The following is a 143,182-nucleotide window of genomic DNA, read 5'->3' on the forward strand; positions in this document are numbered from 1 at the left end:
CTTTCTAGCTCAATGAAAGGCTGATTATGTTTGCCAAAAGGCCTTTGGGTTAAAGGGCTGTAATGCTGCTGTGTGCATTGGCTGTGCGAGCTGCGGTCCAAGGAGGATGGCTGGCTACAAGGAACCAGGCAAAAGCGTAATGTAAACTATGGTCTAGAAAAACAATGAAAGAGAGAAAGAGACAGATGTGCTCTGTTTAAGGGCTCACTCTGCTTCAAATGATGAAGCTCCCACAGACTTCGGGCCCTTGGACTCTTCTATAGCAGAATTATTAGACTTAGCATTATGTTGAGCTCCAAGATCGCAAGTAGATCAAGGTCTTACTGTGCTAAACATAAGGAAAGATGTAATTTCTGCCTAGAAAGCTTTACAATATACAGAGTTTTATAGAATATCGTATTTTTTACAGGAGAAATCACAACTATTGGGGACTAAGGAGTATCAATTATGTGTAAATCACCAAAAAAAAAGTTAAAAGAACATTTCAATACTGCATGATGAGATCTGCTGTCTTCTGTTTATTTCTGATTAAATCCTTTGAGTTTTCTCTGGAAACATGCAATAACTGAATTAAGAGAATTTTATGAAGGCTGCAAAAGCAAAACTTGCAAATTGGGACAAAGTCAGAAGTCAGGTTGACTAGGAATATGCTTTTATGCACAAGAACTCATACTATTTTTTCATCCTGGCCTGGAGATGAGTCAAAGCTGCGTATTGAAGGAAGCTGTGGTTTGTAAGGCTGTTGTTAGAGAAGCTGGAAATTGCAGTGATTTAGATAGGGCACTACAGGAAGATGATTTGGTGGTTACAATGCATGTATGTCATTTGGGAAATCAGATTCTCTTTTACATAATGCTAGACAGCTCTCCCACACCAAGCTTTTCACAGGCTCAAATTAATGCCAAGTCTTTGCACTGAATGTATCTGGCAGTAGAAGGCAATTTATTCTCATTTGATTCAGCTTGAATTGTGTCATTATTTAGACATGGGCACAGCCTTTCTCACAAAAATAACATGCAATAACAACTATGCAGATGAGATTTCAACCAAGTAGTGCCTGGGGCCTCAATTCCCCCTGTGGAGACTTTGAACCCTCCCGGGTTTGCTCTAGATAGTGCCAGGTGACTGCGGCCACAGAGATGCCTGTCCTCTGCAGCGCCAAGCAGAAGAGCCACAGTCGAGCTGGAGCAGAGCAACTTCTGCTGCTGCTGACCCTGAGTTTACCCCAGCTTTATCCACACGCCACAAGTGACGGAGTGCAACTCCATTTGTTTTCTGCTGATGAGTGTTTTTTCCACCCTGGTAGCATGTTATCATGCAAACATCCGGAGGCATGGAAGACTTTGTCATTTTAGCTGGTTTCTTATGGAAGCAGAGGTTACGTGGTTCCCTGGGCAGCAGGTGGGCCGTGGGTCCTCTAGTGATAACTTTTGGTCCCATTGCCAGCTCTGTGGTCAAACACCTCAACTTGTGAGTTTCCACAAAAACACCCCTCAGAAGGACTGCGAGAAAACCCGAGTGGGACTGTGAGAAAACCCAAGTGGGACTTGAATGTGCAGAATTGACAGATAATCTGGTTGTACTTCACATATAAAATCAGTCCCATGGAAGACCGCCTGGGTCAGAGCAGTGAACTCTGGTGGATAAGGACCTGATGCTTAAATCTTTCTCTGAGTCTGGCCCCATGGCTCCTCCCTTTCGTGCTCCAATAGTATGTTTTTTCTCATAAAGGCTGATTATTGAGCTGTCACTCGAAGTATGACCCAAGTGACATCTCTAGTGATATCATCAAAGTCTTTTCCAGAGGCTTTAAGGAAAGACGGAGAGATAAGAACTTGGTAATGTTGAGACCTGGAACACATTAAAAAACAGGTAGGACAATAAGCCTAGAAAAAGCAGTCAAAATTAGGGAAGATTAAAGGATAAATACCTTGGGGGAGTTGACTGTATTTTTCACTTCTAATTGTACTGCACATCTTAGACCAATTTTTCTTTTAATTTTCATAGCACTCCACCATCAGCAATAAGCACCAAATTGAGCTAAATTATCAAGTTGGATTCATTACACCATCCAAACAAATCTCCCTGCACTTATTATGCCTTAAGGGCTTGATACTTTCCTGGCAGCCCCTTTCAAATTACCCCTTCCACAAACATGACATAAACTTGGGTCTGTAGAGCATGAAAATTTATGTGAGAGAGCAGTTATTTTGACAGATGGAAATTCTCAGATTCACCAGAAAGGTGAAGCATCAAGTACACTATCAATTTTTCAAAAGGACTTCACAGTATAAGAGTCTTGTAATATTGGCATCCACGGTAAAAGATAGCTGCTTCTTGCTCCAACTTTGTCTTTTTCTGCAGTGCAGTACAGTGAACGCCAGCTTCGTTCCAGCATTGTGCAGCATTTCATAATATGCAATTGCTCGTAAGTCCTGATTCAGCTTTTCACTCTTGCAGGATGCAGTGTTTCTCATTAAGCTTCTGCTCAGGCTCTCCAGAAATAATGCAAGCAGCACAAATCTCCCACCAGCTGCCAGTCGAAACAGCCAACTCTTGCAGCAACATGAACTAATCTGCAGCCCCACTGTTTGGCTTGCAGATAACAGAACATCCTGGGCAGGACCTTGGGTACAGCGCTGTCTCATTGAACAGAAGAGAGGGAACTGCTGCTTGTGGCACACATTTTATTCAGTATGAGTAAAAGCATACTTGATTCTTGCCCGGTGCTGTCTACCAATCAGACATGCAACTGTTCCACAAAGAGTTTGATTTTCAGAGATGTTGAGAAGTTTTTTTAACTGAGTTGCTATGATGCTGTTAATTTAACTACATAACACACTGCATGCAGACTATAACTTTCCTCTAAGGCATTCTGTGTGGCTTCCAAAACTCGTAAAGGGATTGCTGCAGCTTCTGCTCTCCTGAAGACCAGCATGGAAACGACTGCTTTGGGCTATCTTGCCATTTTTACCCTGGCTGAAATTTAACAGCTGTAGTGTGGCTGACTGTATTGACAAAAAATATACTTTTCTCCCATATTTCCTTGGACACTTCAGGACCTAAATATTTAAAGACCTGCAACTGTTTTAGGCTATGTATTTGTCAGGTCAAAGTAACTCCAAGGACTACTCGTTTAAGAACCAGTCACTTAAACGGAAGTGCTCAGTTTATATAATATGTGTGACTGTTGCTGGTAATATGTAAATGATGTCTAGGACATTTAAGGAAGCATATAGTTAATAAACAGAAATGCATACTGTCAATAAACAAAAAATGAAGAAACAGCTTATGCATACAACCAAGGACTTCTGTAGTCCATGATGTAATAAATCTATAATGAACGCCTGTGACAGGAACTCAAATATTTACTCATATGCTGTACTTAATGCTACCTTACCTAGGAGATGTAAAATACCTTAAAGATGTAATAGCCTTAAAGAAATTCAGGAGAGCAAAATGCAAGTTCTAAGAAAGTTAATGTATTGTATTTGTTGCACTGATGTAGAGGAATACTGTTCAGTAGAAGTTATCCTCTAAAAGACCTTGAGGAAATGGAGCAGATGGTTCCATGTGCTATCCCACTTAAATTCAAAGTGGTTTTATAAATACTCAGAAAAAGTAAAATAATATTTTCCTTAGTCTTTTATATAACGAGAAGAAGGTAAAAATTATTTTTGTTAGTATTCAAATAACAGTGCATTTATTATGGAATTCTAAAATATAAGATTGACTTTTTTTGCCTTAGAAAGATTTTCAACACAAAACTCTAGAATGGTTCAGTATGCCTTGCTATTAGGACTATTTGTACGTTGGATTTCTGTATTAATACACCCCATAGGATAAGGAAAAATTCCAGTTTGGGACGAAACAAGGTAGGCCCCAATACGGACTGCACCATTTGGTCATGATAGACGGCATCTTTGCTTGGCAGTACAATCTCCATGGATCATTATACCTGCCGACATTTTTAATGAAGAAAACAGTAGGAGTCCTGCGGGACCTACTGTGCATGCGCTGTTGGGCTGTGCCTGCACCACAGGTACAATATGTTCTGGACACTCTGGGCTCTCTATGCCTGCACAGATTGGCCATACATCAGATGTGCTTTCCGTGTGCTATGTCCAGAAAATAGTGTATGGGGCCATTCAACTGAAAATCTGCTAAGTTACTAATAAAAACAGGATTCTGCCATCAAAGCAGTAGAATTGGCAGGTATAGGGAATAACTATTCTAGGAATCCTTTATCATTTTTAAGAGGCATCCATCTGCAATATACAGGCTAGAGGATCTTGGCGTCTGGTACTTCTCCGCTCTAGTTAAATACTGTTTTGCTCCTTGGCTTCTGTCCTATTTCCAGAAGAGGAAATAGCATCTCTTTCCCTCTCGTGGTTGGTGATTGTTTTTCTCTCAATCTGTAGCTTTGTTATGGATCAGAGGGAGCCAAGGGCCAAAAGTGACTTGTAATCCTCAGCACATGCTGGTTTTTCTCAACATACTGCTTAGTAAGGAAATAAACTAGTAAGGGGTAAAAGATGCAATATGGTGCTTACTACCCTATTTCAGCACATTAAATATATACAATCTGCATTTTATTCCAACTAAAAATAACACTCAGATCAATACAGCTTTCTTTTATATATTAAATACAGAAATCATTACCATGAATTATAAAGCAGGAAAAGTGTGGTTCACAGTGTCTGTTACTCCAGACTTCTGCATTAGGATGGATGTGGACAGTTTGATGGAGTGGATTGAGCGTTCGCCCAGGAGTGAGACCGGAGGAGACGTATCTCTGCGAGTGTCATCAACTCATTCTGAGACTTAAGACAGTTCTTCTAAGTCCACATATTTCTATTTTGAGAGGGTCCAGATTTAGACACCTTATTTATTTATTTATTTATTTATTTAACAAGACTCAAGAATCTATAGCTCCAACTGATGTCGGTGCTGGCCACTAAGTATCCAAAACTGAAGTCCCAAACTTGAGGACAGAAAATTAGAAAGCGGTTTTGAAAATCCTGGCCTCAGCTTCCCTGGGCTTCTTCATTCATACAGTGGCGTCTGAATGACCATATCCATCTTTGCAAGGGGCTGACTGAAATCTGCAACTGAGAAAGTGCTATATAAACGATTACCGCTCTATCTCACAAATCTTGAAGCACATGTTAACTATTATCTATAATGCCATTCAAATTTCACAATATAATCATCCTTGCAGAAATGGATCCGGTACATCTTTTCATTTGGCAACTATATAACATTTTACAGTTTTAAGGCTGTGCACAACAGCAGTTTAGAAAGCTAAACATCACTGATCCATTTTACAAATGGAGACAACTGCACTCAGAAGAGGGATCTGCATTAGACCACACAGACTGCAGCAAATTCACCACTAGAATACAGGATTTCTGATATAAAATTTACTGTACCACACACTAAATCAGTGGTTCTTAAACTCTTGCTATATGCAAGCAGTTGTTGGCCATAGTATGTCAGCTTTCTTTCTTGCTTCCCCTTGCTACATTAATTTCAAAGGTAGTTAAAAATATATTCCTAGTGTTACCTTGCACCTCAAGTTATTCATGTTGTTACCATTGGGATACTAGTCAGTCATGAAATAAAAAGAAAAATCATCACCTGCTGCATCACCAGGGGCAGAGGGTCTGCTAGACTTTGTCAGAAAGGGTGAGCAAATTTGCAGTAGGTATTGTTGCTATACTTATAAAGAGCTATTTTTTGCTGCGTATTTTGTAATCCTGGATGTCCATCTTAATTATAAAGAAGGGGAAAAAAGATCTATCATGGCTCATGGAATTGATTGTTTTTGCAAAACCGATTCACTTAAGATACACAAGTGTACGTCAGTTGAAACGCAGTCTGATGGGCACTGGGCCATATCGTATCAAAATGGCATTATGTTGCAATGAAGCCTTGTGATAATAATTTTTGGGGTTTTTTTTTGCCCTGAAACTGATTTTGAAATCTGTACATGTCTTGCATGCGTTCCTTATGGACTGTAAGCCAACAAGACCGTATCAGCGGGATGATGGCTGCCCAGCAGAATCCAAGGGAGGCGGCAGTATGCCATCTGTCTTAGCTAAGTCACTAACAGAACCGTGGCATATTAGTCACAGGGGAATTTTAAAAGTCTCCTCAGGTCTTTCAGTGGTCTCAAATTTAGGATACTGTAATTAAAAAAGGAGTTTGATCTACCCAGGTCTCTTTGCTGAGTATCTGACTAAACTATTGTAATTTTTCGTAACTAAGGAAATATTCTGCAATCAGGAATTGGGCTTATCAAATCAGCTAATATAAGTTTCCAGGTCTTGCAGGAGAAATAAAAATATACCTGAGACAGTCTTCACATCTTTTTTGGGAACTGTGCTCAGACTATCTACCAAATTGAGGAGACTTTTTTAATCCCCTCAGATTTGCCTGCCTTCTTTTTACAGATAGGCTTTCCCCACAGCGGGCATCAAACGTGGCGACTGCTTTACACAGAAAAGTCATCCGGGCTTAGAAAGACACTATTTCGCTAGTCTGCTTTTGAAATGCATTTTAGCAGCTGGGAGGAAGAAGCAGAAACGTTAAGGGTTTAGTTAGTGTTTAGTGTGGGATTAGTCAACTTTTAGTTGACCGCTGCCAAGCGTCAGACTTCCCCCTGGCAGTCATATATGGGTGACATGACCTAATGGGGAGAAAGGCGGGGATGAGGATCCGGTCTGATCAGAGGGATGCAGCTCCCTGCAGACCCTCCAGCAAGGCTTGGGGCGGCACAGACCCCCGCAGAGGGAAGCGGGGAGCAGGGCAGGGGTCCTCCACCTCTGCTCAGGGCCTGCGAGCCCCGGCTCCTCTCAGGACTCAAGGGCCCCAGGCTCCCCTCGCACCCTGGGGACCTTGGTCCCCCCAGCGCCCGGGCTCCCCTCAGGACCCGGGGTGTGGGATCCTCTGGCTGCCCGGACAGCTGGGGGACTGGGAGCCCCCGCCTGCCCTCACGATCCGGGGACCTCGTCCCCTCAGGGTGCTGTGGTGCCAGGATCCCCTCAGGACCCGGGGTCCCCCAGATCCCTTCACGCTGGCCGGGCTGGGATCCCCTGGCTGCCCTCGTACCCAGGGGCCGCGGGTTCCCCTCACAGCCGGGAGCCTGTCGGCCGGCACCGACCCTGACAGCCCAGGGGCCTCGGGCTCCCCTCAGGACGCGGCGGGGCTGGGATCCCCCGCTCCTCTCACGCCCCGCGGCGGGGTGGCGACGATGGCCGCCCGCTCCCCCGCGCCCACGCCCACGGGAGACCGCCGCCCGAGGCCCCGCGGGGCGGGCAGCGGCGGGGACACCCCCCGTCCCCCCCCCCCCCCGGTGGGGAAGCCCGTCCGGCGGCTGCCGGAGGCGGAGCGCCCCCGCCCCCGCGCCCGCGCCCCGTCCCCCGCCCTCCCAGCGTGCCCCGCGGAGGGGGCGGGCGGCCCATGTCCGCGATCCCGGCATGCCGCGCGGCCGGGCAGCAGCCGGAGCAGCCGCGGCGGCCGCGTCCCCTCCCTCCGGTGTGAGACAGCAGCCGCCTGCGGAGCGCGAGTGACGAGCCGCCTCTCGCCTTCCCTTCCTCCTCCTTTCCTCCTCCTCCTCCTCCGCCGCCCCTGTCCCGCGCCGCTGCCCGGCCGGCCATGCCGTCTCGGGCAAGGTAATGAGCCGCAGAGCCCCGGGGTCTCGGCTGAGCGGCACCGGCAGCAGGCAGCACTACCACCCGCGGGGCTGGAATGACTGGCAACCCAGGTGGGCAGGGCTGGGGCAGGGGGCGCGGCCTGGCCGCCTGCGGGGCGCGGGGGCCGGGGCAGCGGGGCGCCGCGGCTGGCGGCTCGGCTCGGCCCGGCCCTGCCGCCGGGCCTGGGGCAGCGGGGCGGCGCGGGCCGCGGCGGCTCGGAGCGGCGGCGGCGGAGCCACTTCCTGGCTGTCGGGCCTAGCGCGGGGCGGGTGGCGGCGGGCCGGCCGCCGGGCCTAGGCGGCGGGGAAGGGGCCGGCCGCGGCCGTGCCCCGGCGGGAGCCGGGCGGGGGCGCGGGGGGCGGTTTCCGGATCCGTGTCTGCCGGCGGCCCGAGACGGGACCGGGCCCGGGACAGGTCTGTCAGCGCGCAGGGCTGGGCTGGGCGGGACCCCGGGCTGGGCTCCCAGCTGGCGGGTGCGAGCGCTCCTTCCTCCCCCCGCTTCTCCGGGTGTCCCCTCTTCCCCTGGGTCTCTCGCGGCTCGGGGTGGCCCTAACGCCTCTGGCTGATATAGCTGGTGCGTGTCCGCAGGCAGCAGCTTCCCTCTCCTGCGCGTCGCGGTGCGAGACGCTTCACTGGAAAGCTGAAGCGCTGGGGGGGCCTGCAGTGGGGTGGAGAACGGGGCGGGGGGGGGGCTTGACACCTCTATTTTTTCAGCCTAGTTTTCACCAGAAAGAAGAGAGGCTGCAGAAGTACTCGTAGTCTTTTGAGGGTTAAGAAAGTAGTACAGGATCCTTATTTAATTTTTTTTTAATCTGGGGAAAGGAGTTGAGCTGTAAGTAGGCTGGGGTGAGAGCTTGTACAGTGTGTTAGGTTTTAAGGTCTGTTTATACCTGGGACGACTTAGTAAGTGAAATTCCAAGTCTGTTGGCTTCTTAAGTATAGGGAGTGTATTTCAGGTCTCGGTTACTTCTGATATATCTGATGACAGTGTATTTGCCCTGCTGCTCAGCTTTGCTACTTTAAGAGTCAAAATTGTCACGTAGAAATTGTAAATAAATTTGGTGCTTCTTAATTTTTCTTTAATGTGGAAGATTTGGGGCTTTTTTCCTAGTGTTTTTGAAAGTTTAACACAATATGGGATCTTACTTTTAAACTTTCCAGCAAACAGAGCGGCACGTGCTTGGGAATGTATTTACAGGTAACAGTCCCAGTCGCATGCAGTGTGGACTAGGAAAATTGGGTGGATGTGAAGGTAGATCTTATGAAACACAGGTGTAACTTCAGTATTTACCGTGGAGGAAGCTTTCCTTTTGCTTGAACAGCTAGCAGTGCAGCCTCTAGGGCTAATGCTAGAGGCTATTCAATTCTTAATGGTGTGTGGGGCATGGTTATTTAAGTTCTAATTTCTTCTGTTATTGAACTACTTGGTCAAATAATTTACTGTTTTTTCCTCACTTAAAAACCTGCAAACCTTGTTGGTGACTCCTGCTTATAGCATGTAGATGTTTTTGGGGGAATTAAGAAGTCTGGTCTCTCTCTTGTTCCTTAACTACTGCCTTGCTTCAGATTTCTGGACTGTAGTCTGGAATTCTGGACCCTAATCCTTTACCTTGCCACTGGGAAGAAATTGGATGTACATCTTGTATCTTTGCAGTGGATGGCTTCTATAAATGCTTTCTGGTTGGATATATTAATTTGTCACAAGTTCTGTCTTTTAGCCTAAAAAATGTGTCTTACAGGGGCTAGGAAGCTGACTTTTTCCAATATAGTATTGTCTGCAATAGGTTCAGTTAGGGGCGAAAGTAAGAGTCTAGCTGCAGAAATGCTTTGCCTGGTGATGAGGCTGGTTTAAGAAGTTAGATTCTTACCTCAGTGTCTGACTGTGGTCCATTCCCTATGCTGTAGTTTGGTGTCTCCTTAGGTCTCAAATACAGCTGCTGTAAACTGGGCTGCTAAAAATAATTATCCCAAAAGCCACAGCAGAAACAAAAAACTGAAAGCACTAGAGAAAGTGTGGCAGACTAGGGGAGCTTCATAGCATGGATAGGGCCTAGTTCTGTTTCCATCACACTGTGATTAGAGCTCCTGCTAAGAAGTAGGTAACACTTCTTCACTGATCCTGTCAGTTGTAAGAGTTTAACTTTATCCTTTCCTTTAAATATATATGTTTTTTTTAATCTGGTGAGAGAGCCCAAGAATCAGAAATGTTCAAACAGTCCCAAACACAAAGCACATTTTTCTCTGTATGTTATGCTCAAGTTTTTTAAATCTCAAAAAGATAGCTTTGGCGATATGGAACCTGTGAGTCTACGCTAAGAGCTTAAAGAACAACACAGATTAAATCAGTCTTTGTTGTTTTGGCATTAACTAATTTTTAAAAGTGATTCACATGCATGGTTGAAAGGAGATCTGTTATATAAAACTGGCAATGAGTGTTTCTTTTTCGTTGATGGTTTCGAATATGCTCTTGGACAAACCCCACAACACAAAATATACCCACGTATTCTTTCCTTCCCCTTTCTTACATGTTGACTTAGTTTCGTTTAGCTTAGGTGATGTGGCTGGTAAATGCTTTCTTACTGGTAAATGCTTTCTTGCAGGGTGTGGAAGAAGGAACGCACATGGCCAAAGTAATGAAAACTGCAGTAATTGTAGTTGTTTCGAGTTCCTGAAGGGGGGGGGGGGGAAGAGGAACTGCTAATGCACGGGTGTATTACATCAGATGGATTGTGTTTCAAACACACATTTTTGTGTGTGTAAAAATGACTAGATCGATTCTCATTACTAGGTCTAGATTCCTCTCAATTTTTAGTAATGCTAATCAACACTGGAACTTGGAGTGAAAACAGTGTGAAACTGAAAGTTGGAACCCACATCCTTCTTTAAGGGAGAGTAGTTTTTAATTAGAATTTGATTTTTTTTTTTTGTGCCTGCATGAATGCAGTCATATCTGTCAGATGCATGTGGACTGGTTTTCCTACAGTGTGTGCATTGATAGAGCTGTGTATTACAGAGAAAGAAGTTGTTCTGATATATATGGGCATATTAGTGCACTGAGGTGTGCCAGACTCTAATAGCAACACAAAAACTTTTTAGGTTGATGTTGGATGTATGTGACAGAGGACAGTAAGGTTTTTTTGAGAAGGCTTGATAAGATCTTGTTCCCCCTTCTTCTAATCTTTATAGCTTTCTAGACCTTTACTTCTGTTTTCTTTCCTTTTTGTTTCACAGATCTCACTGCATTTTCCCTGATATGACTTATAGAATCATAGAATCGTTTAGGTTGAAAAAGACCTTTAACATCATCGAGTCCAACCGTCAACCCAACTCCACCATGCCCACTAAGCCATCTCCTGAAGTGCCTTGTCTACGTGTTTTTTGAACACCTCCAGGGATGGTGACTCCACCACTACCCTGGGCAGCCTGTTCTTCTGGGGGAAAATATAAAATCATGTCAGTGTGCAGGTCTTGTGTGTGAGCAGAGTTAATTCGGTAGAGTGCTAAAGACTGATTATATACTGAAACAAGCAATACTTCCCTTTGATAGGAAATGCTCTGCATGGCAAAGCAAGTTTCATGTGCTTATGGTGGTACTAAGCAGGAGTGTGAGTGCAGGGTAGTAGGTTAGCAGGTGCAGGGTGCACCATGGCTTTCTTATTCTTAGGCGAAAGTGAGAAAAGGAAGATAAGATTTTAATTAACAGGACCTCTCTGTCTCTCCTATCATAAATGTAGGTTAGCAGGGGAGTATCTGGAAATGTGAAAAAGAAAGTCTTTCGCATCTGAGAAAAGTTCCAGAAGTGTCTTACTAGGTTCAGTACTGACATTCGTTCTTGAAAATGAAGTGCATCCTTCTCATGCAATGTAAGTCAGTGTTACGAATTACTAATTTCTGTTATCAGGGTGCCTGTCAAATGAAGTTACTGCCTAGGTCCCCATGGGTCTAGACACAATGAGACAAGACAGTAAAATATGGCTCTCCTTCCAGGTAGCTTATAACCTAAGCAGGAGAGCAGTATTGGCTAGCACTTTATAACTGAGGACAAGTATCCTGTGTTTAATTAAAGACAGAATGGGAGGTATTGGCAGGGAGCAAAGAAACTTATCAGAGCAAATGGTCTAAGAACGTGATGGTTAGAGCAGCCTTTTACGAAAGGCAAGCACTAGTTGTTGTGGATATTGTCTGTCCATAATGCTGGACTAATACATTGAATGACAAGCAGGGTGATAGTAGTGGGTGCTGTGTTTTAAGGAAAGTTGAGACAGAGACTATTTCTTCTGCGTTTGCATGTACAAGAAGGTACATGGAAAATGTTTGTTAGAAATAGGCTCAAATCTTAGTTTGGAGAGGTGTGTAACTGAGAGACCTGAAAGTTGGCAACATAGAGATGTTTGAGGATGTCGCTGAAATTACCTGAGAATGGGTGGAGTCATGTAGGATGAAAGTTGGTAAGGCTTTTCCATCTCTTCAGGGATACTTGAGAGAGAGGAGAGCACAAAGCATGAGAAAGATAGATAGATATGTACATACGGGGGGAGAGAGAGAAAGATAGTCTGTGATGTTGAAGGCAGCTTAGAGAACAAAATGCAGTATCAGTTGTGAGGTGCCATTGTGAAGAGGTCAATGGAAACCTTGGGAAGAGATTCAGTGGACTGTGTGTGGGAGATGCTGAACAGGAATGCATTCAGTTCTGAACTGGCAACAAGTAATTCTTGATCTCCTTTCACATCTGAGTGCGTTGAATATGCTGGTAAGGTTGGGAAGGTGTGAGATCAAAGAGCTTTTTTGTTTTTTGATAAAATGGGGGAGCCTAAGTTTGTAATGTGAAAGCCTTTGTTTTTAATGTGAAGATAGAGGAGAATCAGATGTGAGAAAGATGAAAGAAGATGAAAGTGTGTCAGTGGGAAGCAAAAGGAACTTGGAGAGCAGATAGTCTTCCATACAGCAATAGCCATATTAGATCAGACCAATGATTTAGCTAGCATATATCCTGTATCCAAAAAGGGCTATCAAAAGATGCCTTTGGAAAAATAAGAACAGGATGTGTATATGTAATACATTTCCCTGACATTCTCTCCTAATGTCCATCACAGTACAGAAGGAAATTGGTGAGCTACTGTGTAAGAAGGGAGTGATGCAGAATCAAGAAGTGATTTGAAAAGCTACTGTGCAGGTAGTTGTCCAGCAGCGGAGATGGCAGAATTGCAGTAGGAAAATAGTTATTTAGTTGTTATTTCACTAGTAGAAAACATGGCCACTTACACTCTCGTTGTGCTCTCTCAATGCAGGAGTAGAAACAAAAGTAGGCTTTGGGGTGGGCTCAGCCAGCCTTGGACTTGGCAAGATGGACCAAGTGATGATAAAAGAGCATGGCAAAAGGCGGCTGTCATAGCTCTGCATGCCAGTGGAAGAAGGGTTGGAAAGGTCAGAAACTTGGTGGGAAGCTGTTGATTTGAATGGATACAGTGACTCCTAAGTTTTAAATGTTTTATTAATGAATTTATCTGCATTATAGCAAATAAACTTGGCAAATAGAGCAAAGCAGCTAGTAAAATTGACTGACTTGAACAAGAATACGACTCATACAGTAGAGTTGTCTCAGCATAAATCCTCCCTGTAGATCCTGTACTTGAAAATAAAATCAAATAGAATAATTAAGTGATTTTTGTCTCAAAATAATATCCATATGGCAGGGTTGTTCTGAAGGAGCTACAGATAATGAATAGTATACACCAGATTGTTGTAACAAGCTTCTTGGACAAAAATTCTTAAGGCTTCCATATAACTAAAGAAACATGATATATTTTTGATTGACCTATTTTTCTTTTTTCTAGTTAAAAAGTGTGTGGTGGTTTTTTGTTTTTTTTTGTTTTTGTTTTTTTTTTAGAAAAAGCCAGTTGTTCTCAGCCATGCTTTCTTAGTCATACAAATTAGCTAGTCAAATCATGCTGATACTTTTGATGGAATGAGATATACACTTATTTTTGGAAAAGTCTAGCTTTCCTTTTGTATGTCCTTGGAGGAAAAAAATTAAACGTCTGCTTTTTTTAGGGGGAACTAGTGGCCATTTCTGCTTATTTAGGTGGGTGAACTATTTTCTTTTTCTGATGGATAAAGGCAGGTTAATAATCACCCTGCAGAAAACTGAATGCAATCTCTTCTGTGTAAATGATGTTGCTATAACAGCATATGCAGGAAATTGGTGCTGGTGGTTGTTGTGGTTTAACCCCAGCCAGCAGCTAAGCACCCCGCAGCTGCTTGCTCACTTCCCCCCACTCCAGTGGGACAGGGGTGAGAATTGGGGAAAAAAAATAAAACTCATGGGTTGAGATAAGAATAATTAAATAGAACAGAAAGGAAGAAAATAATAATTATAATAATGACAATAATAAAAGGATTGGAATGTACTAAACAAGTGATGCACAATGCAATTGCTCACCACTCGCTGACCGATGCCCAGTTAGTTCCTGAGCAGTGATCCCCCCCCAAGGCCAACTCCCCCTGGTTTATATACTGGGCATGACATCACATGGTATGGAATACCCCTTTGGCCAGTTTGGCTCAGCTGTCCTGGCTGGGTCCCCTCCCAACTTCTTGTGCCCCTCGTGCCTTCTTGCTGGCTGGGCATGAGAAGCTGAAAAATCCTTGACTTAATCTAAACACTACTTAGCAACAACTGAAAATATGAGTGCATTATCAATGTTCTTCTCATACTAAATCCAAAACATAACACTATACCAGCTACTAGAAAGAAAATTAACTCTATCCCAGCCGAAACCAGGACAGTGGTAAACAGGTAGTCTTCCATCCAGAACCAGGCACAGATGATAACTGTCATTGGAGCTCTTGAAGTACTTTGCTTAGTCTCCATCAATGAGCTTTTCAGGTGGAAATAAAACAGAGTAGTGTCTCGTAAAGTGGCAAATATGCTTTTGAAGCTACATTGTAAGGTAATCATAGTCATGTTCATCCTTGCAATTTCCCATTCCAACTTTGTCTAATATCACATTTGTATTTGTACTTCTGCTTATCTGTTGCTAACATTGTACATTGTGATTTTATTAGTATACAATGTTCAGGTCTGGCAATGTCAGTGTATGTAACTGATAAATTTGTTGTTGCATAGACTTCTTTGGAAAGATGACGCTAAGCATTATGTCTGTCATGTAACCTACATCTGTTTGGCACAGTGTAATTAAAGTGGAAATACTGCCATGTGAACAGGGAAAGTGCCCTCCTGATATGCGGGCATGAGTCGAGGTAGCCCGGAGTACAGTTCTTCCCATTGCCTGGTGGAATGGCTGCAGTGTACCATAAAGGGCTGGAGGGAGGTGCAAAAAGTAATTATTTGTAAGAGTTTGGCAAGTACCTGTCCATAGAGTGGCTGTGTTTTGAGTTCTGAGTGGTTGTCTTTCAAAGTCATGAGTACATTACTGACAGGAAAAACGGTATTTTTCAGAAACAGATTTGGAAATTAAATGTCTCTTCCTGCACACGCAGACCGTGCTTCGCTGTGAGTTTGCACAGCAGTGTCCTATGTCACCCAGGCATCTGGGATCCTCGGTAAGCGAGCACAGGTGTGGGTGACAGGTATTGGGGTTGCATACCCAGGTCTTCGTGAGCCCATGCTACAGACTCCTAGAGTGCTTGATGCAGGAGCATACAGTACAATTCTTAAATTTGCTTCCCACGTGAGAAATGGTGTGCATCACAGAACACCTAGAAATGCACAGGCAGATGAGATGGTGGGCTCTGCTTCTGGTGTGAATCTTATTGCAAGCTTCTTTCTGTTCAAAATCCTCCTCCAAAGCAATATGGACCGTAGCAGCCAGTTGGGTCACAGAACCTAGTTGTCTGGAAACAGTATCTTCCTATGATGCATTTTTTTTCTCTGCCTCGTGAAGAATGGGCAGAAGCTGCTGGATATCTAAGCTACACATTTATTGTAGCGGGAACAATGTTTTCAGTGGGAACTATTGTTTCTTAAATTGATACATACCAGAACAATTACATATTTTTAATAAAATTGTGCTCACCTTTTAGTTGGGTGATAAAGTGTGAACAAGTTAGCTTGCAGAAAGCTGTTCCCAAAGACAGAACAAAGCGAGCGTGTGGTTTTTCCCAGGGAAACAATAGGCTTATGTATTTTACCACAATGGAAAATTTTACAAAACATTCAAAGGCTGTGCTGCGGGAAGTGAGGTTAGCTGAGAACACATGTAGTCCTTCAGCTGATTGGGATACGCAGAACAGCCTTAAAAATTGTACATTTAATCAGCTTGCTTTCAGGCTTAAAAATTTCAGACTTAATGCTTGACAATTGGAGATGATACAGTCTACAGCACACTACCTTAAAAAAAGCAATGCTCTTTGGGGAGGTACACTGTTAAGAACCCAACGGTACTTAAATTTACCAATTGAAAATTTGTCAGTCTGTTTCATTGAAAGGCTAAAATAATTTGAATCCTCTGTAATAAACTGCTGTTCCTCAAAGTCAGCTGGAAGTCTCCTGAGGTTTTAGGGCAGGGAGAAAATCTGGGGGCTCTGTAGCTGACTGGAAAGTTTGCACATGGTGTAGGCATATTTAAAGTTCATACCATTTGAAGGTACAGTGCAGAACTTGTTCTTGTTCAACGTAACTTAGGTGAATGATGAAAGTCCAACTGTGTAAGTATTTCTACAATCCTAGCTGACTGTCATGAGCAAAGACTTTTAGTAAAGCTTTGCCTCTTGTGTAGCATAGCCTATTTTATAAAATAGTCCAAGCAAGTGCTCAACAAAGCAGTAGATGTGATGCCACAGTGAATACTGAATGAGGAAAAGAGTCTTATTGTGTATATCTAAAGGTGAATTTGCCTAGAGAGCAAAAGGGAATAATACCTGCCAAGCAAACCTAGTGTCAACCTTTCACTGTGAGAATAGGGCAAAAGCACTATTTTCTGCTTTCGGACCTTGTTCCAAATTGATAGTATATTCTCTCTTAACATCTTCAAGAGAATAAATCATGTAGGGGGGGGTTCTTTAATTGCAGTTGTTTTTGCAAATATCAAGTCTCAGTATCATTACTCTTCCAGTTGTACTGAGGACGAGCTATATTTGAAAATAGCAAGCCTTCAGGACAGCTTAAGTAACAGCTGCTTTTCAAAAATTTTAGCTGTGTTTTTCCCTTTTGGCCTTGACATGTATATAACTCCTTTTTCCTGCATTTGTCTCCTGGTTCTAATTGCAGTGTTCTCTTGAAAAGTAAAAATTAAAGACTTTTTCCCAAGAACATGTGGTGTTTATCCTTACGCAAATTGTAGCTAATTTACAGGAATGGAAAGGAATGATCTGTCCTGCTTTTTGTTAAATAATCAAATGAACTATCCAAACCTTAAAATAAAAATAGTAGATCTTTAAAGTTTGCTTAGGAAAAGCCCTCTATAAATAATTTGAATAGTGTGATTCCAAATATACTTGAGTTGAACAGAATTCTGCTGATTTTTGTTTTGGATGGGTATTGTTTTACTGCTTTTAATGTAAAGCTTCCAGGATTGCTTGTAAGAATGCATTTAAAGTGATTGGTTGAATTTAGGTGCTGAAGTCTCGTGTGCACAAGTTCAGTATGTTAAAGTTACTGTATTCTTAAAAATGAAATCACTTAGTATGTCCAATGAGAAGGGCTGATTTCATAATTTTCACCTTTTTCCTTAAAAGTTTATTCTGGGCTGTAAGTCAGTTTTCTGATATGAGAGTGGCTTAAACAATGCAGGTTTTTTAACTCGCTTTTTATCTGCAAACATTTATTCTAAAGGATAACAGCTCTTAATTTACATTCCAGGTTTTTCCACAGTAAAGGCTGTTTTCTTGTTTTGCAATTTTTGTTTTGCAAAAACTTAATATGTGATTCCTCTATTGAGTATCAGTTACATGCTAGTAACACCTCCATCTAATAAGTGGATTTACATTGCTCAATAAGGTCCATAGCATATTACATAAATGTTCATGTGTGGATTAGTAATGACTTTCACAAATGGTAGACTCTGTATTGCCTAGCTGTGGTATATACCTAGTTGTATTTTATTTTCACTTCTGGGAAGTAATTTCTCCTTATATAGGCATCCAACTGAAAAGAGACTTGAGAATATCCTGAGAAGAGGCACTGGCACACTAGAATGCATTTGCTTTGCATGTTTCTAATCCCAACGTGAATTTAAGGTCACTTTTTAAGAAGCAGGTTAGATGTACAACTTTTTTGACACAGGAAAATACATTTGGGATTGTCATTTAAATATGTTGCATTTATAAGTGAATGTGAATCCCACTCCTGTTATCCCTGCATAAAAAAAAAATATTTTTCTCTTTATAGAACTGACAGTGCATCAGCTGACCAGGACAATTTAAAATACTCTTCATCCAGAGATCGGGGCAGTTCTGCCTCCTATGGATTACAACCCTCAAATTCAGCTGTGGTGTCTCGACAAAGACACGATGATATCAGAGTCCACACTGACATACAGAATGAAGAAAAAGGTATACAGATTGCTGTTTCATGTGTAAAATTGTGAAGGGACGTTCAGAGAAAGGCAGTAAACTTGAAATGGTAGAGAATTTTTTTTTCCTTTTCCAAAAAAAGGCAGTGAACTGATACAACTCATTGCCACAGTATCACTGTGTTGAGAGATGTATCAGGGATCAAAGAAATGTTGTGGTTGATATGAATAGTGAGAAAAATATGCAGTTGCATTAGGAGAAGAATGTAAGAGAAGACTTAATGCATTAACAGAATAAGCATGTTTTTCTAAAGAATAGTATTCTGGATGTGTCTGGTCTGCAAGTTTTAATTTCTTCCTGAATACTGTCTGGTGCTTCTGGTATTGAAAATGGACTGCCTGATTAAATGGGCTACTAATCTGATATATTACCTATTGCAGCTGTACTGCAGCTAACTGGAATCTTTGGAAATCAAATCTATATTTTGTCATTAATGGGGATTTGTACTTCTATGTGCCTCAGTCTGACTTAATCTAAATCGTGTGATGTGTGGTTCATACAATTTTACGTATTTTTTTTTGAGAATTTTCTACTTTCTGTAGAAGATAGCTAAAAATTCAGAATTGTATCTTTTTCATCTTTATGGAAAAGAAATCTGTATTCTGATTTCTTTTTTTTTAATTGCCAAATACAGGTATCACATAGGAGGGTTTTTACTTGCAGAGTCACTTTTTAGACTATGTAAATCTTCTTCAGGCAGGCCAGACTCAGAAAAATCTCACAGGAATATTAGTGTGGGAGTTTTTGTTCAGGAACCTAAAAAGCATTCACACCCCCCCTACTTCTCTGCCCTGTAACTCTCTGTAAAGACTTACTACATGTTAGGGGAAGTTACAGCTGGGTGTACTGATGCAAATTTATTTTTTTATAAGTAGTAGGTACTGTTATTAGGAGGCAGGAGTATGAAACAGGTATATGTTTATCTGCATACCTTGAGAACCTTAAGATTGGTTAACTTTAACAGCGAAACTGCTTAGAAAGTGAGTATATTTGGCAGTGTGTCTACTAACATGGAGAGTTTTACTGTGTTTCACAGAGACTAGCATGGTAGGTTATTCTTATACTTTGAAGTGTGCTAGTATTTAAAGAATGTACTGGCAGCATAGTGAAATAGTAAATTTCAGACAAATTCGGTAAGGTAGTTTGTGAAGTTGCTGGGAAAGTGCCATTTGAAAAGAAAAATGCAACTCTCCCTCAAGTACTTTATCTTACGGGGCATGTCTCTGCTAGCTCAGCACTTTAACCATGCTATTTTGTTCAGGTGTGACTTGAAAAGAGATGATTAGGGTATTCTGTACTACAAAACCAAATTCTAAGTATCTCTAGTTCATTTTTATTTTTGGAGAAATTTGCAAGCTTACAGGTGCAGAATAGTTTCTTTGTTTACTAATTAATTTGTTTTCAATTAATCTGTTGGAGTCTGCTAGCATGGAATTTTAATTTTAAGAATTTCTAACTTTTCTATCCTGGATAACCATATGTCATAAGTACCTAGAATCCTTGAGAAAATATTCCACATGCCTTCCCCTCCCCCCCAGTTTCTGGTGTTGATAATAAAAATGACTTCCAACTTGATAATTTCTGGAAGTTGTTTAGGTTGAGAACCTCCAAGGATGGTAGGTTCTGCAGCCTCCCTTAGCAGCCTGTTTAGTGCTTTACCACTCTCCTAGTAATAATTGTTTTCTTGTATCCACTTTGAATTTCCCTTGTTCAACTTATGAATGTTGACTCCTGTCCTTTTGCTCTGCATCTGTAAGATTAGTCTGGCTGTCTTTTTTTTTTTTTTTTTTTTTTTTTTTTTTAAATAACACTTCACGTTAACTAGTGGAAGACTGCAATTAGATGTCTCCCCTTTGTTTTCTCTTCTTTATTTTATAAAACAAGACAGGGGAGTTGGAAGATTAAGTTTTTAAAATTAAATAGAAGACTCTTGGGTTTTTACTTACAGATGAGATGTTCTCCCTTACTGCAACACTTTCCTCTCTTTTGGTTTATAACTAGGATGCACTCAGGGTCCTTACTGCTAAAAAGATACTGCACTAGTATTTGTATGTCATGGTATCTACATATTTAAGCTAAAATTAATAACAGTGACATAGCTGATCATATTCTTGGTCTCAGATTTAACACTTAGAGAAATGAATAGAATTTGTATATATCAGGATTTTCAAAAACGTTTTAGACCAGGAGATAACTGAAGAGAGTTATAATGTAGTATTTACAGCCTTATTGCCAAAAAAACCTGATTGCCCTGCTGTTTTTTAATTACTCTAAATGACAATTTGTTTCATATTGTTACCAAAGATGTACTGTCTATCTGTCAAGTGGGAGAATACAGGTTTGTGTTTATTCATTTAAAATAATGTCAGATATGCTGTAGCAAATACTACATGCCTTTGCAGACAACCAAAAAAGCTGGGATATTTTGTGTGCTAGCGGGAAAGTATGAAATAACTTCCAAGAACTCCAACAGTATATGGTGGTATGTCTGGTTTTGATAGCTGATGTTTGTGGTCAGAGTACATGATCTCTGATATATTTGGTTAAACTAATTTCTCTGTTGCTTTGAATTTTAGTGATACACTTCTGTTTAGTCATAAATAAAATTATTGCTGTTACAAGTAATTTCTTTCATAGGACAGTGTTGGTTTGTTACGACAAGATAACGTTAACTAAATGCTAGTTTGTGTTTAAAAATTGTATTTAATGTTCTAAATCCAAATATACACAAATTATCTTTACTGTAATTGTAATTAACTAATTACAACTGAGACTTTGCACAGGATTTTCTGTAATGGTTGGGTAGTCCCGTGTGTATAGAAATACACAAACTTCTACCGGTAGTTCACAGCTTCTTTTTATCAAAAGCTTTGCCTTCAAGATGACATTCTTTACATCTAGTAAGGTCCAGATTCACCTGATGTTTGAACTTATCTTTTTATCATCCTGTAGTCTCGGTAAGCTGCCTCTTTTTATGGAGAGCCACCTCTCCTTCTCCCCAGGCTTACTTTTATACATTGATGCAGGTGGAATTGTGGAAATACCTTTTCTGAAAGAAATCTTGCATATCTTTCGTTGTTCTGGGTTTAATTTTATTAGTTGATTCTTCCCTGTCTCAGGCAGGAGGCACTTTAGAAAGCTGCCTGCACAGCTGCCTCGAAAGTGAGCTCTGATACACTGAGTGAAGTATTGGGCAGGCTCAGGGGACAGTTTCACTTCTCCACACTACTGCAGATGAAGAACCTGCCCATCAGAGTGGTGTTGCAAACTGGAAAAATCTTTGGTTTCAACTTTTGAGTATGTAAATTCTTGTGGATCTAGGAGTAAAATTAATTGAATTACTCAAAATGACACTTTTATTTCCATTTTGTATTGTTAACAAAGAGGTACCGTGTGTATCTCAAGTGGGAGAATGTAGGATTGAGTTTAATTTAAGATAATGTCAGTATTAGTGTGTGAAAATACTGACTGTTGTATATTTAGGGAGAGCTGTTCAATCTGTACATGTAAATAATCTGTGGCTTTTAAAAATCTTTCTCCTTTTTTTTTTTTTTGCCATTTTGCTGAGCCTGTGTGGTAGATTTATAACAAAAACAGTGGAAATTTGATGTGCATAATCAAGGAGCAAGTGAATGTATCTAGCCATGTGTACTAGCAGTTTGACATGAAGGGCCTTGTAAAATACAGGGTCAAAAGTAATAAGAAAACCCCAAATGCAACAAAATCGATGTTAAACTTCACTGTAATAGAGATTTTTTTCATATGCTTCAAAAGAAGACTGATGAGATTCTGAATATGTGACCTGGAAACTTACAGGGCATAGCAAAACATTTTTGCATGTGAAAGTGAAAAAGGAAGCTAAAGAAGGTGGTAGAGGATAGGGCTGCTAATTTGCATATGAATTGAATAACTCATAACATACTATGTTTCTAAATATATGGTCTGATAGCCTGTTTTAATCTCACATTGTTTTTTCCACAGGTGGCTACAGTGTCAATGGAGGATCTGGGGAAAATACTTATGGTCGGAAGTCGTTGGGGCAAGAGCTGAGAGTTAACAATGTGACCAATCCTGATTTTACCAGTGTTCCGCATGGGAATCGTGCTTTAGCCACAAAAGACATGAGGAAATCACAGGGTAAGGGTACCACAGATTTTCAGGAAAAGAGGATCTCTTTTGGCAGCCTCTCTTGTGTTCAGATTATGAAAAGTTTGCTATGATTAGGCAGTCTATATAGATTTTATTTTTTGTGATACATGATTAGATGATGTTGATGGAAACTGTCATCTTGTATTTATACTGTTCCCTCCACTGAGAGTTCCTCCATAGGTTAGGCAGATCTCTTGACTATATGGCTTATGCTATCAATCTTTCAATTTCCTTTAAATAGCTTTTGAACCCTTATTCAGGTTAGCCAAATTTGGCAAAGAGATCAAGGGCTCCAAGAAGGAGAATTTGCTCTTAGATTTGTTGAAAATTGATGCCTGAGTAAAAGGTTGTTAATTAACGCGTCCCTAGTGAGGGAAAACCTGCAACAGTGAGCTCAACTGTTATCTGTTCTCACTGGCCTGCAGGTCAACTAGTCATCACATAATACCAGCTGATTAGTCAGTAGATGTGAACTCCTGAATCAGCCACAATTCATGCTCCCTCTTGCTCAGCTGAGGATTAGAGGCCAGGGAGGGTCTGGAGGCATCATAAGAATATGGGCAAGGTCTTGGGAGATGCAGCGAGAGGAAAGCTGGAGTTGCAAGAGGCTGCAAGAATGCTGGGCATGTGTTTTTGAGAAAGAAGTCCTCACTTTTCCCACTATCTGGGTTGAAATCATAGTTTTTAAAAAAAAATGTTATTCCAAGGACTTTTGAATGAAAATAGAATCTTTGTTATGACTAAGTGCTGTCATTTATTGCATCATTTAGTACAAGTGGTAGTTGAGCCAGTGACAAAAACTGTGGCTGCTTTATGCCAGGCACATTATAAACATACGAGGACACGGTGTTTCTCCTTAGGGACTTATATTTCAGAGATGAAAAAAGGTGGAAGAAGGAAGTTCAGTGTGCTTTGTGGGTGGAAGTGGTGACATGACTTGCAAAAGCCTGATCTTTGGAATGGGTTAAACTCAAACTTTATAGTCCCATTCTGGTGTCTTGATATAAAAATCATTCAATCCTTTTAGTGTTTTAAATTATGTCTATGTAGAGGAAATAGAGAATTGTCTAACAGAGAACTCTGTAAATAATCCTGGTAGTGGGCTTGTGCGTGAATTTACTGTTAGTACTGGCAGAAAATTCAGACTGTTCTCCTAGGTACATGAGCACCTCCTTAATCCTTAAAATGTTAGGGACTCTAATTTCAGATGACTGAAGTTGCTGCCTATGACTTGTATGCTTCTGTATGTATTCTGTCCTCTAGATGTCAGATTTCAAGAGTTTCTCTTTTTTAACTGGGCTGTCTTTGTGATTGTAGGTTTCAGCAAGTCATTTTGATTTTTCATATCTTCTTCAAAATACAGTGGGATTGTGTTGCAACAGGATCTTATTTTTTAAATTCTTATATATTTTCTTGTCTATTAGTGTGTGCATTAAGCAATTTTTAAAACCGTTGTTTTCTGTGAGTGAGTTAGCGTGTGGCTGAGACCTTGCTGATTTTTCACAGAGTGGAAGTCATACAAGAGTTCACTAACTAGTGCTTTGATTAGTATAGTTTCAGTCATGCTCTTGATTAGTTTATTTTTTTTTTAAATTATTTTTACATTATGATTATGGCTCAACAGACAGCTAACACTTACTCTCTCAGGGAGTAATGCCAATGTTCATCAGATATTAACTGAATAAAACCAAAGCTGCTTTTAGTACGGAGGTTTGAACAGTACGTCTTGTTCTAGTAGCAGTTAAATGGGTGTCTCATACCAATAACCTTGGTTGTGGTAGTTTTATTTATACAGTTCTGGTTTTAGGATTTTTTTTTTTGTATGTAGAACAGCACAACCATATTTCAAAATAAACTACAGTTTTCCATGAAGAGATTACAAGCAAAACGATAGACACAGAGAAGACAACACTAAAAAGTTGCAAGTTGTGGATTTAATTAATTCAAGGCTTATACTTACTGTTGACTTTTCATCTAACACTGAAGAGTCAACCAACATTTTTGGGGAAAGGAGGGTGGACTTTTTTAGGGACCTTATGAAGATCTAGAATACCTTTATAAAAAGTTATTTAGTAAAAATAATTTTCAGTGTTTTCCAAACCACTGCATCCTGATTTGCCCTTCAAGAGCAGTATCTAGTGACCCAACCCAGCTGTGCTGGTGTAGCTTCCCATGTGCTTGCTGAGTGGCAGAGATCAGTGCAAATTGGGAGCAACGGAAGAGAAGTGATGTGTACTGTGCGTTCTTCGTCCGGGTTATTGTTGGTAGAGTGCAGCTGTAAGAATATTGTAGAATAGACTTTTCTCTTTCTCATGAGGCACATCTGTTGTCTTGGAAAGGACTGTATTATGGGGTGGCCAATGCATTGAATTATTCGAGGACAGATTCAAATTGCTGTTTTGAGAGGCTTCGTATGTAGGCAGTCTAATAGTGAAATAAATGTGTGTAGATTTGGTTCAGCTTAAGCTTTCAAGATACATTCAGTAATGTAGAATGCAGTACTTTTCTAGAAGAAGAGTTTTCATGTGGGGTTATTCATGAATAGCAGTTGCACTTTTTATTTTGTGTACCATAGTCTGTGTTAATTTCCATTGTAACCAAGCTTTAAAAGAACTTTCATTGTTGTTTGTGTATGTTTTGTTTCCAAACTATTCCATTTGAACTTGCAAAAAAAATTTTTTTTTCCCCTGATCTGGTGACCTTCTACTACTGCCCAGGTTTTAAAGAAGATGGTAGATGTGGTACACCCCCAGGCAGGCTGCATTCTTCCCAGTAGTCCTTTTCTTTCTTCTCTAGGGCTGATCAAATTTTTTGGGTGGATAATTGTGCTAGGTCCATCTTTCTGAAGTTTGGCTATGTACTGACCATTGGCAGGCAAGCCTTGGACTACAGCTGCTAGCTCAACTCTGGGCAAAAATACAAGGAGATCTTCAGATGCAAGTGATCATCTAGCAGGGATTGTAGTTATTAGCCTGACACCATCACTCAGGAAGAGCTCAGATAATGCTTCAGAAGGTGTCTCTGCTGATCATGATTCCTTGTATGTTTCTCACCAGACATGTGACTTTTCGTCTACTACTAAAGACTGTGGTTTTCAGATAAAGCAAGGGAAAAGAATCTTAATTCTTCCAAAATGGACATGTATGCCTTAATCTTTTGTAAAATCAGTAACATGTTAAAACAAGTCCTCTTCATGCCTGTCAGATAACATCTCAACATGTCTTGTGTATTGTGCTAGCTAGGAACAAAATGTAGATTTGATCCTTCAGACTCTTATTGCTATTTTAATGTTTGCTAAGCCTGCCTAATCCTTCAGAATTTCAGGTGTCTTCAAAATTAATTACTTAATCTGTTTCTTGCCAGACATCAGTTTATCAAAGCCCATTTTATTCATACTCTCTTAAAATTCAAAAAAATAAAGACATGAAAATAAGGTTGAGAATATTCTTCATGACTATAATACGGAAGACATGCTCTTCTGTAGGTGATGTCATGATCTATAAGAGTTACTGGCCTGTGGGTGGGTTCATAGGATTCTGTGATACACAAGGACAGGAAGGTTTTTGTTTCTTGCATTTCTTTATTACAAGTTACTACAAATTACCACTAGTAAAGCAAGTATATACTTCTGATTAATTACTTGTATGCACACCTGTATATACTATTCAAAATGTTACTGGTACAGCACTTGGCAAACTTCTCCCAGGAGTGAGGCCAACTGAAGACAGACAAAGTCCCACTTCAAAGATGATCTGCGTCTTGGAGCCTGAAGTCAGTCAGGTGTCCCCAGTGAGGGTCCGATCTGTCCAGGAGGTCTCACGTAGCCAAGTCTCTTTGCAGGGGGAGCTTTCATAGAGAAGCTCCATTTTGGGTAGAAAGCAAGTTATTTTTATATTGTTAGAGATGTAAGGGAGTGTAGGATGCAACCACCTGGAGCCACCAGTAGCTTTTACTAACTACTGTTTTTCATCTGGAACAGCCAATAGATGATTCTGTCTTCTATTTTCTGACCAATGTTTGCTTTCCCAGTCAGTTTTTCCTGCTGGAGCAGACAATAGCTTTCCCAGGATGTTTTCCACTATTACAGTCTATTTTTCACCTTTCCAGACAATAAGTTTGTTGTTGCAGTTTCTTGGTTTTGCGCTTATCAAAGGTATCTTGGGATGTCTCAGGTTCTTAGGTACCCAGCTGCCCTTCAAGAATGCTCCAGGTTCCCAGGCTGGGTTCTCAGGCTAGCAGTTCACAGGCTAGTATGCATCTTCTGTCAGTATTTTTCCATTACAACCTTCCCATTATAACCAGGTTGCCTTTACGGCTGCTCCCATCAGATGACTGATACGTAACATACTAGAGAAAAAAGCTGTCTGTAGTTGTCTTGGGTGTTCTTATAAGAGTCATGGTGACTAAGAAAACCTCATCATTCCGTGAGGATTCCACAAATCCTCTAACTTTCATCACCATGAGACATCTAATGTTAAACTTTTCAAAAGAAACTTTGTTTACTTTTTGCAAGTGAAGGAAATGAATTCTTCATATGAATTCATTGTAATTTGTACCTAAATCAGGTAAACTGAGTTGTGACCTTCACTGGTATCAATAGTGCTATTGGTCAACTTAAATTAAATGTTTTCTTGGGAAGATGCTAATTCTCCTGTATTATGGTCCACTTTAATCAATAGCCACTGTACCTCTGCACAGTGTTTACTTTTGTTCCTCAATAGAGGAAAAGTATATCTCTCTTCCTTTTCAAAGCAGAACCCTGCTAGCTATCAGAGGACTACTCATAATTTTTCTTCTTGTGCCAAAATGATAGAGAAAATCTTGTTTCTTGGTAGTTGCTTGAGCTTAAATCTGGTTCTTTGCTACAAGAAGCAGCTTTTTTTTTTTCCACAAGGTTTACTTGAAGTATTTGTTGAATTATTTTTGTTTATATATTCAGTCAGAAGTCTGATTTAACCTTACCACACCCCTTTTTTTAGTTCAATTTATGTAGAAGGGAACTAAATCCAGGTTTTTGTGTAGAAGTAAAACAGTTCTGCTTAGTTCTGAATGAGTTCTACCCAGGTACTGGGCTGTCCACTGGAAGAAATGAAATATTTTGGTAGTTAAATTACATTTTACATTTCATTTTCCTCATGTTAGCTTTCAAACAAATCAGGATTATTTTTTTTCACTTTTTTCTCAAATTACTATTATGACTTATTGAGTCCACAAATACACATTTCAGCCAATACAGATATTATTGATCAAATGCTGTAGAGAAAAGAAATAATTGCCTTTTCTTTTTTCAGAGCGATCGTTGTCTTATTCTGACGAGTCTCGACTGTCAAATCTTCTTCGGAGGATTACTCGGGAAGACGACAGAGACCGAAGACTGGCTACTGTAAAGCAATTGAAAGAATTCATTCAGCAACCAGAAAACAAACTGGTTAGTAATTTTTACTTTTTCCATAGCACCAGAGTATTTCTCGTTTTATAAAACTGTCTTATTAAAAATCTGAGTATTGGGATATATCTGCAAGGAATATCTTACATACAAGGAATTTCCTTCCATGTGAAGGGAAAGTGTATTCCTGGATTGCCTGTCCTTTTTCTGGCATTCAGGAAATTTTTTATTGCTTGATTACTTATGATGTATTGCCTTAAAGCAAACTACTGAATCTGTGAGCTGTAGGAATAAATATGGCATGCATTTGGGTTTTTGTTTCACTGGTCTTAACAATATCCTCTGGATCCTTCAGCAAGGAAATAGAGGAAAAAGGAAGTAAAACATGTTGTTGTCTTGTTCAAGAACTGTTTCTGTAGTTTAAATTAAAAGTGAGCTGTTCACAAGACTGTATAAATATCAGCATATCTTAGAGTTACTCAGCTTTCTAGCTAAACACCTTTGTATGTGGATTCCCTTTTATGGGAAGAGAACACAGTATGTCTTTGTTTTCATTACATCTTTGGGTTTTTTAATAGGTTGTTGAACTGTCTAATATCCTCAAGTGTTTCTCAAGGATTGGGGTAGGGCGGCCTATCCCACTGTGGGTATACCTTTTTAATATTACTTATTTTGAAGTGAAGTATTAGGAGTATTTTGTCTGACACATCTCTCCCACTGTTTTGGAGAGCTTGGGAGTTCTCCAAGTATTGAAAAAGCAGGAAGTGGTGGTTTAATACCCTGACACTCATTTACAGGCAGTGCTGTGATATTTCAGTTGTGGGTTATGTGTCTATCCAAATTTATAAGAAGTTGGTTCATTCTCTCATTATATATTAATTAACCAGTGGTAATTGTGCTCTTTTCCAAAAGGTATGACACTTAAACATTGAGACTTTTCTATTCTATGCACCTAGGTATAAGCAGACCATGTGCAAGCCTAGCTACTACTTCAGCTTTCCTCAAACAAAACCCTTGTTAATAAAAGGGTTTGGGGAGTAAATGCTTTCCAGAATTATTCTGTAGGGTTTTTTATTACTTCCATTATTCTCAATGTTTTTTTTCCCCAGTTATTTTTGTAACTGCATTTTATTTAGTTTTGTTGGTATCTCAGAACATATTGGAATTGCCATTCTAGTATCTAACTCAGGGGTGGCAAACTTTGTACTTGTTAGTGGTCAGAATGTTAAAAGTTTGTCACTGAGAAACTTTTCTTTAAACTTCTCCCAGCTCGCTAATGAGAACAAGATCAGATGTCAAGTGATATCCATGATGTCAAGCCTAAAACTTTATAATGGACAGTGTTTAACCTAGCAGTAGCTCCTGCAGTTCTTGACACTATTAAGTGTAGTTTAACAGAGTTCTCTTCGTTCTTAGGGTTGAAATGTGTGTTCAACAAAGGTAAAGTAGTAAAAGTCACTAGGCAGTGGCATTGACATACAATGGCATCGTGCTGCAGCTTCTAAATTGTATAGATGCCTTCTGTCTCTTTTGTAGCCTCTTTTGCAGATACCAGCACATTTTTAAAATGTCCTTGTGAGTTCTGAGGGGCCAAGCATGTGGTCCTCTTTCCCTCATCCCCACCCCCAAAAGAGTGATGTTGCTCAAAACTTAACAACAAAAACTAGGTAACATTCACTGTGTTAAAGATGAATAACTTTATAAAGAAAAGAGGACAAACCTTTTTATTAACACATCAAGAAAACTTCTTGTAAATAGCTTATACAGTTGCAGCTAATGCATTATTTTGCAACTCAGTTATTTTTTAGTGCATATTAGGAAAACAAGTATTTCTGGTTCTGTTTACTGGGAAGCAGTAGTTCATCAATAATGTTTCATCCCCCCAAATAATAATCCATTTCTCTGCAAGTCAGGATTGCCTAAGAAGAAATTTTAATACTTCAGATTGTATTAAATATTCTGCTGATGCAATTCACTATTGGTATAGGAGACTAGGTCTTTGGTAGATGCTACTGATGAGCTGTATGGTGAGTCTTACATTTGTGATGTAATGTTATCAGCAGAAACTAAACTTAGAACAAACCTTGATAGCAGGCTGCCAGTGTATTTTCGTGGCTACTGTAAATAAATATGAAATATAACATGTAGGATAATATTGCAGTATTGCTTAATATAGTTCATCGTAGTCTGCAGTGGCCATGGAAAGCATAATAGCATTCTATTAGCAAACAGAATTGGCAGTGGTGTTTTTAATGTGGTTGTAAACAGGACCTAGTTAGCAGAAGTTACTGTACCATTATGCTTGTGCCTTTTATGTATCTTACAGGTACTAGTTAAACAACTGGATAATATCCTGACTGCCATTCACGATGTACTCAATGAAAGGTAAGCTGGAAAACTAAGCAGTTTGAAGTCTTTAAAGAGGAAAAATAATGACAGCGTTAGGTTTGGGTTTCAGTATAGAAATGGAATGGAGGGGGGAAAGGTTGAAAGAAATGGATTCACTAATTTTGCATGGGTGTCACACTGCAGTAACAGGATGGGACTGGGGGAGAGTGAAGACACTCTTAGGCACATCAACAATACTGTTAAACTATGTAGAGTGCACTTGACATAGAGAGAATTTGAATGCACAAGTGTGGCTTTTATGTTGTAGGTAATATGGAGTCTGTCTCAGCTATGTTTAATCACCTGGGTGTAGTTGTGTGCTGCTGTGGTTGTTTAGCTTGCAAATTGAACTTAAGTTTTTTACAACCTGATCTAATTCATTTACATCCAGCTAAGAGCATATGTAGAGAGAACTCGGGTGTGTGGGGGCTTTCTGGTGTTTAGTTCAGTCTTATTACCCAAAGTCAGCTGTATGTTAAAAATTTTCTTTCTTGGATAGTGTGTTGCAAGTAGAGCAGCCTATTTATTGCATACTTTTATTCAAGTTTATTTATTCCATAGAAATAATATTCCATAGAATTTTTCAGATTATTAATTTTTATTTTAGCTTCATCACTGCTGCCATTAAGTAGGAGAGAAGCAGCTTGATTTGTGCACATATTTTTCTGCTTTAGAAAATGTTTTAATTTGTTCATGGTTTGTTCTGTTCTGCTCTCATGTCTGGAGATTGCATGTTTCTTTTTTCTCCCCCAAAATACAGTAGCAAATTGCTTCAAGAACTGAGACAGGAAGGAGCTTGCTGTCTTGGCCTTCTTTGTGCTTCTCTGAGCTATGAGGCTGAGAAGATCTTTAAATGGATTTTTAGCAAATTCAGCTCATCCACAAAAGATGAAGTTAAACTTCTTTATTTGTGTGCAACCTACAAAGCACTAGAGACTGTAGGAGAAAAGAAAGCCTTTTCATCTTTAATGCAGGTAAGACTACAAGTTAAAACAGGATTATTAATGATTTTTTTCAGTGCAGTGCTTGAATCAACTTTTTAAACTGAAATGAACAATTAAGTACTGCTATGTTGACTGAATAAGTAAATATAATGTAGAGGGTTGACCCTGACTGGATGCCATGTGCCCACCAATGCCGCTCTATCACTTCCCCCCTCAGCTGGAGAGGGGAGAGAAAAATATAACAAAGGGTTCGTGGGTTGAGATAAGGACAGGGAGAAATCACTCAACCAATTATCCTTATGGGCAAAACAGACTTGACTTGGGGAAAATTAATTTAATTTATTACCAATCAAAGCAGAGTAGGATAATGAGAAATAAAACCAATTCTTAAAAACACCTTCCCCCCCCCCCGCCCCCTTCTTCCTGGGCTTAACTTTACTCCTGATTTTCTCTACCTCCCCCCTGCAGCGGCGCAGGGGGATGGGGAATGGTGGTTGCAGTCAATTCATCACACGTTGTGTCTGCCGCTCCTTCCTCCTCAGGGGCAGGACTCATCACTCTTCCCCTGCTCCAGCGTGGGGTCCCTCCCATGGGAGACAGTCCTCCACGAACTTCTCCAATGTGGGTCCTTCCCACGGGCTGCAGTCCTTCAGGCACAGACTACTCCAGCGTGGGTCCCCCACGGGGTCACAAGTCCTGCCAGCAAACCTGCTCCGTGGGCTCCTCTCTCCAGGGGTCCGCAGGTCCTGCCAGGAGCCTGCTCCAGTGCGGGCTTCCCACGGGGTCACAGCCTCCTTCGGGCATCCCCCTGCTCCGGCGTGGGGTCCTCCCCGGGCTGCAGGTGGAGATCTGCTCCACCGTGGACCTCCGTGGGCTGCAGGGGGACAGCCTGCCTCACCATGGTCTTCACCACGGGCCGCAGGGGAATCTCTGCTCTGGCGCCTGGAGCACCTCCTCCCCCTCCTTCTGCACTGACCTGGGGGTCTGCAGGGCTGTTTCTCTCACATGTTCTCACTCCTGTCTCCAGCTGCTGTTTCTGTGTCTCCCACAACTTTTTTTCCTTCTTAAATCTGTTATCCCAGAGGTGCTACCACTATCACTGATTGGCTCAGCCTTGGCCGGTGGTGGGTCCGTCTTGTAGCTGGCTGGTATTGGCTCTGTCAGACATGGGGGAAGCTTCCAGCAGCTTCTCTCAGAAGCCACCCCTGTAACCCCCCAGCTATGAAAACCTTGCCATACTACCAAATACACATAATTACAACTGGGAGAGAACTTTCTGATTGAATGAAGTTCTTTGATTCTGATTACATTAGAAAGGAATGTAAAGTCTTTGTAGGATGATACGTATTTTGATGCAACTTTTTAGTATGTATTGCAGATCTAAGAGGAAGAATCTTGTTGAGAGCTCAAGTGGAATGGTACACAAACCCCAACCTGATTGTTTTGTGTTACCTTCTATTTACAATTTCTAACTTGAATTGTAATTAGATCTGAGAGGGAGTAGGATGTGTGCAGGCAAATCTGGTCCCCTGGTTAAAGTTTTAGGGTCTGTTATTTTGGGTGTAGAACAACTATGGCACGTCTGTGCTCCAATTTAACGTTAACTTTACAGAGCCAAAAAGCTTCAGCAGGAGAAACAGAAGCTTAGAACAACTAGTTGTTCCATGGCTAAATAATTAGAGAAAACAGCATCCCCAAGCCTTGAGCCTGGGTCTGCCATATTTCAGGCAAATGCTCACTTGAAGTGATTATTTTCGTGCGGTATATGTGATGCTTTTTACATTTTTCCTTCCTGCAGAAAGAGTATTGAGTTGGTTCTCTTGTTTGAATCAATATAGTTTGCTAAAACGTGTTCAACACTGAATAAATCTCAGTATGTCTTAATATGGTAACTTTTTCACATGTTGATTTAATGAAGTGAAATGTCTAGTGGCTTTGCTTTACTTTTTAGCTTGTAATGACCAGCCTGCAGTCCATTCTAGAAAATGTGGATACACCAGAGTTGCTGTGCAAATGTGTCAAGTGCATCCTTCTGGTGTCCCGATGCTACCCACACATTTTCAGCACAAATTTTAGGGTAAGCTTACTTTGTCCCCTGTATTTTCTTTCTTGCATAGAAATATTGGTGCAGCAAATTGGGTAATTCACCTTTTTTCAAAATGGCTTTCCAGGACACAGTGGACATACTGGTTGGGTGGCATATAGATCACACTCAGAAACCTTCATTGACGCAACAGGTGTCTGGTAAGTTTGGCCAAAGAGTCACTAATGCAGTCCACTCTGGCTTGCAGATGATGTGGGTTTACTTATACAACTCTGGTCCTACTGACATGGAAGTTGACTTAAAACCAAAATACACTGCTGTTACATAACAAAGACTGTTCCTAGTTTTTTTAGTAAATTCGCATTTGCCATTTTATGCTGTACCTGGAAAAATGGGATGCTTTATTCAGGCTACATTTAAACATCAATTGTTTCGTGTAACTTTTCAAAAAAATTTTAATATGTTTATAGATCTTAATATATTCTATGTGAAAGAATATATTTTTTCCTATGTACTCCTAGAAAAACTTTGTGGTAAAGTTACTGTACTGGCATTCAAGAAATTGGGAAACTTCTTCCTATAGCTATAGCAGTTGTCTTGGAGTTATTCACAGCGAGTCTGTTATGTTTCCTGTGTCATAGTCCTGGATTCTATCCTTAATGTTTGATGGCTGTGGGGCAGGACTGAACCTTAAAATGAATTTGCACAAAAGAGGGAAATAAAATTTATGTTTATTTTAAAAACAGTTTGTGTTAAAATTTTCATGCAGATGACCTTCTCTTACCTTACCAACTTCTACCTCAGCAATATGCAAGTAAAATTTAATTTCTCTATGTTACCTTGTTCCCCTGTTTTAATTGCCCTGGTATTTTTATACAGGATGGCTGCAGAGCTTGGAGCCCTTTTGGGTGGCTGATCTTACTTTTTCTACCACACTCTTGGGTCAGTTTTTAGAAGATATGGAAGCTTATGCTGAGGTAAACAAGACTTTATGGTATATACTAGAGTTAACTGTTGCGTATTTCTTAATAAATCCACAGCTGTGATTCTTACGGATGTATTGCATTTGTAGAAAATAAAATTATATGGTTTTCCTGGGGAAAAGAGGATCAAATTATGGAATAGGCTTAAGGCATGTACAATGACAATTCTACACAAATCCTCATGAACTACTTAAATGTATCATAGCCAGGCTTTCAGCCATTGTTGATTGAGAATATCGTGGTGTTATAAAAATAAAACAAACTAACCAAACAGGAATGCCTTCATTTTTAAAAAGCTGCAGTGAAGGCATTTCATGGTCTTTCCTTGGTATTTTCTCTAATTGTCCAGCTTCAGAGTTTCTCAGAATTAGTGACTACTGGGGGGAGAGGGATTCTTAATGCTTCCATAGATTAATGGTAAATCTGTCTTTTTAAAAAATAAAATAACGCATTATATAGTGCAGGAAATAATGCAGCAGAAACCGATAGAAAATGTAAGTATATTAATTTAACATACTTTGTTTTGACTTTGTAACCTTTGCTTAACAGGTTAAGAGGGCTTAGAGTTTATCTGATGCTGTCATTAAAGGAAGAGTTTTGGTTTTGAGGGGGGGAGTGTTGTCTTTTTCTTAAGGTATATGTGCTCACAGGTATATATTCTTGTAACTACATTATGCTATATTATGTATGTTAACGTGGAGATCCAGGTGAAATTGTACTTCCAGCATAATCTGTTTCACTCAGAGCAGAATAATTAATTTGATTTTATTAGTGTACTTATATGTACACCAAGGTTGCTGATGGTACAGCTTTGAGTTAGGATTCACAGACTTCTTTGACAGCATCAAGCCCACAGAAACCTGTGCTGTGTGACTGTAGGTACACGGTTAAAAGTGATTAGTCAGTGCAGTAAGTCGCTGCTTATCAGCTTGTCTGCTGAACTGGACAACATGCGTATTCTTAGTCACGGAAGAGTTTTAAATGGGGGTAGACCAAGGCTATATCTATACTAATGAGATCAGTGCTTCTGGGAATGTTCCCAGGCACTGATGCCAGCTGGCATGAAGTAGCCTGCTAGTAAACTCATGGTCTCCAGACCAAGGTACTTGCATGTAAACAGTGTGATGGGAATGGCCACTCGAACATCCTGAGTCCAATTAGTGGACAGGAGTTGTTTGGGAGAGTGGTAAAAGTGTGCAGACAAGTGTTGTAACAGTGCAGCAATATGCATGATCATGTTCCAGGGGCCAGGAACGTCATAAGCCTCTGTTTTAATTTACAAGATATAGTCTGAGTACTCTGCTTCAGTGGCTAACTTAATGAGCAGCATCTTATTACTGCTCTGTGACTTGCTCATTGTCATTGTGTGCCTATAACCCATCTTGGTATGTATGTGAAGTTAGAGATACTGGGTAAATATATCTGTAATTGGATAGTATCTATAATATGTCTGGAAAATAGATAGATGAAGTATTTTCAATCTCATATTTTGATCTTTTATGCATGTATTATAACTGTTAATGGTGTGTACTGATATATAAAACTTCTGTGCTGTAGGACCTCAGCCATGTGGCTTCTGGGGAATCAGTAGATGAAGATATTCCTCCTCCTTCAGTATCACTTCCTAAACTGGCTGCACTTCTTCGCGTTTTCAGTACTGTGGTGAGGAGTATTGGGGAGCGCTTCAGCCCAATTAGAGGACCACCAATTACAGAAGCATATGTAACTGATGTAAGAATTCCATTTTTTCTTTTTGTTGTTCTTTGTTGCTGACATATCACCATATAATGATGCTATTCGCTGAGTTTATTTAGTTTTTGTGAATTTTACATGAATATGTATACACTCAGCTTTGAGCAAATGTATTTTCTTGAGAAAATATACTACAAGAATTTTATTAAATATTAAGGCATAGGTTGTGGTAGTGGCACATAGGAGTCTTACATAGGAGAAACTAGGGGTTTTTTAGGCACTTTAGCTTCATGCAGGTGGGTTCATGCTTGTGTTATCTGTCTTTGTAGCCATAATGTTACCATTTATTCAGATTCCTATGATGTTATAAAACCAATTCAAATTATGTGTTAGATTTTATAAAATGTAGGGTGTTTTATCCATGCTGAAATTGTATCTATCAAATCTGATAGCAAAGTCCTCTTGTTCTATAGTATAGAATGATGTAAACTCAGAATAAATATTATATAATATGCGAAGTAGCTGCTATACTTCTCTAACAGGAACTGTAGAGGGTGTGAGTGATTAAAAAAAAAAAAAAAAGATAAAAATACCTGCAGTCAAAATCTTGTTGCTGTGTAAGCTCTGCAACTGGAATTTTTGCCCTTACGTAGTTCTGTGAGGGACAAAACTTCTCAGATAAATAAGTGTATGGATTTCCCAATTAAAGCCAAGACAGTTATATAATTTGTGTCTTAATCTGCAGGGGATTCTTGTGACAAAAGCTCAAGAAAACTAGTCTGTCTTTTACAAGAGGAGCTCTGTTGACATCAGTTGGAACTGAACAGAATTCTGAATAATGAGTTTAGGTTTTCTAGGTCTTTGTAGGCCTTTAACTGAGTAGGAAACCAGGCAATTGAAGGTTTGTTTTTCCTTATACTTCTGAAGTGTAATGCCATGATGTGCATGATTCAGAATATTCTATTGACAGAATTTACTAAGCTGCAGAGTAGGTGATGGGACAGGATATGAAGTGGATATGAATATAACTAAATAGTATGCAGTCCTTGTCTCTTTTTAATGAAGTTTAATTTAGGTGTGTTTTCCATTTTTCCAGGTTCTGTACAGAGTAATGAGATGTGTGACTGCAGCAAACCAAGTATTCTTTTCTGAAGCCGTACTTACAGCTGCCAATGAGTGTGTTGGTGTTTTACTTGGCAGCCTAGATCCAAGTATGACCATACACTGCGACATGGTCATCACATATGGATTAGATCAAATGGAAGGTTGTCAGTCTTGTGGCACTGATTATATCATTTCAGTCCTGAATCTGTTGACACTGGTTTGTACATATTTTTATTATTGCGGTTTTCGCACTGGAAAAATACTATTTTCTAAGCAACCTTGCTTTTTTTGTGTGTGTATATTGGATAAATATTTAAAACTCTTCTCTTCTTGATCACGAGCAAGAAATTCCTCTTCTAAATGCTTGTATTCTTTTCTGTAAAGCTTATGATGCTAACTTGTTTATGCATTTGGCTTGTCGATAAAGTGGCATTTAATTTTAGCCAGAGTGTTCATGTTTGTGTGTTGGTTTTTTTGGGTTTTTTTGGTTTTGTTTTTTTTTTTTTCTACTTTCTCTGTCTGGCTTGACTGTTGGACAAGTGCCATTCTCTGACCTCTGCAGTTGATAACACCACCTGATGAATTTCAGAATCTTAGTGCTTAGTATGTTTTATTTATCTACTTATGCCATGACCTGGGAAATCAGACTTCTTCAAAACATAGCTCTTAATGTGTAGGCCACAAACTTGTAAACCCACATTGATCTAAATTAATTATGCAACTTTCTCTCTCAGCTGTGCTACTAAAGCCTGAAAATAACTAATTCTCTGAATGTGAATTTGGGAAAGCAAATACAAAATATTTGCATTGCTGGGAAGCTTTTTTCGTAGATATAGTGTATGCAAGCTAGACAACCATCATTTTAATTAAACTTTAATAATCTATTCTAATAAAAATTAATTCAGGTAGTTAAAGGTATTTATCACTTTGCTTTCTATCCCCAGATTGTTGAACAAATAAATACAAAATTACCATCGTCATTTGTAGAGAAATTATTTATACCAGAGTCTAAGCTACTTGTTCTTCGTTATCATAAGGAGAAAGAGGTAAGAGTAAGTGACTTTTACAGGTGTATCACAACAGCCTTCATGCATCTCCTAGAATATATTTATTAAGCTATAAAACTTTGTTAATCTGATAGGTGGGTTTTTTTTGGGTTTTTTTTGGTTGTTTTTGGGTTTTTTTTCGTTTTTTTTTTTGGGTTTTTTTTGGTTGTTTTTGGGTTTTTTTTTTTTTTTTTTTTTTCCCCTAACTATGTATCTGTGAAACTTCTGAAAAGGCAGATGTACCTAGTTCTCGGTTTTGGCTTTTAGATTTGATAAGGAATTGGTAAGTTGGTCATCATACCAGATAGAAAAGTCCTTAGTTGATGTGGCTTTCATACTCAGAGTGTTATGTGGATGATCCAGAAAGTAATCAATAGATTCTGTAAGTAAGTAGTACTTAATTACAGAAAACTGAAGATAGGTATGTGTATCAGACTAGGCTATTTGTAGATAAAGAAGCATAATGTTAAATTCTACATTGGTGACTAATATATCTTATGATTTCATGCTAATCAATTATTACTGTAATTATTTTATATTCTCAAGGTTGTTGCAGCAGCCCATGCTGTATACCAAGCCGTATTGAGCCTGAAGAACATTCCTGTTTTGGAGACTGCTTACAGGTTGATTCTAGGAGAAATGACCTGTGCTCTAAATAGTCTTCTCTATAGCTTACATCTTCCTGAGGCCTGTTCTGAAATCCAGCATGACTCTTTCAAGAAGCGTATATTCAACGTGGATAATGCAAAGTTTGTTGTTATATTTGACCTCAGTGCTCTAAGTACTATTGGAAATGCTAAGAACTCACTAATTGGGGTGAGTAAAAACTCTACAGATAAAATTTGTGCAATAAATGTAAGAACACGTTTTACTTACTTAAAATATACCATAATGTATTTCACCAGTAGTGCACATATGTATAATTAAAATTATAACATTTGTTTCCTAACTTACATTATAGAAAAACTTCCAGTATTAAAACTTAGGGGAAACAGAATGGGTGGATTATATCTCTAGTTGGTGCATAATGAAAAGCAGTTTCTAGGAAAGAGCATCTTATCAGGGTTATTCATGGATTGATTCTAAGATCATCATAGTAATTCTTTCTGAAAATCAAGACAAATAAAAGCAGTTTTAGTGGGTCCTCTGGTAGTATATCAGTCATGTGAAAACACTTGCTCTAGATCTTTCCAAATAAAAACATAAACTACTTTTAACAGGTGGTTTAAAAAGGGGAAAGAAAATAGTTGTAATTAAGGTCAGAAAATTAATAGAGTTAAATTATTTCCCTTGGGAAGAAGCAAAACAATAATTAATGGTATGGAATCTACAACTTAAAAATAGATCCTATTTATTAAGTTTCTTTGCTTGTGTTGCAATTGTTTTATAGATGTGGGCCCTTTCGCCGACTGTGTTTGCACTACTGAGTAAAAATCTGATGATTGTTCATGGTGACATAGCAGTTCATTTTCCTGCTGTCCAGTATGCAGTACTCTATACGCTATATTCGCACTGTTCCAGGTATGAAGATTAATAATTAATCAGTATTTTAAGAAGACTAGGATGGACTGATCTGAATAGAATATATTGTTGGAGGGATGAATTTAAATAGGCTATTACAATTAAACTTTTGCCTAAACTTCCCTAATCAGTTTTTACTCTCATTAATTGCAGGGAGTCTGTATGTCTGCCAAGAAAGCATATCCTGTCTTAAAATTTGGCATTTTATTCAAAGGCAGATTAGAAGTCTTGTGTTTGAATAGAAATAACTGAGTGAGAATTCTACTGAAAGTAAATAAGGAAAGGTTATTTACTATTTTGCTTACTGTGAGATCTAGGTGAGGTAATGAAATGTAAAGAACAGATTTAAACGCATTTTGGACCTTATTACTACAAAACGTTGTCAAAGTAAGGGAATATACTAGTTTAACTGTTACTCTGTACATTTCTTTGTTTTGGTGATTTTTCACTAAGCATTTGATACCAGCCACAGTTGAAACCAGGTTACTGGGCTGCATGGACTGATGTAAAATTGTAGCTTTGTTCTTTTAGGCCAGGGATCAAAATACTTCGGTTTTGACATAATGTGGTTACTGTGTGGGTGTACATTAACTTTTGCTGCTGGGTTTTTTGGTTGGGTTTGGTTGGGTTTTTTGTTTGTTTATTTTGGGGTGGGTGGGTGGTTGTTGTTGTTTTTTCCCCCCTCCTGCATACTTCAAGGAAGTATCCCTAATTTTGGGTTGGTTTTATATTTTATGTTTTTCCTTGCCTTTTCAGGCATGACCATTTCATATCCAGTAGCCTCAGTTCTTCCTCTCCTTCTCTGTTTGATGGAGCAGTTATAAGTACTGTAACCACAGCAACAAAAAAACATTTCTCAATCATACTAAACCTTTTGGGGCTACTGCTTAAGAAGGATAACCTTACTCAAGATACTAGGTAACTAACGTTTTCTTATTAATTGGGAGACTTTTTTTGTTTCCAGTAGAATGCCTTAATTCAGAATCCAGGATAATTTTAATCTGTAAAACTTGGGGTAAATTTAACCGGTCAAGTATTTGGTTTTTTTGAAACATTAATAATGAAATACCTGTAGAAAAAGTAGCTGCTTATTTTTATGCATGAAAACTAGAAAAATTGAAACCATTGTAAGATCTATACAGTAAAAACAGAGCTATCAAACTTTACTGAGTTTTTACTCACTGAAAGTACCCTTTTACAATAGTTACAATCCTGTATTACCAAAATGCTGTGAAAGCTAGGGATGTTTTTAATGTTACAAACCCTTTTGTTTAAAAAATATGAGTTATGGTATAATCCTCATCTGTAACATAAAATAGTTAAAGTTATATTGAAAGATATCTTTCTGTAACTGTATAGATTGACTAATACTTTTGGTTTTTTGAAGGAAACTACTTATGACATGGGCTTTGGAAGTGGCTGTTCTGATGAAAAAATCAGAAACATATGCACCGTTATTTTCTCTCCCATCTTTTCATAAGTTTTGTAAAGGACTTTTAGCAAACAGTAAGATATCGTGTATTTTTACTTAACTGTCTTTTACGTGGCATAATTAAGTATATAAGTGACCATGTCATATACCACTGATAGATGCAGTTGTACTTGTTTCATTTACTTAAAAGGATGCTTCTGGTTTGTATTGTGCAAAAACTTACACTTGCCTTCTATAATTTTTCTCAAATGGATCCCTACCTATTACTTATGCAAACAATTAATCTTCTTAAAATAATAATTTGTGATTGTGAAATTGATCTACCAAAAATCTAAGTGATGTGCCAAATCTTACTTGTAAGGTTGCATTTTATTTTATCAAAAGCAGTGAAACCACTCCATAATGTGATGTATTGTTTTGGATTTCAAAACCTGGAAATAGAAATATAGGAACAGATGCTTTTAGTAGCATAATACTAGCAAGAGCAGTAACTTCCCAAGGCCAGGTACCTTAGATTTTTTTTTTCTTATTGAAATATGTTGTGCATAATGCTAATGTATGGAGACCGTAGAAGGATTAATCTCTCAGCCATCAGAAGAGGCCCATAAGTAACATGTAGCACAACTGACTTTTTGTTACTAAGCATTTACTTGTTATAGTAAAACCAGTCAATGAAATCAAAAGAAAAGTATTGCTTAAAGCCATTGTCTCCTTCTACAAGCTATGCTGTAAAAATGTCTTTAGATGTTCTGCCACAACCAGAGTAATGCATAAATTATCTAATTCTAGCAAGAATAACTTTTTTTTTTTTCTTTCAACTCCTTAATTCAGCCCTTCTGGAAGATGTGAACATTTGTCTTCAAGCATGTAGTAGCCTACATGCCCTGTCTTCCTCCCTCCCAGATGACCTTTTACAAAGGTACTTGCACAGAATTCTGTATATTATTTGAATTATGCTGTTAATAGAAATGTTACCACCCTTTTTTCCTTTTTGGTGATGCAGGTGTGTTGATGTGTGTCGTGTTCAACTAGTACATAGTGGTGCTCGTGTAAGACAAACTTTTGGAAAACTTCTGAAGTCAATTCCTTTAGATGTCGTGTTGAGGTAAGTTGTTCAGATTAACTTCAATATAGACAATGGTTTAATTTCTTTCTTCAATGACACTTATCTGAAAAATAATGCCGGTTGAATGTCATCATAGTGTCTTAATTTAAGATCACGAAGGATGAAGTGTCTTGCTATCTCTTCTACTTTGTTACAGGTTTAAGAACAGTAGGTAGTACACAGAGTAATTAACAAATTTGATAAGCTATGCAGCACTTCTTGCAGCAAATATGCATACTGGTAAGGTCCATGTTATCCAGAGCTTCAGCAATATTATGTCCTGCAATTTGTCTCAGACCTGAACTTTTAAAACACTTTGTCTTAATATCAAAGAGTATACTTATTTCCAGTCATTGTGCGCACATATATATGTGTGTGTGTGTGTATGTAACTCTTTTGCACAACTTTTTTTCATTTATTCAAGTACATTATAGCATGGGTTGTTTTTTCACCCCCTCTTCCTGCAGTAACCGTACCCACACAGAAATACAAGAAATTTCTTTGGCTATAAGAAGTCATATGAGCAAAGCTCCAAGTAATACATTCCACCCGCAGGATTTCTCTGATGTCATTAGTTTTATTTTGTATGGAAACTCTCACCGAACTGGGTAAGAACTTACTTTTAAAACTGAAATCCATGGATGTTGAACTTATAGTAAAAAAATTCCAAGCTGTATTTAGTTTAAAATTTGTAATTATCTTTAGAAACTACATTGCTTTACCTTCAATTACTTCTCTAAGTATTTATAAAAGTCTTCAAATACACACCTTTTTGCATATTTGCCTATGTACATTGCTGCTTGGACATAATCATGAGAGATTTGTTTGAGAGCAATAGGAAGCTGAAGTGTGTGCAGTATAAACTTGTTACCACATGAACTTGTGTTAACGTACTGATATTTTCTTTCAGGAAGGATAATTGGTTAGAAAGATTATTTTATAGCTGTCAAAGACTAGATAAGAGAGATCAACCAACCATCCCTCGTAATCTGTTGAAGACTGATGCTGTTCTTTGGCAATGGGCTGTTTGGGAAGCAGCTCAGTTTACTGTTCTTTCGAAGTTACGAACTCCTCTGGGTAGAGCCCAAGATACATTTCAAACAATTGAAGGTAATGCAAAAAATATAGTTTACTTTCATGGGATTTTTTTGGTAAGATTGTGCAGCTAAGAACTTCATGTCCAAGGCAAGAAGCACAATGGCTTTATTTTTCAGTGATGATGGATTTTTAGCATGTTTTTGACACATCAAGAAATGCAATGGCAGAAGAGCGGTTGCATAATTGCTATTAACTTTTGAGAGATTTTACTTTAGCATTGCTATATCTTGACACATTTAAATAAAATACTGTCTGGTAACTTTTTTTTCCCCATGTTTTGGTAAAATGTGTAGGTATTATTAGGAGTCTTGCAGCCCATACATTAAACCCTGACCAAGATGTTAGCCAGTGGACTACTGCAGACAATGATGAAGGACACAGTAGCAACCAGCTTAGGCTTGTTCTCCTTCTACAGTATCTGGAGAACTTGGAAAAATTGATGTACAATGCTTACGAAGGATGTGCCAATGCCCTTACCTCTCCACCCAAGGTTTGTCTGTCTTAGAGTGCTGATGTTACTTGAAGCAGTCTATTGAATGAACAGTGTTTTTGGGGTTGTTCAGATCTTAACCACGGAACTTCAGAAGAACTTCTCAAACAAAGTATGAGACTCTTAATTCATCTGGCTTTGACTTTGGCTTGTTCCTAGAGAACGTGTGAAAACAGGATTTATTTCTGGACTACCAGTGCATATAGTGGTACAAATCAAGCAAGTCTGTAGTACCTCTAATTTGTAGCAGTCACTTATTTGTAGACTGTCAGCAGTCCTGTTATAAAGTAACACAATTATTTGAGGCTTTAAATTGCTTTTTGAGGAGTACAATAATTATTTATAAACATATATATATATAAATTATTTATAAACTTTTGTGTAGTTCTAACTGCGAAACATTCTTCACTGTTGAAATAAGCAGTTTAATTACCAGACTTTGAAATGACAGTAATATATAATTTATAGTCAGTTCATTTCAAGATTTTTAGCTTGCCAGTATGCCTGGCCAGTTGTGTGCTATGCATGATTTCAGACCATCTGCATTAATAAAATTAAAGATGCAAAATTTTACCTGTTTCTTCATCTCTTGATTGAAAAATCAACTGGAGAAAAGAAACCTGCCCTGACTTTGATTGTTATAAAGGTTAAGTACTTAATGTAACTGTTATGATTCATACAGAAGAACAGTATTGTAAAACCTACCCTTTCTGTCTTTAAAGGTTATCAGGACATTCTTTTATACTAATCGTCAGACATGCCAAGATTGGCTAACGCGGATTAGACTTTCCATCATGAGAGTTGGATTGCTGGCTGGCCAGCCTGCTGTGACAGTCAGGCATGGTTTTGATTTACTCACAGAAATGAAAACTAATAATAGTATCTCTCAGGTACTCTCTTTTCAAACTCTGTGGACTATTGCAAAAATATTCCCACAATATTCTAAAAAGAACTAAGCTAAGGCAATCAGTAGTTATTAAACCAACTGGTCTGTAAAAGATTGTGTTATTTAAAGCCACATTTTAAACTCATACTTCTGTATTGACAGACTTTTGTGGATAAGTGGTACTGTACGTTGGAAGTTAGGATGTGCTGTATACATGTGGTCAAATACTATACACAGACGAATGCTATTGTTTTTTCACGGTTTGAATTGAGCAATTTCTTTTTAAGCAGAAGGTATTGCTTAAATCTTATGAAACTTATGTTGTATTAGCATGAGGCCTTCCGGAGCTTGTGGTAGTGTAGTGTCTTTGCCTGTGGGTTTGAGCAGGAGAGGGATGTATCATGAGGGTGTCCTTCCTCTCTAAGTAACTAGCAGATAAGTGCAGGGGTGGGATGAGTGGATAAAGTGGTTAAGCCATCTCGAACAGGTTAAATAGTTTCATCAGTACATGACTTGATTTGCTTAAATATTTTAACGAAGGAGGTTTGATAGGTATTTACTACTTCCTGAATTCTTTATGAATTCTCATACTTGCATAGGTATAGACCATCACATAGTGATTGCTAACTTGACATTCAGGTTGTGGATTGACAGCATATACTCTTCCCTTAGCTCCCCTGCTTTTCCAAAGCAGTGTAATGGATGGATATGCATAGCACTTCATTTGTAGATGCATATAATGAAATACTACTTTACCATTTCCAAGTATTTAAACATGTATATAGCTCTTACAAAATAAGAGATTTGTTAAATAAAGCATTTGGTTTGGTTTTAGGGAAATGAATTGGAAGTGACAATTATGATGCTGGTAGAAGCATTATGTGAGCTTCACTGTCCTGAAGCTATTCAGGGTATTGCTGTCTGGTCTTCTGCTGTAGTTGGGAAGAGTCTTGCCTGGATCAATTCTGTAGCTCAACAAGCAGAAGGGCGGTAAGTTTTCTCAGATAACTGGATGTTACAAACTTGGACATTTTTTCCTTCTTATGTATAGTTCTACTTCTGAATCTTTTAAATTGTGGTGTGAATCAAAGCTACTGATCTAATTTCCATGTCAAAGTAATTTTGTCTTTCGGAGATACCTAATGCATCCAGCTGTTCTAGATATTTTAACCTTTAGCTTTAACTAAATTACTAGGATTTGAATATAAATGGTGTTCCTAAGCTTTTTTTAATTTATTTTTTGTACACAGCAATACTATTTTCATATTGTATATGATTTTTCCATTGCAAAATATTATTAATTTAAATACTTTCTAATGAAGTTTCTGACCAATGGCGTGATCCGATTACCTGCCACAGTTTGCCAAGAGAGGGACTCCGAGGGAGATGCGTTGCAGTTTTAGTTCAGCTTTGAAAAAGTGGCTTCTATGTCTATTGAAGTAGAATCTGTGTCTGCAGATACAAATAAGTGGGTCAATGTTCCACATAGGGTATGCCTTCATTTTGGTGTTTTCATCTCCTTAGAGGAATGCATCCTTTCTTCTGTATGAAATGAAAAGGGACACCTTTCATTATTTACCTGCCATGTAAAAATCCCCAAACAAAACAAAAAAATGAGGTTTTATATTTATAACTATCTTTTTCCCATTTTTGTAAAATTCCTTAAAATAATGTGCAGCTTTGTAATACATGAAAAATTTCTCAGAAACGTCAAGTTCAAGGTGTTAATTGTTGCCTTAGACCCAGTTTTACAAGCCTCTGTTAAATGATATGTAGTTAATCAGTATTCAGCTTTACTCATTCAGGAAAAAGTGTGACATTCAAATATAAGATTCATTTATCTCCTTCAGTGTACTTGGCTTGAAGTTGGCATTAAAACCTGAATGGAAAAGCTTTTATACTGTGCTATAACCTGGAAATTCAGCCGGTATTTTTGTATTTGTATTCTGTGTTAATCCCTTTCTTTTGCTGAAGGTGACGTGAACTTTTTGAGTATTGTGATAAAGAAATGTTTAAAATACAGTCTATTTAGCAAAAAAGAAAACTGGTTCTCTAAAATGCTGACTAAAATATTAAACCATTTAAGGTTTGAAAAAGCAACTGCAGAATACCAGGAGCACCTGTGCTCCATGACAGGAGTGGATTGCTGCATAACAGGCTTTGACAAAACTGTTCTGAAGTTGGCCAATTCAAACAGTGTGAATAATGCCAGCCCAAAGCATTCCTTGAATGGTCAGTATTTGTTGTTTTCTTTTTAAGAGAAATACAATTTTGTAACTGTATGTACATAAAATTAGAACATTCAGTGGTATAGCCATGGTAATGATAGTGTCTAATTCTTAAATCTGAAAACCTGTTTCTGTCTGCAGTTAAACTGGACAGCTTAATGCCATTGAAACCAGTATTGTGTAGATAGGAGGGTTTGCAGTACTGAGGTCTAGCTGAATGAAACTAATAGCTAAAATATTTTGTAACTTTCTAATTTAATTCTAAATTATTTTAGATCATCATAACATAAGGCCTAGTATTTATGACAATGGTATCATAAATGCACTAGTTATTCAGTTTTTTAACTACTGAGACTTTGTTGCAGTGTTCTGTTTCATCTTTGAGAAGGGACCTTCTTTGTTCCTAGTTTAGTTCTGTTTTCCTGTTTTGGTGCTTCTTTACAGATATGGACTAAATTTTTCCAAAACCTCCTTTGAAAAGGTTCTTTTTTTTTTTTTTTTTTTAAGTGCAAGTGGAAGAAGAATACTGTAAATGTTGTGTAACTGTTTGGTTTTTTTTTTAAATTAAGTGTTTTTCTTGACAAAAGACATAGGAATTACATTTGAGTCACAGAATTGCTATTTAAAAGTATATAAGCATAAATATATATTTAAGTATATATGCTATTTTTTTGTTTCACAGGAGAAACTAGAAAAACTGTTCTGACTAAGCCAAGTGACTCTTCACCTGAAGTTATAAACTACTTGGGTAACAAAGCATGTGAATGTTACATTTCCATTGCTGACTGGTCTGCTGTTCAGGAGTGGCAAAATATGGTCCATGACTTGAAGAAAAGCAATAGTAATACCTCAATCAATCTGAAAGCAGATTTTAACTACATAAAGTAAGGATATAATTAATTTATTCAACAGTACCTTAGAGTTCAGTATCTTAGAACTGAAATATTAAGGTTTTTATGGATTTTAGAAACTGGATGTCATTGAAATAGAGGTGTGATAAGGAGGGAGTTGTGTTCTTGGGAGACAGAAAACTTGGCCATGGTATTTACTAACCATGCACATAAGTAAAGAGGTAACATCATTCTAAATAGTTACTGTGGCTTTCTGACTGCTGAGGTTTCTTAGTATTCAAGAAAAACATCTTTTCATTGCATGTAAAAGATACCAAATTTGTTCTGCTTATATTGGCGAAAGATGCATCCTTTCGCACAACTGAATAGTAAAAAATAATATGCTTGTCAGTGGTACAGTTCTTAAAAAATACTTTAATTCATTAATCTAATGTAAAAAGTATATTAAGGAGGTGGTCATGGCTGCTTAAATTTTGTTTTGTATTGTTTTTTAAAATGGAATTTAGAATTGTAGTTTGTGCATTTATTTCCTAACCCTTGATATTTGTCTGATTAATGAAAAAATATTTATGATACTGAAATAGTCCTTCAAGGTTTAAGGGTCCTTTCCGTTTCATTTGACAACTTGATTACTTTCCATTCCTGTACTATTGTGGTAAACATCGTAAAATCGTTTTGGCTGAAATTTCTTGACTTGAAAATAAAAGCATAGAAGGAAGCTTTGAAATAAAATCTTGCAGGTCCAAAAAGGTGACTACTTCTGTCAGAAAGGGGCGATCCTTTTTCTTGCTGCAGTAACTCAGAGTGCTGTGCAGCTAATACATTAGGAGAGTGAGTGCTTGTCATGTATGTGAAAGTGTGTCATTACTGAATGTTCATGGTTTTGTAAACTAAACCCACCATACTTCTGATAAACATCATAAGCGCTTGCTGTACTATTGCAGAGGTCTGGTTGTTTTGGCTGGTTTGAGTTGGTTTTCATCCAGATAATTATTGGAAGTAAGATACTATACAATCAGAAAAAACCCTGAGGTTGCACAGCACTTTGACTCTGCTGCTCCTGAGCAGGCTGAGAAGAGACTCTCTGTAGTAATGAGGATCAAAATAATTCAGCAGAAAGGGGAGTTTTCACATGCTGAATTTTTTTCTTTTCTTTTCTAATGCATAGACTTAGGTAATTCCCTCTTCAGTGGATAGTAACAAGAATATTGAACCTTTAAGTCTTCAGTATTCTGAGCCATCAAGCCTCTTAACCTTTCAGTGCCTTTTTTTGTGTAGTTCTGTAAAAGTATATAATGCCCAAATTATTTCCTAATGTAGAGCAATGAAAAAAAAAGTTAAATTTGCTGCTTCAGTCTGTTAAGCAATATAAATTTGTATTATCTATGACCTGCACAACATTCCAGTATATCTGGAATTTTGGTGTCATTGTAAACTGAAGAGTTGAAACCATGGCCTCATGAAATTCTGCTCCAAAACTTACTTTTCTGTGCATAGAGGTGGGAAGAAAGTTTTGGGGTGTTCTTTGTTAGTTTTTAAACTCTTCCAAAGTCAACCTTTTTCTTCCTGAGTATGGTAGAAGAGTATTACATGTAGCGTGATAATAATATGAAAAGCTTCATAGCTGGAGAGATGTTTTTTCATTTCAGTTCAGTATTGAATTTATCCATTTGGTGCAGTACTATTGCCTTTTACTGATCTATGTGAAAATTGGAATTTTTGCTTAGAATTAATCTTAAGTGCTCTGTAGGATTTTGAGTTAGGCTTGAGTCTTTCTTTTTTGCTGTATAAGATATTTAGCAACCAAAATGAAGTAAGAAATGTGAAAATAAAACTATAAACATTGAATTGCAGATCTTTGAGCAGCTTTGAGTCTGGACAACTTACTGAATGCACTGAACAACTAGAATTATTACCAGGAGAAAATATCAACCTACTTGCAGGGGGATCCAAAGAAAAAATAGGTATAAATGCATAAGTTAACATTACTTCAAATACAAAAGAAAATTTTTTTCATATATCAGTCTCTATAAATGACAGACTGAAACTTCTGAATGCAGTAACTTCTGAATGGAGTTTGCTGTGTTCAGTGGACTACCATAACCTTTATGAAACAAGCTTCAAAATGATTTGCAGTGGTCATTCTAAATGTTGATACAAGTGTGTTTTCTAGAGTTAATGTGTTTGTTTATAGGTAATCTATCATAAATTTCTAATATGAATATATACATACATACATATATATAATATATATATTTGTAAAGGTGTTTTTTCCAAATTTCCTTGCTCTCAAAAATGCATTCTCAGATGGTGACAGTTGTTAAAATTTGGCAGTTCTAGTTGGTTTCAATTGTTTGATCTCCATGTAGACATGAAGAAGCTCCTTCCTAATATGCTAAGTCCTGATCCAAGGGAACTTCAAAAAGCAGTTGAAGTACAGCTTTTGAGAAGTTCAGTATGTCTGGCGACAGCTGTAAACCACATAGAACAGGAGCAAAAGTGGCAGTCAATATCTGAGTAAGTTGAAATGTGCAATGAATGAATGAATGTAATATACTGTGAAAAGCTGTTCTAGTTTGTTAAACCTAACTTTGTGAAAAGCATACTCTGCTTTGTACTTCTTCATCTATGGTAGTTTGCTACCAGTTTTAGCTGTTGTGAGTTATAAGCTTATTGAGGAAAAATAAGATGATGTTTAACTTGGAGATTTTGTAGTTCTTTGATAAAGTACCGCTTGTCAGGTTAATAATAAAGTATCATACTGTAACTTGTGCGTGATATTGGAAGATTTTCTCATAATCTCTTTGAAGATGTTGAATTTGCCTTTTCTTCAGTAATTTTGATACCACTGTTTACTCTTAAAGTCTAGCTAATAAAAATGACTGTTCTGATTATTTTATTTCAGAAATGTTATTAAGTACTTAAAGCAAACATCACGAATCGCTATTGGACCTTTAAGACTTTCCACACTTACTGTGTCTCAGTCTTTACCAGTGTTGAGCACTCTTCAGTTGTATTGTTCTTCTGCTTTGGAAAACACTGTATCCAACAGGCTGACATCAGAGGTGTGTCTGGGTGTTTAAAACCTAAATTGGAGTAATGTCTTCATGTCATGTCATGAAGTATTGAATATAGAACTTATGTTAATTGTTTTGACCATTGTTAATCATACTGTAAAAAGACTTCATTTAATTTTCTAACGTGCCTTGACCCAAGTTTTTTTAAGGTTATATCTCAGTTGGACTTCTTTCTGTAGTTATAAATATACCATCTCTTTCAATTACACTTATTTTTAAAGTTTTATTGGTAGTTGCTTTTTAGAGAAGTGTTGATAGCTCTTCCCTAAATACATTGTAACACTTGTTTCTACAACACACACATGTAGTTTACTTTAAAAGTAACTTTAAGATATTTATCAAAAAAAATCACTTCAGCAATTAAAAACTCAATGTCAAACTTCAACTAGCATGGATGATCTAGTTTCTAATCACATTATTCAGAAAACAATTCTGCTTGATTTTGAGCTATTCTTAGTCTTGTTCTCAAAATCAAGCATGCATTTCTAGAGTTGCATAAAACATTTGCGTTTTATTAGTTGATGTTAGAGTGGCTACCAATACAAATAAGAATGTTTACTCTGCACTAAAATGGTCTTTGGTTTTAATAAATGAAAGTACATTTCAGTGGAGATGTCTGTCATGACAACTAGACAACTTCTGTGCCTTCAGGACTGTCTTATACCTCTCTTCAATGATGCTTTGAGGTCATGTAAACAGCATGATGTAAGGCCATGGATGCATGCACTGAGGTACACAGTGTACCAGAATCAACTGATGGAAAAACTTAAAGGTAAATAAGCTCCCATTTTAGTATTATGAAAGGTAAATGCAGAATTTGAACTTAAATCTTCTGCTGAAAGCAGCAGCTGTGTCTTTTCCTATTATTTAGATGAATTACTTTTTAAAAGCTAAGTTTTGGTTATTTAGCTGTCTTGCTTTACAACAAGGGGTCTCAATTACCACTGTAATATAGACAGTGTTAAAAAAATTATTCTGAAATGCTTAGCAGTTCTATACTCATTCTTCGAATTGCACTTTACTTGCACATCTCTTCATACTTTAAATGCTTTCACTTTTGAGCACTTCAACACTATCAATAATGGGTCTTTAAAAACAGTCATGAAAGCCATTTAAATGTGCAATATGATAAGAGGTAATAGGAGAAAAAGAAGTTATATCAGGGGACAAGTAAATTTCTTAGTTAAGAAGAATGTTTATAGTGAAAAAGTCACTCTTTTGCCCGGCAGATAATCTTATGGATATATGATTTATTTTTTTGTTTCAGATGGGGCATATAAATATTCTAGGTAGAAATGAAGTCATCTAACTTTTTGAAGGAGGTTTTAGGAAATACGAAAGAGCTGAGCGATTTTTTTACTGATGGCCATGTACAGAATACATTGGGCAGAAATTATCTGTATAACCCAGGTGCAATTATTGTTTGTTTAATAATTTTGTTTACAATGTCTTGCTTTCTTCTTCAGAACCCACAGTCCCAATTAAAAGCCATCTAATGGAGCTGGGCTTAACAGCAGCGAAATTTGCACGGAAGCGAGGAAATATTGCCCTAGCTACACGACTGCTTGCCCAGTGCAGTGAAGTTCAGCTAGGTAAAACCACCACTGCACAAGACTTAGTCCAGCACTTTAAAAAATTGTCTGCACCGGGTCAGATAGATGAAAAATGGGGTCCTGAACTTGATATTGAGAAAACAAAATTGTTATATACAGCAGGTGAGTATTTGCTAATTATGTTGTAGATACTTGAGCTTCTTGTCCTTATAACCAGGCTAATTCCCCTGGCCTTGAAGAAATCATAATAGGACAGTATCATTAGGAACTGATTTCGTCCTATTAGCTGTTGTCTCAGTTTGAAAGTGTTTTCACAAGTCTTTTCTTACTTGTAATTTTTAACTTCAAAAGAAAATTTTCTTTATAAAAATATATTGTTACAAGCTGTATCTGAATATGCTGAATTTCAGAAGAAGTGTTTTGAATAAAGTTAACACTCTACTGAAGATCTGCTTTTGATGATATTGCAGGTCAGTCAACACATGCCATGGAAATGCTGAGTTCTTGTGCCATATCCTTTTGCAAATCTGCCAAAGCTGAATATGCAGTTGCTAAATCTATTCTCACACTGGCTAAATGGATTCAAGCAGAATGGAAAGAGATTTCGGGACAGTTGAAACAAGTATATAGAGCTCGACAGCAGCAGAATCACACTGGTCTGTCTACCTTGTCTAAAAACATATATAATTTGATTGATCTCCCAGCTGTTAATACGCTAGAAGAAGAATACCCTAGGATTGAAAGTGAATCTACAGGTAGATTTGTTCTCCTTCTTATTCTTTTTTTTGTTAAATCAGTTACTGATGATTCCACTGAGGGATAGCACCAGTTATATTGATAAAGACTAAGTGATCCATCAATCATGTATTTGTTTTCCTCATACATGTATAAACAGTCTGTGTTTTGTGCAATAGGTAAACTATATGCAGTTAAAAAAACCGAACACCCTTAATATTGATATTTCATATTACTTTCACATTTTTCTCATTCAAGTGATGGTGGCCTGAAGAAGAAACTGGAATGCGTTTATTTTCTATGAGGAGGATATCGAATTTTGTCATGCTTTTGTCTGCTTTCAGCTTCTGTATATGCTAAAGTTTGAAAGAGATCTTTCAGATTAAGTGTTGACAGGATTTATATTTTGAAGGCCCTGATAAGTGTGAAAAGCGGTTACCTTAGGTTTTCTCGTTATCTTTAATGTATACTTAATTTGAACACTTCTGTTGTTGCCACAAATATACTCTGATTGCCAATTTTCAGCATTTCTTCAAATGTCAAGATAAAGTTCTTCCTTTGCTTAAACGTGGATTTCATGAATAACTTTGTTTCTCTCTTGCAGAGTCAGAATTATTTTAGAGCTGTTAATGGATGTTAAGTAGTAGGTGCTTTCTGACTTGATGGTGAAGAAAAATATATACACAAATAAAACACAAACACACTGCCCTAGGTACTTCATAAAAGTCTGCTCTCTGAAACATCTTGCTCTTTTGGAGGTCATGAGTTTCTTGCCTCAGTTTCATCTTTCTGTGAATGAGAAAGCAATTGTAGAATAGAGTATAGGCAGTGGTTGTTAGCAAATGAAAAACTGGTCTTTCTTTTGCAGCCAGTGTCAGAACTGAAAAATAATTGCATTTTGGAAAATTTTGCACTCTTGGGTACTAACTTGACCCCCCAAAAATTACATACTTAAAATGTTTTGGTGTTATGTTCTATGTTAATGAAATTAGAAGTAGGTGTTGCATCATAACGTATATTGTTCTATTTCTCCCATCACAGTAAATATTGGAGTTGGAGAACCTGACTTCATCTTGGGACAGCTGTATCACTTGTCTTCAGTACAGGCACCTGAAGTAGCCAAGTCTTGGGCAGCCCTGGCTAGTTGGGCTTATAGATGGGGCCGGAAAGTAGTTGATAACGCCAGGTAAATTCATCCTAATGTTTAAATTTATACGGCACAATTAGTTTTCTTAAGGTAAACTCTAGCTTTATATTTATGATTACTGTTCTTTCTGGTCCGAAGTCGCATGTGAATGGGAAACTGAATATTCTCTTGATTACTTGCCCTCTGTAGAAAGAAGCAAGTTTAATTCTGAGATAAGGATGAAGGTTTCTTCCTTCAAGAAGTTTTACATATACAGTTGTAATGGGTTCAGTAGCTCTATGAATACTAATATATTGGGGATCAATAATTCATTAAATGTTACAGTCAGGGAGAAGGTGTTCGTCTGCTGCCCCGGGAAAAATCTGAGGTTCAGAACTTGCTTCCAGACAACGCTGCAGAGGAAGATAAAGAGAAAATCTATGGGATTCTTGGGCAGGCAGTGTGTCGTCCAGCTGGGATTCAAGTAAGTGTAAATTTTCTTGCTCAAAAAATGTTCAACTTCAGTGTGAACCTTATTTTTCCTCTACTTGTGATTCATATTAACTCTTGTAAATGTTTTAAACTTAAAATTCAGACAATACCAGAGTTCTCTAAGAAACCATCTGTTAGCTAAGTGGTAACGTACCTGTTTTATGGACTATGGTAATATGATCAAGTAATGCAGTTGCATGAGTTGCCTAGACAAAAGCTGGATTAGGAACTAATATTGCTTGTAGAAATGGTTGGAGGACCTAATAAAATCTGTTTTCTCTTTATTTGCATTTAGGATGAAGACATGACTCTACAAATCACTGAAAATGAAGACAATGAAGAAGATGATATGGTGGATGTTATATGGCGTCAGTTATTAACAAGTTGTCCCTGGCTTTCAGATCTTGATGAAAATGCAACAGAAGGGTTAATTAAAGTGTGGAGGAAAGTTGTAGACAGAATCTTCAGTCTCTATAAACTCTCCTGCAGTGCATACTTTACTTTCCTCAAACTCAATGCTGGTCAGGTTAGTGTTTGTGCTGATGAGGAAATCCAGTTACAAACTTCTCTAAATGATGATATGAACTAATACTTAGCTTAGAGGAGTATTTCTTTCTTTCAAGGTTCCACTTGATGAAGATGATCCCAGGCTGCACTTAAGAAATACTTCTGAGCAAAGCACTGATGATGTTATTGTGATGGCAACCCTGAGACTGTTACGATTGCTTGTGAAACATGCTGGAGAACTTAGACAGTATCTAGAGCATGGGCTAGAAACTACACCTACTGCTCCTTGGAGAGGTGAGTATATGTTATATAGTTGTTAAAATTAATTTTGACGTATTTTCTCTAAATACAAGCTGAAAAGTATTCATTGTACTTTCATAAAATGTTTATTTAAGCATGACGGAAAGAGAGCCTGTCTTTTACTAAATAATTTCATTAAAGGTGTTCAAGTCTGCTGTGCATTCTGATCTTAAAATAGATAAGTAGCACAGATTCTGATCCCCTCCCTCCCCCGCCTTAAGACACTGAAAGGAGAGAGGAGGTGTAGTTTGTGAAGTAGTACATTATATTACCACCTTAATAAACAAATGGGGTGGGTTTTTTTCCTAGCTACAGTTTGAAATGCAGTTAGAGAAAGATGTGTGGCTAAAGCCAGATGTCTCAGAAGTAGCTGTTTGTCACTACAGTACTGGTTCTGGTTGCTCAGGGACTTTCCCACAAAAGGTTATTGAGTTAAAGTGTGGAAGGCAGCAGAAGAGGAGGCCAACAATTGCTAAATTGTACTTTTCTTTTGAAACATCCAGCTATGCTGACTTCAAGAACTATTAATGTGACTCTTCTTATTTTTGAAAAGTGATATAACAGATACAATATGCAAAACTAAATTCCAAGTGCTTGACTAAAGGGTTTATATATTGCATCTGATGTTATCTGTATTTGAATAGTAGAAGAAAATAAGCTATTGCCTGTACTGTGAAAGACAGTTATTTAAAAGAAGTTTTTATTGGGAAACTAGACATTTGCATTCTCCTGATGCAAAACCAGTATGCTTTTAAAAATAAAATAAAATAAAATTCTGTATCATTTGAAGTGAAATGAAATGAATTGGCACACTTTCTTTTCCTGTTTATGAAGGTATTATACCTCAGCTTTTCTCCCGCCTGAATCACCCAGAAGTGTATGTTCGTCAGAGTATTTGCAACTTACTGTGTCGAGTGGCTCAAGATTCTCCTCATCTCATACTATATCCTGCAATAGTGGGTACCATTTCACTTAGCAGTGAATCCCAGACTTCAGGTATGGAGGAAAAAATAAATGTACAAATACACTTTATCCAGTATATAAAAATATATTATCTAAAGTGATACTGAGGGGTTTGGTTTTTTTTTCAGTAACTCTGATACTTTCTATCTTATGAATATTTTTATTATGGGACCTCGCTGATACCTTTAATTTGATCTACCAGTTTGGCAAATGAGTCAGTTTTTTCAATTTTATCATCATAGACTTTGCCAGTACTTAATGTAATATGGGGACCTGATGCTAAACGAAGTATTGAGTGATGTATCTTTCAAGGCCAGAACAGTGTAGCTAATATTTTAACATCTGTTTTTAATTTAGGAAACAAGCTGCCTTCTGCCATCCCTACTTTGCTAGGTAATATTCAAGGAGAAGAACTGTTGGGTGGTGAATGTGATGGAGGGAGCCCCCCAGCTTCTCAAGAAAGTAGTAAAGATGACACAAAAGTTGGATTAAATGAAGATCAAGCAATGATGCAAGATTGTTACAGCAAAATTGTGGAGAAACTCTCTGCTGCAAATCCAACAATGGTATTGCAGGTAAATAATCCAAACGTGTGCTACTTGTGCTCTTATTTGAACCACAAAATACGTAATTTGTAAGTCTTGTGAGTAGACCTACTGGAAGTTTGGTGCATCTTTGCTCTTAGGCTGTCATCTTTTTTCCAAGTTGTTCAGTTACAAAAATAAGTCTTAATACTAGTACTCTTAAAAGTAAGTGAATCTTAATTTATTTTATACAGGTTCAGATGCTAGTGGCTGAGCTGCGCAGAGTTACAGTTCTTTGGGATGAACTTTGGTTGGGAGTTTTACTGCAGCAGCACATGTACGTCCTCAGAAGGATTCAACAACTGGAAGATGAAGTCAAGAGGGTCCAAAACAACAACACTTTACGGAAGTATGTCTTTTTTGAATAATTCAAGTGATAATCGTAACAAATGTTTGTTCTTGGGGAAGCATACAGTCAAACCGATCAACTGTGTTGTTGCTCCTGAATTCATACTATCCTAGCTGCTTCTCTGTAAGCCACTGACCTTATTTCAAGAACATTTTTATGCTACAGCTAGTACTTTAATCAAATGAGAAACAACAACTGTCTACCTGTGAATCCATGTTGGGATTTCCTTAGTAATAATATGCTAAAACCCAATGCATATTAAGTTGTGGATTATGAGACCCTATAGGTCATTTCCAAGGTATTTCTTACAAGTCCACTGAAATGAAGACAAGCTTGTCAAAAGATGTAGTCTATTTGGAGTTTACTGTAAATACAGATATTTGGAGTAAACAGAATGTCTTAATCTGCTTTTAGTTTTCAGTGTTTAGCAAGTCTTCCCCCCCTCATCTGGGTTCTCCTGTGAATGGATTTGTGGAAGAGGAAAGCCATTCACTGGGCACCTGGCTAAGCTTAAGAATGCCTCTTGAATACTATAGTCAGGGCTGACATGGAATGGGAGAACAGCATGATCTGAATCTCTCTCTTCCCCTTCTTAATAACTGTGGTACATTCTCAGGAAGTAGTAGTAAAGAGCTCTTTTATTAAAGGAAATCAGTTGCTTAGAGTGGTTTGAGCTCTGAACTTCTCAGGGTTTCCAGTGGTGAAGAAACCCAATTCAAATGTTTCAGTTTTAAAAAAAAAAAAAAAAAAAAAAAAAAAAAAAGAAAGAAAAAAGTGTGGTTCAGAGGAACATGCTTTCAACATGGAATGAAATACTCTTCCTTTTAATACAGTTATGCTTGAAGACCTCATTTTAGAGATGTAATAATTTTCATGAATTCTTAGATGTCTCATTTGCAGTCTTATTTTAATGCTCTGCTCATGAAGTAACTTGGTTTTATCGAGTTAGAGGAAATTTTGTGGTTTTTTGTTTTTTAATAGAGAGGAGAAAATAGCAATCATGCGTGAAAAGCATACAGCTCTAATGAAGCCCATTGTATTTGCTTTGGAACATGTACGGAGCATCACTGCAGCTCCTGCAGAAACTCCTCACGAGAAGTGGTTTCAGGATAACTACGGAGATGCAATTGAAAACGCGCTAGAGAAACTTAAGAATCCTTTGAATCCTGCTAAACCGGGAAGCAGCTGGCTCCCATTTAAAGAGGTATTATATACACAGACTGAGAGTGCAATATAGAGACTCTTGACACTCTTGCTGCACCATGTGCTTGACCCACTCCTTAGTATTTTCTTGCTATTCTCTTGCCACATCGCAATTGCAGCCTGAAACTCCATCTTCTCTGCAATCACCACAGGCATGCTAGACACTAAAGCACAGTAATTTTTGCCTCTGCCGCAAGTCCTATTGACTGTCTGTATTATTGCATTTCTACCCAATGAAATTATTTTTTTCAGATCTTGCATCTTCTGCTGTCTGGGATGCTGTCAGTTTTGGGGGCAGAGGCCTTTATTTTTTTTAAATACTGTCTTTCTGAAACCCAATGCCATTTGACCTTAGTGGATTTAAGTTTTAACAAGTTGGTACTCTGGTTATCTAAGCATAGCCCTTGGGCTGTGCAGCAACCTTCCAATGATCAACCCTTCCCAAAGATACTTTGTGTTTCATTTATGTGATCTTGTCTTAGTTTTTTTCATGGGTCTGAGGAGAAACAACATATGTATTCATGTGGATATCCAGAGCTAACCTGGTGGTTTTTAAAAGTTTTGCTAGATAGAACCTAGGTTTTACACACAAATAGACTTTTCCTTTTGTAGTTCCCCTTCTGCTTTGCAGAGCAAGCAAGCATGCTGATAAATAAACAGAAGGTTGCTGAATGCTGCTGCCTTTGACCATAGCTCAAATATTTATAAATGCAGAAGCAAACCTCTTGAGGAGTTTGATTTGTTGTGACTTTGGTGCTTACCACCAGGCAGGGTGTAGTTGCTGCATAAAGGATGTTTTTTAGTTTTTGTCATCTTCATCTTAAGCTGTAAATGGATTAGTAGGGTGGCAAGGATGAAAGGTAGTTTAAGAAAAATCTCCACGTTTCCTGGAAGATGACCACCATTAAGTCTGTTTTGGTGGTGGGGTTTTTTTTTAATGCTAGCTGTTAAGGTGAACCTCAACCTAAACCAAACAATTTCTTTGGAATAGGTTATGCTAAGTCTGCAGCAAAGAGCACAGAAACGGGCTAGTTACCTTTTACGACTTGAAGAAATCAGTCCTTGGTTGGCTGCCATGATGAACACTGAAATAGCACTTCCTGGAGAAGTATCTACCAGAGACACAGTCACAATTCACAGTGTGGGCAGCACCATCACAATCCTGCCTACCAAAACCAAACCTAAAAAGCTGCTTTTTCTGGGTTCAGATGGGAAGAACTATCCCTACCTGTTCAAAGGTAAGAAACTGAAATTTTCTCATACAAGTTACTGTCTCTTGTTATAAATTAGACTATATTAAAGTTGGGAAGATGTATGGTCGCAACTTTTGTTTTATCTGCCTGCGTGATATGGGGAAAGAGTTGTTTGGAGCATCTGCTCCCTCTCTTCCCTGCCTCCCACTTCACCATACATTTTCAAGGAATTTTGCCTTGTAAAGCTATAAGTCAGGGGTGTTTCAGATCCCTTCTTTATAAGGGTTGCATCAGAAACAGTGTTCTGCTTGCATAGTGATAGGATTAGCTGGATGCACTTTTCCAGAAGCTTAAGGTAGCACCCAGAAGAGAACTTGAGAGACTTCATGCCTTCCCTGAAAGGGAAAGACCTATTCGTTATGTTAGTAGCTGCTGTGTGTACTGCTCACGGAGAGAGCTGTCATAAACTGGTGATTGTAGTAGGTAAATGCTATGTAAACATTTAGGTTTAGGCTGAACAACTCATCCTTAATCTGCATAATTTATAAAGCTATTCATAGTCTGAAATGAAGTAGGATTTCAAAAACTGCTAAATTTTGGGCTTTAAGAGAAGAATTTTTTTTAATCTAGAAATTGAATTTGAGACAAAATAAATTTATTGCAGGTTTGGAAGACTTGCATCTAGATGAAAGAATTATGCAATTCTTATCAATTGTGAACACAATGTTTGCTACTATTAACCGTCAAGAGACACCAAGGTTCCATGCAAGGCACTACTCTGTGACACCTCTGGGAACAAGATCAGGCTTGATCCAGTGGGTGGATGGAGCTACACCTTTGTTTGGTCTTTACAAGCGGTGGCAACAGCGAGAAGCTGCTTTACAAGCACAAAAGGTAACAACTGTGTTTTATGCCAGTTAGAACAATTTGGAAGGGAATCTTTTATTCTCAGTTGCTTTACAGTTCTAAATAACGTAGTCTTAAAAAGATTGTGTTTTGTTCATAATAATACAGAATAGTTTTATGTATTCATATCTTGTGGGATTTCACCAGATGTCAATGAAATTGCATATATGTATTTATATATATTACAGTATTTAACTTAAATATACTGTTCTGGCATGATAATTCAAGGAGAACTGTTTTTGAACAAATAGAGTTAACCTTGGTTAAAATTATTTTAGTTCCATATTTCACTTGCTCATTCTCATTTAATTTTAAATATAGTTTCTACAGTTATATTTTTGAAATTTACCTTGATAAGAGTAGAGTTAGGCCAAAACCAATGCGTTTTCTGTTTATTTAGGCTTTTTTAACTATTGAATTTTTAAAGCATTCTCTGAGCTGTAGAAGTCATCCTCAGTAGAGGAGTTGATTTCATAATTTCATTCTCACCAAAACTGAATTTGGGATACTTTTCTGTGGTAATGAGTTGTGATATGTAAACTACCATTTTTACCTCTTCTAGGCTCAAGATTCTTACCAGACTCCTCAGAATCCTGGAATAGTGCCTAGACCCAGTGAACTTTACTACAGTAAAATTGGACCCGCTTTAAAGGCGGTCGGGCTTAGTCTTGATGTGTCACGTCGTGACTGGCCCTTGAATGTCATGAGGGCTGTTCTAGAAGAACTGATGGAAGCAACTCCCCCGAATCTCCTAGCTAAGGAGCTCTGGTCATCATGTACTACACCAGATGAATGGTGGAGAGTTACACAGGTGAGTTACAACAAATACATTTTCCCTTTGAAAGGTTGTGTTTCTAATGGGATGAGGGGCAACAAACGCCTGGGATGCGTTCAAGCAATGATACTTGTGAGTTAGGTGAGCTAGCACTGCTGAAGTTTTATGTAACAGGAAATGTTGGCAGTTGTACTATCTGGAATAAAAAATAGGCATACACCTGATAGCTCTACGTTATTATATTAGAATTATCAGCCTAAGACATGAAAACTCTTGTAAGATATCATCAGACAACAAATAGAAAACAGCTTGGAATAAGTTGGTTTGATTTGTCTTACACTTAAAATAATGTTTTAAGATGGTAGTCAGTCCAATGTGTTGGCAGAGGATTCCCACAAATAATTTTTTCCTGAAACTCTCTTTAAAGTCGTATGCAAGATCCACTGCAGTTATGTCCATGGTTGGCTACATCATTGGTCTTGGAGACAGACATCTGGATAATGTTCTTATAGATATGACTACAGGAGAAGTTGTCCACATAGATTATAATGTTTGCTTTGAAAAAGGTAATTTAAAAAATGCTATATGTTATTCAAATAAAAGGTTTCCTTTCTTGGTAATTAAAAGAAACAACTTAAATTTTTATCTTAAAGGGAAAAGCCTTAGGGTACCAGAGAAGGTTCCGTTCCGGATGACGCACAATATTGAAACAGCACTTGGAGTGACAGGAGTAGAAGGGGTTTTCAGGCTTTCTTGTGAACAGGTAAGTTAAGAAACTTGCATAAAACTGAGGGCTATCACTTGCCAAATGCTATCTTAGAACTTTTTTTTATCAAACATTGTGCTGTTGATTTATAAAGCCTTCCCCTTTTCTGCTGTGATTTTAATTGGACTCAGTTTAGGTACATCCTATAATAGGTATTTAAGAAATATGAGAATGTTGGATAACTACATATGCGAGTAGTGCTACAACTACAGTTCGGGGGGAAGGGGGACTTGTAGCTCTAGATGTAAAATGTTATGTTTCTCCTGAAGCTTTTTTGTGAAGTTTTGCTTACCCTCTTTCTTCAGGACTTGTCCTTTTTAAACATGACAGATATGTTTTTAAAACGAAAAATGCTCTGAACAAAGGAGAGTTTTCTTCTTCAAGTGTCTGTTGCTAGAGTATAGAGTTTGTGTGGAAGGCTAGAATGCAATCTTTAGTTTTAGTGATGTTACTATAGGCTAGCTACATTTGTACATATTGTGTTCTTCCTATATTTGTAGTGGTTAGGGATAAGTTAAGTATTTCTGTACCTACTCAAGTACAGTATTTTGCATTTAAAATTTCACTGTTCTAGAAGGATAATGCAGAATGAGTCTGTTTAAAATATGATGCAGGTGCTTCATATTATGCGGCGTGGGAGAGAGACTTTGCTTACGTTGCTTGAAGCTTTTGTTTATGATCCTCTGGTGGACTGGACAGCAGGAGGTGAAGCAGGATTTGCTGGAGCTGTCTATGGTGGTGGTGGCCAGCAGGCTGAAAACAAACAGAGCAAAAGAGAAATGGAAAGAGATATTACACGTAGTCTCTTTTCTTCAAGAGTGGCTGAGATAAAGGTGAGTTTACTACAATAATTTTCTGTTTTATAACTAAAGTAGGCCCTATGCTTTCACTTCATTTATTTGCATTTTGGGGGTGGTGGAAGAGGTGGTCTTTTATTAGAAATAGTTCAAAAATTTTATTGAGCTAAATTGAGTTTGTATTGAGGGAAGTGCTTATACAGAACTTGTGAATATTTAGTTTTCATTTTCTGCGTGCTTAATTCTAAAACATGTTTTAATGTTTTGCTTGAATCTGGGCTAGATGAATAATAATAGAGGTTTAGAGAGCAGTCTAAATAAAGAATGTCTGTTAAGCTTTAACACTTGTAGCACTAGAGGTAGTCCTAGATGAACAACGTCATGGAAGGGTTAACTGCTGCCATATATTACTTTCTCTTACTTGCTTGAATTAAGTCCAGTTCCATAACGTCTGTGTCTTGGTTATAGGTTAACTGGTTTAAGAACAGAGATGAAATGCTTGCTGTGCTGCCAAAATTGGACAGTAGTTTAGAAGAGTATCTGAATCTGCAAGAGCAGTTGACAGATGTAGAAAAGTTGCAAGGAAAACTACTGGAGGAGATAGAATTCCTGGAAGGTGCAGAAGGAGTGGATCATCCCTCCCACACGCTTCAGCACAGGTACAGAGGAGCCAGGAATTCTGTCAGGAATCTCGCAGCTCAATACAGATGGTGGTTTAGTAATGTACTTATGAATTAAATGTTAGAAATGTATATATGAGCAAGATTAATAGCTGGCTAAAGGCTATTCTTACAGTAAGAAAGTTACTTCTTGTACAGAAGAACTATTGAAACCATTTTCCTACTGAATAATCTTAATGTCTTACGCCTCGTACTCCATCAATATAACTTGTGCTAGTATGTGTTCCACACTTGACCCTCAAGACAAGAGACAGAATGTGCTGAATGTGGTGTCCCATCAAATTAATCCACATAATGCAGCTGTTAGATGAAAAGATTTTTGTGCTATTTATCAAGTTTCTAATTCTTTAACTTATTTTTCAAGTTTATTTGAAATTGATCAAGGATTTCAGAATTACATGAGTATGCACATGCATTCATTATTTTGTAGGAAAACAATTATTAACACAACATTGTTGAAGTTTTAAGTAATTGGTAAGAATATGTTCATTTTCTGGTCAACAAGGTAGTTGTATTGTTCAATATGGTTTTGTATTCAATATAGTTAAGTATTTTTTTTCTTGTAGTACTTACTTGATTATGTGGCTTCAATAATTCAGGTATTCTGAGCACACACAATTGCAGTCTCAACAAAGAGCTGTCCAAGAAGCAATCCAGGTGAAGCTGAATGAGTTTGAGCAGTGGATAACACATTACCAGACTGCTTTCAGTAATTTAGAGGCAACGCAACTTGCAAGTCTTCTTCAAGAAATTAGCACACAAATGGACCTAGGTATAAAATGGTATTTGTGGGGTTTTTTTAATGGTTTGAAAATAACTAGAGCTTAATATCAGGAGGTATTATGAGTATCCTTTAACTTAAAGGCAAGGACCTGTATATAATAAATGAAAAGAAAGGGGGTTCTTTAAAGGGGGGTTTAGAGCACCTCAAGGTTTCTGTGGCAAGCTGTCTGAAGGAACTTGTCTGTCTTACCCTAGCTGGCCATGAGATTATTCTCTTACCTTGTGCTCAACATTCTTAATATGAATTCTCCATGCCTCCTTTATCACAACTAAAAGAGTATTTTTGAAAAGATGTTAATGCTCAGTATTTGTATGGCATAAAATATGTGTGCCTCAGAGATGCATCTTAATTTTTAACCATCTTTCTTAAAAGGTCCTCCAAGTTATGTACCAGCAACAGCATTTCTGCAAAATGCAGGCCAGGCACATCTAATCAGTCAGTGTGAACAACTGGAAGGAGAAGTTGGTGCTCTTCTCCAGCAGAGAAGATCCGTGTTACGTGGTTGTCTTGAACAATTGCACAACTATGCAACAGTAGCTCTTCAGTATCCAAAAGCTGTGTTTCAGAAGCACCGAATAGAGCAGTGGAAAACCTGGATGGAAGAACTCATCTGTAACATGACAATAGAGCGTTGTCAGGATATCTTTAGGAAGTAAGTTGACAGAATAATAGATTGTTTGAAGAACTTAATTTTCAAGCTACTTCAGGATTTTAATTTCTAAATAAAATGAATACTTTTGCGAGGACTGATCTAATTGTAAAGCAAGACAAGATTAAGTTGTAATTCCAAGCGTTTGGAGAAAAAAATTAAATACTGCTTTAAAAATACTGTTCCAGAGTTTAATCTGTGTACTGCAAAAAGAAAACCAACTAATGTTGCCCCGTATGAACAAATGAGGAACCATGTTTGGTGGCTTTAGGGTGGTGGTATTTAGGGGTTTTAGAAACTTCTAGTATTTAAAATCGCTTAAGTCAACTAAAGACTTTTTTATTAAAGCAGATTTTCAAGCAATTATTTTTTTTCTTCTAAAGTCAGGCCATTTCAGCATTATTACTGCTTGGCTTACAAGATCTAGATTGTGCTCAAGCATTTACACTGAAACCTGTTTCCTTCCTATTTCTTATCTTCTAGTCATTCTTTGCCTCAGGGACTACTGTTTGTTTTCTGTCCTTGCGAATAGGTATGAAATGTGGTCTGTTCTAGGACTTGATGGCTACCCTAATGACACTTTCATAAACGGCTGTGGTATTTAGAGTTGATAGGTGATGTGGGAACTGTTTAACACCTACCCACAGAGCAGAATGCAATTTGCTAGCACTTGAGAACAGAGAATTTTGTCATTTTACTTTTGCTTTACAGGTATGAAATGCAATATGCTCCTCAACCACCTCCAAGTATGTGTCAGTTCATAACTGCTACAGAAATGACTCTACAGCGCTATGCAGCAGATATAAATAACAGACTTATCAGGCAAGTGGAACGTTTAAAACAGGAGGCAGTTACTGTACCTGTTTGTGAAGAGCAGCTGAAAGAAATTGAACGTTGCATAAAAGTTTTCCTTCATGAAAATGGAGAGGAAGGCTCACTGAGCTTAGCAAGCGTTATCATCTCTGCTCTTTGTACGCTGACAAGGTGAGTTGCCTCTTGTGAAATTTTTTTGTGTGCGTTCACACATGAGACCACATAAAAGGAATATTCAAGTGGCATAATTATGTGGAGAATGCAATAGCAGGCAGGTTGTCTAACTGTCATAATTCATCTAGGCGAAATCTGATGATGGAAGGTGCAGCATCTAGTGCTGGAGAGCAACTGGTTGACTTGACTTCCAGAGATGGAGCCTGGTTCTTGGAGGAGCTTTGCAGCATGAGTGGGAATGTTACATGCCTTGTGCAGTTGCTGAAGCAGTGTCATCTTGTACCCCAGGACTTAGATATTCCTAACCCAATTGAAGCATCAGAAGCTGTTCACCTGGCGAATGGAGTATATATCTCACTTCAGGTGATACTTTTATGTTGCTTTTTCTTTCCTCATCCCCAAACTTCTAAGGCTTCAGCTAAGCCATTCTTAACAGCTTCTTCCTTAAACAGCTGAATGTTTGTTTATGATGCTGCTGAGATTTTTTTTTTTTGTTGGACCTTAGTCTTGATTGCTGTATTTGGCTGAGCTGAACAGGCATTTGCTACTGCCATTTACATTTTTAGTGGTTGAAAGAAACCACTTTGATCTATACATGACAAATTGTAAAAATTGCTGTCAAGTAAGTAACCACGAGAAAGAAATTAGTATCAGATTTATAGACGCACCAGCTTCATGTCTTGCTTTCATTCTTTTATTCTGTTGCTGGCAGTCCAGATCAACTTCCAAACTGTTTAGTCTGTGCTCTTCCTGTTTTCTGCTCCTGCTAAGCCTTACTTATTTTCACCTGAAACAAGTAGTTTGAAACAAATTCTGAAAGCCTGTTTCACAGGCCCCTATCTCCAAGATTGTAAGGAGAAAAATGCATTTATAACTTTGTGTTTTAGAAATGTTTCCACTTTAATAAAATGAATGAAAAACATCAGTGGCAGCTTGAGTAAAATATCTGCTGAAGACTTAGGTGGTTTATAAACTATGGCTGGCATAAATAGCTTTGTTGAGGCTTTTGCTTCCACTGTATTGTATTAGAAAAATATTTTCCTACCAACCTGTGTAAGCGTGTTGAGGTTTTCGTCACTTTGTTTCTTTACTCTTCAAAGTATTAACATTTCAGAAATTTTTCAGAAACATGCATGCAATTTCATTGCATTGCAGCTGAGATTTTTCACCCGCACATTGTTGTCTTCCCTGTGAGCTCTTGGGTAAGAAGTGCAGCTCACTGAGCAGTCAAGATAACTAATCTTTTTGGTGTGTCTTGTCTCATTTTGGAGACAGAGTGCGTTGGTTGGTTCTTTCTGTAGCAGCTGCCTTTAGCCCTGTGATGCATTCTGCTTGGGGAAAACTGCTTTATGCCACTTAAGGTACTGTTTTTCTTACCTGCATTGATTTCTATGGCAAGTGTAGGACTAGCAAAATAATCACTATCTGGCAAGTTTTTTTTTTCCCTTGACTGGTCCAATCAGTTTAGCAAATCATAAATTCAGTAAATAATTTAACTCACTCATTTATAGTTAGGGAATGGAAAAGAAAAGCTACATAATTTGATGAAATTGATTTGCAAAGTGTGATCTCTGCACCACTAATCCTCTGCTGAGGATTGCTGTAAGGTATTGTTGCTGATGCTATTGAGGCAGTTGTTGCTGCATTGAGCAAATGTCAAACCTTTGGGTTTGTGCAGGGTTTAATGTATTCCTGATTTCTTTAAATTAAAAAAAAGCAGATTTTGACCCTTGGCTGACCACCATCATGTTACCTTTTAGATAATGTCTACCACAGGGTGGTGTAATACTAAAATGAGAAAGATGTTGCATATGATACTTTTTGAGAGGGGAAAATTTCTTAGGTTTTCATACTTACTTCCCAACAGGAATTGAACTCAAACTTCCGACAGATCATTTTTCCTGAAGCACTTAGGTGCTTAATGAAAGGAGAGTATACTTTAGAAAGTATGCTTCATGAATTAGATAATCTTATTGAACAAACAACTGATGGAGTCCCTTTGCAAACATTGGTTGAATCTCTTCAAGCCTACTTACGAAATGCCGCTATGGGACTAGAGGAAGAAACACATACTCATTACATTGATGTTGCAAGGTAAATCACGTTTTTTTTTTTTTTTTTTAGTTCAGGTATGAGAGAATGAAGACTGCAGAACATTAGTTTGTCTAAAATTTATTATTTGTTTGACGTACAGGCTTTCCTTGCCCAAGAATGCCCTTAAACAGAGTGCAGTGTCTAAAGTGTGCACATTTCCTCTCTGTATGTTTGTGTGTTTATCCGCATGCATACATAGAAATACAGAGCTATGGCAATTTACATTTACATCTGCTTAAAGTTGACTTTTGCTAGTCAGCTTTTTCCAAAGTATGTAGTTGTGATTGTATGTTTGAAGTTAAGGGATGCTAAAAATAGGAACTGGTCCATTAGTTTGTGGGAGGAACCTCTGAAAGGGAGAGTTTGTAACCATGGCACTCCTCTCATCAGGTGGTTTGATGAGCAGCTTTTGCATAATGTATCAGCTACTTCATTTAAAAAAACAAAACACAAACAAACAAAACCCCAACCAAACAAGACTTCTGCATCTTATAATGTGGGACAGTACGTTTCTGGGGAAGTGCTTGGTAGACAGCTGAGCCAATTCAAAAGCTTGTTGCCGAGTAGAAGTGATCTTGCTGCTCCCTTTGAGCCAGTTATGGTGGTTCCATCAGTGGTACAATGAAGGCTTATATATCAGTTGAAAACAATTTACTTTTTCTCTTAGGTTAGTTTTTTCTTCTTGGTTTACCCATTGGCAAGCCTACTCAGCCTGTTAGTTGAGGGTCAAAAGTGATATAAGGGAGGGAGAGGATAAGACCACCCTTTCAGGAGTGGCAAGCTGTTAAACCATCTCAGCCATAACCCAAGACCTCATCCTCCACCTTTTTACTCCATACTCCATTCAGTCAGTTATATATGTGTATGTTACAAAACCAGTACTTGGTTTTCAAGGAAGGAGAGGTGGTATTTACATCACTTACTGTTCATAACTTTTTTTACCATGCTCATAGCAAGTACAGTCTGTATCCTCTACCTGTATTTTAAGTTAGCTTTGTAGCTGGTCCTTTAATACAATCCTATCTTATGTGGTATCCTTAGCTGGTATTATGAGACCAGCATTAGGATTCATGTGGTGAGTGGGGTGGAAAGGATAGGAATAGCCTGCAAAAATTTCATCTTGTTCAGATGCAACTTAATTCTAATCTGCTCTAGCTGTGGGATCAATCAGTTTAAGAAAATCCTATTTATTTCTTGTAGACTAAGCAAAAACATGTAATTTTTTTTTTTTTTTAAGAGTACTTCATGCTCAGTATGGTGAACTGATTCAGCCAAGAAATGGTTCAGTTGATGAAACTCCCAAAATGTCAGCTGGTCAGATGCTTTTGGTAGCCTTTGATGGAATGTTTGCTCAAGTGGAAACTGCATTTGGTTTATTGATTGAAAAGGTATGGATTTGTTCTTTTCAGAGTGCTCTGAGTCAGGAATATGAAAGTTTTATAAAAACAAAACTAATTTATTTCCTTTACATTGCTCAGCTAAACAAGATGGAAATACCTGTTGCTTGGCGTAAGATTGACGTAATTAGGGAAGCCCGCAGCACCCAAGTTAACTTCTTTGACGATGACAATAATCGGCAAGTTCTAGAGGAAATTTTCTTTCTGAAGAGACTGCAAACAATTAAAGAATTTTTCAGGCTCTGTGGTACCTTTTCTAAAACGTTGTCAGGTAAATATATGTTATCAGATACTCAGTATCGCTTTGTCCACTTCTCATCCCATGTCCTTTTGAGAAGAATGTAAAACGGTCACTTTTACTCTAACTTACCTTTCATATATGGCAAGTATGCAGAAATTAATTTTTAATTCCTGTAATCTTGCTGTGTTTATAAGTCAGATGATATTTTTCTAGATGCATCAAATGTTTTGTTTATAACAAAAATACTGTTTCTTTCCTTTAAAAGGGATCAGTTCCCTTGAAGACCAGAATGCAGTAAATGGACCTGTTCAAATTGTTAATGTGAAAGCCCTTTACAGAAACTCTTGTTTTAGTGAAGACCAAATGGCCAAACCAATCAAGGCCTTTACAGCTGACTTCGTGAGGCAGCTTCTAATTGGCCTTCCAAATCAAGCTTTGGGACTTACTTTGTGCAGTTTCATCAGTGCTTTGGGTGTCGATATCATTGCTCAGGTAGAGGCTAAAGACTTTGGAGCAGAAAGCAAAGTTTCTGTGGATGACCTGTGCAAGAAAGCTGTGGAGCACAATATCCAAATTGGCAAGTTCTCGCAGTTGGTCATGAACAGGGCAACAGTATTAGCTAGTTCCTATGATACAGCATGGAAGAAGCATGATCTAGTGCGCAGACTTGAAACCAGTATTTCATCTTGCAAGACCAGTCTTCAGAGAGTGCAGTTGCATATTGCCATGTTCCAGGTAAGACCACAATGCATGTTATTTCTCTCCAAATTGTGTCTGTGGAAAGTGAGCTTTATTTACTGTGTCTGAGCACAAGAACTTTTGTATTTTGTTGAATGAGCTTTAGAGTATTTTAACAGACCTGATGAAATTTTTTGGTTTTAAATTATTCTGTAAATGTATAAGGAAAAATGTGTTACAGCTAGCTTCTTTTGAAGACGGGCTGCTTTATAAGATGCAATTGTGGCAATGTGTAAATTCTTTTTCAAGTCAATACATGCAATTTTTTTTCAATAACCATTAAGTCATTTGTTGGAAAAGTAGTCATTCACTGGCTTTCTTACTAGGAATGTTGTCCTGTTCTCCCCCTTTTTTCAAACAGACTATGACTTTAAGGGAGGAGATTGCTTAAAATGGAGGGTATGCATTGCTGAATGTCATCTTGTACCTTTCCTTCAAAGTTTTAATGCATTAACTGTCTCCTTGCTCCACTCTTTGCCTCATGAAAAAATAAAAACAGCAGCAGTATTAATCCTGAAAATGTTCTTCTGAGGCTTTAGATAAATGCCATTGTGTACCTTGAGCTGTATGCTGGTATCTAGTTGTATTGTAGTATTATTGATCTTCATTTTGTAGTGATTTGTAGGTTAAGGGTAAAGGCTTTCTTTATGTCAGTTAATAAACTATTTAATAGACTCGTAAGCAAAATTGTCTTGGTTTTAATGCATCACAAGTGAATTGTTTCTGAATATTGATGGGTTTTCCTTTAGATCAAGGAAATATGTGTAAATCACTTCTAGTAAGTTAAAGACTGATTAATGATATAAATATCCAAGCCAGCAAAACATAGTTTACAACTACTTATATAATTTAACACTCTCTAATGATTTACAACTTTTAAGTGTGCCGGTATCATCTGACACATAGCCCTTTTAAGATGCGCTTACTTATAAAGTATACCAGAGTACTAGAATTGCTGTTTGTGAAGCAAAGTATTTTGTGCTGAGCAATATTGATAATCAAGTATTCCCATTATTTTCTTAAAGTGGCAGCATGAAGATCTCCTCATCAGTCGCCCACAAACTATTTCTGTTACTCCTCCACCTCGTTCTGCGATTTTAGCCAATGTGAAAAAGAAACTTCACACACTCAGTCAGATTGAAGCTTCAATTGCAACAGTCCAGGTACTATTTTTGGGAGGTTTGTTCAGCGGCATATTGGAATATGACTAACACAAACTGCAAAATTATCTGCCACCTTCAGATTATCTCTCTTGCTATCGAAGCACAAATTTAGTGGTATTTTCATTGATCTCTTTCAGTCTGTCTGAAGCATACTGTTACATTGTTTGATTTTGCTGTCTCATATGAAATATTCTCTCTGGAATACTGGTAAATCTGTTTCATGAGCAAATATGAACATGTGAAATTACCTTTCCTTCTGAAGGCTGACCACTCTCCTATTCTTTAAGTTTGTCTGACTTAAATCATTCTTACTATCATTTTACTAGCTAGGTGTCAGAAGCTTCCTTTGTAGATCTGGGCAAATCAGTTATTCTGCATGTTAAGGTTTCTGTGTGCTGTGGCTTGCCTCAGCTTTTTAGACTTTTGGGTATCAGTAATATAGAATGTTTAATTGCTTAAAATAAATACTGCTTAGCTTCTTGAATTTTAATTTCCTTTTTAGTTATGAAGGTACTGTTTGTAATTCTTTGAAGATTATTTGTAAAATAATTCAGGACTGCTATGATTTTGTACAATTTTTAGTCTAGAAATGTGATTACTTCTAACTTGCTTTTGTATTTCTTTTTTCTGGTGGGTTAAAATCTTAGACAGGTGACTTTATTTCCATAACAATCAAATCCAGTTGTGATGTGTGCTGAAAATAAACCTTTAAACAGCATAAGCTAACATTTGTCAATCATGAATACCACATTCTTTTATATATATGTGTATAAGAATATGTCTGCATGTGTTAAATATGTGTAATTTTTTTTAAAGTTAGGCAGTTAGGCTTAAGGTGATATATATCAGTATGGATTATCTATATGTTTGGGTTTTTTTCTTCCCCAATGCAGGAGAAGCTAGCAGCACTTGAAGCAAGTATTGAGCAGCGTTTAAAATGGGCAGGAGGTGCTAATCCTGCACTGGCACCAGTCTTGCAAGATTTTGATGCCACTATTGCCGAAAGAAGAAACCTTGTACTGAAAGAAAGTCAAAGAGCAAGTCAGGTACTATACATAAGTATAGTACTATTGACTTGATAAGTGTGTTCACTCTTTATTTCCTACTTGAGATTTATGTAGAAGATATTTTTTTTTTCTTTCCTCCTCAGCATCTAAAGAGCAAACATAAATAATGAAATACTTCTGGGAATCCCACTTTAAAAGCAATATGAGTACTCCCTTGGAGAATTGCTGCAGGGTTGGATGACCCTGAGATGATACTGCCACAGTAACAGAGTGGCTTTACTGCTGTATTTAAAATTCTCCCTTCTAAGAACATGGAACAAATGCAGTTTGTATAAAAGACAGCTTAATTGGAATAATTTTTCTCTCTTGCTTTGATTTTCAGGTCACTTTTCTCTGCAGTAATATCATTCATTTTGAAAGTTTACGTACTAGGACAGCAGAAGCCTTAAATCTTGATGCTGCATTATTTGAACTTCTCAAACGCTGTCAACAAATGTGCTCATTTGCATCACAGTTCAACAGTTCAGTCTCTGAGCTGGAGCTTCGCCTACTTCAGAGAGTGGTAAGTAAAGGTCAAAGCAAAATATGTAATGTTACAGAATCGCTGTAATCATGAGTTCTCAATTTTGTCTTTCATTCTAAATTAGTTACGTATTCCTTCTAATGGGTTGTGAATTACGGAGTTTAGTCCATCAGCTGCTAAACACTTGGCAGTAGCATCTACACAGTAATTGAGTCTTATCTCTGGATACAGATACAAAAATGTTTCTGTTATTTTCAGGGCACTGGTCTTGAACACCCTATTGGCAGCTCTGAATGGCTTCACTCAGCTCACAAGCAGTTGACCCAGGAAATATCTACACAGAGAACAGTGCAAACAGAAAGAGAACAGCAAATAGAAACAGTTTGTGAAACAATGCAGAATCTGGTGGATAGTATTAAAACTGTGCTCACAGGTCATAACAGACAACTTGGAGATGTCAAACATCTTCTGAAGGCTATGGCAAAGGTATGTCTAAAACGTCATTAAATTTATTACTCAAACCCATGTTGGTATAGTTTAAGAAACATAACGCTTGTAACTATGTGCTTTTTAAAGTATCTAGAAACAGTGAAATGTGTTCAGGCATATGGATTTCAAGACAAAATTAATTTCATCTCTAAGAATTCATAAAGCTTTATTTCTAGAGTTAGGCTAATCAGGCTTTGTTGAATTAATCCTTTTCTCTCATTTGGCACTTGAAACATTTTCTTTGTGTTTACAAATCCTCTTGGTTTTTAATTAGTAAAACATTAGATATTTTCCAAATTTGTTTTCTTGAAATGTAACTACTGAAAATTATGGCTGTTATTAGTCAAATGACAAACTGAGGGGCTGAAAAGGCTAAGAAATGCTCAACTTTATTCTCTTAGCCAAAATACAACAAATTGTTAACGTTTTTGCATATCTTTGTTATAGGATGAAGAAGCAGCTTTGGCAGATGGCGAAGATGTTCCCTATGAGAATAGTGTTAGGCAGTTCTTGGGTGAATATAAATCATGGCAAGATAATATTCAGACAGTTTTGTTTACATTAGTTCAAGTTATGGGTCAAGTCCGCAGTCAGGAACATGTTGAAATGCTGCAGGAAATAACTCCCACCTTGAAAGAACTAAAAACACAGAGCCAAAGGTAAGAAAGTCACCTTCTCTCAGGTGAAGGCATTTTGCTTACGTACTTGTATATAGCAGGAACACAGCATGGGGTACCTACTTGGTGGTTGTCTTAGAATGCAGAAATCTTTTTGCAAAGTTTGACTTCACTTTCTTTTTGAGTTTTCAATAAGTCAAGTAGTTGCATGAATATTTATCAACTCCATTATGTTTCCTAGTGTCTACAATAATCTAGTGGGTTTTGCATCACCCTTAGTCACGGATACATCAAATGAATGCTCAAGCCCAACGTCAGCTGCTACATATCAGCCAACCTTTGCTGCAGGTAATACCTGAAAAAGTACAAACATTAAAACATCAGGAATTGATATTAGAGAGGGGATCATAACTTTTATTAAATTTTTAAATGCAGACTATGTAAAATTCAAGTCATTCAGCATACGATACTGAACGACTGCTTGATCATAGCCTTTGAATAGCCTTCAAGATCTGGATTCACTCCACAAAGCCCAGAATATATGGAAAGCATTGTCATGTATATCAACTGAACTGTAATTTCTGTTTAAATTAGTATTAAAATTTATGCTGAATTTGGAATTAATCCTGAAACCCTACAAAGGCATTCACGTTTGCAGAATTTTCATTACTTTACAGTTAAAAACTTGAATAAAGTTTCTCACGAGCATGGATTTCTTCCTATTTAAAGGATTATTCTACTGTCAATATTTGGACTAAGCGCAGGTTCCTGTCATACAAAATGATAGAATTAGTGGTTAAGAGAGCCCATAGAAATTTGCTTAATGTAAATAAATGTTTTGCAGTGGAACAAACCCTCTTGTTTATGAAGTGAAAGAAATTAGAAAATGGAAAGATTGAAGAGAGAAGAACTGGTGCAGAGTTTAAAATACAAGTTTAAAATGCATTTGTACTGTAGTACTGATAACTGCATTTGATACACATTTGTGCTTTTTCTTGCATCTATAATATATTATTTTGAATACTTTAAGCACTTTTAAACTTGCTTTACAGCTGTACGTAGCAATACAGGGCAGAAAACTCAGCCAGAGGTGATGTCGCAGAATGCAAGAAAGCTAATTCAGAAAAATCTTGCCACGTCAGCAGATACTCCTCCAAGCACAGTCCCAGGAACTGGCAAAAGTGTTGCCTGTAGTCCCAAAAAGACAGCCAGGGACCCTAAAACAGGAAAAGGTAAATATAGGGCTTAAAAAAACCAAAACCAAAAAAACCAACCAAAAAACCCACCACTGACAGTACAACAAAAAACCCTGAAACACCTCAGGGGGCTTCTGTGCAGGAATGTAAAACTGAATTAATTTTATTTTGTACCTTTAGCCGTGCAGGAAAGGAATTCGTATGCAGTTAGCGTGTGGAAGAGAGTCAAAGCCAAGTTAGAGGGCCGAGATGTGGATCCCAACAGGAGAATGTCTGTTGCTGAACAGGTAAGTTGAAAATAGTAAAATTCCAGTATTGATCCTTGCTGTAAATATTTGGTAGTAAGCATGTGTGTATGTATGCTGAAGCATGCCTAAAAGACTAAAATCCTATTGTGAATGGGGGGTCCCTTTTGAGATGTGTGGTTTATATTCCAACACAAAATGAGGTATGCTGCTGCCTTGTATTGCTGCATTCGTTTTTATTTTTATCAAATGCTTTTGTATTCTATATCATATATATGTGTATATGTATTTATGTATATAAACTCATGAATTGGATAAAATTCCTTTTGTATGTCAGTAAGCTAACATTTGTTACACAGCTGTTGATATCTAGGGAGAATGAGAGATCTGTACAGCTGTCTAAAGGACAGATCTTGTCTGTGTTCACTAGCACAACACAGCCACACTCCTGTCTCTGGGAAACTGAGTCAGGCACCCAGATGTCCATGTAAATTTGAGAATGTTGTGACTATTTTCAAGATAGGGGCTATGAATGAGATGATGTGTAATCTTTTTTGCCCCTGCAGTACAAATTCCTATTTCTTATGTGGACTACACAAAATTATGTAAGATTAAGTTTACAGTTACTATAGATTTTCACTGAAATTTTGTATTTGCAGGTGACATTCATCAGTAAATTTTAAGATCACTTAAAAGCTTTTAAAAATCTAGCTTATTTTTAATTACCTGTTTGACCTTTTTAATAGGTTGACTTTGTGATTAAGGAAGCAACTAATCTAGATAACTTGGCTCAGCTGTATGAAGGTTGGACTGCCTGGGTATGAGTAGGGAGAAAGCAGATCAGTCTGGTTCAGTGAGGTCAGACATCCACCAGAATCAACTCGGCCTCAGGCATCCATAGCCGCACCACAGTCGGTGGTGATGCATACTGGGGCTTAATCTGAGGAAACCTAGGAAATCTCGGTGCACTGGGAAGTGAATCCTGCAGGATAGCTGCACTCAGGGATACGCTAAACACAATGGTCTGCAACCCCCACGGTCAAGGGTGAAAGCTCACCGCTTGAACAACATGGTTTGTCTTTCTGCTATGGAAGAACTGCAAACGTGTCTGGGGGTTAGCTGCAGAAAGAAATCGGGATGCTACAAACCGCAGAGTGATTTGGAACTCAATTCCACCTGACCCTGTGAACAATTCAGGAAACACCGAACCCTGTTCAAAGAAAAACGGAAAAAAATGGGGCCATGAAGAAATCACAGCAAGGGAAGATTTGATGCATTCAGATTCTTGTTACTCTTGTTGCGTGGCAACAGTGCTGGTTGAGTTGACCAGTTAGTACGGAAAAAGGCTACCAAATGTAAACTTCAGAAATGGACTGAAAGCAAAGAGCTGTACATCAGATATACGCTGCATTGGAAGAACTTCTGAGATAGAAGAAAAAGCCTTTGTTCTCTTCTCCCTTTCCTCTTTCCTTTCTCTCCTCCCTCCCAGCCCCTCCTTGCATACACCCCTCTTGGCTTATTCTTGTAGGTTAGGCGTACTTCCAATATACTTATTATTTCAATCCTTCTGCTTCACAGTTTAGTCAAATTAACAACTTAAATTTTGTTTGTTAAACAAATTTTCCAAAAGCACTGAAAATACAGAACATCAATGATTACTTATGAGTTGGATGGTCAAATGCAAAATGTAAGTTTGGTTATTTTAAAGTCATTTATGTGATTCTATTATGTACAGTTTCTCAAAATTGTCACTGTGCATTTAAAAGTAATGAATTCTACAGGCATTTGATTTAATGTGCACTTCCCTCTGCTTGCAGTGTACACTTTTTTGTAATTCAAATTGTCCCTCCAATCTCATTCTACTGTGATTGCTGTAGTTTCTTTCATACGACGTAGCTAATCCGATGTAATCTTTACCTTTTTAAAAACCAGGATAGAGTATCTAGTAGAGTTTTACATTGTTGATGACAGATAAACAATAAAGTGATGTTCTGGTGGAGGTAGAGTGATATGCTTTTTACTTCACTTTCCTAATACTTTTAGTTTACACTTGTAAATTATAATGCTTCAGTTCACGGGGGTATACGTATAATCCAAGAAATGAAGGACTCTCCAATTTTTGTTCAACTAGATCTGTAAAGATTTCTGCAAAGTAATTTTCCTTTGCCATATTACTTCTATAGATGGTTGTTCAATAATGCATCCATAGTGAATCTTCCACCAAGGTTTTTTGGGTTTTTTTGATCAATTCTGCACTCAAAGTGTGATTATGTTCAGAAAAGTCTCTCTAAAAATGGCATCTTCTTACTTAGATTGATGTCTTGCTTGTCTGCCGGTTGTCTGAAAGACTTCTTGCTTCCTTTTTAAAGTGGGACACCTTTAGGAAAAGGCAACTTCCTTTTCTTAGAGCAAATAAACCAAACACAATTCAGTTACAACTGCAGAATCTTACAGGTGCTGATAGCTAAAGCAGAAATGCACAATGGTGTTCTCAACCCAGATAAATTTGTGTAGCTATGTATAAAAAGTTTGTTTTGTAAACTTGGTGAATTCATTACGCACAGTTGCTGAAAAAGATAGACGTGGGAAGATCCTTTATGCCATTTTTGTCACTTTTCAGAGTAAAAACGCACTTGAAATACAGCATTTTTTAAATCAAAATCTAAGTATTAAAGGATTTGAGCCAAGCCCACTACTGGCATAAAATTCATTTAATTGAATGGATTTGCAGCAGTTCATCTGAGTAGAAAGCTTGGCTAGTAATTTTCAGATAACATAAATTAACACCAGGCATAAGGATTAGACAAACTTGTATTATTCTCAGTATTTGCACTATGCTAACTGCTCTGCTTCCTCAGTAGGTCTTAGAATTCACTTTCTCCTCTGTTGCCAATTTTCTGTGGACATGCACTTTGAAGTGTAAGAATTTTCAACAGACACATGGCCTTTTTTGCATTCTGATTGCCTGATTAACTCTAGGGAAGTCACAGGCTTTATATCTAATGATAGCCATGCAAATGCATTCCACTGCCATTGCTTCCTGAACCCTCTGCCATGCCATGCATTGCAAGAAAGAAGGTGTTTGAATGTTGCAGTGAAGAACATTCATATGCAGAACAAGACACTTGACACTGTTGGTCCTTTTTATTTTTCTCCAGTTAAAAATAACCTTAGGAACAATCTTTTTGGAGTACCATAGTAACAAGAGTGTATTATACATGCTGTTTTATTTCTTGGAAGCTGGGGGGAAGGGAGGGGTAATGCACTCACCTGTAGCTCATGTATTATACCTCTGCTATCCGGAAATGAAACACTTGTGTGGAGATGGGTTCTTACGGCGTAATTTAATAAAGTTTTAAAAAAAAAAAAAAAATGTATTCATAATTTACTTGTATGCAATACTACTTGTGGTTGTGAAAATTACGGGGGAGAATAAAGTGTCTAATACAAAACAAATCCCAAATTAGAGCAGGATTCTACAAAGACTTAATTTTATGTAGCTAATGTTGAGGAGATAGCTCACATGCTTAGGAGTCAGTGGGACTGTCAGCTTTTGTGTGCTGATGCATTTTCCTTGGTAAATGTTGACAATATGGCAGATTGGTACAGTCTTATTTAAACCTAAAATGCAGATTCTGTGTGTGCATCTTGCATATTAAATAAGACTGCGTTAGTTACATTATCTTTTAAAAGAAGATAATGTGTTTGTTATAAAGACATAAGGTTACTTCATTTTTTTTCAGTAAAACTGAGACATTTATTTTTTCTGCAGTAGGACAGACCTAGAGTAATGCAAATCTAGAATCAAATCTTTCTAAATACATACAAATCAGCTGAAGCTATAGAAGTCAAACTGATCAGCTGATGGCAATTTTTTGCATGATGCTCACTTGCAGTAAATGCTAACCAAGGGACCATGCTACAAACTAATTTCTTGAAGTCAAATTCAAAATATGCTCATCCGTTTTAAGTTGTTGCCCCCTCCCTGTTATATAGCCTATTAGTTGAGGTGCTCTTAACCCTTTGAAAATGCAGTTACTAGTTTGCCTCTGTACCCGCTTCCCTTCTGTAAAGCCAGGATGTGAGCACTGCTCTACGAAATGGGCTACTGGGATGTGTTAAACAAACTGGAGTCATTAGTGGTGTCTTAGATTATTTTGGTGGAATAATGGCAGCGTCAAGTTAATATAACTGAAATTGAAATTGTAACAGATATGTACAGTTAACAAATTATTTTGGTACTTTGCAGGGAATTCATAGTCCATTTTTCCTTTGCAACAGTTAGTTTTGCCTCAGTGCTTAGTCGATTTAAGTAGTAATATATTTTGTCTAATTTTTCAAATATCTGTAAAAAAGTCTCCCATGTAAGTCACACATAAGTCAGAGGGAGGGAGCTAGTTTTCCAAGGAAAAATGAATGAGACACCTATAAAAGCATTGGTGACGCTTAATGCTAGTGCAAGGTTACCTTGCATGGAAAAGGAGGGTGTTTCACTGCACCAGCTCCATTGTGGGAATTGCAGCAGCCATGAACCCCAGCCCTGTGACACCACATAGTGCTGTCCACCTTCTGATAAACTGATCAAATAATATTTATCCTGTTAACTGCTTTGTGGTATCTGAATGAAAAGCACCATATGAAAATATTCCTTCAGAAATACTGGAGGGGATTGGAGAGGTTAAAGCTCCGTTCTTCTAAATGCTGTAGTCCTTAAGGTTAATTTGCTTCAATTATTCATCAATGTGTTCTGTACCTAGTATGGCCATCCTGGTTTAGCACACTCAAATACTTCAAAGGTTTCTTTGCCTTTTTTCCCCCCCCTTTTTTGCTAGCTTTTCCTAAAATTAGCAGACACATCCCTTTATGCATTAAGGAATTAGACTAGGAAAAAAGTTTATGATGATACCTGCCATCCATCTTTTGCTTTCTTAACACAGTACCCAATTATCATGTGCATTTTTTTATTCTTTAGTGGAAAATAGTTATTCATGAGTATACTGTTAATGTTTTAGTTAACGAATTTCATTGAAAATACAGATATTACATAAAACTACTGTTGTATGTACTTAAAGGCATAGCTGATGAGAGCAATTTTGCCATCCATCAGACTAATTTTTTATTAAATAGCATAAGAAAAAAAAGTTTGAGATGCATTTATTATGTTAGGTATGATGAATGGGTGGAGGCTTAACATAAAATTTGTGTCTCTGTTCTAAGTGCACAGAGCAATTAAACTGCTCCTTTTAAAGGTGCTTTGAAGTTAGCTTGGGCATTTAATTTTCTGTGCATCTTTTGAGAGACAATCTCAGTGTAGGAAGAATGCATCACATTGCAGCATGATCTGCGTCATACATTAAAGCATACAGAAAACAATTGGCTTTCTATAGCTCAGGTAATGGTTGGGAGGTGATGAACAGGTTTTCCACACTGAGGTACTGCTATTACCATTCTCTGCCTTCTACATTAGGACTCTGATTTTAACAACCAAATTTATAAACATATACATGTATATGTATACACACACATCTTTTTTTCATTTTACATTGTGCTTCAGAAGGCCTGGCTGCTCAGGGAGGAAGGTGTTGATTAGGGTGGCAGGGCCCCACGCTCTCCTATTCTCTGCAGTGCGATGGCCCATCTCCTCTGGTGGTTTTGGCTGGTGAGGGCATCCTGCAATGCTCGCTTTTCCCTCTGCCCCTCTGAGCAATGGAGAAACGCTTAATGTGAGGGAACTACACCTCTGTGGGCCCTTTAGGGTAGGAGAAAAGCTGTTAACAGTAGACTGACTTGGGAGCAGGCATTGGGAAGACTGGCTGGAAGATAACGAATCTGACAGTGGTTGGAGATGATGGAAATACCTGCTTTCTTCATTGGTAAGTGCTTGTGTTTCTGTGGTGCAAATCATACAAATGGATGAAACCATTTATGGCTGGTTGATCATATCGAGTAGCCAGAGAGGTGGCTTCTGCAGGACACTGCAAATACTCCTAAGGAACAGCAATGTATTGTGCTTCTGTGTGGGTCCCTACTTTCTCAAAAGAGTAATCAGAATTATTGCTGGCATCACTTCCCTATGAAAGTAGTTTTTGTCTGAGCTTTGCTGTGGCAAAATGACAGATTTTGAGGGTGGACTCCATCATTTTTAAGTGCAAAACAGTACACAAAAACACTCTTAGCTTTTAGCAACATGTAAATGAATTTGAAAGTTGTTGGGTAAAGTATCTGTTCTTTACATACAATCGTGAATGAGTGTGAAAAGCACTCTGTAAAAGATCAAACAATTGAGAACAGACATGGTTTTGCTTTTACAGTGTCATCCTTAGTCCTTCTCTTTTTCCTCTCCATCAAGGTGGTGAGCTGGGTTGGAAGAGTATTGCAGTTTTGGTGCCAGAAATGATAAGACGCTTTCTTTGCCCTCATTTTGGAACTGCATTACATCCTAGGGATGGTGATTAAGCTCATTAACACGTGTGACTGAAACATTTAGAAAGTTGAGTCAGAAGAAATACTTGTATCCCCGTGCTTTTCTCCCGTGTCTATTCCCATGCTGCTACAGCTTCTGAAAAAAATAAAGCAAGTTGTTGGACAGAGGGCAGTTGTCGTAGCTAGGTCAGGCAGCGGTGGTGCTCAGAGCCGGAGAACCTTCCTGTGAAGCCGAGTTGTTTCATCGGTTTCCTGTGCGGTAATCCGGCAGCGCTGTACCTGCGGACTCCGGCGTCTACCGCTGACACGCCGGCTGCTTCACGTTGGTCATGTGCGATAAAATACATACCTGTGCTGGAAAAACAGCAAAACTTCTAAGTCGCATAAAGTGTGTCGGCGCGTGCCTCCGCTGCCACGTTATTTCGGCAGTTAACGGGCTACCTGTTAGCCTGGAACCATTCTCGGTCAGAAGGTTCTGTCTCGTTCGCAGGACATGGACACCCAGCGTGGACGTCAAGAAGAGGTCGCGGGTTTAGACAGCACATCCTCTTTTACTTATCTGCCTCCCACCAATCGCACGTTCAGGTTCTAGGGGGCAGCCTTTGTAAAACAAAGGCGTTATCTGTGGAAGCCCGGGCGGCCGCCCGGGCCGAGGCCGCCGTCGCCCCTCCTCACAGCGGCGGCCGCCGCCCCGCTCCCAGTCGCATTGCGACGGAGGGAGGGGGAGGAGGCGCGGAGGCCCCGCGTTGATTGGGCGGCTGTCGCTCCTCTCAGCCCACCGGCCAACCGGCGACCGATGGGGCGCGAGAGGAGCTCTGGGATTGGCCCGCGCTGAGTTTCGAGAAGGCCAATCAGAGTGCCGAGAGGGGCCGCGGAGGCTATAAAAGGCGGCGGCGCGGGGCGGTGCGGGAGGGCGCGGCCGGCGGGGGGCGGCGGTGCGAGGGGCGCGCAAGATGGCGGAGGGTGACAATAACAGCGTCTACCAGCTGGTGAGGGCGAGGGGCTGGGGCTGGCGGCGGGGAGGTGCTCTGCCTCCCGGTGGCTGGGGAAAGGCTGGCGGCCGCTCGGCCCTGCCGGCGCTGGGAGAGGCGGGGGAGCCGGGCCTGCTGGCGAGGGCCGCCTCGGCCCTCGAGCTCGTGAAAGGCGGAGGAATTGCCTCCCTGCGCTCGCTTTTGCCTCTGAAGGGTTCCCGTGCAGGGATCGGCTTGTGCCTTGGGGCCTGGCGGGGACTGGGTTTGACGAGGCCGCGCGGTGTGCCCTCCCTGGGAGCGGGCACGGCTGTTGTTGTGCTGCTCGCAGGCCAGAGCTCATAATAACATCTGGCTTTACCTGATGTGCAGGGCTTGCGTTTAATATTCACGTCTTTGTGTTTCAACATCCTTTGGCTGTGTTATCGAATGCTTCAGCGATGCAGGAGAGTGGCAGGAGCTGGATGATTAGCTTAACTTCAGCGTGCCGAGGGTGGGGGGCTTGAATATTTAAAAACTTAAACAAATACAAGGATAGGTATATTTATCTCCATGACGGTAAACGGCTGCCGTGGGAAATGGGAAAATCGCTGCAAAAGCACGTGAAGAGGTTGAAGAAAGGAAGCGTTTGAGTGCGTTATTGATCAGTGCTGTTCCTTGCAGCAGGAAGCTGTACAGCCTGGGAGGTGCAGAGAGAAACTGTCAGTAGTGCAGAGGTGGAAGGGAGGTTCGAATTTCCGCAGAACAAGTGTGCGGGGCTATATTGCCAAAAATACATGCAATGTTCGGGAGGGATGCCCCTTATGGAGCAGAAGTTCATATTTATGGAAACTTTATGTTGTTTGATTAATGAAAAAACGCTATTAATTGAGGGGCTCTGGAATGAAGATGGTGTGGACAAAAGCTGACTTAAGTTTTTTCTACCTGGCCCAGTGGGACAACAACTTACAATAGCTGTCCTCTAGGCTGACAGAGGCAGGTTGCTATTAATAACCCTGTTATATTCCAGTCTGTTTCCCATTAAATTTTCTCTTGATTGTGATGTTAAATGCAGACAGCCAGAGGTAATAAAGTGAAAGAGTTTGTCGTAAAATGTCTTCTGCAGAAACGCATCTCCCCCCGCCTCCCCCCCAACCCCGTGGCAGCTTGTGTTTATAACATGAAACAGGTACAATAACTGGAAGGTGTTCAGCAGCTTGTCAGATGGTTTTCTACCCCCCCCCCCCTTTTTTTTTGGTCCTGAACTGTAGTTTTCAAATAGTTTCCAATGGTATCACACAAGAAAACTATGCTTTACCATGATAGCTGCACTCAGCTGTCCTTGTTATTCTAGTGGTGTCAAGGCTTCTCATTTGAATTAAGCGTAGCATGCAGTTGACAATGAAACCTGCCCTGCTGTCTCTGCAGAGCACATGTGCAGGTCTTGATGACTTTTCACCTCTTACTACTTGGGCAGTGATCAGTTCTGTTCGTGGTTACTTGAGTTTTCTATTCTCTCTGATAGCTTAATAGTTTCTCCTCAGTGGGACAAGGTATGTTAAATGTGGAACAACTCAGGTGAACTGCATAGCAAGCTGATGCCAGAGCAGATGGGGCCTCCTTGCAGAAGATGTGTAGGGAGGAACATAGGAATAATATAAGAGGAGGAGTTTAAAGGCTGCCTGATCACTGTCCTGGGAAACCTGTGGAAAAACGTTCTTTGCAGTCCAAATGTCATCAGTCGGGTAACCTTCCTCTATTGTGGATTCTGAGTTTTTATCCATCTTCCATATGATAAAAAATTGGTGTTGGACAGCAGCTAGAAAGCTTCGGTTTGATGTGGTAGAGTTGTCTTTGAAAATACATGTATTTTAAATAGTTCTCATGTTGCAATCTTCCAGATGTTGACACTGAAAACTCAAGAGGTTTTAGCTAGACTTTAAAACTTGACTTTCTACTAACCTGAGGGGAGCGAGTACCATAAATGGGAGACTGGGGGAAAACACCTTGGCAAAATGTGGGAGGAGGTATCATTTGGTCTAATAACATGTGCTGCTGCTTTGTTAAGATCTTGACTATTTTAAAGTATTACTGCTACAATGTCATAACTGCATACAAAGCTTACAACATTACTAGTAATTTAATTACTTGGAAAGATTTGTGACTGGGGTCTTTAATTATGACTTTTTTTTTTTTTTAGCTACTTGAAGTGTGGGAATTAATTTGATACTCTGGTTAGTAATAAAAGAGTTTTCTTCTCTTTTTGCCTAGGCTGCAGAAACTGCTAGCTTGGAAGAGCAGTTGCAAGGATGGGGAGAAGTGATTTTGATGACTGATAAAGTTCTTCGCTGGGAGAGAGCCTGGTTTCCTCTGGCACTGATGAGTGTTGTTTCCTTTTCTTTTCTGTAAGTTGCTTGTGGACGGAGCCTAGAACACCATTGCACTTTCATGGCTGGTAGCAAACCTATTCCGTAAATTAGTAAGACACCTTTAAAAATCTAATAGGAAGGCTCTTATTCCAGGTTCTGTTTCTGAATGTGTGTGAACTTTGTTGAAAAGAAAAATCTTGAGTATTGAAAACAGGAAGTAACACAAGTCACATCCTGCTCAGAGGGGGGGCAGTGCTTTCTGCAAAAGCTGTTTGCCAGCAATGATTGCTGTAGTTTTTTACCATGCTCAGCTGTATGTTCTTCATTGGTGTGTTCATATTCTGCCCTCATCCTTTGTATCTTGCTTCTTAGTCAAATCTGTTACCTTCTTTGGCTTTTTTCCCCAAACCAGCAGCAATATCATTACGGAAAACTTGTTTCCATAGGGCAGACTTTCCTATTCTGCATCTTCGGTGTGGTGTTTAGGATGAGTTCAATCAATTTTGCATAACTTGTTTTTTTTACATTCTCTGTCCTGTCCTTTGAGAAAGGAGGAAAAGGAAAGACTGCAGGTAACTTTCAGTCAACAGAATGGGAGGATGTTGCCTGTCTCTGGATTGGAGATACAGAACTGGCTTGCCGGAGGCACTTGTAGGTGCTTTTACATAACACAGTAGTAGTCAGGATGACCCCAACCTGCCTTGTACAGATAAGTGTCCATGCCAGCTGTGGAGTTTGCCAGCTGCATGTGGTTTTGGAGTAAGGAGAAGAGGAAAGTTACAAAAATAAATGTTGAACCAGATGAGGCAGGGATAATTTGTCTTCTGGATAATATAAATTTTATGGTCTTCAGGGGAGGTGAGGGGTATGGAAATCAAATGAAACTGAAAAGTAACTTTTAAAAGAGGTAATTGCATGAACTTCAGGGTATTCTGTTATAAATTCTGTGATTATAGCAGGAAACATCTTGTGTTGAATAATACTTTGAGGAAATAGAACTACTTCAGATTCTCAATTGGTACTTCATCAAAAATGAACTTGAACATTCAGCGCAGTAGCAGTGTGCCAGATGTATAGAAAGACTGGTCCTGCAATGGCCTTTACTTTGTCATTTCTTTACTTTTATTACTTCAATGTTTAGGAAGTTCTGTTAAGTGCAAATAAGTAGTACGGGGCATGGCTGAGTGTTAACAGACACTTATTAGATGAGCTAGTTCTTGTCCAGTACCCATACTGCTGTATTTGAGTGATGGCACACTTACTATGTAAAAGCACAACACTGTGGAGATTTAAGTCTCCTTGTCCAGAACAGGTTTGGTTAGCTCTCACAGGTGAGACAGAGAAATGACAACCCATAGTGGATCTGAATTTTGTGACTGACTTAAGAACCAACAAGATTAGAGCTTTCTCTCTACCTGGTTATTTCATACGTTCACTCACTCATCCTTCTCCCCCAGTCAGTGTTTTAAGTTCACTAGATGTCAACTTCAGAGAGCGCAATAATGATGAATTTTTACTTCTACTGAACTTCAGACTATGCTTGTTGTATTGTAGCATTTTCTTATCTAGTGCATTAAGAAAATTGCATTTTTTAATTTGTATTTCTTTGCAATAGTGTTGAAGTACTTAAAGTTCTTTTTATTAGTAATAGGAGCAAATTTGGAAATTTTTTTGAGGTTGGGCAAGAGGGTAGGTCTACTGTTTGACATCCTGAGCCAATCTGAAGAGGAGACTAAATATGTCTAGTATAAATACTGAGTCTGAGTGTCTGAGTGTCCAGAAATCATTTGTTACCTTCTTTCTGCAGGATGATCTACTACTTGGACCCATCAGTTCTTTCAGGTGTCTCCTGTTTTGTTATGTTCCTCTGTTTGGCCGATTATCTTGTTCCTGCTCTTGCACCTAGAATCTTTGGCTCTAATAAATGGTGAGAAAAGCTTGATTCTAAACAGCTTCTTGAAGTGTAAATAAATTATGAAGTTCATCAAAATGGATATTGGACTTGCAGATATTAAATGATTACTTTACAGGGTCATTGTAGTAAGAAGTTGGCAATCTCTATAGTATATGAAGTGAGGATACTAGCAAGATGTCCTTCATCCTTCTTTTTCTAAAAGATAACTACTACAACATACCTTTATTGTTCCTTCTCTTCTAGAAAAACAGGACTCTCTTGAAGGAGTAGGCACAGTCTTTGCTCTCCATTAAGGATGCTAGTTAGTTGTGCTAAACTAGTTTTTAGTAATTAATGGATAATAGATACTGAGAAATAAAATTACGAAGAAGGGTATTGGATTATATGTTTGGAAAGAGTGGCAGTAGTAAATACAATGAAGGAAAAGAGTAATGCAGAGAGTATGAATGTGACTGTAAGTGATTGAAACAGATTTGAAGAAAGGCAAGGCTTATGTAAAAACAGTAAGCTGGAGAAGAACCTTATTTGAACTAAATTTTGAGTTAAAAGTAAATTTTAGTGTATTTGCTTTAAGATGACTAGTGGATGAATGTTCTTGTCTAATAATGAACCAACATAAAAGCCAAAGTAATACACACTGGTTTCAGGTGTGCATTACTTGTGTGTATCACACTGGTATCAGATTAAAATCAATGGTCTTCTGGTTTGCATATTGTTGCTCTTTGCATGTCAATTTAAGAGAGTATACAGAAAAATTACATGGGCAATTGCATTACAATGCTCGATAAAGATAAGGTACAAAACTAAGTGAAGAAGATGCCAGGATAAGTACTGGATAAATTTTTACTGCTGGAAGCATACTATGGGAGATCTTTTAAATTTCAGATTAAATCTTGAATTCTTATTTTTGGCTTTTTTTCTTTAATAAAAGGACTACGGAACAGCAGCAAAGATTTCACGAGATTTGCAGCAATTTGGTAAAATCTCGTCGCCGAATTGTTGGCTGGTGGAAACGTCTCTTCACACTGAAGGAAGAGAAGCCTAAAATGGTATTGAGTTCTAGGAGTTCATCTCTATTGTCTTAAGATTTTATTTGCTTTGGTTTGTCTTAAGTATTTTATCAAGGCACATGTCTGAATAAACTGGTATTTCAAACCAAGAACCAGCAGTTCTGGCTGTGACTTAATGCCAGTCGCACATCTTATTCAAACCTGGCATGGCAAGATACATGACGTTAAACTTGGAATACTGTGCAGTTAGGAGCATACCCTTGATATTAAGATAAAGGTAAACTGGGTTTCTTAGGGTAGGTCAATTTTTGGAAATGCAGCTTGTTTCCAGTGTATGTGAACTGTCCAGAAAACTAGATTTTAGTAATGTGTTAGCTTAGGTGCATGAACTACTGATTTACTGTCCTGAAAACAGCTTCAGGTACTATGTGAGGCTGAAGTTGTGTCAGTGGGGATGGCATAGTCTGACTCTAAGGGATACCTGGACAGAAAAGAACTGGCATCCTGTAAAACTGATGGTCTGAAAATAAATGAGAACATACAATTGTAGACACTGTAATCTCAATTTTAACAAGCCTATGCATAGGCATCACATGTGGAAGAGCCAGCAAACTTCAAGTTAGTTTTAAATGTTGAAGTGTTGCTGGATACTGAAGGGAGGAGGGAGAATTCCCAACAGATCTGTGATAACTGTTCCCTTTTCATTTTTTAGTACTTCATGACCATGCTCTTTTCTCTTGCTGTGGTTGCCTGGATTGGACAGCAAGTTCACAATCTCTTTCTGACCTATCTTATTGGTAAGTGTGCAGTGTGCAAACCAGAAGTAACTTTTCTGTTAGCTGTGTGAAATGGTATGAGGCTGGTAGAAGTAAATTTTGTTTATATGTGTGGTGATTTTTTTTTTGTTGCAGGGTTATATTTTTCTGTTTTCAAGCAGTTACTGGACCTTAGGGGAAGCAAGGAATTGCAAGGTGACGGAAGCTTTTTAAAGGAGTATTAAGTAATTCCCTTTTTTTTTTTTCCCTCTCTCTCTAGTAAGTTTCTTGTTGCTGTTTCCTGGACTAAACCAGCATGGCATCATTACAAAGTATGTTGGAATGGCAAAAAGGGAGATAAACAAACTTCTCAAGCACAAGGAAAAGAAAAATGAATGAAGACTTAACTGCTGTTCAGTCTTGTAAAAGGTTTCCTTGGGAACAGTTTCGAGAATTAATGTATAATTAAGACAATAGAAGTTGTATTGCTCACTGGCTTTTTTTTTTAATTGGCTCCCTGATGAAGTGAAAATGTCACTAGCAACTGCTGTGGGTTTGTGTCTCTTGCTGTGCTGACTAGGGTTCTGCAGCCTGCAGCTGATCTTACATGAAAGTACCTGACCTTTGGTGTACGGAGCTTATTAAGCGTCTTCACCAAACTAAGAGACCCTGTGAATAAGTACCCCAACTGAAGAAACAGCAGAATTGCAATGTGTGATAGCATTTCTGTAACTGTGTTAGTTTCACTGATCGTTAATTTGTGGCTACAGCAAGTATGAAAGGCAGTTCTGAAAGCTTACACTTCTTGGAGGCTTGTTACTACTGATCCTTGTGGAAGGAGGACAATTAGCTGAATAAGAATGATCATACCTGAGGGTGCATACCTGAAATCGGGGCAGAAGGTGATACCATTGGCCCGCTGAATCCATTTGCTTTTTATGGCTGCATATACCAGATTATCTGTTGGATAGGGGTCTGGAATATATAAATTTGTAGTTCAGTTACTTAGCTGTAGCATAAACTTCAACTCATTGCACTGAGACTGTAGAAAATGAGTTAAGGTGTGTGTTACCTTAACAGCTGATTGTTTTAAAAACTGCTGTTGTCATGGAGCCATGTAGCACGTTTGGTGTTATGAATGTTGTTGTCTATATACAAAATCACCCTGAATATGCTAGGTTTGTCTCTGTAAATAAGCCTGTTTGAATTGTTTGTGCTTTTCTATGACCTCTCCCTCCTTTTTTTAAAACTGAACTTTTTTTCTTTAAAAAGCTAAAACCTGTGTTAATGCATTTTAAAAGTTTACTGTTTTAAAATGAACTCTCTTCAGTGTCTATTGTGACTGTTGAATAGGTAAATACAGACTAAAGAGAAACTTCTTGAGAGACTTGCTCTTTGTGAATGTACAGAAAGTTGTGCAAATGTGTCTTTCGGTCAAGAACTGGGGCTGCGAATTGTGTTTTAGTGCCACGTGGTAGTCAGTGCGCAGCGTCCTACTAGAAAAACACCTTTTGTTGGAAATAGCTCACTGTAAATAGTAAAACTTTTTATCAGCCGTGATGGTGTACTGACAGCACCTGCTGCGGCGGGGAAAGGCTGTAATGTCATCCGTAGTTGATTGACGCTGATAAAAGTGATGGCTTGTGGACAAATCAGACCCGATCAGTAAAACTTGTGATGGATCTGAGCCTCGGGGAGATGCTGCAGCTTGAAATGGTTATTTAGAAAGCGCGCTGCTGAACTGGCACAGACTGGGAGGATCCCCGGGTGTCAGAAGAGACGGGGTGATGCCGCTCAGCGTCTTCGGGAGCCTCAGCGCTCGCTTGGGGTGCTCTACCTTTGCTGTTGCGGTGCCCAGAGCCGTGTTCCCCTTCCAAGTTAAAACTCGTGGAAGCAGAACCCGTCGCTTGGCGCAGCCCCCTTCACCTCAGACCTTCACCTTCCCCGCGTGACTCCTCACCGTGCGGGGCCGCTGCCGCTGCCGAAACGTTGGGCGTTCCTCCCTGGCGTTCCGTCTGTGGGTGGGCGGTTTGCTGGGTTTCCCCGCTCCTGGAGAGCCCGCTCTCCGCTGCCCGGTTCCCGCGGGGCTATGGTGGGGGTTCCGCTGGCCGGGGCGGCCTCCCCCCCCCTCCCCGGGCTCCTGGGAGCGCGGCCGGCGCCGCGGCCGCAGGCGTTTTGGCCCTCCCGCCCTGCCGTAGCCCCGCCTAGTCGCGAAGCGTTCTGGTTGCTATAGGAACCTGGGCAGAGGCGTCGCTCCGGAAGTGCGACGTGCCGCCCTCGGCCAATGGGGACCGCCAGGCCTGGCGCGCGGCGCGTCCCGACTGGGACGTCAAGTCTCGCGATCTCGCGCGGGGCGCCGCGCACCACCTCGCGCCCATGGCCCTCCCATAATCCCGCGCGGGCGCCCGGCCTCTTCCTTTTCCGCCATCTTGCTGCACCGGTGAGTCGGGGGGTGCCGCCGGGTCCCGGCTGCCATCCGCCGCCTCCCGGCCCCATCCGGGCCCGGCGGCCGCCTCTGCCCGCCTCGCCGGGGCCATGAGGCTGCGCCCGGCCGGTTCGGCCCGTTTTGGGCCGCCGGCGTCTCCCCTAGCGCTCTCTGGAGCCTCCGGAGCGCAGGGTGGGGGGAAGCACCCCCCTGCCCGTGGCTCCGCTCTCCGCGGAGATGCGGGGCGGGCGCCGAGGGCGGGGGCCGGCACGGCAGCCAGGCCCGGGCCGGTGCTGTGGGAGGCCGGGCTGGGCAGGGCTCGGGGGAGCCGGGCCGCGGAGTCTGCGGGCTTCGGGGAGCGAGGAACGTGCGGCGAGGCCTGGGAGGAGGTAGGGGAGGGCTTGGGGAGCGGGCGGTGGGCTGGTCCCTGGGAGAGGAGGCGGCCCTCGGGACGGGGGGTCTGCCTGCCCTCGCCCCGTGGGCAGCAGTTAGCCAGGCCTGCTCGTTTGGGCGTCCCTGGCTGAGTAGTAAAAGCCTTCGTGTGCCGCAGGACCTGGCCACCTGGGGAATGGCCCTGCGGGCCAGTCAGGAGCACTGTCCTGGCGGTGCACTGGCTCTGTTAACAAGTGGGGCGACAGCATCAAGTCTTGTCATCCCTTGTGGTACTCGGGGGGCTCCTGTCTTTATCATGAGAACGCAAGAGTTGATTCCCGGTTTCCTTTCCAGTGTTCTGCAGGTTTTTCGCAGATAAGCAAGCCGAGCAGCTTCTGTTCTATTTAATACCATGTACGACCTAGTTTTTGAGCAGGGCTCATTCTGCATCACTAGGTTTTAAAGTCCGAAACGATTGACCTGGGAAGGGTGTCATACTGATGAAATGGTGTCTAGAGGATGGTTTTTAAATCTTTGTGCATGTTGATAACGCTAAGTTTAAATAAGCGTCGGGTTTTCTGGTTTGTTATGATAGTTAGGAATTCTCTTGAACATACCCGAGTGTGTGATCTGATCTGCTTTCTAGCTTAAGAGCGCTTTTTAAGGTTTAATGTAACTTTCTGTCAGTCTTATTAGGTCTAAAATTAGCCTTAAGAAAAGGGCACTGCTCAGTATTTCTGTGCTGAAAAGCTGGTGTACGTAACTGCCTCTCCTGTTCCCTGCAGGCACCATGGTGCGCATGAACGTTCTAGCCGATGCTCTCAAAAGCATCAACAACGCAGAGAAACGTGGGAAACGCCAAGTTCTCATTAGGCCGTGCTCCAAAGTAATCGTCCGGTTTTTAACTGTGATGATGAAGCACGGTAAGTCTAGAGTGCACAGCGCTGGCTTGTTTCTCATCCGTGGTTTCTGTGCATGCTGTTGTGTTAAGATGCTTTTTGACTAAAAGCAAGTCAAGGTGCTTGAACTAGTTTTGTACAACATGGTTAATTGAGTTATAGTAATGTAGCTAAGTATTATGTATTTGATTTGTCTGTTTGCTGATCTTTTGTAGGTTACATTGGTGAATTTGAGATAATTGATGATCACAGAGCTGGGAAGATTGTTGTCAATCTCACAGGCAGACTCAACAAGGTAGGATTTGTCTTCCTGAATTCAGTTCTTAGGAAGGTGTTTAAATGAGACTTTTTAAAATGTTTGTCTTCTCCAGTTCTGAAAGAATTACTTACAAAGAAGGTAGTATTTATTGAATCCCTATAAATGAAAGTAATATGGATATTATCAGTGGTTATCAGATGCTTGTTAATTTTGCTAGATTTGTAGTGATATGGTTGACTAATTATATTTTGGGTAAACTCTGAATGTGTAAGACATTTTCAGGGAAGTCTGCTTGCAAGTGCTGTGTGTTTCTCCCTTTAAAGGCTTTCTGGCTACCTAGTGATTTCTCAGTTTCTTTGATGTTTAAGCTATCTAGAAGACTTGTCTTAAGAGATAGGAACTGAGTTGCTTTCCAATTGATGTTTAGTACCTGTAAATGTTGAGAAAATAAGCCTTTCTGCTCCTGCTAGATAGGCTTTGCTTGCAGTTGAGGGAAGTTGAATGTTAACATTGATTAGTGTTTTTTAAGTTCCTGGGGCATATGAAGTATTCCTGTGTGTTTTGGAAATTTTTTTAATACTTTTGTCTCAGAATACTGAGCTGGCTAGTTCTGTGATGACTTGCTGTGCATCATTGTTTCCAATTAAGCTATTCAATTAAGCTTCTTTACTAAAGAAATAAAAAAATTACTTGGTCAAAATATGTTGGGTGCTGTCTTCACGATGAAAAAATACTGCAGCTGAAAATTGCTTGAGTGTAGTAGGCAGCGAATTCTGATGCCACCCAAATTACTAGTGTTATATGTCTGTAATAAAAATAATGTATGTCAGGTTTGAGTATAGTGTTCCTTGAACTCTTTGGGATAATTTCGTAACAGATCTTGCAGGGTACAGCTGGATATAACATCTCTCTCAATAATTGCAATAAGGGAACAGTTGTTTGTTTCAGAAAAATGTCCATCAGTGCAGAAAGTGTACTTCTGGTCTGCTCTTGGATATTTATTAAGATAACTGAAGCCAGGGAGGTAGCTGGAGGTGGTAGTAGTGGTCATGGTCAGTAAATAATACGATTAACTTGAAGACTTCAATAACTTTTATGCATGTTAATTTCTCCATGTTTAAAATCTACGGGTATTTTTTGCTAACTAGTTTTGATGATTAGAAGTAGAATATCCCTGAGTAATCACATGTTTTTTGATGATAGAGGATGCTTAATAATCTTTAGTGGTTTATAGTATGCTTTTATGCTCTTGCAGGTCTAGCCATTAATTTGTTAGTTTAGCTTCAGCAGCAGTGTAAGTCACACTATTTAGACAAGGAGGAGGAGGTAAGGCTAAGGAAATAAAAGCTGAATAGCTGTGTGAGTCTCAACTTACCTGAGAGGAAGCGCTGTTCCATACTGTGGGTAATGGGGCGTGCTTCTTGGTATTCTAATCTTTTGCTGCCAAAAATATTTCAATTGCAGTTGTTAAATTCCTTCATTCAGTGAGCTGGAATGACAAACGTACAAATCCAGTTTATAAAGTTCTTCCGTTTGTAATGGAATTCTGTTTTATAGTGTGGTGTAATCAGTCCCAGATTTGATGTTCAGCTGAAGGATTTGGAAAAGTGGCAGAACAACCTGCTGCCTTCACGTCAGTTTGGGTAAGTATGGAGAAGATTTAAATATGTGTTGTATGTAAAAATGTGGTGGTTTTTATTACACTTTCATACTGCCCAAGTTAGACTCCCTTGACACCTTTCCTCTCTAATCAATCTGGAGGTAGATACCAGTCTAAAAATCCATCTTCCATAAAAATGTTCTTTTTAACCAGTTTTAAAGGGGCACTGCTAAGCAAGGACCTATTTTTGCTTGGCTTTGGTAAATCCTGCTTTCACTGTTTCTACAGTTTATCGGGAAAATAGGATTTTTCTTTTACTCGTTTTAATTTTATTAGTAGCTGTTTATGGATGGGGGAGGAGTCATGTAAGTTACCAGGTCAATGGAAGTAGGAACTTCCTGATTGTGTATGAATTGATTAGATACTAAGTGATGAGAGACTCAGAGCCTCTGTTAAACAAACCTCCACAATGTAGAAAATCTTACTATTACGCAATATGTTTTTCCTTTCCAAAATTCACTGAGTCAAGGGTAATAAATCTCAGTGCACCAGGATGGCAGAGCTAGAACAGTCTTCAGGGGCTCAGCCAGTCTGTCCTGTCAAAGGCAGGATTAACAGTTCCTTGTCATTTCTGTTCTTAAAGCTCCAGTGATAAGCCGCTTGCTTTCGCTGTACCTATATAGCTTACTAGTGCGTGTTGTCATATTTTTAAGAGTATTTATAGAGTGGTAGGACAAGAGGTTCTCAGACACGAAGCTGTGTGGATGAAGTATGCTGATAGTCCAAATGTTGGCATTAGCAATGACTAAGGCTGCTTCAGTTGTCAGTCCAGATCCAGATATTCATCTGCATCAGTGCACAGTGTTCAAAACACTGAGACACAAAGCGCTCGGAGTTGAGGAGCTGTCTGGCACCATGGCAACTCTACCTGCTCTGAAGAAAAATGTCTGCTTAAAGTAGAAGCAGACTTTGTCTGGAAACTATAGAGTTGCTGCTGCTACAACAGCTGAACTGACTTTACAGTGGGAATGCGCAAGAAAACTTCTTGCTGAGACTTATGCAAATATTTGGGAACAGAAGCCTATAAATGTCCTTTGTGTGCCGCAGAGTTGTGCTTGTGAGAGGAGTTTCTTTTTCATTGTCTGATAACCTTAGTTCCGCTAGGCCTATTCTTACAGAAACTAATCTTACTATTGTAATACAAAAATGAAGTTAGTGCTGTCAACTCTGCACAAGCATAGAACAAAATGATAAACTGAACATTTGTTCTTTCTTAATAGGTACATTGTACTGACAACCTCAGCTGGCATCATGGACCATGAGGAGGCTAGGCGAAAACACACAGGAGGCAAAATCCTGGGATTCTTTTTCTAAAACTTGTAAAAAAAGAGGATACTAATAAATTGTTCAAATGGACTCTGGTGTTTCCAGTCGGTATTTTAATGACTTCTAACACTACTTGAGATAGTGCTTGCAACAGACAGCTCTTCAGTAGTGCTCAAGTTCCACCTGTACTGCAAAGGACATTCAGGTTCCATGCCACCCCTGGTCACAACTTTTATTTCTGTTAATATAACATACTTTCAATAATTACCGCTTGAATGACAGTTACAGGTCACTATACAGAATAGCCTCAGCAGAGGAACTCTAATGTTAAACTACATACTCAGCTATCATGTGGTGGGATTGCCTCTTGGCTGTTAGATACATGCATCTCCTTAGTTACATATATGTGACTCTATAGTTTCACCTTTTGGCTTAACAACAGAAGATGCCTTGCCAGAAGGTGTTTCCTGTTTGTGGTTTAGAAAGTTACGAGATGTAGGACTGTGGAATGATTAAGATGATTGAACTCTGATTTCAGATCACAAACTTGTTCCACATCTTACAGTGTAAGGAGTAGCTGAGGTACTGAGGTGAATAATTTTTTCTTCAAATTTCTAGTTTGAAAGTCCTTTGAAACATCAGTTTTGGGTAAGGCAGTTGCAGCTGTTTTGCATGTTACCATGAAGATGTGACTGTTTGAGATTTCTTTAAGTTACTTTTTGGAGTAGGAAGTAAGGGTATCTGAACCTACAGGTAGTGAATGTTTAGTATTGAATGAGTTTTTGGTCTTTGTTTCAGGCATCTGATGCATGACAGCATAATGTACTTGACCATTCAGAAAAATCAACAGATTTCTTTCAAAGCAGTACACAGAGCAGGTGACTACAGCTGAAGAGCTACTTGCAGATGGTAGAGAGTGGGAAGCAAGCTTCTGGGCTGATTGTGTTGTCCTTTAACAGCATTTGGAAATCCCTTGCCTTATTTCACTTTGGAGTCTTTATTAGGAAGGAGCCTATTCAAATGTAGCAAGCCTGTTTCAACGCACTTTAAAACAACTGTTGAATTTGTGGTCCACCTGATACAAACATTTGGAAACAATTTTCCTTCTTGGCGGTAGGTCCTGATGCTTGATACGTGCAGTTGCTTGAGTTAAAAGTATTGTGCCTCGAAAGTGATACTTCATCACACAGCTTTTCAGAGAGCCTTAGGATGGAAGTGAAATGTCTTCAGGCATGAAGTCTTTAATCTCTATAGCTTATAACTATGTAACCTGTTTCAGTTCAGTCTGTTACTTTTTATGGAGAAAAGGAGGTGGTGATACTGCTAAGCAAACAGGTCTTACCTGTATGTAGACAAGCTGCACAGTCTTGTCTAATGTGGTGGCTCTTCTGAGGAACAAGAAGCTAGCAACAGGGCTGTGAAAGAATGCGTGCAGTTAGTGTTCTGGTGGTATACACTAGCATCCCATAATGGAGACTTGCAGCTTGACTGAGAAGAACAGGGGAATAAGAAAAAAGGCTAATTTACCTGTTTTGTCTCAGTCACATGCTGGTTAAGGTCACAAAGTATGGATTGTAGATGGCATCAAAATATTCAAATGTGATGAGTATGGTTCTTTGATTTGAAACAAATTTGCTTAGCTGAAGATAAAGAACTGTACACTGGATTACAAAGAGTAGTTACGAAACTAAAAGAAGTCTGTCTTGACCCCTTTTTATTGTCGAATCAAGCTGTTTGTTACAGGGTTGGGTTTTTTTTCCTATCCTTAATGAAGATAATTCTGCTGTAGTAAGCATGGATACACACATGAGCTTTTTGTATTTCTTCCTCAGAGTAACCCTGAAGATGGTATCAAGATTCCACTGGTCCTTTTTGAAAAATCTTGATTTTTATCAGTCCAGAATAGAACACGTTTCTGATACCTGATGGAAGAAGGGCAGGGATGCTTTAAGGCTTCCTTTAGATGAATTCACTATGGCTTCAAGTTCCCTGCTAGTTTGACGTTCATGTTTTAAACCAGTTTTATGCAGGACATGCACATCAGTTTTTCTGAACGAGTTTACCTGTGTATGTCCTTTACTACCACAGAGACTTCCAAAGGAAGAGAATTTCTGATATTCTCAGTTGATGGACCAGCTGGGAATAGACCGTGTTAATTTATTTCACAAGCCAGCCCAATGACTTTTGTAGAATTATTAACTGGGACTTAAGAGCTCCAGTGTAAAAAGAATGACTTGGAGGGAAGCATGCAGCAGCAGATGCACCTTTTCCACAATGTATCTTAAAAAATGTAACTATGTACTGACTTACCTCACTTAGAAGCTGATGCAGCTGATCCAAGTTCCTAAGATGATCTCTGAGCTTGCACCTCACTGCTGAGAGCTTTACTCCTGGGCAATAGCTGCTGGCTGAGATCCAAGGAACTTGTGAAGTGGGACTCGGGAGCTGACACGCAGGATTATGACATGCCCTGCAACACAACTGCTTTAAATGGGTTGCAGAAATTCTTAATTCTCAGACATATTTAAAACCCGAAAGTAGTATTTTTTTTAAGCCTCAGTGGTGTTTTTGGAGCTGAGGGCATAAGACTTGGGAAAGCAGTTTGTAGGTAAAAGTTAACTATAATTTTGGGTAATAAAAGGATTAATAGGGAGAGATGGGAAAATGGCACAAAGCTGAAAGTACAGTACAGGTTGCAACTGGCAATCAAGGCAAAGTGTTAATTTAGAGAAGGTGTTTGGTACCTGTGGAGCAGAGGGGGATGTTGATGAGGGAGGAATCCTCTGTGGGACAGAGGCAGTTGACCTTCCTGTGGGGAAAACTGGGAGGGTGGGTGACACCTGAGGAAAGCGTCTGCGCTGCAAACCCCTGAATTACCAAGCTTTAGCTCTGGTGCTATCCTGGATACCCTGCAGTCTGACATTGAGCAAGTCTGGAAGTGATTGTGTTGCCTCCATACCCTTCTAGAGGTAGAGAGAAGTCTTGGCCCTCCAGCTGGAGGTCTGCTGCTACTTTCTAAACCAGATCTGTACACCTAGGTCTGTGTGAGTGCGGCCGCTTGCCTGGCTGGCGTGGTGTGGAGAGGAACTAGTCGTATTATGGCATGGATAGTGTATGGTGATGCTGCACTGCCTATAGTTCCTTACATGCTCAGCTGATCACAAGAAGGTAAGCATCAGTAGTCCTAGTCACAGGTGGTAAAATGGGATTAGAATTTGAGTTGTGAAAACCCTTACTAAGTCAGAGGTAGGTGGGAGAGGGTTGGTGACCCATCAGCAGGGTGCAGCCTGGTCTCACTTCTGCTCTCAGATAGATGATCAGAATTTCTGGATGCCGATTGCCATTGCTCCTTATGCCATTGTTTAAGAACAGGATAAAACACGTTCAGACCGTTAAGAGAAGTACCTATTTGTTGTTGCAGTGGGAAGTTGTCAACAGATGGCAGCATCCGACTTTGAATCGCTGGAGACTGAGCGTGATCTGTGGCAGATGAGTCCCAAGAGGGCTTTGGCGTTGCTGCTGGTCTCCCTCCTCCTTCCGCAGAGCTAAATATCCTGACTTCTGTACTCTGGTCCACAAAGATAATTTTTTCTGTCTTTGATGCAGTAGAGCCTGATTTAAGATAATATGGTGGGGTGAGAGTAAGTATGGATCTTCAAAATATGGCAACAGGGTAAAAAGCCTGGTGCGCGACAGCGGCTTCACTGGAAATGCACTTCCTCCTCTTTGTCCTTTTGTTTGTTTTCTGCGACAGGTAATTCAGTCAGCTCCGTTCCCCTGAATGGAGTTTTGTTTCTCAAACTCATGTGCTGGCTACTTGCACCAGAAATGCAAGCAGTAGTTAAACCTTGATCTCCAGTGTCTGAACAGTTATCTTAGTGACTCTTTCACGCCTACTGGAGTCTAGATGAAAGCCAGCAGTGACAGACAAGGATGTGTGTGGCGGTGCAGCAGAAAGCAGGGAAAGAAAATGGGCTGAAGTGGTGAGCAAGGCTTTGGAACTCGCCCCAGCGGGTTTGGCACTGAGTAGTTATTTCACAGCAGTGAACGAATGAGAAGTCGCTCGTAGCTGGCGTGGGGGCCCTGACTGCAGGGTGCAGGAATGGGGAGCATGGTGATGAGCCCATCAGGATGTGCGGATGAGGCTGATGGTAGAGGATAGGAGACATCATTTATTTTTAAAGGATCTGGGACTGCCAAAGCTATTATTTTAGGGTTTTTAATTAAAATTACATGCTCTCAAATGACAAGATATTTTGTGTTTTGTCTAATGCTATTTAGCTAATTTAGATTTAAGACAAGACTATCTATTGTTCAGTGTCTTACTGCCAATTAATGCAAATATCAGGCTCTCGGTAAATATCTGGGTGGATTTAACCCCAGTTTAGTCCAGAGGACTATTCCAGTAGAGCCGAGGAGTTTCAGAAGCTGCTGGCCTCTGTTCTCGCTCATGCCTCTGATGCTTTCTCTGCTCAAGTGCTGCCATTTTACTTCTGCAGTTCCATTTTAAAAGAGAATTATCTATTTTTCTCTTAATTCTCCTGCTGTTCACCATCTCCTTGCTCTGGTAAATTGTATTTTGACTACCAGCTCATGACCTGGATTAATTTGGTTTTGTTTACAAATATTTTTACAAAGAGAGAAGTGCTGACATAGCAAGTGACAAGAATAACCGGGTAAACTTTATTGCTTGATACACAAAGGTCCATGTTCTGCTGGGGAAAAAAATAAATTCCATTGACCTTCTCCTGCTCTTCTCAGATGAAGTGAACGAGGATGTCTGAAGGCATAAAACTTTCCACTTAGTTTTAAGTTGATCCAGTCTGGTTTATTAGGTGAGATATGTAAGAATAATCTCATAAAACCACTAGAAACAGAGGAGAACATGTACAAAGACATGTTGTGGTTCTGGTGAAGGTAATAAAGAGTTTTGACCTTTGCTAGGACCACTCTTAATGTAATCACGTAGTCCTGGTATCCGGCATTATCTAGTGGTTACCCATGGTTTTGAAAGCTGTTCTGGCATTTTTGACCCAACTGCACTGGATTTAGCAGCCACCGAGTGATTCCTACTCAGTGTGTGGCTGCTAGCTTGAACATATATATTTATATAGGGAGCACAAATTAAAATCTGTACTACTGGGGCGCTGTGATGCACAGGGCAAGTGCATTGCATTGCAGGGAGAGCGTGGGCACAGCCAAGCAGAGGTGGCAGCAACTGGGAATTTCACCATCTCCAAAAGGGTTACAACTCCACCAGGACAGGCTGTACTGGCTGGATCTTTTCTCACACAGTACCCAGAATGAAAGGATAGGCAGATATTTGATTAACAACTAAATTACAACCTGGTAAAATGTGATACTTGTGATATGACAGTATTTCAGTCATGCTTGGTCTGTGTAATGAAGGTTTCAGCTGGGTGCTGATGCTTCAGTGTGCTGACTCTCCCTGGTGTGCTAGTTTTCCTTAAGCAGAGAAATGGATGTCCTTAATCACCTGATGCGTGTTCCAGCTGCAGTTTCACTGGCTGAAGGTGGGGGAGGGAAAACTGTAGGCCAAAAAATATATGCACAGTAAGAGTGGGGAATATAATACTTGTGTCAGTTAAGACAATTGTTCCACCTTCTGAAATCTGAGTTGGGAGGTAAGTCCAGAAGAGATACTTGGTTGTCTTCCCTGACCTTGGTATAACAAAGGCCCCAGACCTCATTCCTGTTGAATTTCTCCCCGTTTAGTTCTTTCCGGGTGTGAGGGAGCAAACAAGAACAGGAGGGTATGCTAGTGGTGAAGCTGCCTTTACAAGCGGAGCAAAGCTATGATGATTACTCCCAGCAAGCATCAAGCAAGTTAAAACCCCTTTTGCAAAACCTCTGATGTGCCGGTGATGAGCCTCAGTCTAACAAGGTAATCAAATTCACATCTGCTTTCTTCAATAGACTAAATGTAGCTGACTGCTACAACTGCATTACATGTCCTACCACCCTGGTCCCCCTCCTTCACACGCCGGTTGCGACACTCAACTGTTTAAGCAAAACCTCCGGGGACGTGTATTTTGTTCTTGGGTTGGCATCAGGGCAATAGTCATTGCGCAGTTGTAGTTGATTGAATTTTAGTGCCATGCAACAGCATAATGCAGCAAGATGCTTGAGGTCAGCCAGCTGGAAACACCCAGCAACCACCACTTACACTTTTCATAGTGACATAAAACATTGTTAAAGTGGATGCCAAATGGTCTATAAAAGCAAATGGGTCAGGTGCATATTTTAATGAAACAGGTAGCTTGTTCTCCCTGTTCTGGGCTGTAATTCTGATCCTCAGGACACCCCATCTCGTCAGTCTTGTGACTGAGTTGAGAATAGTGATGCTGTTGGTGCAATTGTGCTGGTGGGTTGGAAGTGGGCCTTTGCTTTGGGATTAAAAGGGCAGGATTCAAGTTCCAAGTCTAGCTTAGTTACATTTTATCGAAGGTTTATCTGCTAGTGCTGCACTTTGTCATTACCTATGAACTCATGTAGTATTGTCTGCTTTTGGATAGGGTGCCTTAGCAGAGTATGTGACCCACCCCAAACTTTCTGTCTGCCAAGGAGGTGCTTTTCTTCACAACGTGGGAGTACTGTTGTGTGAGAGCAGGCCGTGGAAGTGGAGAGCATTCCTGCTGCTCTATAATCCATTGCTGTTCCCTCTTGGGTCTTCCTCACTCCTCATAACCAGCAGTTCATTTGTTTCATATTTCATTCATTTTATTTATTGTTCCTGCTCTGTAAACACATCATGCTACCCACTCTAGAGAAAACTTTTTCCAGAAGCTTGCAATCCCCTGCCTGTGATCTCTAGATGTCTCTCCTGCCCTAATATAAGACAATGTGAAAAAGGCAGGAGTAGCAAAACACTTGGTATATGATCTTGGATAGAAACGTGTATGTGCAACACCCCTCCGTCTTTACCTCCCCAGCTAGATTAGAGTGGGATTTGGCCCTTCTATTGTGGGGGAGAAATGTGGCATAACCATTCTTGTATTCCGCTGATGCAAGTAAATTGGGCTTTCAGCTGGACCAGGCAGTAAGCGGGAAGGAATGAAGATTATATCTGAGAGCAGGAGGACAAAAGCAGGTGACGAGTGAGGTTAAAAGAAAAGCTGCTGCTGAAACCCACCTCTGGGGTACTTTCCCAGTCTCATTAGCTCTATGGATGGAGCCTAATTGGTGTTTGGTCCGTTGTTTTGTGCGGTGTAAGTTTGTTTTAAAAAGCAAAGTCCAGGAGCATCAGTGAGAACTTTAGGTCTTTAGTATCTTTAAAAATCAGGCCTTTGCCCATAAGAATGAAAGTTGTGGGGAGAAATGATTTTTTTTTTTCCTTTTCCCCCTACACCTCTGCAATTCACATGGATGCTTGTGTCCTCGCTTGCAATAACATGCCTAGCTGTATTCTTGCTTAACAGGATCCTTGACATATAATCCACAAGTCTGCGTGGGCCGGTAATTAGTGCTGGCCCTCGTTCAGTCCTTGGGATTCATTCCTTAGGGCAGCAACATTAGCCCCTCAGTTAAGCATCTGTGCTCCTCAGATTTGGAACCATTTTTGCCTCATTTGTGCAGGATGTGGGTCCCGGAGCCGACTGCAGACATCGCTTGTGTTTGTGTGGAGACTTGTGTTTGCTCTGGTGTGGATGGGCAGGTGGATCTGTCCCTCTTGGGCAGAAGTCAAAGCCTTGTTTGTTTTCCATGACCGGTGGAGGATTTCTGCTCGATTCTATTCTCAGTTTAATGTGAAAAATAATTATAGTTCAGCCCAGGTAGCAGGAGTTTCTGAGTTTGGTGTGATGCCTTGCTTACTGTTTGTGAAGCATCATCAGGCGAAAGATGAGATGTGCGTGGTAGGACCACTAAATTCATCTGCTACCTGCCAGGCAGACATTTGCTCTGGGAGGGAAGCAAAAATCAGGAGACTATTTTTAGCTCTGTAATACTTTTCTTGAATGACACTCAGTCCTTGCCAGCCTTTGATGAGCAGAGAAATAATCCCTCAAGGGAACAACGGAAGGTGCCTGGATCTGTGCTCAGCTGCCAGCAGCTCCCGGCATGGCTGTGGGAGCGCAGGGGCAGCTCCAGGAGCAGCAGGCATCACGTAATGGCAGGCACCAGGCAAGAGCGCAATGCACGCGGCATGGCAGGGAGCTGGAGTCAGCAGTACAGGAATGTGTTAGGGCTTGAGTAAAAATTACTCTGAGCCCATTTTCCTGATAGAGACCCAGTCATACGGTGCAGGGCACGGGGCTGAGAACCACAAGCCCATCGGACGTCAGGAGTCAGCCCTGTTCCCATGCCCAAGTGGGAGAACCTATCTTGCAAATCGGCAAAATATGAACCCAGTGCTCGTAGGTGGCAGTTTGGCAGTTCCAGAAATAGAAAGATACAGCGATAGCAGATAACACTCCCTGATAGCTGAAATAAAAAGAATTAAACTGTACAAAAGTGTGCTTTAATTGCTAACTCTCTTCTGTCTGCTTAAATTACTAGAAATAAAGGTCTTCTCTTTAGTGATGAGCAGTTCCAGGCAGAACAGACGTGATGGGGGAAACATGTTTGGAATAAATACTGATGTGAATGACACTTATTAGCTACAGTGTGGCATATTTATTTCTCTGTAGTTAGCATAATAGCACAGCTTGAAATGAGAAGGGTTCTTTACTCGTGTCTGTGTGTGCGTGCGTAAAAATAACAATGGATTGTTATGGGCAGAATGCAGATGATTTTCCTGTCTCTGCAATTAGCACCAATATTTGGATGCCATCATTTGTTGTGGGAGATGAGCAAGTGGCCCAAGCATGCCTGTGCTTTGAGAAAACCTTCTCTTCCTTGTGTCAAACAGGAGACAAGTGAGACAACAGCACAAGAGGTCGGCTCTTCTCCCTTGTCTCCATGCTCAACAGTCGCCTGCCCATGCTGGCTCTTCCCTGCTTTTGGGGGCTACAGAGCTCCTACAAGGGTGAGACACCCCTCGCCAGCCCCCCTGGGACTCCTGGCAGCCTGGTCACAGCCAACAGCCTTTGGAGCTGTGGCTGGAGAGGGAGGGGAGTGGAAACATCCCGATTATCTCACAGGAATTTAATCGCAGATGTGTGGGAGGCGGGGTGAAAGGTTTATTTTCTTCTGAGGAGTTGGGTGCTCCACGTGGAGATTGGCGATGGAGATAAGGTTGGCTGCTTGAATGTGCAGGTTGCCTGCCTTTCTGCTGCTGGGAACCTGCTCATCCTGTCTTGCTTTGCTCTGCGGGGTGCTTTCAGGTGCCCCCATACCTGGCGCTCTTAGCTGGGAGTGGTGGTGGAGGCTCTGCAGGGAGGTGCTCGTTGCTCGCTTGCCCAGAGCCTGCTCGGTCATGCTGGCTGTGTCAGGGTCTGGCAGCCCTGCTGCTGCCCTGCCCCTTCTCATTTCATGGAGTTTGGGGTTTCTCGCCCTTACAGAGCAGAAGCCTGCAGTAATTTTAAAAGCATTGACCAGTTCAATGAGGGCTTCCCGCTATGGTTGCCATTTCTTCCCCAAGTTTCTGGAGCGAGGGAGGGAGGGAAAGCTTTGCTGAGGGTCCCTGTGTCAGGCAGACACTGGCTGCCGGCCGGCACGAGGCAAAGGGCCCCCTTGCAACAGCTTCTGGACAAATCTCTTGGCACTCGAGTGGTTCAGTGGGCATCATCTTTGAGTTGTTGCTTTGCAACAGCAGTAAGATTTCTCATCTCCTCTGCATATATTTTAATGTAAGAACGTGTGGAAATGGACAATCTTGGACCTTACTGTCCTGTTTAAACTTTGAAACTGGCTGGTGGATTGCAGAGTTGCTTGGGGAAAGGAAGAGAAGACAATGGGGTGGACAGACAAAGGGACTGTCTGAGCTCTGTTTCCTTAAGAAAAATCATGAGGCATTGCAAATGAGGAGCCAAGAGCTTCTCAGGTCGGTTGTGAATGCCGAGTACTGTCTCAGGAGCCGTCTTGGAAGCCTTTTTGTTGAGGGCAATAATTATACTGTGGCAAAAGTATTTACTTGCCAGGTATTTGCCTGCCTTATTTGCACTGTATTCTTCCATTGATGAAATGTAAGATGAAAAACCTTAAGACATATGCCTGGGAGTAACAAACTTTCCATTCTTTCTGAGTTCGCTTGATTGAGTACTTGGTTTAGAAATACCATAAAAGTGCCAGGCCATAGCTTGAAATATCTCATTACCAGGTGTCAGTCTGCTTATAACTTTCACTCAGGGATTGTTGAGGGCTTTTTTTTCCCTGTTGGTCTTCTAATGAAAATGCCAAAGGGGGAAAAACTATTACAAAAAATAAAAAATGCTGCTTTGATTGAAAATAAAATTGCTGAGCCAGCAGTGGCTTTCAGTAGCGCTTGCTCTATTGTATTGCCCTGACTAGGTATTATTTCACAAGCCAGTGAGATGTTGTACGGTGTGAGGGTCTTGTACGGGCACGGACCTGCTGGTTTTCAGCACGCTGGGAGGTATTGCAGAGCTGAGATGAGCAGGTAGTTTATGTCAATAGAGGGACCTGACAAGTAGGCAGGAAGGAAAAAACTCAGATGCTGAGGTTACAGCACTGACTTGGCTGAAGTCAGACAAATGTCCCTGGTAGGGCATGGGCAGCATGGCCAGTTGAGAGGACAAGGACCTTGTTGGACCTTTTGTGGCTGCTGGTTACTTGTGACAATGTGGGGACACTGTTCTAATGCTCTTGCCTTCTCTTACGGGGTTGTCTGCTCCTCTAGCTTTGGGTGCTAGCGCAGTAAGTGATGTGAGAGAGCTTATGGCATTGCCAGGCCCTGTGTAATACGTGCATGGGACCAGTGAGGCTGCTGTGGACCTGTGAAAGGTGGTTGAAGAAGCAGCTGAGAACCGGTGGTCCAAAGCACGAGCAGGCAGCAATGGCACTGGGAAGGAAATGTGGGGAAGGCTAATGCAGAGTGCTGCTGGAGAGGCTGAGGAGGGCATATCTCCTCTGCCTGAAAGGAAGAGGAAGGTGCTTCTATGGAGACCTTAGTCATGGTTGGAGATTCATGTGGCATCTTCAGAAGCCCCCTGTCATGGAGATGATGATGCTCTAGAAGGACAGTCTTGGGCAGATCTAGCTCCTACCGACTTCAGGTGGCATCAGGATCTGTCTTTAGTCCTGGACTTCAGCAGTGCTTCCCTGCTGCCTGGGCATCTCCCAATGCTGGCAGCAGAAGTGGTGGTTTGAGGATCTCCATGTCGTGCTGGAGAATGTGCTGTCAAGGATGGAGGTGTCGCAGCTTGTGTACCAGCACCCGAATGTGCTGGCTGCTGGGAAGCCGGTGACCCTGTTGTTGTCTCTCAGCGAGCCGTGCCCTGGCACAGGAAGGTCCCTGCTGCCCTGGACCTGCAGACAGAGGTGCTCGAAGACACTGCGGTACCACCAGGGGAGGTCACGGTGCCCCAGAGCAGCCTGCATTTGTGGGAGGTTTCTGCGGTCCTCTCCAAGGTTCAACTGATTGCTTCTTTGGGCCTGCCAGAGGCTGCAGTCCCCTCCTTACAGCAATGCTGGCGCTTTCCACAGCAGGGAAAGGGAAACTTGGAGACGTGGCAACCGATTTGCAAATAATAAAACACTTAAAGCTATACGAAAAGCATCTTGCATGGAAAATCAGACAGGGCAGGCAAAACAGCACTTACCATCAACATAATGCAGCTGAAATCTCTTTCTTAGAGATAATCATCTCTGACTCCAGCAGTAAAAATAAAGGACAAAAGCTGGAAGAAGCCAGAAAGCACGGTCGTGGGAGTAAATCTTGTTGAAATGAAAATTAAAAACACAATGAAAGGAATAGAATTGCCTTAAGTGAAAACAGAGCTGTCTGCCTAGAACAACAACTGAGATTATATGGGAAGCACATGGGGGTGTGGGGAACCAGGTTGAGCATGGGGCTGCAGCGGGGCTGGTGCTGTGCCAGCGTTCAGCTGTGAAGTAAGGGGGGGAAAGAGCCCCTGCCTAGACTTGAGAAAGATCCAGATTTCAGGTGTCCCTTGCAGTCTAGGAAACATTCAGGTCCTTGCTTTCAGCACCCAGTCTCAAGGATAAAGTAATTTATGGTCTATCTGAAGGATAATGGCTGATCCTGGACAGTGCTCGCTCCTGCCTGGTGAAGCTTATCCCCGAACTGCTGACCTTTAATGGACAGTATATGCTGAACTGGCCTTCCTCAGCCAATCTTGCTGAAGCTCACATTTAAAGGTCTGTGTAAGTTAGTCCTCATCCAAAGCTCAAACAACTAAAGGGAAGATTTCCACTGGCACAGATCCAAATTCCACCAGGCTGTGACAGCTCAGAGAGGCAGCACTGCCAGCTGAACTGAGCTGGAAGCAGCCCATGGAGTTCGTTATTGTCCCTGCTATGTGGGAGCATAGCCTCATGCAAATCAGAGCCACAAAGCTGGGCTCTAAATGTTTCCTACTTAAGGTTTTAAACAGTCATTTGGAGACCTTAATTTAAAAATAAGTACCGCTTTTTAAGTGCTACAGGAGATGCACAGCCTTTTATCAAAGGATGCCAATGTATGGTGTGAATACCTATGTCTTGTGACTATTTCAGGCTGACCTTGATGGATTTGTTGCTCTAAGTGTCATATAAATCAAACTGCTCAATGAACTATCTGCTGTTTCCCACAACGCCAAGAAAGCACCTGGGGCCCTTTTGCTCCCCATAGACAATGGTGCCCAGAGGCTTATGCAACCCTCCTGCTCTGCTGGTGGCTGCTCTCTTCCAGAGCTTGGCGTGGTATTTTTAGTTGCAAAGGAGAAGTGTCTCCTAACTATATGCTGATCACATTTGAAAAGCTTCCGCTGATATTAAAATATTCAAACGTTGCCTGAATTCACATACTTTTGTTTGTTGCCTTTTGTATGCTGTGTGTAGCTTTTCATATGACCGTGCTTATTTTCTACCAAAATCATGGTTTGGGAGCTGCTGTACAATGAAGGATGTTTTTATCCTTTTTGAAGATCTTTTGAGTTATCCTTGGCCCCAGCTATCTGAAATACAGACTCATGCACGTATATTCTCTCTGCAGGCAAAGAACAGAGGCAGGAATAGACTTTACAGCTGTGATTCTCAAATTTTATTAGTCAAAGGGCTGCCTGACCTTCGGGGAAAAAAAATATATCTGGGAACCATCATATCTGATGCTGCCACCCGGATGTTCCTTCATGGCCAAATAACTTCTCTATAGGATTTTTTTGTATTAGTTTTTCTTGCCCTTTTGTTTACTCGCTTGCCTGGGTGGGAATGTGCCATGTAAATGTCTTTGTCTCTCTTCATGGGTCACTGTCTGGTGTCTCACACAGCACCCTTGGGCTTACGCTGAATGCGGGTCTGCAGCCCTAGTGGCCTCTGCCCCGTCGGTCTTATGCGGTGTCTGCTAAGCTGAGGAAAACAGTCACTTTTCTGCACATGGTGTGGTGAAACAGAAAAAGAGGCCGCATACCCAGCCCATTGTCTGAAGCGTTCTCAAATTAGCCCATCACAGAATAAACTCACCATGTACTTATATGAACAAGGAACACAACAGGTGATTGCCATAGCTTTTCCTGGTTCACCGGGCGCTGGTGAGGACCCCGGCGCGGAGTAGCGTCCTTGCTGGTGGGGTTCCTTAGGAATGAAGGGGAGGAGACGGGAAAACCCATCTGGGCTTCGCTGGTGTTTCTAGACCCAAGGTGCTGCTCGCGCAGCGGACGAGGGCTGTCAGCTGGGGCAGGCTGGGGTCATCTCTCTGCAGAGGTCGGTGCGGTTTTGGGGATCCCCATGTCCTTCCAAAGCCAGGCCTTTTGGTGGCAAAGCGACGCCTGGGTTTGCTGTCGCCAAAGGCGAGGGCGGCTGCCCTCCCCAGCCATCTTGGCCTGGTGCGGAGGAAACGGTCTGGGGGGTGCTGGACCACCCTCCCGGGCGTTTTGGGATCTCTCCCCTTGCCAAGCTGCTCTCCCAGTGCCCTGTCCTAGCCCATGGTCTCGGAGATGGGCCAGGCGCACGTGTGCTTCCCCGAGTGGCGCTTGGACGTGGACGGAGGCTCTGCCCGTCCCTCAGCCGCCTTTCAAAAGCAGTCAGCCGTGGTTTTCTGCGACACGGCGCGGGAAGGGAACGGCCTGCTGTGGTACACGTGGCACAAGTGCCAGCAAGCATCGCGTTTGTGCCCTATGCCGTTGTCGCCCCATTTCCGAAAGCGCCCCGCTGTCCCGTTTCTTCCTCTTTCAGCTTGGCGGTCGCTGTCAGACTCCGAGTTTCAGGCTCTTGCGTCTCCTGGAAGAGGTCGGGCTGCTGGCGCGGCTCGGCTCCTGGCCCGCCGAGCCCTTTACAAGCCAGACGGCGCCGGCTGTGCCAGCTCCTGGCAGGTAGGGCCGCTCCCGGAGACGGGGCTGCTCCGGGGAGGGCAGCGCTGCGGGGGGCCGCTGCTGGGGTCCCCCCTTTTGCCAGGGCCTGGTCAGGCAGGGCCGCCAGCAGCCAGGGCCCTGCTTCCTGACAGCCCGGGACCACCCGACATGGCTGCCGGCCGTGCCCCAGCTGGTGAGGCCCACAGCTGTGCCTAGTTTGGTCCCCCCCGAGGGGCCTGGGAAAGCCAACATGGAGGGCTCCTGCTGCTTTGCGGGCGCTGAGCCTCCTCTTGCTTTTTGGCCACCCTCTCCAGAGCAGTGGCTTCTCAGTCCCTTGGGTGTCCCTTCTGCCCAGCCAGGTCTGGCCCCAAACCACCGGCTCCGAGTGGGAACAGCAACGCCAGCATCCCTGGAGGGCAGCGAACGGCTCTGATCCGGGCTCCGGCGAGGTCCCTGCGTCCAGGTGAGGCACAGATGACATTTTGAGAGAAACTAATCTTGTATAATTCAAGCAGGAGAGGGAGCGACTTGTGCTGGTGGAGGATTCGTTCTGTGCCCCCTCTCTTCCTTGTGCCGCTTTTCTTCCCCTCCTCCTCTTTAATCCCCATCTTTCTTGGACTTGACTTTTTATGCTGATCTTCAAGGACCAACGCAAAACACTTCCACAGCTCAGGAAGCTACCCAGATTTGCATTTAACATATTTAAATATTTAACCTATTTAGGGCTGAATTAAAGCAAAGGGAGACAAAATTGGGAACAGACTGAAGAACAAGTGTGTGTGTGCATGTACGAAGGAATAAAGATGATGCTTGCAGATACACAGGGAAAATAAAACATGGGAAAGACAGAGAGACCCCAGTCCCTCTTTGTTGTCCTATCAAGCATACTGTGACTAACAGCAATAATTTTTTCCCCCCATCAGTACCATAATAGAAGAATAAAACTAATTGTCATCTGCCACCCACTGTTTGTAAAGCAGCTTCTCTTAAATAGTTCTTACATATTGAGTTCAGCTGTCAAAGGGAGCTGCTTTTTTCATGGTCTGCAAAATGCATTTCAGTATGAACACAGCTCAATGCAAAGGTCACCCCATCAAAAATGTTTTCCCTCAGTAGCGAGTATAATAGCAAAAAAAGGCATTTTGCAGTCTATTCTCACCATTTTACTTGATATTTCTTAAATGGTAGACAGCTGGAGATTAAATTCCCTTTGAAGGGCAGAATTTGAGGGAGAGTGTTTTGTAGTGTATTTTGGGTTTCCCCCTCCCCTCTTCCATGCTGCAGCATGGGCTCTTTAACAGCTACTTATGACAGGTAGTATGAGCCATAAAAAGAGCAGGAGACAGAAGAAAATTACCTATTGTTTTTCAGATTGGCTATTGTTCCTTAGGATATTAGTATGTGTTCCTGTGTGTGCTAGTGTTTTAATGGTAGTTTGGTTCCTGAATGCTTAAATTACTCTCCCTGTCAGTGTTTCCATTTACTTGACACATTCCAAATACGAAAAGACTTCGGGAGCCAGCCTACAGAGCGAGGGAGACCACGACAACTGTAAATATCACTACAGACAATAGGCAGAGGTCACGCAGCAGTGAGAGGGAGGGTTCCTGCTAACACTTCCACAGGGGAGTCAGGGTAAGGCAGTTTGAAGTTGTAATTACAGGGATACTCATGCAGGGGTGCCTGCTCTCTGTGTGTGCTCCCAGACCTGCTTGTAACATAAGCTGGTGGGGGGAAAAAAAAAGGTCTGCCTTCTGCCAGGCATCTGAAAGCAAGGGTTACATCTTCAGGGATGTAACTTGCATGTTTCACCCACGTTTTTACAACAACTTTCCTATGTTTTGGAGCTGCGGAGGAGAATTTTGGAGAAGGCTACTCGCCCCGAGAGGAAATGTTTTACGCTGTTGTGCTGCCTGGATTAACCCCTGGTGACCCTTGCCCAAAGGACTGTGTGCAGACAACGAAAACAGTGGCTCTGCATCAGCTCCTGCCAAATATGTGTCAAGTGATCTTCCAGCAATGGCAAAGGGAAGCTCAGGACAGTTGAGAATGTAACCCCAGCTGTTCTGTCTCCCCTAGAAGGAGGAACCTGTCTTTCAAAGAGACATTTCTTATAATTTCATCTGTAGTTCGATTGTGTGCATTGATTTAGGCTTCACTCTGCTTATGTGCACAGAGATCTTAAAGCGGGGGGGGGGGGGGGGAAGCAAGCACAAATGGTGCTAAGCCTTGAAATTTAAGACCTGCCATTAAAGGCAGTCCTCAGGAGAAGTTCATATTGTAATGGTGGTTGGTGATCAAGTTGCCCTGGAAGATTCAGCAGTGGTGGTAGGTCACCCTCAACAGACAAGAGGTTATACTGCCTTGAGGATAGACGAGTGGTGTCAACCTGTAGGGAGAACCAGGTCTTGCCTCAATGAAAGTGATGTAGGGTCACAGTAGTGTCCTTGTATGGCAGCATGGGCACACCCTGTCCTTGACGTTGTGTGAAAACAGTCAGCGCATAACAACAGTTTGGACATCTGAAACATCGGGCTTCGCTGGGGCCCTGGATGCAGATTGAACCTGGAGGGTCTGAATCATTAAGCCTGGGCTGTTACTGTTTGATCTGTTAGTGAGTAGCAGTAAAGGATGGAAATTTCTGTTGGACCAGCTTCTGAGACAGCAAGGGGTGGCTGGGATAATGTAGACCACACCTTACCTGCAGGGAGGTACTATCCAGTAAACCCCAAACAACTTCTGTGGTGGTAGAAGTGTTGCTTTTTCTCAAACACCCATCAGAACAGAAAACTTCCAAGTCTCTCCAGGCCTTATTCTTCTCTTAAATTTAGATTTCCCTTTTTTAAAGGGCAACTGTACCACATGTAAAAGATTTTAGTTCCAAGTGTGCTCTGAATGCAGCAGAACCTGCTTTGTTCTGTTGTGCTAGCAAAAACGTGTTGACAGGGACGGGCGTCAAAGCCCCGGGCTGAATTAACTGGCCTGGAATTAGGCAGAGGATGTTTTGCAAGGGTGTTTCAGCCGGGGAAAACCACACGGTCTGGTCTCTTCTTGCTTCTATGCTGCTGTGCAGTCCGGAGAGCTCCTTTGTTTTAAGCTGTGGTGTTCACGGCTGAGTAAGGGGGGGTGAAGGAGTCCTTACTTTATCTCTGGGCCCCTCCGTGGGTGACAGCGCTACGAGGTGGCAGTGGCCACCAAATAATGTCTGGCCAGAAGCACAAGGTCCAGGTGGTGCATTTGTCCAGCTCTTTGCTCCCTGCTGTAAGGGTGGGAACGCAATCCAGCCCCTAAATGCCAGCCAAAGCACTGCTCTAGCTTACACTTGTCCTTTGACTTTCTAGTAGGCTCAAATTCCCATTTCTCCATTCCCATGTTGTTTGAGCACATCAGTAAAGTCAGGGTGAGAGATGACCAAATTCTTGATGAACTGTGCGTTGCTTTACTGTGTGCACACTTCCAGAGATTTACTGCCTCTGGAGGGCTCGCTCCTATTCAGGCCGCACCTTCCGTGCAGGATTATCTTGGGTCTTATGTGTAATGGTGGTTCTGTCGCTTTTCCTAGATATTCAATTTTTGGCTGACATTTTGCTCTTCTGTGCCTGTGCTACCTGGGATGGACAGTGGGAATTGCAGCATGAATAAAAGCTAAATCACTTGAGTGATGATGGCTCCACTGCCTTCTCACAGGTTTCTGTGTCTGAAGGGGCAGAGAAGTTTTCCTGCAGTTTGGTGGGGCAGTCTTTTAGACATGGCTGACCTTGATTGAGGCTTTGTAGTAAACCAAAGGATATATCCGTTAATCTTGGTGCTGCATGTCTACAGGAATTTGCAACACCACAAAAAGTCCAGAAGTCCTGGTAGGCCTTTGTGGTGTGCCTGAATTGCCTTGCTAATCCTGGGAAATCTGCCCTCCTGGCCTGGAGGAGCTGGCCCACGCCCAAACCTACCTGCTGTAAACGAAAGGCCATTTACACCATGGTGGGTTCTATAGGCTTGGCCAGTTCAAGAACCAAACCAGAGGCAGATAGACATGTCTTTATCCTCAGCTGATGGCTTTTTGCTGTCTTTGGTGTAAACAGCGTAAAGCAAGAACCATGAATGCGTGGTAGACGTGAAATGTCTGATAAGTGGGAACAAACGTTCATGGTGGCTCTAAGGAAAATGGCTAGGAAAGACAGGATGACTTTTGCATTCTGCAGTCAAGCTACTGAATAATCTGAGGGTAGGCCAGGAGGATGGAAAGAAGGCAGGAATCACCTCTATTCTGTTTCTGCTGATAAATCAAACACGACAGCACAAAACTTAATAAAGCACTGTGACATTTTAGGTAGAACATTGTACATGGGTGAAATGTGCTGCCTACCCGTGATCGAAAGCCTCACTTTCCAACACGGGACTCCATTGTTGTCACATCATTGGGGCTGGTAGTTAGCACGTGCCATAGATTTCTGTAGGCAAAATGTTAAAAACTCCCATTTCAGGTTCTTCTCTGTAAAATGGATTTTGCTTCACACAGCAGGGGTGATGTGAGGATATGTTTGTTGATATTCTTGGGGTCCTGATCTATTTTTGGGAAAGCGCTGTGAAAGGCTTCAATGGGAAATTCTTCCTGTCAAAGCATACCCATAATTAAACTGGTCTGTTTATTCATGAGTTCACGCAGGTTTATTATTGTTTTTTCTAACCTTGATCTAACAAATTGTGTAACGTGGTCTGCCACACATCTGCTGCTCCATGAATGCTGGGGAGGGTGGACACCTGGTGTCAGTGGAGGGAGAGTAGTGGAGTGGAAACAGTGGCCTCACTGGGAATTTCCTTTGAAGATAAAAAACCCTGCATGGCTATTTGTGCAATGTTTCCTTTGAACCAGCAGCATGTGTAGGTTTGTTGTCAAGCAGGAGACATTATAAAAGCAAATAACTGCAAGTTGGCCAAGTGCTTAATAACGATCCGAGAGTTGTGACAGGTGAGCTCATCTGGCAGCAACACTGGCTGCATTGCTGTGTCACACACTGGTGGTTGCTCTTGAGAGACACATTTGTACGGTGTACCTTGTGCATGTGTTGCTCCTCCTCGGTGTAAGACGCAGGCTGTTTCCATCACGTTGTCTTGTGGGTCAGATATAGGAAAATTACACATGTAGTCACATGCAAGGACTGAAACTGGTTCTGCTCTCCTGAAGTTGGGGGGAGAAAGGGGAATGTCCCCTTGTGGACAGGGTTTGGTAGGAAGGGGAAGCAACCTACTGGAGAGGGGTGGATGCCTGAGCTCTGCATTTGCCAGCATGGACACATGAGTCCTTGCAATACATAAATCATGGAAAATGTGTGCTTTTCTCATTGTGTCAAAGCCAGAAAGCCCTGACCCAGCTGGAGGAAAATAACAATTTGAACAGAGATCTCATCAAGCAAGATGTTCCAGCTCGTTAGAAAACAACTTACTGTATGCTTGAAAGGCGCCTGCAATGCATAAAAAGAAAGGGCTCACACTTGCACTGGAAAATCTAAAGTAGAATAGGCAGATATGACCTCATCTCTTCATGCTGGAAAATTACTGCCACTTGGTGTTCTTGCCATCTTAAAGTGGTTACTGGGGAGTCAGTGATTTGGGAGCAAGTGTAAATGTGACTCAGTTGCTTATCAAGTTGGAGCAAAGTCTCTTGGTTGGAAGTATGTGTAATGAATGGAAAAGCAAATGAACAAGCAATATTGTCTGGCCTTTTAACTGGCCTTTTGCAGGTGTCTGGAAGGCTTGTGAGGGAAGAATTTAAAGTGAACTGTGTTGCGTGACCCTTGCATTGAAGGCAACTATGGTCTTACTATTCACAGCACAGACTTCTGGTCTAGTGCCCCACCAGTTCATTTGGGAAGCATGGTTGCAGTGATAGACTCTGCCACAGTGTTTAGGAAAATGTGCCAGTTCCACGATGCAGGCACAGTATACTGTTTGGGGATGATCTAACTGGGTTGGCAATAGATGGCATAGATGATTGTATCAATCTGCCCTCTCCTCATGCCAGTTCAGAGTACTGGGCTTTTGCTGTGATTGCAGAACTGGGGGCACCCTGTCAGGTAGACCTGGAGGTGAGGTCTGCTCACAGGCTGCATGCTACTGGGAGGGGAGATCACCTCTCTGTGGTGGGCTGCCATGTTAGAGGTCTTTTGACTAGAATATGGCCTTTGGGAGATGACTCTTTTATGAGCAAAAGATAGTTAGGCCAAGTATCTCTGGTACTGCAGCCATTTCCAGAGAGTGCACCTAACGAGAGAGAAGTTCCTAAGAAAAGGAGAGAGTGGTGGCAGTGGCTGAAGGGATCTGCAATCTGTATAACTAAGTGTCGTGTCCTTCACTCATGAGTGGTTGAATATACCTTTTTCTTCAGCAAATTCCATAGTTATAAAAAAATAAACAGGGTCTGTTTCTGAATATAAAAGCTCAGGAGCTCTGAGCCTGGCATGGTCTGGAGGTCCCCAGGTTCTTGTAGGCCCTGCCAGGGAAGCAAGAGCCAAGCCCTGGCTAGGGAAGGAGCTCCTTGGCTTCAGGTTCTTGTTTCACAGCAGGACACATGTAAGCCAAACGCCCTTAGCCTTGAGGCAGGCCATGTGGGACAGGACCACTGCAATATGTCTATTTGGCACACTTGGATGTGTAGGGATAGACGAAGCAAGTTAAAGTATATCACCCAGCAGTGATATACTTCCCAGTGGGGAAGTCTGCCATGTCCCTGTGGAAGCTATTCCAATGGTTTAATTACTCTCAGTGCTGAGAAACAAGCTTTTACTTCAAAGCTGAATTTGTTTGACTTCAGTTTCTGCCCATTGGGTCCTATTTTGATGAGGCTTACTCTTGGCTAGCTCTTCCATGTGCAAGTGCCTGTGAGTATCAATTGAGTTGTCCCTTTGTTTTATTTAGACACATTAAATTCCTTATGTCTGTCTCTGCAGGAATTGTTCTCCAGGCCCTGGTTTTCTTTCAGCTCTCATTTAAACTAATTGCTGGGTCTTCCAATTCTCTGAAAGTTGACTTTTTGGTCTGGACGCTGTTCTCCTAGGGACTTCTCAGGTCTACATACAAAGTTAAGGTCGCTCTCATGCTGCCTGGCTCTTCAGTCACGCAAGATTGGCATCAGCACTGCAGAGATCATTGCTTTCTTCTCTGAATTCTTGTTTTCTATCTTGTAAACAGAACATTGCCTTTTTGGTTCCCAAATCTACAGCCTTGCGTTGTATTCTGCAGCAGTACTCCAACAAAGTCCATGCTCGCCTCTGCAGACAGTGCAGCAGGTCTTGTTGGGAGCTGGGGCTATGTGAGACTTGTGGGTATTGGCACAGCCTGCCAGGTTGCTGTTTTCTACCAAGATTGTTGTCTGCATGTTACTAGCACTCATGGAAATGGGAAAGTCCTCCCTATCACCTCCATTTCACAACAATTTGCTTTGCAACTAAATTGATGTTTGTCAATATTAGAAAATTTCCAGCTAGAAAATTTCTCCAGGCTTGGCAAGGTTTCAGCAGAGTGGGGAAACAGGAACTGCTCTTACTCCTGTTGGGATTCTGCTGTTTATCAAGGTAAAGGTGGGGAAGGGAATGTGGAGGGGAAGCTGGGTCTGATATACACACCATGGAGGCATTAAGGTACCACTGGGATGGCTTGTTTTAGGTGTATGAGCTTTTATAGGCAGTTGCAGAGAGGAGCTACTGAATGTGATTTGAAGCAACCATCTGCTGTGGGCAGGCTGTGCTGCTGTCCAGAAGAGCCATCTGTGTTTATCATGAATATTTTCCTTCACTATGAACTCTCTCTTATTTCGCCACTTACCACAAGAATTGGTTAACCCCTTGAAAACTCTCAGAAAGTAGGTAATGTTGCAGAGAGTTTATGTTCAATTAAAGGTTAAATTAATGTGTCTGCCCCCCTGTGCAGTGTAACCCACATGAGCAAAATCTGGGAGGACCACAGAAGGCCAGTTATTGCCTGTGAGACCCAGTTTGCACATCAGAATAGTAAATGTCTGACAGTAATGAAACAGTGCTGGAATGAATAACAGGTCTTGTTCTTCCCACCTGTTCTACGTCTCTACCGTCTGCAGTGTCTGATGCTTACTAAAGCTGCTGGGATTTCAGTGCAGTGCTTGGGCATGTGCTTAGTTTCTAATTTCTGAGATTTAGGAGGGACTGAAATGTGTGTTAAATAATTTGGTGAACGGAGATCTTTTGTCAGAAAAAAACAGTAGAGAAATCTGAAGCAGAAGGCAGGGTATCTTTGTTTTTTTTTTTTTTTTTAACAGCGTTCATGTTTTTCTGTTTAAACACAAATATTTCTCCTTAACACCCTGCTTGAGGACAAATAAGGTGATTGCTCCTTGTGGCTATGCTGGTTTCCTCATTTGAATTGGCTGCTATAATGGCAGTCAGATTAAAAAAAATAATAATAAAAAAAATGGCAGACGGTTGGGCGGAGATGGGATGTTAAATGTTGCAGAGAGCATGGAAACCCTGTGTCAGCCCAGAGCTTGTAAAGGGAAAGCCATCACTTGGCAGAGACAGCTTAATAGGCTTGTAAAATCTGGCACCATCAAAACCACGATTTGGGTTTTATCAAAGCATGGCAGGGGAGCCTTGAGAAATGACAGCTGTATTATCTGTCTTCAGATCATTCTGAGAGCAATGTCAGGAGCAGGCTGGAAACAGTTCAGAAAATAATTTCATATTGAGGGTTTGCTGGGGGCAGAAATGTATAGGGAAAATTGAAATGAAAGAATTAATAACAGTATCAATAACCTTCCTACAGCAGTTACCAGGCGTGACATGAAAATGACTTGAAAGTTGTCATCTACTGTGTATTTTATTCCCATCAGGAAGGTTTCAGGGATGAGAGGAGAATCCAAACAAGGCAATTAGAAGACTGGAGCGTGTTGGGGAAAGGAGGAACGGCTGGTGTGTAGAGCCTTTCAATGCAATTTTTCCTGCCAGACACAGGGGCCGGGCCAAATTCTGATATAGTGGAGCAAATATTGGAGCGAGCAGATTTATGGAGTGACACCAGTGATTGCAGTGTCAGCTGGTGTGCACGAGGGCGGTCTATGCAAGATGCTGATCGTTGCAGCAAAAGATACAATGCAGCTCTTCCTAGAAGTGTATCCTAGAGGCAGAAGATTCTAGCTAGGGTTTCTCACTCACCACCAAAACCTGTGAGTCTTTGAGTATGATTCAAAATCATTGAAGTCATCGCTAAGATTTCCAGTACTCCAGTCCAGTTAGTGTGGGTGTAGGGGATGGTAAAACGTCCTACCTTTTTTCTGTCAGTGTATGTTGACTCTAAGCCATTAGAACTCATTTCTTTTTCTCCAGGATGACTTGACTCACAGCCAGTTCACTGTACTTGTCTTGGGCTTTGGGACTCTGGGCCCAAACTGGAACTCTCCATAGCTACTGGAAAAGAGAGCCCAGCACGTAGGTTAAACCACTTATTAATGATGGCATAGCTGAAGCAGCCATGAAAGTGACTTAGTCACCTAAGAAATGAAACCACACTGAAAATGTTCCCCTTCCTGAGATCCAAACGCTTTTCAGACATTACCTAAGCCATCAGGCTGTGATGGGACAGACTACTGTGATCCCATTTGCCAGTTTCAGGTCATTAATGTGCAGAGGAGAAGGGACCTGATTTTCAGACTTTCCCAGAGTCAGCAAGTTTCTATTGCAGTTTATGTTCAAACTTAGCCTGCAAATCATCCAGAATTGACTTTGTTTTTTGATCTATATTTAGCTATATTTTTGCAACATAGCTGGCCAAACTTGCAGTGTTTCCAGGGGAAAAGGGAAGAAGTGAATCTTGCATTCTCCATTTTCTGAATTAGCAATTGTATGTCTGAGAGATTCAGAATACTGATCAGAGAAGCTAGTGAAGAAGAGAAACCACTTGCATGAATGCATGGTGAATGCTGAGGCACAGGCTCAGTTGCACAAGGCTGAGAATACAGTAGTGTTCATATACAGAGGAGAAAAATGGTATGAGATGAGCAAGCTAGTCATTTTAGGAAGCTGGTCATTACTTTCTCTTTTGCTTTAAGAGCAGTCTCTCTGAAATTAATGGGTTACTCCTTCATAATGGAGATAGATATAAATAAAGAGGTTTATGCTTTCAGATGGAGCACAGGCCCTGAACTGAAGAGCCAGTACTGTCTCTGCTGCAGGAGACAGGCTGAGGTCTGCCAAGCAGCTGGAAGTCGCTGGGGAAGCAGGGAAGCAGTTTGTCAGCTGCAGTGAGGTTGGCCACCCGTCTGCAGCTTGGTTCCGTGCTGCACTAGTGACAGGACCGTATGCTGTTCAGTTCCAAGCCTTGGTTGACGTCAGGAAGCCTCTGATGTGCTGGTGCTCAGAGCTGTGATGCACACAGACCATGGTCCCTGCAGCCAAAGGATATTTGTGCTGCTGGGGAGCTGGGGTCACTTGTAGGGTGGGAATGTGCCGTTCTAAAGCAGAACAGGGCTTTCTCCATGTCCATTCCTGTTTCTGTAAGCTTGGCACAGGAGAAAATGCCTTTTCAAGGGAAAGAAGTTGGTGTATTCACTGGTCACGGTGTTCGGTGGGTTTATTTGCCAAAATAACCTATGTACACCCAAAGTAAGAAAAGACCTCTGTGGCACCAAGTCTGTGATTCTAGGTTCTTTCTCCCTTTGACCATTTGCTTTTCTTCTGCAATATGTAGTTGGCTGGGAGTTATTCAAAGGTAGCTTCAAAAGATCAAAGTCAGACCCAGTCTTTACAGCATTCATACCTCTGCCTTTCAGTTTATGCAGATATTAATGAGGTGCGCTTTATATGGCCTGACATTCATGTCTTCTGTTTACACTAATGAGGTTGTTCTGCTGTCCCTCTTGCTTTAATAAGCAACAGAGTCTGCAAGATCATGTTCTACAAAGATATTTTTCCATTTTAGGATTAGCAGGAGCAAAACTAGGAATGATAATTTTAACAGGCATAAAACATCAGGATCTTGTGTCTGATGCCTTCAAAGCAGTGCATTCTCCTCTGCTTCACCTACTCTGTATTATCACAGGTTTCAGGCTAACACATACATTTCTTGCCCTTTTGTCTCTCTAATTGTTTTCACAAGTTCATTAATGATTTTGCAAAAGCTGTAGTGAAACTAAATGACATGCTCATAAACCTTTAAAGGAGAATATACCAGGCTGGTGATGGGAAAAGTCTCATTAGTCTTTTCAAATCGCTCCCAGCAGGTTTTTCTGCAGATTCAAACTTGTTAGGGCATAAATATGCTCCTCTAATTCAATCGGCTGTGCTGATTGTGTGACAACTGAAGTTTGCTCTGCTTTTAAGTAGCCACTAAAATCACCTTTCTAAAGCAGATGTTCTGAGAGCCAGAGCCAGAACCAGGCTGAATTCCAAGGTTTGGGGTTTTTTTTCAACCTGTGGAATTTCTTGGGCTACTGATGTCACCTATGCTTTGTTTCCAAGAAAATCCTGTGGTAGCTCTTCGGAAAATCACTGGGTTTCTCTCTGAGCTGGGAATATTGAGGTGATGATGATATAGCATCTGCAATGTATCTTCAGGCCAAGGCTTAAGATAGTGTAGGAGTTTTGGTGGGACAAGGACTAAGTTCTGTAGGATTAATCACAAAGTGGTAAGTGAGCTCCTTTGTGGTCTCTACAGACGATATGTTCTGACACATGCTCAGGGCAGAGAGAAGAGCTGGGTACAAATGAAGGCAGCTGCAGCATCTGGAGGAAAATGTGCAGCATGTCCCATAGGAGACGGTCCAAACCTCGGCGAGCTGTGCCACGGTCATGCCTGGCCGCAGTGAGGAGGTTAAAGAAATCGGTCTTTCTCAGTGGTGTTCTTCAACAGTGCTTTGGGCCTAAAACAGTGGTGGGAGGGAGAGCCTGATATAACAGCGTTTCAGCGCAGCAGGACGTGGGGGCAAGTGTGGAGGGCTGGCCTTGGTGCCGAAGCAGCCGTGGAGGAGGAGGAGGAGGGCTGGAGGCTGAGCAGGGCAGGCGTCCGGGTACGGAGGAGCCAAGGGGGACTGAGACCAGGAGGCTCACCACTCCTGCAAAGTGCAGGGGTGTCGTGGTTTAACCGCAGCTGGCAAATAAGCACCACACAGCTGCTTGCTCACTCCCCCCACCCAGTGGGATGGGGGAGAAAATTGGGGGAAAAAAAGTAAAACTTGTGGGTTGAGATAAAGACAGTTTAATAGGACAGAAAAGGAAGAAAATAATAATTTAAAAAATGACAACAACAATAAAAAAAGAATTAGAATATACAAAACAAGTGATACACAATGCAATTGCTTACCACTTGCTGACCGATGCCCAGTCAGTTCCTGAGCAGTGATCACGCCCCCAGCCAACTCCCCCCAGTTTATATACTGGGCATGACATCACATGGTATGGAATACCCCTTTGGCCAGTTTGGGTCAGCTGCCCTGGCTGGGTCCCCTCCCAAATTCTTGTGCCCCTCCAGCCTTCTTGCTGGCTGGGCATGAGAAGCTGAAAAATCCTTGACTTGTTGCTAAGTAGTGTTTAGACTAACTGAAAACATCAGTGTGTTATCAACATTCTTCTCCTACTAAATCCAAAACATAACAGCATAGCAGCCAATAGGAAGAAAATTAACCCTATCCCAGCCAAAACAAGGACAAGGGGACATCCTGAACTGCTAGAGCACCCTCCCTCATCTCAAAGCTGTCCTTTCTATGCTGAGATAAAGAATGAAAATGATTTTCCAAGTCTTGAGAATGCTTTCCTTTGAGCTCATCTAGATGAGGATATTTCTACCACACAAACCTTAATTGAAGTATTGATTTCACTTTTGTATGTGGAGTTAATTTATGTGACACAATTAAAATATATTTTATTCATACAATAGGAACTTGGAACTGGAGTAGTTGATTAAAACAACTCAACAGCCTCTTCTGAAATTTTAACGTTGCTAAAAGCATAATGATCCTTTGACATGATATTCTAGTTGAGCATTTTTGAAAGTAAGTTAAGGGTGCATTTTAGATACATGCTTTACCATGCAAGCTCTATTTTATGCCTGACACCAGAGATCTTGAAAGAGTTTTGATTGGACTAGGCAGGGGATACTAATATATGTTTTGGGCCTTGTTGCTCAAAGTTGCCTGAATTAAGTTGAACTGTCTGATAGTGTTACTTCAAAGGGGTGAAAAAACCCTTCTGGCTGTGTTCATTGTGTGTTACGTTGTCACCTCTCCATGTAAAGCTACTCAGCACCAAACTGGCATTCTCACATTAGGAAGTGAGTAGCCCTTGGTGACATAGAGAAAAACAAATGTCTTTTCCCAAGGAAGCAAAATAAGCACATCCAAACTCAAAACTAGAAACCAAACTGCATTGAGTTGGGTTTGCATCACTACCAGTGACTGACAACTCGCTCTGCGGGGTGCTTAGCATATAGCAGAGACCTGAGGCATCCCTTTTATGTAGCAGTGAGCACAACTGTTACGTACTTGTCTTGTACAGGCCTCTCTTGGAAAGGGGATTCAGCTCTAACTATTTTTAAGGCCTCGCTTTGTCTGAGACTTTGCTGAAGTTGCAGATGGCTATTTCTGGTTGTTATAACTGACAGCTGTCGTAACCTGCACTTTCACAAAGCGCCGTGTGCATCGCAGTAAAGTGCAACCGTCAGCCCTGGCTAGCCCAGAAAACAAGACGCACATCTGCTGATGCTTAACCTCGACTCTACTGAAAAGAGCAAAGCCCTTCCCGGGGTTAATTGCTCAGCTGAAATGTCTTGGGCCAGATGCTGCACGTGTAGGATTCTCCTGACCATGGCAAGCGCTTGCTGAGCATGGCCGGGAGCCGTAGACGGCCCGCACGCCGAACCGCAGCCTCTGCATCTTCTGCAGGGTGGCGGGAGCAGAAAGCTGGGCAGGCTGTGCTCGAACACACCTGGGCATCCTCCTGCTCCCCAGGGCCCGCCTGTGCCGCTTTCACCGTCCGTGCTGCTCCCCACTGCTGCCCCGAGAGGGACAGAGAGCTGTGGCTGTGTTCAGGCTTGCACATCCCCATGTTAGTTTTACGAGCTGGATGGTCTCTGATTGCTTTACAGTTTCTCTGGGATGAGAGATTGAGAGCTCAATATTTTGCAGAAAGGGAGGTCACAGGGAAGTGTTGGTTTCTGCGTCTCCCAAACTGGATTTTGTTGGGAACCATCTGAAACTGCAAAAACAGGATTCTAAGTTTCCATTTTAAAATATGTTTGGCAAATCTGCTTGGTTCCACAATAAAGCATTCAGGATAACAGATGAAACTCCTCAAAGCTTGTTGTTGTTGCTGTTTGTGTGTTTGTGAAAATGTTGAAACGTTGATCTGACTTCTTTGGGATTAACTGGGGAGGGGCAAATCTCTTTTTTCTTTTTCTTCCCCCCCCCCGGACAAACAAAATTTTCTGCACTTTTGAGCCCTTGTTATCTGAAAGTCACTATTTGCAGTCACTCACTTTGGCTATTTTAGTCACTTTTTTAGTGCCTAGCATTGAATCATTGTTCTCAGTTTCTATAACAGAGCAAACTTCTCCTTTCTGACAGCATAGTTGTGCTGCTGCATTACTGTGTGCAGTGTTCTGAAATCTTTGCATAGGAGGTACAGTTCAGTGGAAAGTCCTTCCGTTACACATGAGAAAATAATTTGCAATTAATTGGATGAATTCCTCCTTTGTTCTGTCTGAAAATAGCCTGTGAGCAGATTGCTAAATTCTCAAACAATTCATTACAACAAATTGTTTGTGAGTTTCTTCCCTAAATAATTCCTGGTCTGACCAGAACAAACAGTTCACATGTGAGTGGAATTCATCATTTCTTAGTTTCTCGAGTGGCTAATATATGGAGAAGTTCCCCATTCAGTGTGAACTGCAAGTCGCACAAGATGCGACTCAAAACTTGCTTTTGATCTGTGCTTTCATACTGAGATGTTGGGTTCTGATCTGAGTTTTCGTTATCTTGAGGGACCGAGCCCAAAGAATAGGGGGTGGGTGGGTTAAACCTTGCTTTCAGGTGGATATTTGCAAAGAGGAGGTGGCTGTCTGTGAGGAGGAGCTGTGTAGTGGGATTTTAGGAGGGTGGGATTAGCCCCGTGAATAGATAATTTTAAAACTCGCAAATATTATAAGTGGTAGGAAAAAAAAAAAAGGACAATTCTTTGGTGGAGGAGGGAGAGACGAGCAAAGGAAAAGTGCTGTGTGGCTGGGATCTGAGGTGTGAGGCAGCCCGAAGACAAGGAGCTGGACACACGGAGAGGAAGCCAGGACAGACTAGCCACGTAGCTTGCATCTCGTAGTGCTGGTAGAGGTTGTGTGGCAGAGCACTTGATTGCCAAATCATCACCCAGCCTGTCCAGCTCGTAAATATTACAGGAGCTGAAAAAATGAATGAGAGCATAGCAGAAAATGTCACCAACTGTGCCAGCAACTGAAAAGGGCTGGACTCAGTGGTGTGACACTGGCAGCCTTTTCTGTCACTGCTGCAGCCGCAGCTCCTCCGTGCTCCTTGCAGGCAGCTGTCAGATATCTCGATCTGCATTCCTCTGCTCTTGGTATTTGGGAACAGCACAGCATGCAAAAAAAGAAACACCAATTTTTGCTTTATTGCATTCTGTTTCTTCCTGCCTGTGGTGGTTTTGTTGCCGAACTTGGTATAAAAGCTGGCTGGAGCATTTTCTCCGCCGTACTTTAAATCTTGTTTTTACATCATTCTTCCTCTCGTTACAGAGTTGCATGTAGCCCCGCTAAAGTCTGCTTGTGCTGGCTCACAATCGGCCGTTAACACAAAAGTGAGCACCGGCTAATGAAGATGGAAATGTTGGCATTCAGACTATTGCTGATTTGCTAGTCTCTGGTCTCGATATCTTTGCCCCCCGTTAAAATCAAGTAGGTAGCATATGCCACAATGCTCACTTTGTCAAAATGTTGGCTGTCCTTCTAGATTAGTGCAGCTCCCAGACCAACTGCACTGGCATCAACAGTTAGTTCATTCTGCCTCTGTTAATTAAAATAAGCTAAGAGTATCGTGTGTTATCGTGGCTTTTAAAAGAATATGAGCATACTTGTGTCTATCAGCCTGTTCCCATGGCTGATCTTTGTTGACTGATTTGTGTTGTGTCTGTGTAATGGTTGCTAAATCTGGAGTGAAACAGGAACAACAATTAGTGAAACCCAAAAGATTTCTTGCTTCTCAGCTGTCTTTGGCTCAGTGGCAGCTTATATCTCTACCATCTCTCTTGTGAAGCATTAAAATTAAAGAATTGTCCCTTGCTGCTTGGGTGGTGGAGTGAAAACTGTTGAAGCAAGAGTCAGTAGATGGCACTGTTAGACCCTGCTGGGGAGGTTACGGGGCAGGTGAGCAGTGCAGGTACAGCTCTGAGAGGTGTTTTGGTGTTTGGACTTGGCTTCTCTCCTGGCCAAATTTGTTGTAAGTGGCAGGCCGACCTTTTGTCCCCTTAATCTCTTCTGCCAGGGTCTGGTGGTCAGGTTGGGGGAATGCATCACTAGTGTTTAGACAGGGGTTCCTGCTGGAAGCGTCCAACCTCTGAAGGTGTTTTGCCACCTCTGCTCAGGCACCAAGGTAGACAAGGCAGCTGGCATTAGCTCCACAGACACCTTCCTCCATGCAAGATAACCGACAAAAGTGCCTGGCAGGGCTTCGTGAGGATAGGGGGTGATGTTTCAGTTTTGATTTCTGTGAAGGTCAGAGGGGCATTTCTAAGGGGCAGGGAGAGCCGTGGCTGCTGGGGGAATCGGCACGGAGGCAGCATGGAGATCGGCACCGCTCTTTTCTGTGTGAGTCTGGCTCGTTCTGTGTGGCAGTAGCTCTCTAATCCTTCAAAACTGCAGTATGGCCTTACAAAGAATAGCCAGTTCTGCACTGCTGATGAGATAGCCTCATTTCCTAGGGGATGATTCCTAGAAAACTAACTAGTGTTGCTGTAAAATGAGGATTTGTGGTTTAATAGTTATCATGGGAGCAGCTCCAGGAATCCCTCTGCTGCACAGTCACCATCCTACACAGGCTTCTGTTCTCTGAGCAATGCCTTTCTTCCAGCTTCTGGACCAGACACCGAGCTTGACATTGTGTTCATCTGTCCATGCACCATAATATTGTCTGCAACATTCAGTACTTTGGGGATTTTTGACTGCTGACTTTCAATGACATTTGGAGCAATCTCCATGGCCAATGTGCGATACTCCTCTGTGCTAAAGAATATAAAAGCGGCTATTACATTTAATGTATTGGAGTACATGAGACACAGCAGCAGTTTGCATGATTTATTGGGAAGACAACAATGTGCCATAGCATGTTCTGTAAATATAAGCACAAATCATGCTACATCCCGCTGTAAATTTCCTTTACTGCTTAAGTGTCTAAATTAATACGTGCAGCAATAATGGATTAATTCAAAAAATAGGTTCTATCACAAGCTACTTGGTCATTAAGATGGGGGCACACTCAGCTGCCCTCACAAGGATATAGGACTTCAGATGACAGTGACATGGGACAAACCAACATGTCACTTAGGGTATGGCCTGATGCCCTTGAGTCTGCAGGAGGTGGTTAGTCCTGGGGAGCCTGGAGAAAGGGCCTGCCTCAATTTCTGTGCTATAGACCACCGTCTCTGAACCACTTCTGCACCTTGCAGGAAAGACTAACCTGCATCTATCACTGGCTACCACCCCTTGACCTCAGTTTTTGGATGTGTGTCAGGCACAAGGCAGGTGATTCCTATGTTGTAGTATCTGAATCCCTCTCGTGTTGGATTCTTATTCACTTTTGCTCTCTTTATATCTGGAGGGTGGAAACAGGGAGAATTGCTCTCAGTTTCTTTGGACAGATTCCCAAAAAGGAAGAAACAAATAAGTAAATACATACATTTTAAAAAACAGTATTAATTTTTACTTGAAATGAGGCAGACAGAAGGGAGAAGCTGGCTGACGGAAGGCAGTGCGGCGTGTCTGTTATCACATCTCGTACAAAGTTTGATGTAGCCAGCTGGCAAATACCAGCGACTCTCCTGAGTTCGTAGCTCACCCTGTTTTTGTTGACATTTCTGGCAAGGAAAGGTAAAGAGTTATCCCAGCTGCAATAACCTGTGAGGTCTCGCTCTGCATTTCTCTTAATTTGCCTGAAATTAAAGTCTCACTCAGCAGGAGCGATTCACACGCCAGCGTTTCCCATCATTACTACTGGCTGGGGGGCCTGCAGTAGGAGGGTGCTGTGAGAGATGGCACCTGTAGTGATCCAGTCCCAGGTGTGTAACTGCACACCAGTAGCCTCACAGCTTACACCTTCCTTTCCTCCCTCTTAAAACCTGACTTTGTTTTAACCTGGCTCCCTCCAAACACAGCACAGAGCTGGTGTGATGTGCCGCAGCCCCCAAACGAGCAGCAGGCTGAGCCGTGCCGTGTTGCTGGAGAGGCAGGTGTGGGGAAGCTCAAGGAGCTCCTGAAGAAAAGCCTTCAAATGAGTAGCTTGACCATGTGTCCTTGTACGTGGACTTGCCATTTTAGCAGGGAGGGCTCTGTGCTCCCGTGGCTAAGTCACCCTTCTCATACTGGTCGCAGTACGTCGTGCTTACGCTATTTGCAATTCGGAGTCAATTGGGATCGGTTTTTATTACTTGTTTGATATTAACTACTAGGTAACATAGAGAAGCTTTACTTGAATTCCTGCCCAAGCATGTGAGATGTTGCTGATGGGCAAAGGTTGTGTAAAAACACCCTTAACTCTAAAGAAGCTGATGCTGACAGCGGGTTTCCTTTGAACTAGCAGAGTTAATTTCAGCTTCAGATGCCTTTGCACAGAGCCCTTGACTTTAATATTTAAGTCTTTGGGCCTGATTCTCTCATCCTGCCAGAGTTACCCTGAGGTGACACTGGAATTATTTTCCTCTTGATTCTTACATATCAGAGAGAGACAAAAATCTGATTTCCAACATGAATCTAGAATATATATCAAAACAAAAACCAAACAAAACAAAAAAAAAAAAAAAAAAGGGAAGAAGAAATGAGCCAAAACTGGCAGGCCTTTTGCAATACAGTGGAAATATAAGGCACACTTGATACAAAATTGGTTGGAGTTGTTGGGAAACTTTACTTTCATTGCAGTGGTCTTTGGTCATAGGGTATAATGGCATGGCATTTTGTCTTAGCACGTGAAGCCTCATTAAAAATATAGAGTGGATGTGGGATATTGGACTGGTATTTTAAATAATGATAAAAAGAACCAGTGCTGAGGTCTGAAGAATATTTTATTTCATTTGAAGTAGATGCCAGAAAAAAATCTGCTATTTTAGTAATCTAAATTTTGCTGAACATATTTCTGATTAAATACTTTGTCCTTTGAATTGCTGCTGTAGTTTAGGTGGAATATGTCAAGTAGTTCTGTCATTATCTGATGTTCTTTAATAGACTTAACTGGAATCTTATTTATGGATGAAATCTATGGGCCAAATAGCAGTCAGAGATCTTTTTTCTTTCTGATAAGATGATGTACGTACCTTGAGAAAAGCAGTGGTGGCATGCTCTGCCAGCTCACATTCTCTTCTTCCTAGGGATCTCTGTGGTGTACGTAGACAGAAAAATAAATACAAGGGAAGGTTTTCTCATGGTATTTTCCTCTTTTTTAGTTATAATACAATTTGGTGAACACAGGTTACACCTTTGGAAGGGAGACAAATATAGTGCTGCAGATGACTGCTAAGAGGACGTGATATATTGTGTGCTCAGAAGAATCTTTTCTCTAGTCCCAAGCCCAGACTTTCTCAGTTGAGAAAGTATGTTTACGTATACATAAAAGCCTCATGTCAACCAAAAAAAGCAGGCCAGCCAGGGACCAGAAGGGAAGCCAGAGAGAACAAGGGCATGACTGAGCATTGGCAATCACTGGCAGGCTCCAGGTTGTCTCTTGCTGTCACACTGCTGCTTGGTTGAGTTCATCAGTCATTAGGCGAACTAGATTCTGTCTCCCAGCAAGTTTTCCTCATAAACTTTCATATCCTAATCATTATCCTGCTTGTTACTCCAAAGAGAATACCGAGAGCCCTAGCAGGGATGTCTAATGTCTTCAACTTCCTTTTTAAAATACTTCTCAGTCTCTGCCTAGGTTCCAAAAACCCTTAGCATCTCATACTGAGAGGTGGCAGCAGCATTTTTTACCTTTAATTCTCCTCTTCCATGTCCCGCCCCCCAAGAAAGGAAAGGGTACCTGTTCTTCCTACAGTGTTGAACATGTTGTAGAGGTTGTTGGACAGTAAACTTTCTCTCGCCACATGTGCTCTAGTAAGGCCATGATAGCACTAGTTAAAAAGTCCACAATTAAAAGTCAACAAGAAGAAAATGCTTAAAAAGTGGTGGTAAAACTATGACTGAGCCAGAGCTGATTTTTGAACCACGGCAGCAACAGCATCGAGGCTCTGGGGAGGAAAGTTTCTTAACTCTTTGGTCTTTTTAGCCTTATGTGCAAGCAGATGCTTGGGGGTGGCAAGTCTTCCTGAAAACTTATTGATAGGACCAGCTAAATAAATGCATATAGTTTAAAAGTCACTTTCTCTGTGCCTTTCTCCACCTCCCCTATGGAAATAGTACTTCTTGATTTTCCTCCTATTAACCAAGTTTTTCAGGAGATTAGATTCAACACAGTAGTTAGTTGCCAAATTTATTAAATGTTAAGGCACTAGTTATCTGAAGAAGAAGTTCTCCAGACAACTATTAAGGTCCAGAGAGGGTATTTTCTCATTGCATAGGAGGTAAACTTCAATTTGAATCAATATTTAATGTTCAGTGGCAGGGTCCCAGGAGGTATGTGAGTTATTGATAAGTAAGTTTAGATGTCTTTGTTTAAAGTATTTTGTTATTTATATCTCTGAGTCCCCCCAAAGCAGTAAATTGTCAGACTTGGTTTAAGTGTTAGTAGTTCTGCTGTCAAATCTAGTGAATCAGGTTGTATGGCTCCTAAAACATATTTGAAAGCCTTCACACCTTCATGTGGTGCTGCTTGGAGCCTTTGTCAAAAACAACATTTTCTGATTTGGTGTTGGCATTATAGTTGTAAAAGAGAAGAAACATCTCTTAATGCTGACTGCATGGGAAGCTGTGATGCTGAAGTGATGGACTTGCAACCCAAATTTCTGGGAGGTAGAAAAAGTCTACATTGAGAAAAAAATATGCTATTCTCATTGCAGTTATAAGCAGGTTTGGGACATGCCAAAACACAGAGGTGAAGGCAAATAATGAGAATATGCATCTCCAGCTCTTTTCAGGTGTCAGCTCACGTTTAGGACCGGCACTGACTATGATCCAAAGCCTGCTGAAACAAGGGAGTATTTTTGATGATGCCAGTTGGCTGTGGCCTGGGACCATGATGAGTAAAGGAGCAGGGGGAAGATTCTGTGTTTGCCTAATGCTCTCTCAGGTGGTAGAGCTGGGCTGACAGGGAGCGTGGTCTGAAGACTTCATCTGGGAGCACTTCTCCATTGTCTCGACTCCTGACCCAACCAGCCTGTGGCTAGCTGTCTCTGGTGAGAGAGTCCACAGGGGACACCACGGTGATTAAGATCTCTGAAGCAACCCCTTCCTTCAAATAGTGCAAGTGGGAGACACCAGTGAGACTTCTGCTCTCTGTGGGTGAATCTGTGTGGTCCTACTTCCTTGAGTGAGGCTCTGTGTAGGTCGTATTGCAACTGATTTTCCTTGGAGTGGATCGGTTCTGGTTACTGCCCTGTGTGTGATGGTGCTTTGTGTTGTACATTGGCTTAAATGTTCCCTGTCCCCACATGGTCTCTTAAAAAGCTAATTTCTGTCAGTGCCTGCTGGCACTCCCCTGTCTGCAGGAGAGTTGGTGTTATTACTTGCTGTTACCATACTGATTGCTCTCCAGAGGAATGACCATCACGTCAAGGTTTCTGCTGAGTGCAGGACGTTTGCTGCTCCTGCTGCTTCAACCTCAAAATTTTACTTTAAAAAAAGGTCAGACCTTTTCTTCTGTCATCACCCCAGCTGTGCTGTCAGCTCCACTTGTGAAGGCACTCTGAATAATTGATTTCTGCCTTGTGCAAAACCAAAGGCCAAGGAAATTGTCATCGACATTGGTAGCTTATTTGGCTCAAAATCCTTAGTAAGGCAGCGACCTTGAATAACCAAGAGGCCAGAAGATGAGGGCCACTAATTCTGTAGTCCCTATGATCATGCCAGCACTTGAAAGCTACTGGGGGGCAGGTACTGACTAAATCTATGCACACGCACTCCTGTGCTGGACTACACCGGTGCAAGAGTTAATGAGGGTCTGATCCATGTGTAAGCAAGTCATTGATGGACCAGGCAGAGAGTTGAGCTTAACCACTGCTGGACAAAAGCCTTGTGAAGCCTTCTTTCTCTCTGGCTTGATAAGCAAACAAAAATACTTTCTCGTCCTTTAGAGCTGACAATTTGCCTTCACAGAGAGGAGAGGAAATTAAAAAATTAAGGGAAACCCAAACGATTTGACTCCCTTGCCAGCATCCTATGTTTCCTTAGGCTTTGCTCCAGTGCTTGCATTGTCTGTACTGTTAATAACACTGTGTTTTCCCCTGGAAGTTAGCTACTTTTATATTCTTGCCTCTTTTTAAGAATGTGACCTTTAGCTTCTGAGGTTTCATAATTGCTATTAATCTGTTCAATAAGGCAAAATAACAGAAAGGGCAAAAATTATAATCTGGTCTGACTTCAGTCTTTGACCCCAGTATTTTCTCTGTTAGGAATGTCTCCCCCCACCCTTGGGAATGCTAACCCCTGCCTGGAGGGTGGCTGTTGGGAGCACACAGCTTCTCCTGTGTGCATCCACTGCAGCCTTGTGTAGGGGCAAACAGGCTTCCTCTTGTTTCTAATTAGGCCTTTGTGTTCTGCCCTTCCCACTGCCTTTTTGACCTGCTATTTGTATTCAGTAGCCACAGTCATCCTCTGGGTCAACCTCCCATGCCCAAGAGGCCTCTCAGTGTCACAGGTTCCCTGGAGCTGTGCCTGGGGTGTAGCTTTATTATTCAAGCTGGCCCTAAACTACCTTGTACTTTCTTGTATGCCTTGCAAGACATTTGAGTGATGGCGAGTTGTTTTTTCAACCTTTTTCAAGTAATTTCACTCTGTCACTGTACTTCTCCCAAGTGGGATCCAGACCAGTCTCTGTCTAGGGAGTGTCCCCCTTCAGAAACACCTTGTATTATAATATGCTATAAAGTGAACAAATATCGAAGAGAAAGCTGGAGGCCAGAAGAAAATTCTTTTCCTCTCGTCTTAGCCATGTGTACCATGAAAGCATCTTTCCAGCACCTAATGCTTGAATAATTCTCCTCTTTAATGCCTGAAAGCTCTGCTCACCTCCGCCTTGCTGGCTGACTGAACTCATGCTGCCTGCATCTCCTTCCAGGATGACGGCCAGGAAATTATTACAGTGCAATTTAAAGACCATAAAATACAGGATGAGCAGATGGCAGGTCAAGTCTCCTTCCCATGAATAGCCTATGTCACTGTGGCACTGCTTCAGCACATGCTGAGCCGCACTCACAAAGTCCAAACAAGAAGCATCACCAGTGGAGAAGATGTCTGTCAAGGCAACATCCCAGCAGCACAGACCTCACGACTGTGACAAAGAATTTGGGCATTGGCAAGAAGCTTTAGTGACAATGAGCTTTAAATACCTGCTGCTAAGATAATCACAATAATCTGTCTGCCAGCTTTTTCCTAATGCGCATTTTCTAATTCATTGTGGGAGGCAAAATCCTTTGACTGGTGGAATGAAGACGTGGCACTGTGACTATAATTTACATTGTTAAACAACTGGAAGAAGCAGCTATCAAAAGCTGGAAATCCTATCTGAAGCAGAATAGCTGCCTTCACAGATTTTTTTTTTTAAAAAAAAGATGAGAAATTAGTGTTTTCATAGAAAGGAATTCCTGATGCGAGGGATCCTCAGTTCTGTGAAAGGGATTAAAAAAGCGAATGTCCCAGTTGCAGGATTTGCTGCAGTTCTGTTCCCCTCCTGATCTTTTTGAGCCTGCCCTTGGAGCAGCAGATGTTAGCCTCTACCTCTCACACTGCTCTGTGCGCTACTGTGCTTTGTGGGGACAAGATGCTGGAATAGCCATTATGGTCATTCCTATTGTCCCAAAGAGGATGTTTTCAAAGCAAATTAATTTCTTTTCTATCTAATTGGGAAACTCGAATAAAGATCTGTCATGTATTGGCCATTGGTGCAGCAGTCAAGATGATCCCCCTTATCCTTTCAGCATTAATTACAAAACACCTCTGCTCCTATGAGCAGCACTTCACTGAAGAAGGCTGTATGTTACATATTAATCAGCAACACAGCTGGGTATATTTGATGCATAGGGACACACCATGGTCTAAAAATTGTCATCGTTCCTTTACTGCTAGTGGTACTGGAACAAAAGAAGGATCTGGGATTCAGAAATTTCTTGGTAGAATGGAGTTAGTAGTTTGATAGGGGAGTATCTTCTCAAAAAAATGAGGAAAACACTACATCTAAATGAGCCACTGAGCTCTAACAGGAGGGCCAGCAGACAAGTAGTATGTACTGAGAGAAGCACAGGTATCTAGAAATCATTCCTTACATAGTTTATTTTCAATTAATAAAGATGATTATTTTTCTTCCTTTCACACTCAAAGCCTCCTTCCCACCCGCCCGAGGTGAGTGAGGGTGGCAGGGAGCAAGGAGCAACTTGTCAACCTGCTGCCCAGGTGGCAGCTCAGGACCTTGGTCCACCAGCGGCACCGGGCTCGCAGGAGACCGTCTGGTGCAGATTTGGGTAGTGCCTGATAAACACCTTTTCTTTGTTCCCTTTTAGGTGAAATCTGCTGTAATGTCACCCCGTTCCCATGCGAGTATGTCCGTGCCCTGCAGAGGCTGTATTTGGCACCCATGTTGGCAAACCCCTCTGAGAGGCAGACGTTCGTGGAGCTGGGACTTGCAAATCCCTGCTCACCTCTGGAAACGACCATTTCAAGGACATTTTAAAGGCATGTTTGCAGAGGCTTGCATTGCTGCTTGCTGTTCATGCTGAGGAATAAATTGGATTTGACTATCTGTAGCTGCTTTTGGCACCTTTCACTAGTGCAGAAATTCCCATTGTGATCTGTGGAAAAAAAACCCCACCAAAAATCCTTCATTTTCTAAGAAATATTCCTGGGCAAAATGTCACCTTTCATATAGGCCAGCTGAACTTAGCCAATTGTACCGTTTATTCAACAGGGAGCATTATAGTTCGCACTTTGCATTTCTAAGAATTGAATTTGCTAAATGGAGCACTTCCCACTGTCAGAGCCGGAGTTGTGCTATGCTTTTTTTTTTTTTTTTTTTTTTTTTTTTTTCAGCTGGAAGCCATTTTTACTTGTATCATAGAGCTTCTTAGCCCTGTTGAATCTGGCTTAGTGTTTCTCAGGGGACAGAGGAAGGATTGCTAATAGCTTTCGAACCCACTTTAGTCTCTCTCTTCATAACTCAAACTCTCAGCAAAACAGACTTGAGCAAGATCTTTGTCCTGGACGACTTTTTGCTAAATAAGTTAACAATGCTCTAGTTAGCAAAATCTCTTATCCCCTGTGGATGTGTTCAAACTTACTGGTACGTTACAGCAGGGCCATGACAAAGATAACATGAGAAATGCAAGAGAGGAGTTGTGTCCTGTTTAAACCTTAATGCAGCCAATACCCAACATGCATACTCAGGCATGCCAGGGACATAAAGAAATGTTTTGACCTGAATCATAAAACTGTTATTTTCTCACAGAGAATCTGAAACTGGTCCCTCTTTTTCTCTCTCACAGACAAACAGACAGAATAAGCTGTCCACCTTCAGAGAATGAGAGTTGACTTTGCCTTTCAAGAAGAACTTTGTTTCTTCTACATGAAATTTATTAATAAGTGTGTTTTCCACAGCAATCTTAGTTCCTAAAAATATGTATCCTAGGGTTGTTGTTTTTTTTTGTTGTTGGTTTTTTTTTTTAGACTTCTGTGGAAGTTATATTCTATAGGGTAATGCAAAAGGGAGCAGATACATGTGAAAACTTATTGTAAAGTCTTCCAGACTAGACTTTTCTTTTTTTTTTTTTTTTTTTTTTTTTTTTTACATGCTTTTTCTTATTCCCATCATACAGTGAAATGAATCTTTAGATGACAGATACTGGACTCTGACAGGCATCTCATCTTGTATGGAGGCTAGTGACAGTCTGAAAGAAATTGCTCATCTGAGTCAACAGCCAGCTTCTCCAATTGTGTTTGTCTTCAGTGCTAATTTCATTTCTTTGCTCAGTTTTCCTGGAATCTGAGCACACACACTGACCTGATAAATAACTGAAGCCGGCAATAAAGATAAAGGAAAGTTCTACACTTCAGAGGTCAAGCTAGCCTCCAAATCATATTTGCCCTAATGGAGAACAAATTCAACACTACCAAAAGTCAAATGAATGTTTAGTCACCTGAGAAAATACCATTATAAGCTGAAATGAGCTCTCATTATTTTTTCCATTTTATTTCTTTAATTTCTTCTTGGCTTCTGCTACAAAACTAAAAATAGGGGCATTAGTCACAGGGTACTTCAGAGGCACCCTCAAGGCAGAAGCAAGGTTCTAAGGTAAATCAGAGCTGGTGGCTCTTAAAATGGATGAAATCACTTGCATTAGGCCTTCAGGATGCATATTTTCATTTACTTGATTTATTCCTATTGTTTAAGCTGCGATGTGAAGTGGCACAGACGTGATGGAGCCAGGCTGATGAGGAACTTTATAGTGAGCTGTCAGGGCAGAAAATCCTATTGCGAAGGGACCCTTTCCTCAGGGCTGTTTGTGAGGACAGTGCAGCGGAAAGCTAAGTAAATGATTTAAAAGGAAAAAAACCCCAAACCCAAAACCACATGGGGAAGTAGGCAGGTAAATTATCCAACATGCTGTTAGGCACCAAGGCGTTGGACCGCTTGGTGCAAATGCCTGCAGAACTGGGCAGAATCAGGCCTCTTTCTGGAAGTGAGGTGGTGATCCCTTTCTGGAGGTGAGGAGGACATCTCTGCCCCTCAACCTGCTCTGCACAGTAGCTGTTTTGTCTCCAGAGGCTTCCCCCTCCCACATGAGCTGGTCCCTTCCTTCTCCGCCCAGCCTGGAAGATGCTGGTGACTTCTGTTCTGATTATATCCATAAGCCTCCCTCTGCCGCCTTACATGCTTTGAGCGTGTGAATGCAAAGGCTGGTAGCTGTCTAATGCAATATTTCTGACAGCCAAACCTGTTCAGTTTGGAGCCCAAAAGGTGGTTAATGAATACTTTTTTTCTGTCATCGCTGATGTCATCAGGTCACATTCCCACGTCATTGTATCACCAGCATCCTAGAAAGAACATCCTGGGTAAGGCGTCTTGGCAATAACAAGATGTTTTATTGATAGATATGCTGCCTTCTGGAGAAATAATGGAACCAGCAGGGCCAAATACCACTTTAATAGTGTGTCCAAGACTTCCTTTTGCAGTTTATATCTTGGAAATTCCATAAGCCACATTTATTTTGCAAAGTATTGAAAGAGAGTAAGGAGGTACTGTGGAGTTAGATATTAGCACACACTGGGGAAGAGTGGAGAACCTTTTACGTATCCCACGGTGTCCCTGTAAAATCTCAGCACTGTCTTACCTCACTACATACCTATGTTTTGTTACTATGGGCATCTGAGTCTTAATTAGTTAAGGGAACTTTTCTGCTTAGTTTAAGTGCAGTTGTGGAGTTCGTTAAGGGCAGCTACATAGCTTAGGTCTACATACAAAGGATGAAATATTTTCTGTTCTGTGGGTGTCAATTATTTATCATAGAAATCTCTCTGTAATGAAACTTCATCTAATTTGTGTTCATGATGGCAAAAGTAATTCTGAATGATTGACTTGCATGTTAATGTAGTACATGGAAAAGGGTGGACACGTCAGTAATGCCTTTGAGTTTCTGTGCTACAGAAACATGTACATCATAACAGAGCTATCAGCAAGCTGTAATGAAGCTGACTTATCACTTAAACTGATTTTTTTTCACCTATGTAAGCGTGTGGGTTTTATGGTAAGTTACATTGAACCAGCTTACTGAAGGATGTCTTGCTGTATTTTGTGGCTTTTGTTTATCCACTTGTGTTGCCTTTGTAATGGGAATTCATTTGGTGCAAGTTTCCGGTAAATTTCAAATGCAAAATCCCCAAACAAAAATCCCCAAGGAACTCCTTGCTCCCATTTCTACAAAATCAAAATATTTTCAGAAGAAAATTCTGATTTTTGTCAAAATTATTTTCCCTTCAGAAAAAAACCCAGGTGATATCATTGTTCATTTCAATATTAACATGAACTGTCAGAGGTGGTGTATTTTTAGTGATGGGTGTGTCCCTTCTCTTTCATTGACCAGGTTTCCAGCTCATGTATGGCTCCCCTGGTACTGGGACATTTCTTTTCTCATGGAGCTGGGGGATTTCTGTGTCAGTGATGCATGTGGGAGATGCAGCCCAGTGGTAGAGGCCAGGCTGAAGAGGAGATTGAAAGCAGGAGGTATGCAGCTGAATGGGCACAGCTGTGGGCAGTTTACAATCAGATACGTCAGTATTTTTTTTAAGTGAAGTCTTCTGAATTTTTCTTTTAAGGCATATCACTTTCTTTCATTCACTTTGGAATGATAACAAATATCAATTTATGAGACATCTTAATTTTTGACCAGCTGTATGCAGAGGTCAGGAAGAATTTTGTTTTTTTCCCTGTTTCCCCTGTCAAGGGGCCAAAGCCAGCTCTGTGAGAGCATGTCACTTTCTAGTACAGAATATCCAGTTTTAAGGACAAAAGGACAAGTTCTTTTCTGGAGGAGGCAGGTTTGATGATTCACAATTGTAATGATGTATTTATTCCAGGGCTAAACTTGGCCAACAGTTTATAAGTGTACACAATATAACAGATGTAAATGCAGTATATATTGTTTGGCTATGGGAGAAGGAGTGCTGCTCCTGGCATAAAAACAACAAAGTGGATGAATCTGAGAGCTAATATAATATCCTAGGCACTCCTCCATATATCAATAGAAGGAATAGTACTAAAAAGGCTGCTTCTCAGATTTTAATAAGATGGTGTCTGTGAAGATTACATTTTGGCTTATAGTACAGTATTTCATTTTCCTCAGTTTTTAGAATCTTTTCTAATAATACATCTGTGTGTACATTTTGTGGTTGCAAACATATTTTAGGTCACTCAGTCAAGTGACATTAAAAAAAAATGCTAACAACGAATTTAAAATGTTGCTGGTAGATGGGTGCAATAGCTCATCTGGTAAGCAAGCTGTTACTGGAAAAAAAAGTTACTGGTACTGTGTATGACAATTATGGCAACTGAAAATGTTAGTTCAGCTCCATGTCACCAATGCCATCAGCAGGCAGATGGCTTTGAGATAACCCTAGTCAGACTGGCCATGTCTGTTTCAACAGCAAAGATAAAGTTGTTTTTCCTGTCTCTATAGTTAACATAGCCCATACCAATCCAGTACCCTGTTGGATAACTGTTAATAAATCTCCAGAAATCAACCATTCAAAGGAAATCTCTAGGTCTCATTCAGCACTCTTTCTTCATCTTATAATTTGCTGTATGATTCATGGGGCTGCATTATGTACTGGGCTCTTAATCCAGCCATGCCTTATGACTAGATTTGCTGGAAGCTGGAGACAAGTGAAATTCTTAAATGTTGTTGATTTAATTTTCTTTCCAATATTTAGATCCTGGCTGATCGAGTATGCATGACACCAGTGTTGTGTTTGCTGAAAAACAAACATATGCAGTGGTGGGAAAATTGCCTATCTATACCTCATCTTAGATTTGACACCTGTGTCAACACTCCCACTAGTATAAGAACAGTATATTCTCTACTAGTAGGCAGTAGGATAGGCAACCCAGCGAGTATAAACTGCATCCCTGAAAATTCCTTTTGCTGTATCTGTGGTGGCAGAGTGACATTAGTCTTTTGAGCTGAAAGCTCAAAGCTGGCCATTGCTGCTTTAACTCAAAGCGTGCAGAATGGAGTAGAGAATGTCATTATTTTTATGTTAAGTGAGCGAAAATGTGCAAATCACGGAATATGTGGCAGTTTTTTAACTCTCTTGAGGACAGAATAGATCTGTATAAGTTTTGCTGTAACTTATTTGCTGGCGAGGCCAAATTAATGAAAAAAATAGCTCACAAATTATTTCTTAATTTAAACTCCTCTAAAGGATCTAACTGTCTGACGTTCTTGTGCTGGCATATTTGCAGTAAGCAGTTCAGTGGAAGGGTGGCTCAGAGTAAAACTTGGTGGTGGGTAGAATTATGGGTTTAATATGTTCAACACCATTAATTGTACCTGCTATTTACTTAGTGTTTTACAGGGTCAAATTGTCATCCTAAGTGATTTATGCAACAGTCAAGATCTTTTATACATAGTAACCTTGAAGCAGGATGGTAAAATATGCCTCACATCACCCAGAAAGTCAGTGGCAGTGTTAAGGTTGGTCCCATAGTCGCCAGAGGCACCTAGGGGCTTGTTCCTGCTCCATTTTACTGTTCATGGACACCTGTATGGCTGAAGTTTAGGTAATTTTTCAAAAAAAGGCAAATTCTTTCTCTGTGTCTGATGAAACAGAGTATGTATAAGGAACAATGAAAAATTATCTTAGGAATAATCAGAAATGTTTAATTCAGCTAAGAGAATCAATACCCAACAGCCACTGACACACAGAGCTAAACAGAGAGTACCAAATAGCCACCAACAATTTAAGTTCTCTTTATGGCCACCTTGTGAGCAGTCTGCACTCTTGAACATATGAAGCAGCTGTGAGTAATGAACAAACTTGTAAAAATGAATATGTTTTTTGGAGGGACAGTTAATGAGCTGAAGAAAGGATAAATTTATTGAACAAGTAATTTATTTAATGAACAGTTTGACTCAAAAGTATGGTGTCTCTGTTGCAGCTCGTAGCTGGACCTAAGGGGTCTGCATGTTTTACTCTGGTATAAACTGCCTCCTCTATATTTTAGTGCTATGGCAGATTTCTGGCCTTTCCAACAGGATGTGAACAGTGAGATAATGACAGCAAGCAGAATGGAAACAGTGGAGTTAAGTCCTGGTGGAGCATCACCGCAGCCAAGATATAGCAAGATTAAAAAGGAGATTGGACTAGCAAAAACATCCTGAAGGCTGATGTTAGCAAATTTTGGAAGGGAACTAGTACGTCATCCTTCAGGTTGTAAAGTAAACTTTATTAGTGGCTTAGATGAAACTTTTTTGGAGAAAATTCTCTTGTGTCCCCGCTGCAGCCTCTCTCTGATGGATCTGAAGTTGTCTGGCGTCCTGCGGCAGGACCTATGCAAGCCAGAGGCTTGATCCATTTCGGCAGTTCTCCAGCATCTTCTAAATCTTGTAGACACTTCCAGCACAGCCATGGTGGAGACATGTATAATAGAGTATGATGGAGAGGCTACTTGCCTATTTCCACGGCAGGTTGTTAATAATTATTTTTTCCCAGAGTTGTCTGGGACTGGTTACTAGATGCTTGACTCGGCTGGCTGATCCCATAGAGTAATTCCTATACAGTTTTCAGCCTTACTGTGCTTAAAGCTAGATCAGTGTGGGAGAAGAATTTAGTTTTCTGTATATTTGCTGATGCCTGCACTGGTGCTTGAAAGGAAATGGCTGACCATAACTTGCACATACAAACCAGGCAGAGCAAATCAACAAATACGCTGTGTGATATCATGCCAAGGAAGCCACTTCCCTGCACCTGCAGTATATGAAAGGGGATATAGCACAGCTATTTTATAGCCATGGGAGTACTTGGCTCCAAGTTAGTAAACAGGATTAATGAATGATTGTTTTGTTGATGAAAAACACGAAGCATTTGTGGACTGTTGAGGGAATCAGGTGCCAAGAAGAAAACGTACTAAGCCACTGCTTTTAGCCCAGAGTGGACACGCAGCCCTTGGAACTGGGAAAGGGTATGTTAAAGAGTAGAAAACAGAGCGATAAGTGGTTCTCAGAGAGGAATGTTTGGTGCTGGTTAAATGGTCAACCTGCAGGGAGCTAGAGAAGGAAAAGCTGTATGAGGAAGGATGAGAAAAGCTATTACAGAAAAAGGGATTTAGTTGTTAAAAGTAGGGCCGTACCCGAATCAAAATTTTTTCATATTAAAAAAAAAAAAACCCAAGCCAACCCGCCCCCCCCCAACCCTGAGTGAAGAAAGCATCAATTTTCCTACATTTTAAATGAGATCTAAAAAAGAACTCAGTAATGGCATTGGTTGCCATGGTGTTTAAAGGTGCAGCTCCACAGACACTTCAAATAAGAGGAGATGCTTTTATCTGCCTATGTGGCTGAGTTAATTTTCATCTGCTGGAATTATTCATTTAGTTTGCTTTAATTATTCTATATTGGCAGTATCATAAAAGGGCCTGATTCTGCCATCTTAATACAGACAGAACTCTTTTGACTCCAGAGGAAGAAAGATTAGATGCAAGCTGAACTAGTCAGGAGATGCAAATGGGAATGCTGTGGCTCTGGGCTTGCAGAGATGCACATAGAAACTCTGCTGATGGCACAGAAGTCCATTTAAATATGGTCAAGACAGAACTAGGCAGAGAAACACTCACCAGGCTCTGGGGGGTGAAGGTGCACGGAAAATCCACAGAAGAGGTACTGTGTCCTGTTAACACAGGCACTGACGCTCTCCCACGTCTGTTCAGAGGGACCGTTCA

The 143,182-nt window shown here is 40.7% G+C and overlaps 3 protein-coding genes and 1 long non-coding RNA gene across 8 annotated transcripts; 3 read left to right on the plus strand and 1 right to left on the minus strand.

The window, feature by feature from the left end:
• Positions 1-7,482: 7,482 nt before the first annotated feature.
• Positions 7,483-77,712, plus strand: SMG1 (SMG1 nonsense mediated mRNA decay associated PI3K related kinase). Of its 4 annotated transcripts, none has more exons than XM_030001593.2 (63): positions 7,483-7,768; positions 18,046-18,209; positions 22,212-22,367; positions 27,671-27,807; positions 30,092-30,150; positions 30,914-31,127; positions 33,049-33,174; positions 33,269-33,341; positions 34,021-34,118; positions 35,682-35,855; positions 36,913-37,137; positions 37,865-37,966; positions 38,513-38,782; positions 39,357-39,487; positions 40,244-40,405; positions 40,875-40,993; positions 41,751-41,838; positions 41,923-42,024; positions 42,492-42,632; positions 42,935-43,134; positions 43,416-43,612; positions 44,335-44,502; positions 45,334-45,488; positions 46,585-46,730; positions 47,409-47,610; positions 49,432-49,541; positions 49,947-50,094; positions 50,483-50,642; positions 51,306-51,426; positions 52,121-52,369; positions 52,678-52,962; positions 53,984-54,128; positions 54,414-54,552; positions 54,856-55,086; positions 55,184-55,361; positions 56,202-56,363; positions 56,688-56,905; positions 57,109-57,263; positions 58,245-58,467; positions 59,458-59,704; positions 60,324-60,553; positions 61,128-61,376; positions 61,768-61,906; positions 61,994-62,103; positions 62,721-62,939; positions 63,372-63,562; positions 64,183-64,355; positions 64,740-65,019; positions 65,728-66,000; positions 66,132-66,366; positions 67,871-68,097; positions 69,335-69,485; positions 69,576-69,765; positions 70,001-70,470; positions 71,499-71,636; positions 72,530-72,682; positions 73,026-73,205; positions 73,425-73,652; positions 74,103-74,314; positions 74,514-74,620; positions 75,325-75,504; positions 75,649-75,755; positions 76,460-77,712. In XM_030001593.2, exons 1-63 carry the CDS (start codon positions 7,680-7,682, stop codon positions 76,535-76,537), a joined length of 10,989 nt encoding a protein of 3,662 aa, XP_029857453.1. In that variant the 5' UTR covers positions 7,483-7,679; the 3' UTR covers positions 76,538-77,712. The 4 variants fall into 4 exon arrangements, with proteins under 4 accessions (XP_029857453.1, XP_040976056.1, XP_029857454.1 ...); XM_030001594.2 differs by lacking the exon at positions 7,483-7,768 and adding an exon at positions 11,437-11,560; XM_041120121.1 differs by lacking the exon at positions 7,483-7,768 and adding an exon at positions 13,081-13,121.
• A 1,126-nt stretch (positions 77,713-78,838) lies between these two features.
• LOC115335628 lies at positions 78,839-82,770 on the minus strand. The gene is made up of 2 exons (XR_003921487.1): positions 82,578-82,770; positions 78,839-82,490 (listed from the first exon to the last, which is right to left on the minus strand). It is a non-coding gene; the product is annotated as an uncharacterized LOC115335628 (long non-coding RNA).
• Positions 82,771-82,990: 220 nt separating this feature from the next.
• On the plus strand, positions 82,991-90,507 carry ARL6IP1 (ADP ribosylation factor like GTPase 6 interacting protein 1). The gene is made up of 6 exons (XM_030002179.2): positions 82,991-83,125; positions 85,355-85,488; positions 87,260-87,379; positions 88,299-88,416; positions 89,090-89,174; positions 89,413-90,507. The coding sequence occupies exons 1-6, from the start codon at positions 83,090-83,092 to the stop codon at positions 89,529-89,531; spliced, it is 612 nt and encodes a 203-aa protein (XP_029858039.1). The 5' UTR covers positions 82,991-83,089; the 3' UTR covers positions 89,532-90,507.
• A 983-nt stretch (positions 90,508-91,490) lies between these two features.
• Positions 91,491-96,103, plus strand: RPS15A (ribosomal protein S15a). 2 transcript variants are annotated; one of them, XM_030002316.2, is made up of 5 exons: positions 91,491-91,572; positions 92,715-92,852; positions 93,044-93,123; positions 94,645-94,730; positions 95,968-96,103. In XM_030002316.2, exons 2-5 carry the CDS (start codon positions 92,720-92,722, stop codon positions 96,059-96,061), a joined length of 393 nt encoding a protein of 130 aa, XP_029858176.1. In that variant the 5' UTR covers positions 91,491-91,572; positions 92,715-92,719; the 3' UTR covers positions 96,062-96,103. The 2 variants fall into 2 exon arrangements, with proteins under 2 accessions (XP_029858176.1, XP_040976280.1); XM_041120346.1 differs by lacking the exon at positions 91,491-91,572 and adding an exon at positions 91,922-91,946.
• The last annotated feature ends 47,079 nt before the right edge of the window (positions 96,104-143,182 follow it).

Source organism: Aquila chrysaetos, chromosome 25 (genome assembly GCF_900496995.4).
Source record: "Aquila chrysaetos chrysaetos chromosome 25, bAquChr1.4, whole genome shotgun sequence".
NCBI lineage: Eukaryota > Metazoa > Chordata > Aves > Accipitriformes > Accipitridae > Aquila > Aquila chrysaetos.

What these genes read in the sequence shown, in the direction of transcription:
- SMG1 (XM_030001593.2), top strand. Translation starts at nt 7,680, where the DNA reads ATGAGCCGCAGAGCCCCGGGGTCTCGGCTGAGCGGCACCGGCAGCAGG. An exon ending in ATATGGAAGCTTATGCTGAG is followed by an intron (nt 34,119 to 35,681) that starts GTAAACAAGACT and finishes TCTGTGCTGTAG; the next exon opens with GACCTCAGCCATGTGGCTTC. An exon ending in CCCTTACCTCTCCACCCAAG is followed by an intron (nt 43,613 to 44,334) that starts GTTTGTCTGTCT and finishes CTGTCTTTAAAG; the next exon opens with GTTATCAGGACATTCTTTTA.
- ARL6IP1 (XM_030002179.2), top strand. Translation starts at nt 83,090, where the DNA reads ATGGCGGAGGGTGACAATAACAGCGTCTACCAGCTG. An exon ending in ATAACAGCGTCTACCAGCTG is followed by an intron (nt 83,126 to 85,354) that starts GTGAGGGCGAGG and finishes CTTTTTGCCTAG; the next exon opens with GCTGCAGAAACTGCTAGCTT. An exon ending in AGGAAGAGAAGCCTAAAATG is followed by an intron (nt 88,417 to 89,089) that starts GTATTGAGTTCT and finishes TTCATTTTTTAG; the next exon opens with TACTTCATGACCATGCTCTT.
- RPS15A (XM_030002316.2), top strand. Translation starts at nt 92,720, where the DNA reads ATGGTGCGCATGAACGTTCTAGCCGATGCTCTCAAAAGCATCAACAAC. An exon ending in AACTGTGATGATGAAGCACG is followed by an intron (nt 92,853 to 93,043) that starts GTAAGTCTAGAG and finishes GATCTTTTGTAG; the next exon opens with GTTACATTGGTGAATTTGAG. An exon ending in CTGCCTTCACGTCAGTTTGG is followed by an intron (nt 94,731 to 95,967) that starts GTAAGTATGGAG and finishes CTTTCTTAATAG; the next exon opens with GTACATTGTACTGACAACCT.